Source organism: Bos grunniens, chromosome 21, assembly GCF_055505025.1.
Source record: "Bos grunniens cultivar Pamir isolate PY7600 chromosome 21, Bosgru_T2T1.0, whole genome shotgun sequence".
Classification (NCBI taxonomy): domain Eukaryota; kingdom Metazoa; phylum Chordata; class Mammalia; order Artiodactyla; family Bovidae; genus Bos; species Bos grunniens.
Window position 1 is genome coordinate 30,917,622 of NC_141185.1, and position 144,179 is coordinate 31,061,800.

Below are 144,179 nucleotides of genomic sequence, written 5' to 3' on the forward strand. Positions count from 1 at the left end.
CACCAGGATGCCCCGTCCCTGGGATTCTCCAGGCAAGAACATTGGAGTGGGTTGCCATTTCCTTCTCCAAAGCATGAAAGTGAAAAGTGAAAGTGAAGTCACTCAGTCGTGTCTGACCCTCAGCGACCCCATAGACTGCAGCCTTCCAGGCTCCTCCATCCATGGGATTTTCTAGGCAAGAGTACTGGAGTGGGGTGCCATTGCCTTCTTCGATGCATGAATATAATCTTCACCAATTCAAAGACCTTAAGACAACCTTGTTGTTTTGTTCAGTTGCTAAGTTGTGTCTGAATCTTCAAGACTCCATGAATTGTAGCCTACCAGGTTCCTCTGTCTGTGAGATTATCTAGGAAAGAATACTGGAATGGGTTGCCATTTCCTTTTCCAGGGGATCTTCCCAACCCAAGGATCAAACCTGCATCTCCTGCATTTGCAGGAAGGTTCTTTATCAGTGACCCACCAGGGAAGCCCTAAGACAATCTACTTGCTTTCAATTTTGTTTGTAAGCATTCATCTCAGAATTGAGACCCTCATTACCAGACTACGCAAGAGCCATCATATTTTTTTTGTATTTTTTGTCTCTTTTCAATAGTTGTCTCTTTCTCTGGAATTACTGCATCTCTTCTTCATGGGGAAAGAGAGGGTTAAATATTTCTTTTTTTTTCATCTTCTATTTATTTTAAGGTATATTTTCTGTTTTTTTCTTAAAGCTTTTATTTCTAATAATATCTAATTAGAAATTATTTCTAAATTCTTGGGTTCAGTCACCCATTTATAAAATTTTCTAATTCTGATTTTTGTCTTTCTTTTAAGTATTGGAACATTTACTTTGTGTCTTTTAGCTCATTTTTAAAATGTGGTTTCAGTTTCATTCTGTTTTCCTGCCTTATCTTTCTTGTGTGAGAAAATTATTATGTTATTTATTCATTTTCTTTGTATAGTTATTTGCATTGAATATGACATTTATTCTTCTATGTTGTTCATTTTTATATGCAATTTATTTTGCCAAACATCTAAAATGAGGTGGGGTTTAGGAAAGCTTTTAAATCCCAAAGAGTTTCCTCTTTTACTGTTTTTGTATAGTGTCCAGAAATAGGCTTAATTTTTTGGATTTTCTGAATATGTTTTCTTCCTTGAATTTGTCTAGATCAGGCATCGGTAATATACTTTTTCTATAGAAGCCAGATGACAAATACTTAAAACTTTGCAGAGTGTGTGGTCTCTTTTACAAGTACTCAACTCTATAGACAATACCTAAATCAATGAGCATGGCTGTGTTCTAATCAGATGTTATTTACAAAAGCAAGTAGCAGGTTGGAGTTGGCCCATAAGCCATAGTTTGTATACCTCTGGTTCAATTTGTCCAGTAGAACTATAATGAGAACCACAAATATGAAACACATATGTAATTAAATATTTTTTTAGCAATCATATTTTAAAAGTGGCCAAAAGGTAAAATCAACTTAGATATGTCAACTTGGATAAATTAATATATCCAAAATGTTATCCATTATATCCAAAATATATCCAATATATCCAAAATGTTATCATTTTAACATGTAATCAAATATTTTAAAATTATTATAACATCATTTATTGTTTTTATTCTGTCTTCAATAACTGCTGTGTAACTGATAGCACATCTCAACTCAGCCTCAAAGTGCTCAATAGCCACATTACACTGGCCATGGGCTACGTTATTGAACAGCACAGATCTAGACCTTTCCTTTGCTTGTCTATGTTTCTTGTCCCTATTTCTCCTCAATACTCATTCTATCCCCTTAAAATTCTTCCCAGTGTGGGGCCCTGTCCTGGAAAGGAGCCCTGACGGGCCAGAGTGATAGAGTTCATAGAAGACACTCTGTCTCAGCCTTTCAGACCCTCCTTGTGCTGGTTCCTGCATTTACCTGGAACTGGGAGGGCAGAACTGCCTTTCCTCCTTCCCCCATTCCTAGCTGCTTTTCCCATCATGCTTTTCTGTGAAGACTTGATGGCTGCTTTGAGGTTCTCTTGTTCTAGGCTACCTGGTTGCTTCCTCTCCTTATTCCAACATCATACCTGTGGCTATTAATGGTTTGTCTGCATCCATGTATTTAGAGTCTGTGGGGTATTTTTCTATCTAGATTTATTCACCTTTCTTCTTTTATATTTTTTTACTTTATCCCATCTTTAGCCTTCATCTCTGATTATGTTCTCATCTCTCTCCCCATATTCTAATCTCTTTAAATCTTGGTAAACAGAAATAAAAAACAAATACTATGAACCCTGTCTGCTCATAAAGATGTTGTGAAAAGCACAAGGAATCATATCTAGGAAATCAGTATGCAAACTCTAAGTTGTTCAATAAATGCAAGAAAAATAAATTTTTGGAATCCTAAAAGAAAAAAATTGCCAGATTAGTAGAATTTAGCAACCTTGGTATACACAGCTTTCTCTGCTTTAGATGCCTATTATTTTTTCCTAAAATTTACATAATGAGAAAATTGGGCATAACATCCAAACATTTTCTTAATAATACTGATTCTTTACCTTGATTTTACAAAATTTTCTTAAGGTAATACATTAAATGCTTGTAACAATAATTTAATTTAATTCCATTAAACATTAAATGTAATAAACCCTTTTTCTTCTCCATGGGAAGGTCAAAAAATCAAACAAAAGAGTGGTACAACTCAAAAACCATTAAGCATCTAAATAATTAAGTCATATTATGATTTGTGAAATTTCTGCTTCATTTGCTCATTGTGGCTGCTATTTCATTTTGATAGTAAGAGAGTAAGGAAGTTATATTTCAGTTAGGTCATATTTTTAGAAGAAGTATACTATCAGCAACCCTGGGGTTCCAAACACTCTTATTTACCTAGTGAGATTTTCAGAGAGAATAACCTGCCCTTGAGTCTTTCTACAGGAAGCCAAGAAGACATGAGAAAATATGAGCTATTGTTCCAGCTGAGTTTCAGCTTACTCTTCTTCAGGAGAAGATGACCTCTGCCTCTCGTCCACCTTTTAGATACTGTACGAGAACATATAGGTGACATTACCAAGTCTCATTCAGAATAGGTGTAAACAAAATAGATATTAAAGATCCAATTCACAAATTTATTAAATCTTTCAGACAGTTGCCTACTTCTTGTCAATTTATGGCACCAACTTCTGCTCCCCTTCCTCTCAGCTGATCCCTTCTTAGTCTATGTCGCTGTTTAATATTTTCTATTCCCAAATAAACAGAAATCTCCAGAGCCTTCACTCTTGATTTTCTCCTCTTTCCTCCTTATGCGTGAGAACATGGGTTCATGTTCCCAAGACTTCCTAAGGCACAAGCTCATTTTAGGGGTTCATATCATTTTGTCTAATAATCACTGTGAATAAATGTTGCACTTATATATTCAATTTTAGGTTTCTCATAATTGGACCATGTAATTAAGTATACAGGAGCATAGAGACTTGGAAAACAGTATGTTGGTCAATTTCTAATACGAATTGTTATTTATTTTAAGAAAATATAAAGAGTACATTTTGTTATGAAAGATTAAATTTTTTAAAGAGTGACATAAATTCTTTAGGAATAACTTCCTTTAATCCAGTTCTACAGTGCTCATGGAAAGCCAATTACAAGTCATTTAGAAATCTGGGGTGTTGACTCTAATTGTACAATTTTCAGAGATTTGATAGACATGGTTATATATTCAGAAAATATCTGAAGCACAAAAATGTTAAAATTTAAAGTGTACTTAATGTCAGAGAGCTAAGGGAGTAAAATAGTGAATATGTATATCAGCAACGTGTGTGTTTTAAAGTATTTCAAAACATTTAATATCAGAGCCCAGATGATATATAACTCATGTCTTTATTATAAAAAGTGATCATATCATAGAAGTAGCACACACACTATGAGATTTGGTAGTTGTCATGGTAACTATATTTTTTTTTACTGAAAAGAAGAATAAATAGCTATGCACATTCTTTGCAATTTATTAAGCTGGTAATTTACAGTGGCTTTAAAGATAGTGTGCCTATTCATTCCTTTTTAAAATTCAAATTGGAATATACCCATTTTTATTCTTTTGAGTCTGTGAAACAAAATAGTTATTTGTTTCATACCTTTTTAGATTTTTTTGGTTGTTCTCATCTCAAGCATTAGAGGGGAAAAAAAAGGTACATTTCCAAGTTATATTCTGGTACTTGGAAATTAAGGAGCTGTTTTTTCAAGAGACTTTTTATGCGATATGTCAGGCTACTCAAAAGTAGCTGCTAAGTCACGGAGAAGGCAATGGCACCCTACTCCAGTACTCTTGCCTGGAAAATCCCATGGACAAAGGAGCCTGGTAGGCTGCAGTCCATGGGGTCGCTAAGGGTTGGACACGACTGAACGACTTCACTTTCACTTTTCACTTTCACGCATTGGAGAAGGAAATGGCGGAGTATTTATGTAACACTGTTCTAAATAGTGCTTATTCTGCGGCTGACTATTTTCTAAGAACTTTATAAATATTAATTTATTTAATATTAATTCATAAAATCATAATACCTTCCTTGCCATTTGTACCTCTCTGGAAGTCAGGTCAATAACAACACCAAAACAAAGTAAATGAGAGAAAGAAAAAGAAAATCCTTTGACCCCTTTTGCAGTAACTTCCTCTTTATTTGTGCAAAGAATAAGGTATTCAATATCTGGTAATAAAATATTACATCTGAATAAAGTAGAAGTATATTAGCATAAACAATATACGTTTCCTCTGAAAAACATACTCATTTTTATCCCTCCTCCAAACTGACCCTATCATCATTCTCAGAAACTCTTAACTCTGTTTTAACAGATTTGAACACAGTTCTTTTCTGCAGTTTTGGTCTCTCTCCCTTAGCAGCTCATTTATATCTTATATTAGGCCATAGGTATTTTTTTCAGGCAGTTGGTCTTCTCCCTAATTCTGAGAATTATTTTTTTTTCAGTGGCCATTACTTGTTTTAATTATTTTTAACAATCTTGAAATAGAGAAATTAAAAGGAGAAATGATACCTGCTGTAATCTAAGTAGAAGTGTTGTCAACATTTTAATTTCATTTCAAATAAATGCATTTATTTACATACTGTTTATTATACATCATACTGTATATATAGAATATATTTTGCTTTATTCAGTTAACATATTATTCTGTTTTTTATGTCTCCATAAATATTTCTAATGGCTCCATAGTAGGCTATTATTGTTTGCTCATCCATTCCCTTATGATTGGAAATTTTAATTTTTTTCTAATTCTGTTTCATTATAAATAACGTTGCCTTGTTTGTGTCTACTCATAAGGCTTGTTTTATGTTTTGTGATTTTTAGTCTAGATTCCCAGGATCAGAATTGAAGGGTCCAGATATTCTGAATTTAAGTCCAGAGTTCTTTAAGATCAGAATTTAGACTCTGTAGAGAATTATCAGAAATAGAGAGAGGAGGTGTCAGAGCTCAGTTTGCAGCTCAAACCTTATATTCGTTCACCTTCCACATTGCATGGGTTCTCCATGGAAGGCCAGATATTGGAGACAACATCAAAGAACCTTGGACAAGTATTTTGTTTATTGGGCCCTGCCTTCCGTCCTAAAATGCTCAACAGAAAATGGGAAAACCTACTGTCAGCACAAAATTTTTGTGAGCACAAACAAGATAATTAAACAGGAAAATAGCATGAGAACTCAATGGTGCATTCAGAGATCAGATAGGCAGCAAAACTGAGACAAAAAATAAAGTGGTAGCAACAGTGATCAGTTGAGCAAGTGAGCCCAGGATACAAGTATTAGAAGGAATATACACCACATAGGCCACACAGTTACACCCCTGATTTATATTAGTTAGCTACCAATTTAGACCCCTGATTTAAAGCAACTTGTCTGCACTTGGCTTGTCTCACGTGCTCCTTTAGCCTCCTTTCCCGATGGAAATCTGGATTTTTTGGTCCGCCACTGCTACTGCACATCTGCAGTGGCTCCTACTCTTCAGACGCCTCCTAACTCATGAAGATAACACTGAAGGGTTAAATCCCTTCAAGCCATCATGTAACTTATATACCACTGTGCTGTAATATCACTGAAACGACCACTCAGTATTTCTTATTACTCAGAAGCATTCCACATTCTAATCAGCTTTTTTATTGTTTTTAATACATATACTATACAACTGGGCTTTCCAGATGGCACTAGCGGTAAAGAACTTGCCGGCCACTGCAGGAGAGACATGAGATTCGGATTTGATTCCTGGGTGAGAAGATCTCCGGGAGGGCATGTCAACCAGTATATACTGTACAAGGGAATTGGGGCATGGGGGAGACACTAATGTCTTGAGTGAGATTAGACCAATGTAGGATGTATAAGATATTTGAAATCCGGTGTGTGTTTAGACTGGAAAAAAGAATCATCTTAGAAGAAGGAATGTCACTTTCAATGGGAAGGACAGAAATATATTTGTTTCAAGTCTACAAATAGTTGGGGGAGTGGAGAGAGCTAATTTTGAAAATAATGCATGTGATTTTTTTTTAAAATTAAAAAAAAAATAAATAAATAAACATCCTAATTATAAGAACAGGAAAAAAAAAATAAATAAAAGTTACTCAATGTTTCAAAAAAAAAAAAATAATGCAGAGAACTTTTTCATCTTAAATAAAAAAGAAAAAAGGTATACATTTATTTTATACATATAAGTATAATGATCATTGATAATGCATTATATATTATATGGTCTAGAAACATTGAAATAGAGATGAGAGAACCTGAAAGATTTATTTATGATTATTCATTTTTTTTTAAATTTTTTTAAAATTTACTGAAATTTAGGTTTTAGTCAGGCAGGCTGGAACCTTAAGGTTTTATATACTTTTGTATGTTTTAAATTTTTATTTTGATTGTATATTGCATGCATGCATGCTAAGTCATTTCAGTTATGTCCGACTCTTTGCAACCCCATGGACTGCAGCCTACCAGGTTCCTCTGTCTGTGGAACTTTCCAGGCAAGAATATTGGAGTGGGTTGCCATTTCAAAAATAACACACAAACCTCTTCTGGAAACAGATTAATCCCAGAGTGGGCATGTGAACCAACCAGTCTGAATTTCTGGGGAACTGATTTATGGATGCTAGGATATTGTGAGCTTAGGGTTGTCAGAAGCCACTCACCCATCTTCAGAGAGAGAGAGAGAGAAATCAGCAGAGATAAGCAGAGGTGAAAGTTCAAGATGATGGGAGGGAGAGGTTAATGAACCCACTTAAGTCATTTGGTTAGACTGTGCCCCAAATGCAGCACACTTATTTTTTATGCAAGTTTGAGTTTGTTTTCTCTAACTTGTAATCAATACATTAATGAATTATATCCTTCAATTCCTGGTATCTGGGTCTGTGCTACCATTAGTTTGATGAAATTGCTCTCTAGATACTTTAATACTTTGACTGCCATTCAAATTCCCTTAACAGTCATGATCTTAACATCTCAGTGTAATTTAACCATATTGCCTTTACTTCCCTATCACCTTAGATATTTCAAGCTGAAAAGGATTTTTTTTTTCGTATGGACCATTTTTAAAGTCATTTATTGAATTTGTTACAATATTGCTTCTATTTTATATTTTGGTTTTTTGGCCTTGAGTCATGTGGGATTGTAGCTTCCTGATCAGGGATCGAACTGGCACCCCTGGCATTGGAGGTTAAGGCAAGGTCTTAACCACTGGATCTCCAGGGAAGCCCCAGGATTTCTAATAGAGAATTGAATGCCTTCAAAATTGTTAGAAGTCCAGGTGGAGTAGAGTTCAGGAAATTGCCTCTGGTATCATAGGTTTGAAAATCATTCCATTGTTGCTTTGCTGCAGATGTCAGGAATCTGCAGCTGCTAAGCAAGGCTGGCAACTGGGCACTGGATCTTGGGGTCTGTCCACCACTCATCAGTCATGGAAAGATAACCTCTGCCTCTCTTTCATCTTTTAAATGTTATATGAGAGCATCTAACTGACAGCATTCAAATCTCATGAGGAAGCCTAGCTACCAGGAAATTTAGGAAAAACAGATTTTAAATCCATAGCTTTTCCAAATAGGATGAGGGCAAAATGGACATTGAAAGACCAGTTCAAGAATCCATTAAATCTTTCTGACAATTGCCTACTTCCTGTCAACATATGGCATCACTTTTCTGTCCCCCCTTCTTTTGGCTGCTCCCTTCTCGTTCTACTTCCCTGTTTAACATTTTCTACTTCCAACCAAAATAGGAATTTCCAGAGCTCTCACTCTAGACTTTTTTCTTTTTTCTCTTTTCTCCATATGCTATCTTCATACACTATTCATACACCTTGATTTTAAATATTATTTCTCTCCCTTTTACTAAATTCCAGGATGAGACACAGATCCAAAATGATGGAATAAATTGAAAAAGGAGAGGGAACTGGATTAAGTGATCTGAAACTCATGATGAATAAATTCTTCCAAAGAGCTCTTCTAAATGTTTATATCCCTAAGTCCAAGTTAGTATATTAAAGAGAAAGCATCATGAAGCATCCGTGGATATAAAAGACATATTCCGTATCAAATGGAATTCTTTGAGCTACAAGCAAGCATACAATCCACATTGAATTAAATGTTAAGCTGTGTGTAATCTTATATAACAAAATATCTAGGGGGAGACCGTTTTACAGTTAATTTGCGTCTTAATGATATCATCAAAGAACCAGAGACGTTTCATTTATCCACTCTGCCAACTTCACTCTATCATTGTCATCTTCCCTCCTGGTTGTAAGACAACTATAGCAGTTTCATGTTTCATGTTCATGACTAGTGAATTTTTATGGAAGAAAACCTTTCCACAAAGGCCTTAGGAGTCATCCAATGGTCAAACTCCATTGGCCAAGGTTAAATTACATATCAACCACCTATCACAAAGAAGGCTGGGAAATGAATACTCATAATACTCATAATACCATACTGGAAGGCACACTGTGAGAACCAGAAAGCAGAGGTGCTGTTGGGAAAAAAAAAAACAAAAAACTATAATGTCTGCCATTTTATACAAATTTTCAGGTTACATGAATTCATGATGAATTGCAAATGTCTTGAATGACAGAGTCTGGACAAAATAACTGACTAACCTTGAGTAATGGATTCAGTCCAACAAAGGTAATTGTAAAACCTGAATTTGGAATCTAAGCTTAATTTTGTTTGGTCAAGATATAAGTGGGATACAAAATATAAAACACAAGGGAAAGACCTGAATTACTGTTCTCCAATAAGAACAAAGGAAAAAAATCTATGTGGCTGCTCAAAAAGTGAGTTTAACCTTATGATAATAGAAGTTTAAAATGAGGGGGAATCAATTTTTCTGGATGGTAACAGAGCTGACAAAGCATTCAAATGTTTGATAAATTAGAATATATCAGAATAGACAAAGAGGACTGTCATTTAATTGGAGGAGCTGGACAGGCTTTTCCTGAGGAAGGAGAGTCCCAGTCCTCCTTATGTCGGTCTTAAATGTGTTCTGAGGGTCCTTCTAGTGTCATTCTCTAAACACCTGATAAATGCAATCAATAGGGAAACGAGAGGCAAATTTGTGTAGCCTAGTAGGAAATGGCAATCCACTCCAGAATTCTTGCCTGGAAAAATTCCACGGACAGAAGAGCCAGGTGGGCCACAGTCCATGGGGTCCCTAAGAGGCGAACACGACTGAGCTACTAAGTACCATCACTACTATAAACACTCATTTGTTTTCTGTTCTTTCCCTGTATCAACATAGGCTTCCATTTATTCCATCTTTTAGAAAAACTATATCCATTTACTTTCTTCCTGAATTTTTCTTCCTATTTTACAAATGATTTTTGTCATTTTCTGCCATTTGTCTACCTTCTTCTTTTACCTTGACTCTATCATTTCTCGTTAAACTGACTTTATTTTCCTCTACTCATTTTAATACATCTTTTTTTTTCTTTCTTTCTGGAGGTGTTTCCGTTACAAGAAAGATAGTGACAAAGAGTCAAAAGAGACTCCAAATACTTCCTTGGGGTAAGTATCTCCAATATTAATTACATTTTAAACAGCTAATTGTATTATTAGAAACCAATTTGGTTCAAGAAAGAGAATGCCTATAACACTGGCCCTCCATTAGCTTAAGTGTGGAAGAAAAACAGACAAAAGATAAATAATAAAAAGTAAAAGAAAATGGGAAAGCAAGGAGGAAGGAGAGAGAAAAAATTCCTTGAAGAACAAGCTGTAATTTTTAATAGATATTTGTAGACTGATGAATTATAAATTTGATTCCCTTAGGACTAAGTTCTTTCCAAGACATGGGAAGTTTTCCATGCCCATGAAAATACTGCACTCATCACTGCTCTCCTTGCCATTGGCCTGGACTGTTGACAGTAGTGGTTCTCAAGAGGAGTGATTTTTGCCTCCAGGGGACATTTGGTGATATTTAGAGATATTCTGAATGATAACAATTGGGGAGGAGGAAACTACTGGCATCTAGTGGGTAAAGGCCAGGATTGCTGCCCAATAGATAAACAAGACAGCTCCTCATAACAGAGAATTAAATGCCAGTTTTACTCAGGGGAAGGCACAACTCTTCAAAAAGAGGCACTGGATCTATTGCTAAGCGCTAATCACTCAGTCGTGTCCAACTCTTTGGGACCCCCTGCACTGTATTCCACCAGGCTCCTCTGCCCTTGGAATTCTCCAGGCAAGAATGTTGGAGTGGGTAGCCATTCCCTTCTCCAGGGTATCTTCATGACCCAGGGATTGAACCTTGTTCTCCTGCATTGAAGGCAGATTCTTTACCATCTGAGCCATCAGGGAAGCCCTTGAATTGTTAAGGAGTTGCCAAAGGATATCAGAAAGCTTTTGCTTTAAAAGAAAAAAAAAAAGCAAATTTGTTTGTTATTCGTATAACAATTTTATAATGTTTTCTATTACCATAGTTGCAAAATAGATGAAGTGACTGGAGGCTTTATATTTTAGGTTTTGTATCACATAAAATGACATATTCTGTTGTCTTTTTCCTGTCATGTGAATACAAGCACTTTAAGGGCTTTCTATTGTTATAGTCCACGGGTGGCACATAACAGGCATTCAATAAGCATTTGTTTTTTAATAGATTACTGCCTTAATAGATTAACTTAGTAGGGCTAAGCTATCCAATTTTTAAAAAATAACTTTAACTATTTTCCATTCCTTTTCTCCTTCCTTTCAGCCTTTAACATTTTTTTACAGGCACTTTGGTAAATCAGGCAATTGTTAGGATTCCTGTCTTCATAAAAAATATAAATGTGAACACACACAAATAGTTTTATTCAGTTTTAGACATCTGAAGACATTTGAAAGCTCATAGGATCCATGGGTTCCAAGTAAAAACTATTTGAAAACCTCTAAAACCATAAATGCTATAGTCAACCAAATATCCTGCTTTTCTAGATATGGTAAACCTATGAAGGAAGAGAAAAAGTGATCCTTACCAAAGTCAACCAACAAGCTACCTAAAGTATTTGTACCTATGGAAGGGCTCTCACTGAATTAAAAAATTACTTATAGAAACATTTATAGTACATATTGCTTATAAGTTCTATAAGTCAAGAAGTGTATTTTCCCATTTAATGTTTTTAATCTGCTTATAAACAAGATCTTATTTAAGGTTTCTTATAGTAACTTGATTAAACTACAAAGCTCAGCCAGGCTTTCCTTATTCATGACCTGTTTGCAAGGAAAAGGCAAAAGGAGTGCAATATGTCTGCAGGGAGATTATTTTCTATTGATGGGTGTCTGTTGACAGAATCCTTATCATTTCTTGCCAATTTTCTCAAAGAACATTGTGACAACTGCTCACAGCAGGCAGAGTCAGACTCCAGAATTGATTTTGGCAATCTGTATTGATCATATTGTTGATGATCTTTAAAACATCTTGCTGTTACAGACTTTACTTATGTCAAGGAGAATTAACAAATCTATCTGATACTGGTATGTTCATGCCTTTACCAAATCTTGAATTCTGAAAATAAAAGCATAGGAAGTAAATTGTAATTGTCATCAATATTTAAGAGTCATCTTCAGCCAAAAAACATCAACAAGCTAATAGAACATTTTACAAAGATACTGCTCCCATTTTAATCAGCTACATAATGACTTCAGAGATTCATAAAATGAAAGTGATAGGGAAGCATGTTTCTTTTTGAACTTATTTCGCTTTTGTTCTTCGTGCAAAACTCCAAAAAGATGTGGAAGCCTGCAATAAAGGAAAAATGAAAGGAAAGGAAAAGAAGGGGAATAAAGAGGCAAAGACAAATTGAAATAAAGAATTTTTAAATGTTTGCCATAATTTTCCTGCTAAAATATAAAAAAAGAGATATCAGAAAACTAACAATAGAAAAATGAGAAATTGGAAGCCAATGTGACATTGATTTAAATAAATACATCTGTGTGTACGTGTACATGTGCACATATATGCATATTATTAATGTATTTGATTACTGAATGTTCCTTTCAAGAGCACTAGAAAATATATTTGCATATGTTTTCTTTGTCTTCTTGCATTATTCTCATTTTACAGAGGGAAAAAATAAAGGACAGAAAGAGTAAGTGATGAAAAAGACATTACCCCTTCAGTGGGAAGAATGGAGGGTATTTAGTTCTTTTGAGAGTTAATCAATGATCTACCCCTTAAATAATTTCTAGGTCATGAGAGATATGATATGTATCAAAACAGAAAACAGTGCCAGGAGTCTGGTGGTTTCATTTCACTTAAAACCAAATTAACCTAAAGGGATGATCTGACTTTGAAATCCAAATTTCTTAGCAAAGTGGCTTATGTTAGGTCTTCCCTGGTGGCTCAGATGATAATGAATACCTGCAGTGCAGGAGACCCAGGTGCGATCCCTGGGTTGGGAAGATCCTCTGGAGAAGGGAATGGCAACCCACTCCAGTATGCTTGCCTGGAGAATTTAATGAATAGAGGAGCCTGGAGGGCTACAGTCCAAGGGGTCTCGAAGAGTCGAACACAACAGAGCAATTAACATTTTCACTTTATGTTAGCGTCTGTTTCAAAGATAGGTTAGGGACTAGGCTTAGACCAGTGGCTACCTGTCTATCCTCTGGATGTACCAGTCTGAGTCAAGAATGCCTTCAGCATGTGTACATTAAGTCAGACTTGTTTCGCATATCTTGAACATTAGAGTTTTATGTTATTTCTTTTTTTTTTTCCAAATGAATTTGGCCTAAAATGTTAACAAAATTGGAAACAGCTGTGTTAAGAAACTACTTTCTTTTCCATTTATAGTCTTGTCGACCAATATAAACTTCATCGTTTTAGAGGAGCTTCTCCCCCACATCCAGATGTTATAGATTTCTCAATAATCCTCAGCAAAAATTGCCAAAACCAACAAGAAGTTTTAACATGTAAATTCAACACATTGTTTCATGCTCATCATGGCCTTTTCTCCATCAACCCCATCCTCATCAGATTTCAGATGCTCGGCAGTTGACACAGCTACAGCAAAGGACTCTGAGTCATCATCTCATTGTGGGATGGGTTCCTTTTAAATTTTTTTTTGTCTGATTCATGAACTGCTTTTTGAAAATCTAAAAATGGTTCATGAATTGCTTGGGAGTTGGCAAAAATTAATAATAATGAGCCCATTTTCAGTACACTGAAATGAACTGATTATCATTGCAAGCTGTTGCTAATTTGGATTCTTGATGGCAAGAAAGGGTTTCTACAGGAGCTCTTCTATTTGTAAGTAGGACAGATTTCACGGTGTAGCAGAAGAGCACTTTTGTAACCTTTATCTTTATGTTTCCTTTTAGGATTATGGGATATGTAGGATTGATAGGGCTGTGATTGAGGCTGAGTTGTTTTTTAACCTAGTCACACAGGGAAGCTGATATAACCAAGAGATCATTCTAAACAAGTGGTAAAATGCAGACATGTCACTTAATCCAAGAATAGAACTTGGGTGCTTTTGTAAATGCTAGGAGATTATGTTCTGCAGAATAAGCATGGATAAATCTGGATATTTTATCCTAATTTATTATCCTGATATTGTTAGTTTTGCTCATATCAGTTTCTAATCATTTTCTCCTAAACTTTCAAAGCTATTGGCTTCAGCAGCATCCTCTAGTTGAATTTTTTTACTGGGGAAAGTGTATGTTACACATAAAGTGGGAATTCCTCTTGCTTATGTTTGATGAAAAAAAAAGAGTGTATGGCAAAGTTAAGATTGTCTACAGATATTCCTGAAAAATCAGAAAGGATACTTATCAGAAAATATTTTTGGCATAATTTGGTAAAATTTTAATGAAACAGACAAAAACCAAAACAAAAGGAGAAAGAAAGCCTATTTGTCTTCTCATAAACTTGTGAAATCAAATATTTTAAAATCTTGTTTTCATAGTAAACATGTACTTACAATAATGTTCCTGTTTTAGAATCAAGTAAGTGATCTTAGAAAGCAATAACCTAAATGCAAAGTAATTATGAAAGAAATAACTTGACCTTATATGGTTAAATACACAATGGGATGAATTAATTTGTGGCTGAATTTTCATATACAAAATACCTCAAAGTAATTAAATAAACAGTACTTAAGAAAATCATACTATCCTTCCTCATTTTATAGCTATGGGAATATTAAACTTTTTGACCAAAACTATTCATTGTCCAGCTACATACTGGCGGCAATGGAAATCTCTTGCAGTGTAGGAAAGTTCTGTTTAATCTTGCATTCAGAGTTCTACTTCATTCTAAAATTTCAAAAATTTCTCTGAATTATCCTCTTTGAAGTTTTATTTATCAAAGCCAACAAGTACAAAAAGCTTTGAAAATAGTAAATGTATCTCTGACAATGTGCAGGAGAGCCACAATTTAAGTGTAACTTAAAATTTTTAAATCAATAGCAAGAAATCTCCTCAGATACCACATTAAGAAAAGCTAGAAAAATATATTAAGTAAAACGTGGAATGCCTATGAAAAATGTCAGTATGATGGAAGACAGCAGAATGAAGCTCTTGGATTAGAAATGGTACCTTTATTTGGTGTTAAGTAAAAATAGACATATGAATCTTACCCTTGGCAAGGCAATTTCAAAATCTTTACTGTTTGGAATCTGAGGCTTTACTATATCCAGAAACTCTATCTAGAAATCATAATTTAAAGCAGGTAGTGTTTCAGTCTCTCATACAGGATATATAAATGCCAAATCATGTTACAGTTTGATGCAGAAAACTATTTTATTCTCAATGAGAGCTTTAAGTGTGAAAGAGAACCAGAAATATCACATAGTACACACAGAAATTTAAATAATTTTACAGTATTTCTAAAAAAATCATTTAATATTTTTTAAAATCTCTAGAGTCAGTAACTTAGCCATTATTTTGAAAAACCTGAATTCATTGGTCCATCAAACCTAAAGGTCAAAGCACTCCATCTTTATCTTAATGTTCTAGACCTTATTATGAGACAGAATTGTGGGGTGAGGGTTGGGGCCAAAGAAAGAGAAGGATCTGGTAATCTTGGTCTCTTTAATTTTACTCTCTGCCACGTGCTAAAGGCACCATTTCAGATCTGTTTTCTCAAACTCATTTTTTCTTCCTTAATTTTTCTTAAGGCCAAATAAGAGGGGAAATAAGAATATATGGGAGGTGAGGGGTTAGTAGAAATATTTAAATTCATATTAAAATAAAATTCTATACCGATCTTTGACTTTAAAAAGCTTCTAAATATAATGCTAAATGTTTAGGTCCACTGGAAAAGAAAATTGTATTTTCCATCTTTTGAGAACTAAGATTCATATCTTTAGAAGGATATATCTAGTTGATTTTTATAGCTAAGAGGTTGCCAAAGAGGGGGAAATATAAGGGAACTTCCCCTTAGGACTCCATGCTCCCACTGCAGGGGGCCGGGATTTGATCCCTGATTAGGGAATTAAGATCCCACATGCTACAAAGTGTTGGGCAATAAAAAAGAGAGGGAAATATGAAGTCAACTACAATATTTGGTAGATAAATCACAGAGAGTGGGCTGGCAGATCCCGCATGTACATGAGATAGTGTCTCTGAGAAGAGATTGAGACTTCCAGGAAGCAAGAAAAGCACAGACATGGACATCTCATTGTGATGTTCTGAGTGGCTGTTTTTTAGGGAGAACAATATATATTTGCAAAGAATTCTTCCCCTTGACGCTGTTTCTATCATCATGTCTTCTATCCCTCCTCAGAGTCATGTTCTCTTAATATTCCTGCCTCTGTGATTCTGACTCACATAAGGATGTAGGCATTTCTTATCATTATATGAAACTATTAGATTGCCATGATAGTAAAAGAGTCAGCAAGCTATGGCTGGTCAACTAAAGTTGACACCCTATCTGTTTTCAAATGGCCTTTGTATTAAGAATGAGTTCTGTATTTTAAAAAGATGAAAAAAAAATCAAAATATGTTTATTATCTTATGGCATGTGAAAACTATATGAAGTTTGAATTTCAGAGTCCATAAATAAAGCTTTATTGGAACACTGACATGCTCATTCCCTTAAATATTATCCATGGCAGTTTTTGTACTACAAAGGACTGCACAGCCTAAAGTAGTCGTTATTTGGCCCTGTGTTGACAAAAACTGCTGTGGTGCTAAAGACACCATGGTGCTAAAAGACACCATAACTTCCATAACTTCCATTACCTCTTTTGCCTTCACTTTTTCAGGAAATGGTATCAACAGTCTTCTAGTAATTTGGCATGAAAATTGTATAGTTTTTCTTTATCAGAGTTTTTAACCAGTGTGACTTTCCTGGGTTATAATGTGTCCAGTCATCAGTCCCCACTGACCCAAGGTATAAAGGAATCAATAAAACAACCATTTTCCCCTTTAGATTACCATGTTTTTAGGTTTAGGTTTTCACATCACTTACCTATCCTCCCTTTATGGATTTAATATAAATTTATTCCAAATTCCAGAAATCCAGAAGGCATCGCCCTAGATTCCCTTATATGTAGAATCTGACCTGAACTGATTTGAGCTACTTAGCATCTCAATTTATCCAATTTAAGAATGAATATTTCTCAAACAACCCCATCAAAAAATGGGCAGAGGAACAAAATGGACACACAGATGGTGAACAGACACGGGAAAAAAATGCTCAACATTACCGGAAAAATGCAAATCAAAACTACAATGAGGTATTACCTCACTCTGGTCAGAATGTCCATCATCAAGTCTAGAGAGGACACGGAGAAAAAAGCATCCTCCTACACTGTTGGTGGGAATGTAAATTGGTACAGCCACAATGGAAAGCAGTGTGAAGTTTTCTCAAAAAACTAAAAGCAAAACTGCCACATGATTCAACAATCTCACTTCAAGGCATATATCCTGAGAAAACCGCAATTCAAAAAGATACATGCACCCCATTGTACACTGCAGGACTATTTACAACAGCCAGCACATGGAAGCAGCCTAAGTGACCATTGACAGAGGAACGGATAAAGATGTGGTACATATATATATATGATGGAATATTACAAAGCCATAAAAAAGAATGAAATATTGTCATTTGCAGCAACATGTGGGACCTAGAAATTATCATACTAAATGAAGTAAGCCAGAGAGAGAAAGACAGATATTATGATATTGCTTATATGTAGAATCTGAGGAAAAAAAGATACAAATTAACTTATTTACAAAACATAAACAGACTCACAGACATAGGAAATAAACTCATGGTTACCAAAGGTGAAAAGGGTGGGGGAAGGATAAATTAGGAGTCTGTGATTAACATATGTACACTGCTGCTGCTGCTGCTAAGTCGCTTCAGTCCTGTCCGACTCTGTGTGACCCCATAGACCGCAGGCCACCAGGCTCCCCCGTCCCTGGGATTCTCCAAGCAAGAACACTGGAGTGGGTTGCCATTGCCTTCTCCAATGCATGAAAGTGAAAAGTGAAAGTGAAGTCACTCAGTCGCATCTGACTCTTAGCGACCCCATGGACCGCAGCCTACCAGGCTCCTCCGTCCATGGGATTTTCCAGGCAAGAGTACTGGAGTGGGTTGCCATTGCCTTCTCCACATATATACAAAATAGATAACCAACAAGGACCTACTGTATAACACAGGGAACTATACTGAATATCTTGTAATAAACTATAAAGGAAAATAATTGAAAAAGAATATATGTGTGTGTGTGTATATATATATATATAACTGAATGACTTTGCTGTACACCTGAAATTAACATGACATTGTAAATCCACTATACTTCAATAAAAATATATGTTTAAAACAAGAATGAATATTTCTCCTGAAGAGACTTTAATGAGCTTAATAAAATGTTTAAGAAATGGTCTTGTAGACTCTGTTAGGGATGTTATGTGATCCAAATTCTGTGAATGTTACCTTTCTCAATTCTGAAATAACTAGATTTCTATACACGTATTTCCAAGAGTTTCAGATCAGAGATTGTGAACTTACAGCCCTCTCAAAATTATTATTAACTATATAAAAATTTTTCTTCCTCACTCATCCCCATACCACGTTGTCCGTAAATGACACTGTCAGTTACTCAGCTGTGCTAGATGAAAATATATCTAGAATCACTTCTTGCCAGCTCTGCCATTATCACACTGATCTGATATTTTCTTCTCTGGGTTATTACAATAAAAAAAAGTAAAAGTATTATTCACTCAGTCATGTCTAACTCTTTGTGACCCCATGGACTGTAGCCCACCAGGCTCCTCTGTCCATGGAACTCTCCAGGCAAGACTACTGGAGTGAGTAGCCATATTCTTCTCCAGGGGATCTTCCCAACCCAGGGATTGAACATGAGTTTCCTGTATTGAAGGCAGATTCTTTACTGTCTGAGCCTAACCTATAGACTATTAGCTTCCTTCTAATCTCTCCATAGTGAATTCTCAGAAAATCAGAATGATCTTTTTAAAAGTACATTTCTCATCTCACTCTCCTGATCAAAGCCTTCCGACTTTCTCTCATATATCCAAGGAACTCCAAGCTCTTTCATATGGTCTACAAAGCCCTACAAGATACCCGCAATAGAGCCTCTGCCTAAGAGTATCACTTTGTACCACTCTGCCTTAGCTGGTCAGCTAATGGTATTACAGATCTCTTGCTCATTTCTGTCTCAGGGTTTCTCTTTCTGAGGGATTTGCACTGGCTGTACATCTTGCTTTGAACTTTCCTCCTCCAGATTTCACATGACTCCCCTCATTGGCGTCATGATTCTGTTCAAATATATCACCTAATGCAGGCATTCCATGACTATCTTATACAAGTAATAGTTCCCTCAATGCTGTGTCCTTCTCTACTCTCACACTTAGGTTTACTTTCTTCATTCCTATGGCTATCATTCTCTAGAGTCATCACCTTATGCTTAGCTTGATACACTAAACTTTTAACAATAGAATGGAGCTGCAGATAAAGCACTAGATTTGAAGAGACTTGCATTCTACTGAAGCTGCATCACACAAGGTCTGTGATTTTTCTTGACTTCAGCTTCTTTATCCCTAAATGAAAAATTCTGACTTATATGCTCTTTGCAATATTTAACTTTCTCAAATTCTAAGTTGTTTTTTTTTTTCTGTCTCAATTCTTTTCCTCCACTAGTTCAACATGTACCAGTTCTATTTTACCAGTTTCCTTTTCTTACTCTCCACTGACTGTCCAATAAAGTGCAAAGTATACTCCCTAATCTATTAAAGATGCTCTTTCCACGTGCTTATCTCCTGATATGGAAGCTGCAGCAAGTTATCCAGAAGATTGAGCTAAGATAGAAAATTCACCACAAAGTCCTTTCTCCAGAGTCAAGGGTAATTAAGAATAATTTAAGATGTTTTAACTGTGAAACTGGAGGAGGAAAATGGCAACCCACTCCAATATTCTTGCCTGGAAAATCCCATGGACAGAGGAGTCTGGGCTATAGTCCATAGGATTGCAAAGAGTAGGACATGACTAAGCAACTGAGCAACTGTGAAAAAGTAGAAACAATGTAAATGTAAAATAAAAAATAGTTTTTTTTTATTGGAATCACATTAATTTACAAATCAGTTTGGAAGAGAGATAACATCTTTAAATGAGTTTTCTAATTCAAGCAATAATAGACATTGTTGCTCTGATTTAAAAAGTTTAATGCATTTGCAAATTTAAATATAAAATGTAAATAAGTTCTCCGTGTGAAAAATAAAAATAATACATAGCCAATGAAAGCCTCCTTGAATCCCACTCGGTTCTGCTGCTGCTGCTAAGTCACTTCAGTCGTGTCCGACTCTGTGTGACCCCATAGACGTCAGCCCACCAGGCTCTCCTGCCCCTGGGATTCTCCAGGCAAGAACGCTGGAGTGGGTTGCCATTTCCTTCTCCAATGCATGAAAGTGAAAAAGTGAGAGTGAAGTCACTCAGTCGAGTCCGACTCTTAGCAACCCCATGGACTGCAGCCCACCAGGATCCTCCATCCATGGGATTTTCCAGGCAAGAGTGCTGGAGTGGGGTGCCTGGAGTGGGGTGCCATTGCCTTCTCCTAGTCCCTGAGATAACTTCTGTGATTCAAATGGGATGCATTATCTAAGAACTCTGCCTATACATTTACCTACATATATTTTTGTACATATGAAAAAATAGTGTTTTGCTTTAAATGAATTATGCCTTGGGTATTACTTCATAATCTGATTTTTTAACTTACTATGTCTTGAAGAACATTCCATTTTGCATGCATAGGGTATATAACATGACCAAATTCTTTTGACTGTTTTATATTTCATAATATGGATGCATTGCAATTTAGGTCTTCATTCCTCTATTAATAAAATTTATTTTTCACAAGTATTTTTTCTGCTATTACCAAATATTATTATAATAAAAGTAGACAGATCAGGGTTGGATTTTACTTTTTGTCTTATATAACAGCCCAAAAAATCTTTGTGTTTTAATTGTAATAGCTGATATCACTGGTATTTGTCACCTTATCTTGTGCTTTTTGTTTAAATGGTTTCTGAATGTTTCTGTATTTACTAAGAAAGATTATGCTGCCTTTGTTTTTATCCAGTGAAAAATATGCATCCTTTTTCCTAGCAGTTCTACAACTACAAACATAAAGCTGTGTTCTGAAATAATCAATGCCAAGGATAAAATAATTTCTTCTTCCCAGCATTATTTACAGTGATAAAGTAGTTAAAATACCTTAAATGTTCTTGAATTCTTTATGGTAGATGAGAAAGAAGAGACTTTTTTCCTATAGTTTATTGGGGAAGGGAGGAAATATCTTCTCTGAATCACATTGCCAAAGCAGGGTAGGATTCCAAGTAGCTTTGGGAAATTTTCTTTTAGACTTACGTACCACCTTGGAAGACTGTAAATGCAAAGGACTTTTGAACATGAGCCATGAAAAAGACTTTTACTGGTAACTGAGCTCAGAAAAAAGGTCTAATAAGAAACCTGCGTGTGTGTGTATGTGTATGATTGCCTTCATGTGTGCATTTGTGTGTTTTTCTTAAATGTCTAAATCCAAATATACCTACTTGGTAAGGACTCTTACTGTGGGGAAAAGTAACTGAGTCATTAGCTACGCCAAAAGAAGTCAGAGGGAGATAAAATACCACTTCTGAAAGGCAAGATTAAATAATAAAATATAAACTGCTTTATTATTGGATGAATAAATAACAAACAAATGTGAAAGAGTAGATTTCTCTCAGGTATTAAATTACTGTTAACTGATATTTTGATTTCCTGAATTGAAATAGAAAGTGAGAGAAGGCTAAGATTTGCAACTTGCAGAGTGAGAACAGATTTTAGGCCAATGTTTGTGGTTAGAAGATTCCCAGACATAGAGGCAGATCTGGGACACAGATCCTATGGTGGGGTTAGACAATGGAACTTAGGAAGAGACATCTACATGGATTGTAGGTTTTCCGTTTTCAGCTGTCATTTCTTTAACCCTCAAGTCCTCAGTAACTTTATTAATTACTATATTCAAGTGATATTCTTATGTTGGCACAAGCTTGGGAAATTCACTAATTATATCCATATTTCAAAATAAGACTGAAAAAATCTGGGATAGCATGTAGATATGGTAAAGAGATGGCAAGAGCTACTGTTCAAAGGGAGAAATGTAATAAAACAGAACTTTTGGATCCTAAGAAATATTTGACAGAACATTATCTTTCTTCCAAGCTCTATGGAATGATCTCCAAAATACTTATTCAAGTTTTTAAAGCAAGGGTAATCTTAAAGCTTAGAGGACTTGGAGACACTGGTTATTGATTCATCACTAGATTGGCTTAATTACATAAACATTGTTTTTTAGAAAGTCTACAGATAACAAGCTTTCTGAGTCCTATATACAGTAGCATATGTTTATGTTGAATTTGCATATTAATCACAACTTCTCTGGGCTTAGGAATCTTGGGTCATGACCTGATTCATCAAAACTATTTAAATATTGCTCCATGATTTTCTGACATTTCTTATTAAAGAAGAAAATCTGAGTCTAGATGGATTTTACTTCCTTTGAAGATAATCTGTTCTTCTCTGCTTGGATGATTGTATGATTCTTTCTTTATTCTTGAGACATCAACTATCACCAGGTTATTTCAAATACTCATCTATTTTACTAATTTAATTATGACCTGGTTAATTCTTGTGAAATGATTTGGATCTTTCTTACATTCAGAATATTTTAGATTATTGTTAGAATCTTTGTGTTCTTGTCTCACTTTAAGAAAAAGCATCATATACATGTGGGAACATGAGTATGCTGTCATCTATATCTAGATTTTTCCCCTCTCTCATTATTTTAAACTTGTACCATTTTTCTCTATATCCACAAATAGCACTTCAAGTTGGTTCATGTTATTGATTTTCCTTTTTACTGTTTTAATCTGACTTCTGATTTTGCTGTACTGTTTTACCTTCTGCAAATATTTTCAAAAATTTTTAGTTCCATTTTAAAATGATCTCTAACTTTTACCTACCCCTTTTTTCATCTGTGATATAAGTTAAGTAACAGTTAATAGATTTAAAAAACCCTACTCAAACTGTTCTTTTTAAAAAAAGATCTATTGACTGTGTTTATTCCTTCATTCAACAGGTTCAATTGATGTTATTGAGACTCAACAATGTCATTAAGAGCCTTGCTTCTTTCCTGCCCTCTCCATAGTGTCACCTTCATCCAAAGGTCAATCCCAATTAAAGTCTCAATAGTTCCCAGTACTTCTGCAGCTACATATCCAGCAACACATCCAGGAAGAGAGAAGTTGGGTCTCCTCCAGAAACACTCAGAAGGCAAAGAAACATTCAGTAATCATCGACATTATATTGGCCCAACCTGGATTACATGTCTCCCTACCCAGTGCTAGCTACATTGTCTGCAGACCTCAGTGCATTCATGAAAATGAAGAGTTCAAAAATCAGTTTTAAAAAACTGCATTAAATGTGGTAAAATATAAAGCTTTTCATTTTTCCTCTTACTTGAACTCTCATAGTGTTTCATATTTACTATTTCATGTTATTCTAAGTAAATAAAAATTTCAATTATTAGCAAACAGTTTTACCACTCTTTACTTTGGGCAATGCCAATGTTTTAAATGCAAGTAGAAGAACATTCAGAGAAGGCAATGGCAACCCACTCCAGTACTCTTGCCTGGAAAATCCCATGGATGGAGCAGCCTGGTGGGCTGCAGTCCATGGGGTCGTGAAGAGTCGGACACGAGTGAGTGACTTCACTTTCACTTTTCACTTTCATGCATTGAAGAAGGAAAATGGCAACCCAGTCCAGTGTTCTTGCCTGGAGAATCCCAGGGACTGCAGAGCCTGGTGGGCTGCCGTCTATGGGATCTCACAGAGTCGGACACGACTGAAGCGACACAGCAGCAGCAGAAGAAGAACATTTAAATTACACACAAAATCAACAGAATTGTTATAATACATAGCTGGTACTTGCATGTGTGTTTCATCCTTACCACTACTGTCAAAATCAGCTCAATATCAACTCAGCTGCTTTTATTTTGTTCATTGATATACAACACACTCTACCAATGCTCTACTTTCAGCTTAGTCATAAAAAAGCAAAGAAAAGGACTGAAAACGTGTTTCATCTTGCCATTTCTTTTCCAATGTCATCATTTTCAATGTAAACAGTTGATTAATACACAGAAGTTACAGGAGTAGGAAAGGATATGATAGGGTTCCTCAGTCTCTCATGTTTCTTAGAACTCCACTGCCTTCTTTCTATGTGAAGCAAAGTCTGGTTTAAATGATTCAAATGGAAAGCATGCCCCCTCTCTGGGGGCTGTCAATGCTCTCCCTCAGTAGTAGATGTGAAACACCTTGTACTAACTCAGATTTGCTAAACCTCTACCAGCCATGGGGCCAATAGTGTTCTGTGCTCAGCTCACAGGCACACACCACATGTAGCAAATACTATATATGACTAGTGACAGACCCAAAGCACTTACCTACTCTGCTCACGTACATGCTTCATTATCTCATCAGACTTCACCTACAAAACACAAGATCAAATATGAAATTACAAAGAATTTTAAGACAGCAACAACAGAGCATTAAATCAACTACAAGACCCCTCTGAATGCAGGGACCTGTGCAACTGCACAGGTTGCCCTTATGAAGCCAGCCTGGAACACAACCATGTCCATATCTACAACGTGGGCCTAAGAGTGCTTTGGGGAGTAAGGCCTGAACTCAAGGGTGCAGTTAGCCTCCAATGGCTGAGTGAAGATGAGAGTGAAGAGAGATGGAGATAGAGAAGAAAAAAGTATGGTAGCTACAAGGAGGGGATGGGCTACAGAGAAGCAGTTAAACACTCATTCAACTATATTTCTTTATCCTCTCAACTTTAATTCAGAGGGTCTATAGTTTAATATTTTTATACATACAGCAGTTTTTAATATCAAATTGTCTTCTCTTTCCTGTAGTAATTATTTTAGAAAATATTTTCCCCCTGTAACCTGAGTGCTATATTTGTTGTTGTTCAGTCGCTAAGCCAGGTCTGACTCTTTGCGACTCCATGGACTGCAGCACTCAGGCTTTCCCATCCTTCGCTGTCTCCTGGAGTTTGTTCACATTCATGTCCATTGAGTCGGTACACCATCCAACCATCTCATCCTCTGTTGCCTCCTTCTCCTGTGCTCAATCTTTCCCCAGCATCAGGGTCTTTTCCAATGAGTCAGTTCTTCACATCAGGTAGCCAAAGTATTGGAGCTTCAGAATCAATCCTTCCAATGAATATTCAGGGTTGATTTCCTTTAGGATTGACTAGTTTGATCTCCTTGCAGTCCAAGGGATTCTCAAGTGTCTTCTCCAGCTCCACAATTCAAAAGCATCAATCTTCGGTGCTCAGCCTTCTTTATAGTCCAACTCTCAGATCTGCACATGACTACTGGAAAAACCATAGCTTTGACTATGGACATTTATTTTACAGATTTTCTCATAGGCACCGAGCTGTTCATTGTTTATTTCTGTTTACTCCATCTCATTAAAGTGTGTACAGTCTCGATGTTTGAGTACAGGTAAAGTGAGAGCAGTCTCCTTTATTTGTTTCATGTCAGCATAGGTTACTGAAAATATTTTCACCTGATGTTGAGCCATGAATCTGCATGATACAAATTGACATGACTAAATCCCCAACTAGACAGAAGCCAACCTACAACTGCCAAGCTGTGTGAAAGTGGGGTATACCAGCAGGTCTCTTTGCTGTGTTTCTTCTCTCCTTTTTCTCACTGATGATGATGATGAGTCAGCTGCATATCCATATTTCTGGGCTTTCCAGGTGGCACTAGTGGTAAAGAACCCACATGCTGATGCAGGAGACATAAGAGACCCAGATTCCATCCTTGGGTCAGGAAGATCCCATATTTATGTTTGGTTCGGTGTACCCAAATAGGCCCACTAAGTGGTTTTTTCACAGGATTCTTCTTGGTTTGGCTACTAATCACACTCTGTACTTTCTCCTTTGGGCCTCATGTATAGATATTGAATAAAGCCTTTGACATGATACACAGTAGCAAAAAAAACCCAAAATGCTAGTGCATATTTTTATGATCATATTCCTGCTAAGTGAGCACAGATATGCTTTAGTATCAGTTTCCTAAGCATTTTATTTAAAGAAGTGAAGAAGACTCCAAATGGAACAGTCATGCTCATGTTTGTCCCCAATCCTCTCTCCTCCTAATCAGTAGATTTTATGTTTCTAAGGCAGGCTTTCCTGTTTGCCTAATGAAATCTGTAAATATATATATAACTGATTAACTTTCATGTAAAGTAACACCTAACACAACATTGTAAAGCAACTATACTCCAAAAAAATTAATAATATTGTTTTCTAAATGTGGACATCTTGGCTAGAAAATCTACCTTTAAATATACTATTATTCTTTTTTTAAATTTTTTTTTCAGTTTACTATTATCCCCATATGCATTTACTGATTCTCACTCTTGGTTCCTTTTGACCAAGTCCTACCCAATAATTTTTTGTCTGTGCTATGGAAGTGGCTTAACAGTTATAGTAAGAAAAAAAGTATGGTGGCACTGGCAGTAAAGACCCTGCCTGAAAATGCAAGAGACATAAGAGATGCGGGTACAATTCCTAGGTTAGGAAGATCCTCTGGAGGAGGGCATGGCAACCTACTCCAGTATTCTTGCCTGGAGAATCCCCATGGACAGAGGAGCCTAGTGGGCTACAGTAGTACATGGGGTCACAAAGAGTCAGACTGAAGTTGACTGAAGCGACTTAGCACACATATAGAGTCTTAAGTTTTTCAAGTGAAAGCTGCTGCTGCTGCTGCTGCTAAGTCACTTCAGTCGTGTCCGACTCTGTGCGACCCCAGAGACGGCAGCCCACCAGGCTCCCCGGTCCCTGGGATTCTCCAGGCAAGAACACTGGAGTGGGTTGCCATTCCTTTTCCAATGCGTGAAAGTGAAAAGTGAAACTGAAGTCGCTCAGTCGTGTCCAACCCTCAGCAACACCATGGACTGCAGCCTTCCAGGCTCCTCCATCCATGGGATTTTCCAGGCAAGAGTACTGGAGTGGGGTGCCATTGCCTTCTCCGCAAGCGAAAGCTAAATATATATAATTCAAATAAAGAAATAAGAAATCAATAGATATGGAGATGCAACATGTATGACTATCTAAAGTCTGAGACACACAGTAAGCAAAATGCACTCCATCTACATTATGGCAATGTCCCTAGAAGGCAAAGAAAAAAGTGTTAACAAGGATAATTAGAACGAGTTGAATATAGTTAGTAACTAAGATAGAGTGGTCATGCAAAAGAGTTGATGATAGAAGAGTATTATAATGAAGTAAAAGCATATTGAGGGAAATTTTAGAAGTGTGAAAACTGAAAGGGCATTTTTATCAAAGTATGAGTGATAAGCTGACAGTGTTAAATTATAGAACAATTTTAAAAAATTCTGTTTCAAAGTTCAATATATACAATAGAATAAAAACTTCTTTATAAACTAAAGAAATTAGAAAAGTATTTTCAATCTAGAGATAATTGATTTTATAAGAAATTGCAAAGATATAAGTTAGGCCAGTTAATTTTATTTGAGTGACTTCTAGAAGGCTTAAAGTTAAATATTCACAAACTTAAAGTGAAAGAGTGAAAATTTAATGTAAGAAAAATATATAAAAATTATGTATACATATAAGTTAAGTGTGTGTTCAGTAGCTCAGTCTAGTCTAACTCTTTTCAACCCTATGAACCCTCCAAGATCCTCTGTCCATGGGATTTCCCAGGCAAGAATACTGGAATGGGTTGTCATTTCCCTCTCCAGGGGATCTTCCTGAGCCAGGGATTGAACCTGTGACTCCTCTGTTGCTACGCAGATTCTTTACCACCAAACCACCTGGGAAGCCCATGTATTCACATATATGCTTATAAATACACATAAATAGACACGCACAGAAGATAGAGTGGTCAAAGAATAAAATATAAAATGCAACTAAAGTATTGTTCCATAGTCTAAAAAATTTATATAGAATTCAATCAAAAGCATAATTAATCTACAAGAATGTAAAATAAATTTTACCCCTTTGTATGTAGTCAACTAGGAAATTATCATTATTCCAGTTATATCATCAGTGTTTTGTATTATAATTACAATCCCCTCTTTCCTGGGGTAGCCGATTAATGTCAAACTATTGCCATTGAGGGTGGGTTTGGATTTTGGAAGCAAGAAAATCATCAAGCACAAAATCAGCTGAAGGCAAGTAGCCAATGAGTCTTTGAAAATCTAGCCAACCTCCACTTGGAAGAATGGAAAGAACTCTACAATTTAGGGTTTAGTTAGAATGATTTTGATTGTGAGCACAGAAGCAGAGCATAAATGATTGGACCAGCAAAGAGAACTTATTGTAAAGAAACTAAGCACATCAAAGACTCAAAGGACAGCTGACGGAATCAAGTTAACTCTGGGGCCTCCTGGGTTTACAGTGGGGCCTTTACATTAGCTATCTGACTTTTTCCACGTAGGGGAGATGGCCAGAAGCAGGTTTGTGATAGTGCCTTGATGGCTTCAAAGTTAGAGTAGGGAAAGAGCACTGCAGAAAAAGTAGTGGGGAAGGAACAGTAACTGAGTCTGTCTGGATCCACTGTCCATTTCTAAACCAATTTGGAGAGGTGGTAATGGGATCTTTTGATAATTTCATTGTGGTCTTACCCAATGCTGCTGCTGCTGCTGCTAACCCAATGAGCTTAAAAAAAAAAAAAAAAAATCAAAACTAGAATTTGTCACTGGGAGAGAAAGGAGATCTGACCAGACAAAAACAATAGCCACCACAATCATGTATGTCAACACATCCCACGTAAGACAACTCATAGTTAGTTGGAAATGCTTGCGTATCTTAACATGTCCAAAATCAAGTTCATAATTTTCTTCTATCCCCTTTCCACACAGATACATCTTCTCCCAATAGTCTCTGCAGCAATCTTTCAAACAAAAGAACTAAAACGTAGCAAGTTATTTAACCTTTCAGAATTTTTCCTATATGCAAAATGGGAATAATACCAATTTCCCATTAGTAAGGGTTATACTGGATGGAGTTGAAGGGTGAAATGCCTAGTTGAATGCCTGGCATAAAATAAGAATTAATTAAAATTTAGTTCTTTTCTACTCCTTTCTCCACTTAAAAAAGGTCAGTACTTTTAAATAGGATATAGAAAAATCCTTCCACAACTTGTTTCCTGTCCTTTTTAGATCAAACTTTCTCTACTTGAACTTATGTGGAACTACTTGCAGTTCTCCTAAATTCAGTATGATTCCACACATTGGTAGGTGTTGTCTTCTTTATCTGAAACGTTATCCTTGCCAGACTCCCTATCTTCCTCCTAGCCTTATCCATTGGCAAACTTTTATTTAACAGAGTTCAAAGAGCATGTCTTATATGAAACACTCTGACTCATCAAATCAGAGTTAAAATTCCCTTGCTTTTTATTTCCCTAGTATTATGACCATGTTCTTATTAACGGCTCTTATGATTTTCTGCATTATTGTTTATTTATTACTTAACTTCAAATGTAAAACTGTGAGATTCCTGAAGGACAATACTATATGCCAAGTGTTGTATACCATGCTGGGAGTGCCAAGACACTGTGCAGTGTGAGACATAACTCTTGGCATATACTACCTGACCAATAAATCTTTGATGACTGCATGAAATTTATATGCATGTCATTGATTACATGGATTTAAGTATAAATTAGTGTGCACGTGTCTGTGTGTAAGTTACTTCAATCATGTCTGACTCTTTGTGACCCTATGGAGTGTAGCCCACCAGGATGCTCTGTCCATGGGATTTTCCAAGCAAGAATATTGGAGTGGGCTCCCATGCCCTTCCCCAATAAATTGGTACACTGATTCATAAAAAAAGATGTACTATGTTAATATTAGTCGATTTTCCTTCTACTTAAGTATTTAGAAATACTTTTCTATTATTTGATGGTTTTCTCTTTTGCAAAGTTAATTGTTATCCACGTTATTATCTCACCAATATATAAATGGCTATGGAAGATCCAAATATAGAAGCCCAATAACATACTGTAGAAGATACTCGTTCCTAGTTATGAAGCCACTTACTTCATTCTCATTTTACCCCAATTTTTCCACCCTTTTATCAAGGTTGGTACAGAAGAAAGTGTCCAACACCTTCTTGAAATGCAACTTTTATCAATTAACTTAGTAGAGTTCAGTCGCTCAGTCATGTCTGACTTTTTGTGACCCCATGAACCGCAGCACGCCAGGCTTCCTTGTCCATCACCAACTCCCAGAGTTTACTTAAACTCATGTCTATTGAGTCGGTGATGCCATCCAACCATTTCATCCTCTTCCATCCCCTTCTCCTGCCTTCAATCTTTCCCAGCATCAGGGTCTTTTCCAATGAGTCAGTTCTTTGCATCAGGTGGCCAAAGTATTGCAGTTTCAGTTTCAGTCCATCCAATGAATATTCAGGACTGATTTCCTTTAGGATGGACTGATTGGATCACCTTGCTGTTCAAGGGACTCTCAAGAGTCTTCTCCAACACCACAGTTCAAAAGCATCAATTCTTTGGCACTCAGCTTTCTTTATAGTTCAACTCTCACATCCATACATGACTACTGGAAAAACCATAGCTTTGACTAAATGGACCTTTGTTGGCAAAGTGTCTCTGCTTTTTAATATGCTGTCTAGTTTGCTCATAACTTTCTTTCCAAGGAGCAAGCTTCTTTTAATTTCACAGCTGCAGGGACCATCTGCAGTGATTTTGGAGCCCCCCCAAAATAAAGTCTGTCACTGTTTCCATTATTTCCCCATCTACTTGCCATGAAGTGATGGGACCAGATGCCATGATCTTAGTTTTCTGAATGCTGAGTTTTAAGCCAACTGTTTTCACTCTCCTCTTTCATTTTCATCAAGAAGCTCTTTGGTTCTTCTTTGCTTTCTGCCATAAGTGTGGTGTCATCTGCATATCTGAGGTTATTGATATTTCTCCCGGCAATCTTGATTCCAGCTTGTGCTTCTTCCAGCCCAGAATTTCTCATGATGTACTGTGCATATAAGTTAAATAAGCAGGGTGACAATATACAGCCTTGACTTACTCTTTTCCCAATTTGGAACCAGTCTATTGTTTCTTTCCACTTCTAATGGTTGCTTCTTGACCTGCATACAGATTTCTCAGGAGGCAGGTCAGGTGGTCTGGTATTCCCATCTCTTTCAGAATTTTCCACAGTTTGTTGTGATCCATACAGTCAAAGGCTTTGGCATAGTGAATAAAGCAGAAGTGAATGTTTTTCTGGAACTCTCTCACTTTTTGATGATCCAACGGATGTTGGCAAAGAGTAAGCCTAACAGAAAAGGAAATGAGACATTTTGGGCAGAATTTGTTAACTATTTCTGACAACATATTTCTGACATGCTTGTTTAGAAACTCTCTGTTTTGCAATACAGTCCAGAATTTACCTATGATAGACATAAATTTAATGGGTCAATAATCTGTCACTCACACTATCTTTATTTCTGAAAAAATGTCAGTAATCTTCTCAAGCATCAGTTTTTTTGAATTTCCTGATTTTTAGGTTATTCAAAGAGTCGCAACAGTTGCTCAGCAATTTCTCTGCAAAGTGATTTCATGATAGTAAGTGGTGAAAATTTTCTGTGACTGGAAATTACAGAATATATTTCTTAAAATATTTTGGGTAATGTTCCCTCTGCCTAGCAATGATGCCTCTTCCTAGAGTAATCAGATGGTCTACCAATGTGAGCATTTTAAAAGGCAATATTCATCTGGAAACTAAACTGAAGATTGCATGCATGCTCAATCTTGTCTGACTCTTAGTCTGACTCTATAGTCCAAGGCCTATCGCCTTCCAGTCTCCTCTGTCCATGAGATGTCCTAGCAAAAGCACTGGAGTGGGTTGCCATTTCCTTCTCTGGGGGATCTTCCCATCCCAGGGATTGAACTCACGTCTCCTGTGGCTCCTGCATTGCAGACAGATTCTTTACCACTGAGCCACTGGGGCATGGCATTTACTTATTAAAAAGACAAGCACTGTATCTCCACATTTAAGAGTTAAATTTAGTATTAATTTTCTCAGAACTGGACAGTACCTTAACAATCAACTTCCTAATTTTTTGGATTAAGACTAGTATACTTTGAGAGATGAAATTGTAGATGATCACATATTTCATTAGTGGTAGGACTGAGGCTGCATGTCTGATCTCTCAGCCCCCACCAATATCAGAGACTATTGATGTGAAATCCATGTGAGAGTTTAGAGAAACTTCTGAGCTACTATATTATATGGAAAATTTTGTTAACATGAACAATTCTTACTGTTAAGTGACAACTTTCATTGTTTTCTCAAAACAGTTCATGAACCAAAATGTTAAGAACAACTGGTCTAAATCAAATTTGTAACTACAATTTCAAAACTAAATGAAACAGTTAAGTATAAAGGTAGTTTAAATATGAATGTTAGAAATGTATTCTTATCCTTTATGAACTACTCACAGAAAAAAATCAGAAAAAAAAAATTAAAGTTTTCACTCTATTAGCATTAGGTCATACTCTTAAAATCTTATGCATTCATCAGAATTGCTCCTGAATATAATGATAGCCTAATCATCACTAGAGTGCAAGTTGGTTTATAAGGATTTGCATATTTGTTTTGTAAATGTTTCATGGGTGAAATTATTAATTAGCATCTAATTAATATTTGTGTTGCTGAGAACATATTTTTTAAACCTCAGAATCAAGAAAATAGAGAATAGTTAATTATCCATTGCTGATCTCTTCTTTAAAATCCCTCATTGCTAAACTCAACAGCATAAAGAAAAGATTCAAAAAAAAACCCTAAGTAACTTAATTGTATCCTTTTTATTTTGTCCAATTACTGAGATTCTTTATGTCTTCATCTATTCTAAAGCATTATTAAATAAATATTTTGTAAGCATTTAATAATCTTGGAAAAGAGAATTATTGTTAGTACTTAAGGAATTACACTGAAGAATTTCCCCAAAATGTTGGAATGATGAAAAATGTAATTTGAGCTATAAAAAAGCACCTAGGTGAAATATCTCCAATCCCCAAAGCATGGAGTTAAAAGAGTATAATGCAAAATAAGTAAGTATTAGTTTCAGTCAGGTGATCTGGGGTAGTTCTAGACTGGTAATACAGGAGTTTTCTTGGATCTATACTATATGGGGGACTTCCCTGGTGGCTCAGAGGTAAAGAATCCACCTGCCAATGCAGGAGATGTGGGTATAATCCCTGGGTTGAAAAGATCCCCTGTAGAAGGAAATGGCAACCCATAGCAGTACTCACGCCTGGGAAATCTCATGAACAGAGGAGCCTCGTGGGCTATAGTCCATGGAGTCACGAAAGAGTTGGATATGACTTAGTGACTAACAATACTATACAGGCTTAGATTCAGAAAAAACCTAGGCTTGAACCCTGACCTCCATCTACTTACTGGCTGTGCAAAAATGAGTAACTGGTTTACCTCTATATTTCTTAGTTTTCCCATCCAAAAACAGGGAATGATGATATTAAATGAAATAATCCTTGACAATTAAGAAGCAGTCAGTACATGGTATCTCCCTGTGCGAGCTCGGTCGTGTTCATCTCTTTGTGACAGACTGTAGTCCACCAGACTCCTCTTGTCCATGGAATTTTTCAGGTAAGAATACTGGAGTGGGTTGCCATTTCCTCCTCCAGGGAATCTTTCAGACCCAGGGATTGAACCCACATCTCTTGTGTCTCCTGTATTGGCAAGCAGATTCTTTACCATTAGTGCCACCTGGGAAGCCAAGCCATCAGTGTTAAAGTTGTGGTCCAGACCAGAGTACTAATACAGGTAAAGGGATGGAAATGAAAATAGACCCAGAAGATATACAGAAGAATACACAGACAAGGATGTGTAAGTAAGGAACTTGCTATTTCACAGTGTACACTGTCCAGAGAGATGAGGTAATCTTGTTCAAAAGAGTTATTCTCATTCAGTGTCCACATCAGAAAAGTTTCTCTAGCTATCCTCGCTGATAACTTTGGGTGAAATCCACTCTAATTTCTTCTGATTATGATCTGGTTCTCAGACAGTTGACTCCATTGGAAGAAAATACGCTAGGTAAGTGGATTTGAATAGTCTGGACTTTGTGACAGGTGTCATTTCTCATTGCAAACTAACACATTGGCACTTTGAGATTAATGTCAACTTCTGGGCCTGGGACTATTTTAGTAAGTTTCTGGTCACCCTCGAAATCTAACAAGAGCAAGTCTTATCTAAAGTCCCTGTAAGGGTTTATTTAGCTCCAAAGGAGGTCATTCCTTAGTCCAAAGTACCTGACACTTTAATGTTCACACAAATCACCCAGCAACCTTGTGAACATTGAGATTCTGATTCAGTAAATCTAGGTAAGGCCTCAGATTCTCTTTTTCCAATAAACTTCCAGGTGAGGCCCTTGCTGATACAGTGTAAGCCTTTTAATAACCAAGGTCTTTGATTCTAAACTAGAGTCATCTGTAACAACTCCTAAACTACATATACCTGCTGCACTGGAATTAACAAGGGTGGGCTCATAGTTTTAAATAATACACAGGTGATTCTAATGAGAGCCAGAGTCAGGATTCATTGTCTTATGTGGTTCCCCAATAGACCTCCTTCAAACTTGTACAAATATAACCAAAAAACTGAACATATGATACCATACCATTGTTAAGTACTTGAGATACTATTCGGTGATCTTTTCATAAAAATATAAAAATACATGACTTACTGAGAAACATGTTAGCATCTATTCAAAAGACTGTTTTGTTTTGTTTTTTCCACCCTGTAGTTTTCCATTTATCTGATGATAGTTCATGGGCTTTTTAGATACTGAGTTATGGAAAGAGAAGAAACTAAAATGGTGATAAAAGGTGGGAAATTGATCATTATTTAATATAACATAAATGAATATATATAGAAAAAAGCATTGGATATGGAATTATAATGAAAAATTATTTATTAATTTCTCAGTCAGTTCAGTTCAGTGGCCCAGTCGTGTCCAACTCTTTGCGACCCCATGAATCGCAGCACACCAGGCCTCCCTGTCCATCACCAACTCCCGGAGTTCACTCAGACTCACGTCCATCGAGTCAGTGATGCCATCCAGTCATCTCATCCTCTGGCGTCCCCTTCTTCTGCCCCCAATCCCTCCCAGCATCAGAGTCTTTTCCAATGAGTCAACTCTTTGCACGAGGTGGCCAAAGTACTGGAGTTTCAGCTTTAGCATCATTCCTTCCAAAGAAATACCAGGGCTGATCTCCTTCAGAAGGGACTGGTTGGAATTAATTTCTAGTGTCTATTAATTGGAAACCTCTATGTTAGGGGTTTGGGGGCTTCCCAGGAGGCGCAGTGGTAAAGAATCCACCTGCAATGCATGAAACTCAGGTTTGATCCCTGGGTTGGGAAGATCCCCTGGAGAAGGAAATGGCAACCCACTCTAGTATTCTTGCCTGGGAAATCCTGTGGATAGAGGAGCCTGGCCAGCCAGGTTCCTTGGGGTCAAAAAAGAGTCAGACATGACTTAGCGACGTAGCCTTTAGGCCCAAATTTAAACTGCAAGTGTGTTTTGTTTGAGTTAAATATTATGGTTGTTGTTTGTTTGATATGCTCTTTGCATTTGAATATGTTTAAACCAAGCACACATTCAGACACAGGTCCAATTACATTTTCTCATTTTATATACATATTTATATTACTATCTGTCCTATAGGCATTTGAGTTTTTATTCTATATATACATATTTCATGTATGCAAACACTGGATTTTCTTATCATATTAGCCAGACTAAAAGATAGTTTATAGTAATAAAAAATGACAAAGCAATAAAAAAGATAACTATATCTGAAAGGCTAAAACAAATATTTAATTTAGTTGTATATTTTTAAAAAATCTTTGAGGACCTAAATTAAAATAATCCGTATGAATTACACTCAAAGGAAAATGATCATGCTTCAGAGTCCTGAATAATTTCTACATGTTCAAATACATTTGTTATTGTGTATAAATGTTTTAAAATTCATGTATTGACACATAGCATTCCTCTGCAAACCAAGGTTTGCAAAAATATTATCCTATCAACTATTATATACAGTTGTCCTTTAATTTTCTTTAAGATGAGTCATATTTAATGAATCAACTTGAAATAATCACTTATTCATGCCTGAATTTTCTTCCATACAATCTAATCTCCTAGAAAACAATGCATCAAGATCTAAAAGCTACAATTTGCTCAAAATAAATATCAGTTAGAACTTACATACTAATTAAACCTTATGATTATGTTGTAAAATTTGTCCTAGGCATTTTTTTTGAAAAGGTAGAAAGGCAAAATCTAATAGTACTGTTACAAGCCACATGTGTTTTTCAGAATATCTGAACTTGTCATTTTCCAAACTTGTCATTTTCAAGGTAACTTGCTGCCTTGAAAAAATATGATTTTGGTAAAATTACAGTTTTTTGTTTGTTGTTTACAGCTCAGACAAGGACTTTTTAAGCTCATTATTATTATTAATGAAACAGGTGTCACTTCAAGAAGCTTTTGAAAATTGCATATAAACTTTGTTTAGTTTATGATGAAATGATAGTTATAACAAGTCATACAACCTTCTACTGACAAGAAAATTGGTCACAAAAATTCTCAAACTACAATGTCAACCTCCTGAAAATGTTTTGTATGTAAACCTGAAATATTGAGAGAGATGTTGCTTATAATATATGCAGAATAAAAGCATTCTTAAATTTTAAAATGACAAGACTTTTAAGTTAAACCATGTCACATTTATGACAAGAGAAAAACTACTTATTTTGGCAGCTTGTGACTTAATGAAGCATTTAAGTATCAATACAAGGCTTCATTAAATGGAAACATATGGCAAACCATATCATTATTTAGTTATTCAAATGTTGAAGTACTGTTACAGTTTAACAATGTAAATAATACCTAGTAAATGCATCACTTCATTGCAAAGTTTCAGAAAATATATTAATAGATCATTATAGATCTTGCCACTATATTACATATTTACAACTATAATAAGAGTTAATTTTAGTGGTCATCATACTTCATTCAAAAGAGTAAATATGAAAAATAGGTTTAAAGAAAGAGAAAGTGCTTCAGCAGAAAGGGAGTTTCCTGGACTTGGAATAAATTTCATACTTAGACCAAATTTATGATTGGTAAAATTATAAATCTCAAGTTTAGGAGAAAAATCCTTACATCTCTAGACTATTATAAATGGTTTTTCATGAATGAATATATGTATTAGAATATCAGAGAAGGTATGACTTACATTTTCACACTAAGATCACCCACTGTAGCTCTACGGTGATAATGTGATAAAAAATAAATATGTGGTTATTCAGATGACCAAAATATATATCTCATATATATTTGGTCTTTGTTCAGAGTATCTGACCTACATCTCCTAAAAACTTTGAAATTTCCTGTGATAAGGGGTATAAAAATGATTTTGGCTCTGTTAGTGGGGTAACTTTTGCCACCCACCCACCCACCTAGCCAACACATTCCTAGAGATGGGGGCCAGTTGCCAGGAGAACAAGTCACATGACTAGAAGATTGGAACATTCAGTCCTACTCCATGATTTCCAGGGAAGAGAGATGGTCTAGAGGTTGAATCAATTGCCAATGGTCAATAATTTAATCAATTATGACTATACAGTGAGTTCAGTTCACTTTAGTCACTCAGTCCTGTCCGACTCTTTGTGACCCCATGAACCGCAGCACACCAGGCCTCCCTGTCCATCACCAACTCCTGGAGTTTACCCAAACTCATGTCTATTGAATCGGTGATGCCATCTAACTATCTCATCCTCTGTCGTCCCCTTCTCCTCCTGCCCTCAATCTTTCCCAGCATCAGGGTCTTCCAAATGAGTCAGCCCTCCACATCAGGTGGCCAAAATATTGGAGTTTCAGCTTCAACATGAGTCCTTCCAATGAACACCCAGGACTGATTTCCCTTAGGATGGACTGGTTGGATCTCCTTGCAGTCCAAGGGACTCTCAAAAGTCTTCTCCAACACAATGATTTCATGGCTGAAATCATCATCTGCAGTGATTTTGAAGCCCCCCAAAATAAAGTCAACCACTATTTCTACTGTTTCCCCATCTATTTGTCATGAAGTGATGGGACCAGATGCCATGATCTTCGTTTTCTGAATGTTGAGCTTTAAGCCAACTTTTTCACTCTCCTCTTTCACTCTCATCAAGAGGCTCTTTAATTCTTCTTCACTTCCTGCCATAAGGATGATGTCATTTGTGTATCTGAGTTTATTGATATTTCTCCTGGCAATCTTGATTCCAGCTTGTGCTTCATCCAGCCCAGCATTTCTCATGATGTACTGTGCATATGTTAAATAAGCAGGATGCAATTGCAGCCTTGACGTACTCCTTTCCCAATTTGGAACCAGTCTGTTGTTCCATGTCCATTTATAACTTGCTTCCTGACCTGCATACAGGTTTCTCAAGAGGCATGTCAGGTGGTCTGGTATTCCCATCTCTTTCAGAATTTTCCACAGTTTATTGTGATCCACACAGTCAAAGGCTTTGGCATAGTCAATAAAGCAGAAATAGATGATTTTCTGGAATGCTTTTCCAATGATCCAGCGAATGTTGGTAAATTGATCTCCGGTTCCCCTGCCTTTTCTAAAACCAGCTTGAACATCTGGAAGTTCGTGGTTCACGTATTGCTGAAGCCTGGCTTGGAGAATTTTGAGCATTACTTCACTAGTGTGTGAGATGAGTGCAATTGTGCGATAGTTTGAGCATTCTTTGGCATTGCCTTTCTTTGGGATTGGAATGAAAACTGACCTTTTCCAGTCCTGTGGCCACTGCTGAGTTTTCCAAATTTGCTGACATATTGAGTACATCATTTTCACAGCATCAACTTTTAGGATTTGTAATAGCTCAACTGGAATTCCATCACCCCCACTAGCTTTGTTCGTAGTGACACTTCCTAAGGCCCACTTGACTTCACATTCCAGGATGTCTGGCTCTAGGTGAGTGATCACATCATCATGATTATCTGGGTCATGAAGATCATTTTTGTATAGTTCTTCTGTGTATTCTGTCCACCTATTCTTAATATCTTCTGCTTCTGAAGCCTCTACAAAAATCCCATAGGATTGAGGAGGTTCAGAGAGCTTCTGGATTGGTGAACTCTTGGATCTGCTAAGAGGGCTTCATCCTGGAGAGGGCATGGAAGCTCCATGCCCCTTCCCCATACCCTGCCATATTGGCTACCATTGAAACACTACCTCCTCCATCTAGCTGCTCCTGAGTTATATCCTTATACAACAAACTGGCTATCTAGTAAGTAGTATGTTTCTCAGTTTTGTGAGCTGCTCTAGCAAATTAATGAAACCCAAGGAGAGAATCATGGAAACTTCTGATTTATAGTCAATTGGTCAGAAGTAGATCTAAGATAGGGGTAGGTGGGGTCAGTCTTATGGGACTGAGCCCTCAGCTTATAGAATCTGATGTTGACTCTGGGTAGATGGTGTGAGAAATGAGTTGAATTCTTGGACACCCTGGTGGCGTCTGAGAATTGCTTAGCATTGTGTGGGAAGCATACCCTCCCCCACATACACATATCCACACTGCAGTTGGGTCCACAAACCCCAAAAAGCTACATACTCAAAAATGTCTAGTTGTAAATTTCACAGAGTGGGTCTTGGTAAATATAAATGTGTTACAACCCAATAAGTAATAAATAATTTGATTATTTGGGGACATTTAAGTAGCTCTGATATATGTGTTCTATTCCAGCTTTTATCATTCTTCATTCTCCTGTGTATACCACTTTCCAAAGCCTAATTAAAATATTTCTTAAGTGTTTTGCTTTGCTCAAGGTAAACTTTTTATATACACTCTGAAATGCCTATAATTGCCAGATTTTTTCTATATAGGGTAACAAAATGTCAACTAAAGTCTTTTTTTATTCTAAAAACACATTAAATCTTAATGAAGCAATGCTTTGTGAAACACTCACTAGCATAGCTGAGTTACTTTTAGACAATTTATGTACAAAATTAAGGAAAGCTTGGATGGAGTCCAGAAGCAAATTATTATACTCCACTTAGTGTCACTGAAAACAGGACCATTTTATTTTATATTGAATCCTTCTGCATTTTCAGGTACCTTAGAAAATACTGTAAATAATTCAAGGAAAATATTAAATAATAGAAAACAAAAGAGAAATAAATTTAAATAGTATCATCAAATGAAGAAACATTTTCAGCTAAGAATGGAAATGAGAATGAAGGCAGTGATGTTTATAATGAGATATAGGATAGCTACTCTGTGCAGTCAATGATTCATGACAGCACTGGAGTATAATGTGGGATGAGAGGCAATTAAGAATAGCATAAATATAGCCTAAAAGAGTCTATCACTACCAAAATTGAGTGGACCCATCCAGTCTGGTGACTCATTTTCATTTTGCAACACACATTTTATATATATTTATTTATAAAACAAATTATATATATATTTATTTATAAAATTATATATATATATATACTTATATATTGTATATAAAGGGGAACTTCCCTGGTAGCTCAGATGGTAAAGCGTCTACCCGCAATGCGGGAGACCTGGGTTCAATCCCTGGGTCAGGAAGATCCCCTGGAGAAGGAAATGGCAACCCACTCTAGTACTCTTGCCTGGAAAATCCCATGGATGGAGGAGCCTGGTAGGCTACAGTCCATGGGGTCGCAGAGTCGGACACGGCTGAGTGACTTCATTCACTTATTGTATATAAAACAAAAAATCTGTAATGAGTAAATGAATTTCAAATTACATAGCTGCTTGAAAATAATCATTCATTTTTTCGCTTCTGGCTAAATCAATATGCCGAAAATTTTAATGCATACTGTTGCCTTCTTCAGCGTATCCTCAACTGTTTATTTATAATCTAATAGATATGTAAGGATGACAGATGAAATGTTGTTTGAGGTGATGAACTGTTTGTCTGACTAGCAACAAAGCATAGTGCAATGATTAAGAACATGGTTTGAAATCAGTCTAGTCTTGATTTGAGCTCTACATATGCCACTTAGTCATGCAGCAGATATTTTTATTAATACTGCATCAATTAATGTTGCATTTCTATTAACATTGCATCTATTGCATCTTAATTTCTCCATCTGTAGTAGAAAAATAATAAAAATATCTACCTCACAAATTTGCTGATATTATATTAGAATTAAATAATGCATGCAAAAGATTCAGTTTACTACTTAAAAATTAAAAATTTTCTGGAGAGATTTTCTTTCAAATGAGGCTTCATGTGATTCAGAAACCCCAAAACTTTAAAGAAGTGTTTTTAAAAGAACAACATGAGGGCTATCTTGGGGAGTTTATCAGAATGGGGAGCCTCACATAGAAAAGCAGAAACAAATCAGAATGCAACTCATCCTGAGTAATGAGCAATATCAAGCATACACATATATACCAAATGGAATCAGAGACCAAGAACTTCATATGCTTCAGCAATCGGATGAAGATTATAAAATAATTTGTGCAATTATGAGAGATTTTAAAGAGCAATAGAAATCTGAATAAAAGGTCAAGACACTATGAAAAAGAACAAGGTCATCTGAAAAAAAAATCGAAAAGCAAGAAGTCTAGCAATTAAAATGTAAATTGTAAAAAGATGTGTTATAGGGATAGTTCAACATTCAAGAAACTACCATCATGGCATTTGGTTCCATCACTTCATGGCAAATAGAAGGGGAAAAAGTGGAAGTAGACAGATTTTATTTTCTTGGGCTCCAAAATCACTGAGGATGATGACTGCAGACATTAAAAGACACTTGCTCCTTGGAAGGAAAGCTATGATAAACCTAGGGAGCATATTAAAAAGCAAAGATATCACTTTACCAACAAAGGTCTATATAGTCAAAGCTATGGTTTTTCTGGGAATCGTATGGATGTGAGAGTTGAACCATAAAGAAGTCTGAGCACTGAAGAATTGATTCCTTTTAATTATGGTGCTGGAGAAGACTCTTGAGAGTCCTTTGGATTGCAAGGGGGATCAAATCAGTCAATCCTAAAGGAAATCAATCCTGAATGTTCATTGGGAGGACGGATGCTGAAGCTGAAGCTCCAGTACTTTGGCCACCAGATGCAAAGAGCCAACTCATTCGAAAAGACCCTGATGCTGGGAAAGATTAAAGACAAAAGAAGTGGATGACAGGATGAGATAGTTGGATGGCCTCACCGAATCAATGGACATGAATCTGAGGAAACCGGGAGACAGTGAAGAACAGGGAAGTCTGGAGTGCTGCAGTCAATGAGGTCACAAGTCAGACATGACTTGGTGATGGAAGAGCAACAACATATGAATAGTTGATACAGTTGAAGAGCTGATTAGTGAAAATTCACTAGTTAGAAGAAATTAACCAAATGCAACAAGGATAGATGAGGTTAAAGTATAAAAGAGATGTTATAAGATAGGGATGGTAGAAGGAAAAGGTTCAAAGTAGATGTATGAAGATCTAGGAGGACAGATAGAAGAGAGAGAAATAATGGAGACAATGACTGAGAATTCTTAAGATGTGATAAAAGACAGGAATCCTCAGATTCAGGAAGGACACAAAGTCAACCTTACTCAGTTGACCCTTGAACAACACAGGTTGGACTGTGAAGATCCACTTATATACACATTAAAAAAATAAATAAATACACACAGTAATACACCATACATGGTTGGTTGAATCTGCAGATACAGAACCATGTTTATTGAGGGCTGACTAAGCCACTTGAGTGTCTGAGGATGTTGGTGTCCTAGGCTAGTACTGGACCCAATCACCCATGGATAATAAGGGACTCTATTTCCTAAATTCAAAAACAGAGATAAGATCTTAAACACCAGAGATAAAAGATGGATCTAAAAAACAACCAGATTAGAAGGCAGAATGCTTATAAAGTAATACCGTTAGACAAAAAATAGATTGACCAATAAAAATACACACACACAAACACACATTATATATATATATATATATATACACACACACACACACACACACACACACACATACACACACACACACACACACATACATATACAAACACAGAGAGAAACTTAAAAAAAGAAAAACACCTCAAAATCTTTAAATAGCTAAGACAAAAGCAATGACAACTCAAATAGTTTGCTTCTAATAGACTGCTGCTGTATGAAATCTTAATTCAAGAGAAAAAGTCAATCTAGAAGTAGAAACCAGAATGAAAAGAAAACAGTATAAAATGTATCATGTAGATAAATCTAAAGAAGTGTTGACTTTATTTAATAACAAACTACGCCCAATTTAGGGGGCATGAAACAAAGTAGAACTAAAATATATGGTGATAAAAACTTGCAGAAAAGTAGAGCAATGATTGCAGATAAAATGTTGTAAGTTTGGAGAAGGAAATGGCAACCCACTCCAGTGTTCTTGCCTGGAAAATCCCATGGATGGAGGAGCCTGTAGGCTACAGTCCATGGGGTCACCAAGAGTTGGACACGACTGAGCGACTTCGCTTTATATTACTGTTGGCATAAGGATACAGATATTGATTAACTTCAGACTTCTTGATTCAAGAATTCTGTAAAAATTGAGATTTCCACTAAAAATCTAACAAAAGTAGGTTGAATATGAAATACATTGATTAGATAAAAATAGGTTTAACATACTAAAACCTGTTTACTTAAAGAGTATTGAAGTAGGCATATTTCTGGCTGCTGCTGCTGCTGAGCCGCTTCAGTCATGTCTGACTCTGTGCGACCCCATAAACGGCAGCCCACCAGGCTCCCCCATCCCTGGGATTCTCCAAGCTAGAACATTGGAGTGGGTTGCCATTTCTTTCTCCAATCCATGAAAGTAAAAAGTGAAAGTGAAGTCGCTCAGTCATGTCTGACTCTTCGTGACCCCATGGACTGCAGCCTACTAGGCTCCCCTGTCCATGGGATTTTCCAGGCAAGAGTACTGGAGTGGGTTGCCATTGCCTTCTCCTATTTCTGACTAGAATAATCCAAAAAATGAACAAATAAGGAATATTAGGTGACTTCTGTCTCTGATATCATTGGCGAGATATCTTTAATAGCTCTCACAATTAGGGCAACCTGGCAAGCTAAAGTCAATATAAGAAATTCTGTTGGAAGGTGTCTGGAGAGGTAGGTAATAAAAGAGTAATGAATTTGCAGGTGGTGATGGAGTAGGGCAAAGGACAGAAACTCGATGAGTTGAGCCCAGGGTTTATGGCTACTTTTTTCCTAAAAGAATTTCCTAATTGAGGAATTAGCAGCTCAGAGTCTGAACAGCAGTTTTGGCAAAGTGCTGTTAAGAGGGGAAGAGAAAAGACACTGGTGCAAAGATTGCCTGGAGGGCAAGAATGACGTTTTGTTAACACACTTTTATCTTCATATTAAATGGATACCATAAAGATGTGAATCCTAGGAGTAAAACCATCCAACAGGTGGCTAAAACAAACAGGTATCTATTATTTCACAGTCTGGAGGATAACAGTCTAAAATCAAGATGTTGGTAGGGTTGGTTTCTTCTGAGGGCTCTTAAGGATAATCTGTCCCATGCATCTCTCCTAGCTTCTGATGACTGCAGGCAATCTTTGGCATTCTTTGGCTTGTGAATGCATCACTCTAGTCTCTGCCTCCATCTTTACATGCCATTCTCTCCGTGTGTTTGTCTATTCTCGTAGCTGTGTACCATATGGGCAAGTACATTATGGTCGTAGAATAGACAAATACAGGCATATCTCAGCGATATTATGTGTTTGGTTCTAGATCACCACAAATAAAGTGACTATCACCATAAAGCAAGTCACACAAATTTTTTGTTCCCCAGTGCACATGAAAGTTATGTTTATACTATTAGTGTATTAAGCGTGTAATTACATTATGTCTAAAAATCAGTGTACTTACCTTACTTTTAAAAATACTTTATTGCTAAAAAAAAAAAAAAGACTAAATATCCTCTGAGTTTTCAGCAGAGACATAATCTATTCTCTGGTGGAGAAATTTTGAGAATTACCAAAATGTGGTACAGAGGCATGAAGTGAGCAAACACTTTGGAAAAATGAGAGCCAACAGATATGCGAGATGCAGGAATGCCACAAACCTTCAGTTTGTTAAAACAAAAAATGAACAAGAACAAAAAATAAATAAATAAAAACAAACAATAACAAGAAAAAACCCTCAATATCTGTGAAGTGCAATCAAGCAAAGCACAATAAAATGAGGTATGCCTGAAGATCAGTTAAACAGAACAGAGAGCCTGAAAGTAAACTTATATTCCTATAATAAACTGAATTTTCACTAAGGTGCCATAGCAATGCAATGAGAACAGGGAAAGTGTTTTCCACAAACTTGCTGGAAAAAAATAGATACCCACTTAAAGAAGAACCTCAATCATTATTTTATACCACAAACAAAAATTAGTTTGAGATAGATTCTGAAACATAAAATCTAAGCCAAAAATTTTTCTAGAAGAAAACACGGGGAAATATTCTTCCACCTTGGGAGAAGTAATGCTTTCTGAGACAGCATAGAGATACCATTGATCAAAAAAGAAAAATGGTTGAAAAATTGGATATTATGGGTTGAATTCAGACCAGATCAGTCACTCAGTCGTGTCTGACTCTTTGCGACCCCATGAATTGCAGCACGCCAGGCCTCCCTGTCCATCACCAACTCCCGGAGTCCACTCAGACTCACATCCATCGAGTCAGTGATGCCATTCAGCCATCTCATCCTCTGTCATCCCCTTCTCCTCTTGCCCCCAATCCCTCCCAGCATCAAAGTCTTTTCCAATGAGTCAACTCTTCGCATCAGGTGGCCAAAGTACTGGAATTTCAGCTTTAGCATCATTCTCTCCAAAGAAATCCCAGAGCTGATCTCCTTCAGAATGGACTGGTTGGATCTCCTTGCAGTCCAAGGACTCTCAAGAGTCTTCTCCAACACCACAAGTTCAAAAGCATCAATTCTTCGGTGCTCAGCCTTCTTCACAGTCCAACTCTCACATCCATACGTGACCACAGGAAAAATCATAGCCTTGACTAGACGAACCTTCATTGGCAAAGTAATGTCTCTGCTTTTGAATATGCTATCTAGGTTGGTTATAACTTTCCTTCCAAGGGGTAAGTGTCTTTTAATTTCATGGCTGCAGTCACCATCTGCAGTGATTTTGTGTCCCCCTAAAAAGATACAGTAATGTCCTAACACCCAATACCTTAGAATTTGACCTTATTTGGAAATATTTGCAGATTTAAGATGAGGTCATACTGAAATAGGATGGCCCCTAAGCCAGTATGATGTGTGCCCTAATAAGATGATGACCACGAGAAGAGATAAATACAGGAAGAATGCCATGTGAAGATGGAGGCAGAGATTCAACTGATGCATTTACAAGCTAATGAGTGCCAAGGATTGCCAGTAGTCACCAGGAGCTAGGAGAGATGCAAGGAACATATTCTTCCTAAGAGCCCTCAGAAAGAACCAGTCTTAATGATCTCTCTATTTTGGACATTCATTCTCAAGACTCAGTTCAGTTCAGTCACTCAGTCGTGTCCAACTCTTTGCGACCCCATGAATTGCAGCACACCAGGCCTCCCTGTCCATCACCAACTCCAGGAGTTCACTCAAACTCACGTCCATCGAGTCAGTGATGCCATCCAGCCATCTCATCCTCTGTCGTTCTCTTTTCCTCCTGCCCCCAATCCCTCCCAGCATCAGAGCCTTTTCCAATGAGTCAACTCTTCGCATGAGGTGGCCAAAGTATTGCAGTTTCAGCTTTAGCATCAATCCTTCCAAAGAACACCCAGGACTGATCTCCTTTAGAATGAACTGGTTGGATCTCCTTGCAATCCAAGGGATTCTCAAGAGTCTTCTCCAACATCACAGTTCAAAAGCATCAATTCTTGGGCATTCAGCTTTCTTCACAGTCCAACTCTCACATCCATACATGACCACTGGAAAAACCATAGCCTTGACTAGACGGACCTTTGTTGGCAAAGTAATGTCTCTGCTTTTGAATATGCTGCCTAGGTTTGTCATAATTTTCCTTCCAAGGAGTAAGCGTCTTTTAATTTCATGGCTGCAGTCACCATCCACAGTGATTTTGGAGCCCAAAAATATAAAGTCTGACACTGTTTCCCCATCTATTTGCCATGAAGTGATGGAACCAGATGCCATGATCTTAGTTTTCTGAATGTTGAGCTTTAAGCCAACTTTTTCACTCTCCACTTTCACTTTCATCAAGAGGCTTTTTAGTTCCTCTTCACTTTCTGCCATAAGGATGGTGTCATCTGCATATCTGAGGTTATTGATATTTCTCCCGGCAATCTTGATTCCAGCTTGTGCTTCTTCCAGCCCAGTGTTTCTCATGATGTGCTCTGCAAATAAGCTAAATAAGCAGGGTGACCATATACAGCCTTGACGTACTCCTTTTCCTATTTGGAACCAGTCTGTTGTTCCATGTCCAGTTCTAACTGTTGCTTCCTGACCTGCATATAGGTTTTTCAAGAGGCAGGTCAGGTGGTCTGGTATTTCCATTCTTGCTATTTCAGCCCCTGATTTGTGATACTTTGTTATGACAACCCTGAGAACCTAACACATTAGACTTCATAAGATGAAAAACTTCTGCTCACCAAAATCCATCATTTAAGAAAACTAATAGGACACTCACGAATTAGGAAAAATATTTACAGAACAAATACCTAACAAAGGGTTATAGACAGGATATAAAATGAATTCTCACAATGGAATAATAAAAAGACAAACCACCCAGTTAAAATAGTGAAAGATTTAAACAGACACTTTGAAAAGGAAGATATACAAATGATCAATAACCTTACGAAAAAGATGCCCAATATTTAGTAGCCATCAGGAAAATATTCATTAAAATCATAATGACATAGCACTACACCCCAACTGGAATGGCAAACACTAATAATGACAGCATCAACTCCATGTTAATGAGGACATGGAGTAACCAGAACTCTCACTTTTTCTTGGTCATTATGTAAAATGATACATTTTGTAAGTTTGACAGCTTCTTATAAAGCTAAATAAATACCTGTTAATCTAACAATTCCACTCTTAAGATATAACTCAAAAGAATAGAAAATATGTATCCTTAAAAAGTGTGGTTCCCAAATGTTTAATGCAGATTTATACATAGTAGCAAGAAGTTGCAGACAGTCCAAAGACCATCAGATGGAGAATGGATAAAGAAGTGGAGGCATACTCATACAGTGTAACACTATTCAACAAGAAAATGAACAAGCTACAGTTATGTTAAATAACATGGCAGATCTCAGGAACATTATACAGAGTGAATGAAGTCTTGCATGAGTACATACTGAATGATTCCATTTATATGAAATTCTAGAAAGTGCTAAAATAATCTATGGTCAAAAAAAGCAGAAGAGTGTCTGGGAGGGTTGACTGAAAAGGGATGGAGAGAGCTTTTTGGGTTGATAATAATATTTTATTTACTGATAGAGATTTGGGTTCGTTAGTGTATGCACTGGTCAAAACTCAGTAAGATGTAATTTTTGCATTTCAATGTGTGTAAATGTTATCTTAAAAAACAGATGAGTATCAAATTCCATTTGATATGTATACTTCGGTTTTAGGAGTGCAGTTTGATATGGGATTCATGACAAAAGTTAAGAAAAATTGATGAATAGATAGAGATATGAATAGATGGATATATGATACATAAAATAAATATAGCAAAATTTAACTGTATAATCTTGTTGATGAGTATATAGTGTTCACTGTCCTATTCTTTCAACTTTTAGGTATGCTTGAAAATTTTCATGATGAAGGAAATGATGAGTGGACAATGGATGCTAATTACAGCTGGCAAATATAATTAGCTAATTATAGGAGGCAACTATAACAAAAGATATGCTAGAACTGAATGTTCTTTGGTAGCACTGATGCTGAAGCTGAAACTCCAGTACTTTGGCCACCTGATACAAACAGCCAACTCACTGGAAAAGACTCTGATGCTGGGAAAGATTGAAGGTGAAAGGAGAAGGTGGTGGCAGAGGATGAGATGATTATATAGCATCACCAACTCAACAGACTCACTCTGAGTGAATTCCAAGAGCTAGTGAAGGACAGGGGAGCCTGGCATGCTGCCGTCCATGTTATCGCAAAGAGCTGGACAAAACAGAAGAATAATGCTAGAACCATTATAGAACTGTGACGGTAAAACAGAGATAAGGTTATAAATCAGTGGCGAAAGACTGAATCAGTCAATAAATGGTGCCTGGACAATTGGCTGTCCATATGGATGAAGTCATCTCACACCTCACTCAAAAATAAAATCCAGATGGATAGAAGATCTAGATGTAAAAGCAAAACTGCATTACTTTTAGGAAAAAAATAAGAATATTTTAAATCTCGGGGTTGGCAAGGATATTCTAAAATAGCCACCAAATCCAAAAATCATAAAAGAAAATAATTTCACATTAAAATGGAGATAATTCCTATACAGCAAGGGCCATCATAATAAAAGTGAAAAGACCAGCCACAAACTGAAAGTTATATTTTTTTCACACATATAACTGACCAACTGTTATATCCAACATAAAAGAAAATTCTCACAAACTAAAAAGAACAACCCAGTCAAAATGGACATCAGGAAGTTCATAGAAGCAGAATAGAATATGCCCCCCCCCCCCAAATTTTTTTTAATATGCTGAGCCTCACTAGTATTTGGAAAAGTGGTAAATCAGAAGAAAGTAAGAGATCATTCTTAATTAATATCCTATCACATGATCTGTGGGGAAGATATGAGGAAAATGTATATCTTACCCATACTGATGGAAAGGCAGGTCAGAAAGTCAAATATGTACGTACCCTAGACCCAGAAACTAATGCAGGGATCTTCTCATGAGAAACTCTCATACATGTACATAAAGACAAATCCAGTGATGGTCCCTACAGCTCTGTTTGTAGCATGATAAAAATAAATGGCTTTACTGTCATAGACTTACATAAACAATTAAACAGTGGAACTTAGAAGTATACATGCATTTACCTATACATAGCAACATGAATGTACCTCAAAGATGTGATGTAAATAAAGAATATAATTGAAAATATAAAATTCAGAATGATACCAATTATGAATAACATTAAACACAAAACAATAGAATATATGAGTTAGAAATATATATATAGATGGTAATACTTTTTAAACATGCTTTAGAATGCTACCAATTGTAAGACAACTATTTGTCTCTTGAGAGAGAGGGAAGGGAATAGAATGAGAGATATGGAGCTATAAATCTGGGTGTCCCTTTATCTCCCTTTTTTAAAAAGAACTAAATTAACTATCATCAATATGGAAAAATGTTAATATAGATATCTCTTGTGTAAGTTTCCATTTTCAGTTGGAATATTTCAGAGTAAAATTTAAAATGTTTTAATAGGAAGAAACATTTATGTCAATTTATTTGGCTAATTTAAAAGGAAATAATATATAACTTTGAGTGGAAAGATATGTGCCTCATTTTAATTATTTATATGTTTGAAAGGACCTATTCATATTCTTTTGAGATGCTGTCTATAATGCCTTCATCAAGATTACTTGCCCTTTGAAGATCACTTCCATAAGATGCTGGAAATAGTAAGTAAAAAACAGCGGTAACTAAAGTTCAAGCAATAGGAAAAATGGACAGCTTACAAGATGCAGCAAAAGGCAAAACCCTCTGTGACAAAGTATAACTCTTCCATTCCCTGGAAGTCCAACCAGAGATGGAGAAAAACGAACCATGTTTATCCTGTGCATTTCTTACTCAATAAAATTTCAGTTTTTGTTTTGTATCAAAAATGGCAGCTTAGACAGATAGCTCACAAGTAATATTTAAGACTCCTGATGTGAATTATTATCAAAATTATAAACTTTCACTTCTCTAGTCATCAAATTCTGGTGTTATTAATTTGTAAATACTGGTTTTGTAGATAATTTTTTACGCCAACCAGTGTCATTTCAGTTTTGAAATATTTCAAATGTAGATTCTCCTATGAAATCATAGAATAAAACATATTATTTAAAACTAATAATATTTTTCATATTACTGCAGACTTTATGCATATCAGCCACCATGCTGTAATGATATTTCTTATAATACTGAATAATAATTTTGTAGCTGAGTATATTGAGGATATTAATCAGTATTGCCCAGGCATATCACTCTAGGATTTTATCTCTTGGAATACAGGGAGTGAGTGTTATATTATAAAATATGGCTGTATTGGAAATAGTTGGTGTATATTAGAATCTTAGTGGGTGAACTGACACATTTATATACCTCAAACTTATTGCTCAATTAATTTCATCTAAAACCAAACATAAGATTCCCATTTACTTCCCAAATAAGGCATCTAACTCTTAGTGTGTATATATTATTTTCCTTTGTAGGTGGTTTTTCTTTTGATAGTATCTGGCTAAATATCATATACAAATATCATTGTTTAATACATTTTAATTGATTTATTGAAATGAGATGAATATATAGCAAGACATTCATCTCCAACATATACATGCTGTATGTATTCATTCATTTATTGAATATATATTAAACATAAAGTGTATGATGTAGACCATAGTAGAGACCCAAAACTATACCATTTTGTAACCCCGAAACTTAAGGGTTAGTGAGGGAAACAAACCAAAATATTGACAAAGAAATAAAGCAATTAGTACTTACAAATAATACTAAGTTCCATGGAGAAAATAAACATTGTGGAATGATACACAATAAGAGTATACTTACTCAGATAAGGTGGTCAGAGAAGGCTTTTCTGAGGAGGTGTTGCTGAAAGTGATGAAAGTATAATCACTTCACCCTGCTGGTTAACGATAAAACACTGAGTTAATGTCAATAGGAAAGATGTTTAATAACCTGAAAGATGGAGCTTCATAGACTTATTGGTGGAGATTTTAAAGTTTGTTCTTAACCTAGAGTCCATAATATGTACTTGTACATGCTCCACTGTATCCAATTCTTTGCAACCCTTTGGACTGTAGCCCATTAGGCTCCTCTATTCATGGGATTTTTCAGGCAAGACTACTAGAGTGAGTTGCCATTTCCTCTCCAGAAGGTCTTCCTAAACCAGGGATCAAACCCATGTCTCCTGTATCTCCTTCATTGCAGGCAGGATTTTTTACCTGTTGAGCCATCAGGGTAACCCAGAATCTGTAAAATTATAGCCAAAATGCCATGTTCACATAACAAGGCAGAGAGTAGAGCTATAACCAAAGTCTTACATGATGATATTCTGGAAAAGAATAAAAATCCTTTCTAAGTATAATTTAAAATCCTTGTAAGCTTACTTGTGAATTGAATAACTTCAGTTAGAGAGATTAAAAATTTATACAACTAATAAAAAACACATAAATCATTATCCTGTAGACCTGAAACTAATGTTATATAGCAGTTGTATCTCAATTTAAAAAAAGGAAAAAACACAAAAATTCATCTTATAAAACAAATATTAATATGATATAGCATATAGTGAGGCCTGTGCAGGAAGTATATCAAACAAAGAAGAGGAGCAGCCAAAGACAGACCCAAAAGCTAAAGTAAGAAAGGGAGGGATGGACCCAAGAGTGAATAAGAGCCTCTCCCACAGTTTAAGCTACTGAGGAGAAACAAATTAAATTCTAGAATGTTATATTGCTTGCATTAACTTGTAGTAAATATATTTTAATTTTCTCCCCACAGTGTTCATTAGGTTTTTTTGGTGGACTTTCAGAGTCTAAGTTGAAGCTGTCAGGTTTTGATATTATGAAATAGTTGAACACCTCCAGGTAAAATGGCAATGCAAATTCTAACAATCATTCCTTTTCCACATGGTAATAATCTGGGGTTCCCTGATGACTCAGATAGTGAAGAATCCACCTGGAATGCAGGAGACCTGTGTTTAATCCCTGGGTTGAGAAGACCCCCTGGCAAAGGGAATGGTTACTCACTCCAGTATTCTTGCCTGGAGAATCCCATAGACTGAGGAGCCTGGTGGACTACAGTCCATGGGTCACAGAATCATGATAACAATCTTGGGAATAAAATTTTTTAAATGAGTACCATAAGTGGAAATGGATAGAGTGTGACCCTCATACTAGAAATTCTAGTTTCCTGTAGTACAACAAGAAGGAAGAGATGAGAGACTAATCCTCGGCTCCATCTCCTAAAAAAATGAGCACAGCTTCAGTTAAGATATGACTTGGGCAAAAGACTTAAAGTGACCTCTAAAGAGAAAAATGGTGACTGAGGGCAAGAGTTGGTTATGAATAGATGGTAGTGCTAAAAATTATATCTTTCCCAACAAAATACTTAAGGCATTGACACAAAAAGATCTCAGGATTCTCACAAAGGCAAACTGGGGGAAAACCTGCATTGTGGGGACCTCCACCTGATATAGCAGAGTATTTTGGTGGATATAAGTGCCAGGAAGTGGGACAAGTGCCATCATGTTTTGTAAATTGTGTGGAGTTTATGGAAAATTCAAAACTAGATATGAACCTCAACTTACAGTTATCTACTGAGTAAGACAGGGTCCCCAACCTTCAGGATCTAAAGCCTGATGATCTGAGGTAGAGTTGACATAATTAATAATAAAGTGCACAATAAATGTAATATGGTTAAATCCTCCTGAAACCATTCCCCTCCCAAGTTCATGGAAAAATTGTCTTCCATGAATGGGTCCCTGGTGCCAAAAGGTGGGGGACCACTGGAATAAGATATCTTCTATGTAGAAACACTTGAAAGTTCTGATCCTTCTGTTCGTTTCAAAAAGTTATCATCATGACATTCATGGGACACTTTTCCAGTATGGTGTCATCTTGATCAATCTTCTTTAATCCCTCTTAACTATCTTTGTCTATTTAACTAATTGTCTATCCTTTGGTCTTGGTGTCCACTCCTACAAGCTCATCTCTTCTTGCTCCCCACATTCTGGGCATAATATCTGCATGGTTTCAATGGCTCTAAATGTGGAAATCTAGATGTCTTTCTGGAGCCAAGGCACATCCATGCACACACACAAGCATTGAATATCAAGGAGTCTGAGTATGAAATTCTTCAGGCTCCATCCTATTCTTACTCACCTACATCCTGAATGTTAGCTTTCATTTTGAATTATTTTAATTCTTCCTAATAGCATATACTTTGGCCTCTGGACCTCTGAATATTTTTTTTTTCCTCACTACTTAAAGCTTCCTCTGCCATCTGTTCTTAAACTTTTGTCATCCTTAAGTACTTAGATTAAAGATTTACTGAGCATGGCCCCACCCATCAGAACAAGACCCAGTTTCCCCCCAAGTCAGTCTCTCCTATCAGGAAGCTTCCATAAGACCCTGATCTTTATCCATCAGAGGGCAGAAAGAATGAAAACCACAGTCAGAAAACTAACCAAACTGATCACATGGAATACAGCCTTGTTTGACTCAATGAAACTATGAGCCATGTCATGTAGGGCCACCCAAGACTGACTGGTCATGGTGGAGAGTTCTGACAAAGCGTGGTCCACTGGAGAAGGGAATACCACTTCAGTATTTTTGCCTTGAGAACCCCATAAACAGTATGAAAAGGAAAAAGATAGGACACTGAAACATGAACACACCAGGTCAGTAGGTGCCCAATATTCTACTGGACATCAGTGGAGAAAGAACTCCAGAAAGAATGAAGAGATGGAGTCAAAGCAAAGACAACACCCAGTTGTGAATGTGACTGGTGATGAAAGTAAAGTCCAATGCTGTAAAGAGCAATATTGCATAGGAATCTGCAATGTTAGGTCCATGAATCAAGGCAAATTGGATGTGGTCAAACAGGAGATGCCAAGAGTGAACATAGACATTTTAGGAATCAGAGAACTAAAATGGATTGGAATGGGTGAATTTAACTCAGATGACCATTTTATCTACCTCGGTGGGCAACAACCCTTTACAGGAAATAGGGTAACCCTAACAGCCAACAAAAGAGTCTGAAATGCAGTACTTGGATGCAATCTCATAAATGACAGAATGATTTCTCTTCATTTCCAGGGCAAACCATTCAATATCACAGTAATCCAAGTCTATGCCCCAACCAGTAATGCTGAAGAAGCTGATGTTGAACGGTTCTATGAAGACCTACGAGACCTTCAAGATATCTAACACCCCAAAAAGATATCCTTTTCATTATATGGGACTGGAATGCAAAAGTAGGAAGTCAAGAAATACCTGGAGTAACAGGAAAATTTGGCCTTGGAGTACAGAATTAAGCAGGGCAAAGGCTAACAGAGTTTTGCCTAGAGAATGCACTGGCCATAGCAAACACCATATTCTAACAACAACAAGAGAAGATCTACACATGGACATCACCAGATAGTCAATACTGAATCAGACTGATTATATTCTTTGCAGCCAAAGATGGAGAAGCTCTATACAGTCAGCAAAAACAAAACCAGGAGTTCACTGTGGCTCAGATAATGAACTCCTTCTTGCCAAATTCAGACTTAAATTGAAGAAAGTAGCGAAAATAACTAGACCATTCAGGTATGACCTAAAACAAATCCCTTACAATTATACAGTGGAACTAAGAAATAGATGCAAGGGATTATATCCGATAGACAGAGTTCCTGAAGAAATATGGGCAGAGGTTCATGACATTGTAGAGGAGGCAAGGATCAAGACCATCCCCAAGGAAAAGAAATGCAAAACGGAAAAATGGTTGTGGAAGGAGGCAAACAAATAGCTGAGAAAATAAGAGAGCTAAAGGCAAAGGAGAAAAGGAAAGATATACCCATTTGAATGCAGAGTTCCAAAGAATAGCAAGGAGAGATAAGAAAGCCTTCCTCAGTGATCAGTGCAAAGAAATCAGTGATCAGTGCAGAAGAAAGCAATAGAAAGGGAAAGACTAGAGATCTCTTCAAGAAAATTAGAGATACCATGTGGAATATTTCATGCAAAGATGGGCACAATAAAGGACATAAATGGTATGGACCTACAGAAGAAGAAGATATTAAGAAGAGGTGGCAAGGATACACAGAAGAACTATACAAAAAAGATGTTCATGACCCAGATAATCACAATGGTATGATCACTCACCTAGATCCAGACATCCTGGAATGCGAAGTCAAGTGGGCCTTAGGAAGCATCACGACAAACAAAGCTAGTGGAGGTGATGGAATTCCAGTTGAGCTATTACAAATCCTAAAAGATGATGCTGTGAAAGTGCTGCATGCAGTACGCCAGCAAATTTGGAAAACTCAGCAGTGGCCACAGCACTGGAAAAAGTTTTCATTCCATCCCAACGAAAGGCAATGGCAAAGAATGTTCAAACTACTGCACAATTGCACTCATCTCACACACTAGTAAAGTAATGCTCAAAATTCTTCAAGCCAGGCTTCAACAGTATGTGAACTGTGGACTTCTAGATGTCCAAGCTGGATTTAGAAAAGGCAGAGGAACCAGAGATCAAATTGCCAACATCCATTGGATCATTGAAAAAGCAAGAGAGTTACAGAAAAACATCTACTTCTGCTTTATTGACTATGCCAAAGTCTTTGACTGTGTGGATCACAACAAGCTGTGGAAAACTCTGAAAGAGGTGGGAATACCAGACCACCTGACCTGCCTCCTGAGAAATCTGTATGCAGGTCAGGAAGCAACAGTTAGAACTGGACATGGAACAACAGACAGGTACGAAATAGGGAAAGGAGTACATCGAGGCTGTATATTGTCACCCTGCTTATTTAACTTCCATCCAGAGTACATTATGTGAAATGCTGGGGTGGATGAAGCACAAGCTGGAATCAAGATTGCTGGGAGAAATACCAATAACCTCAGATACACAGATGACACCACCCTTATGGCAGAAGATGAAGAACTAATGAGCCTCTTGATGAGAGTGAAAAAGTTGGCTTAAAGCTCAACATTCAGAAAACTAAGATCATGGCATCTGGGCCCATCACTTCATGGCAAATAGTTGGAGAAACAATGGAAAGAGTGAGAGACTTTATATTCCTAGGCTCCAAAATCACTGCAGATGGTGATTGCAGCCATGAGATTAAAAGACGCTTGCTCCTTAAGTTATGACCAACCTAGACAGCATATTAAAAAGCAGAGACATTATTTTGCCAACAAAGGTCTGTCTAGTCAAGGCTATGGTTTTTCCAATAGTCATGTATGGATGTGAGAACTGGACTCTAAAGAAAGCTGAGCGCTGAATAATTTATGCTTTTGAATGTGGTGTTGGAGAAGACTCTTTAGAGTCCCTTGGACTGCAAGGAGATCCAACCAGTCCATCCTAAAGGAAATCAGTCCTGAATATTCACTGGAAGGATTGATGCTGAAGCTGAAAGTCCAAAACTTTGGCCAACTGATACGTAGAACTGACTCATTTGAAAAGGCCCTTATGATGGGAAAGATTGAAGGTGGGAGAAGGGGATGACAGAGGATGAGATGGTTGGATGGCATCACCTATTCAATGGACATGAGTTTGAGTAAACTCTGGGAGTTGGTGATGGACAGGGAGGCCTGTTGTGCTGCAGTTCAAGGGGTCACAAAGAGTGGGACATGACTGAGTGACTGAACTGAACTGAAGTGAAGTACTTAGCTTAGATGTTACTTGGTCAAGAGACCTTGTTGAAGAGACGTTCCCTTGCACCTCCTCTGCCAAAGCAGATACTTTGTATGTCTCCACTGAGAAGCAGACTACTTGCCACCTTGTACCAGTCACAATCATTCAGTTCAGTTAAGTTGTTCAGTCATGTCTGATTCTTTGCGACCCCATGAATCGCAGCACACCAGGCCTCCCTGTCCATCACCAACTCCCGGAGTTCATTCAAACTCACATCCATGGATTCGGTAATGCCATCCAGCCATCTCATCCTCTGTCGTCCCCTTCTCCTCCTGCCCCCAATCCCTCCCAGCATCAGAGTCTTTTCCAATGAGTCAATTCTTCGCATGAGGTGGCCAAAGTACTGGAGTTTCAGCTTCAGCGTCATTCCTTTCAAAGAAATCCCAGGGCTGATCTCCTTCAGAATGGACTGGTTGGATCTTCTTGCAGTCCAAGGGACTCTCAAGAGTCTTCTCCAACACCACAGTTCAAAAGCATCAGTTCTTCGGCGCTTAGCTTTCTTCACAACCACTAGCATTGCTTTAAATGTTTTCTCCCTGCAAAAATGAGTTCCATGAAGATAGTAATGTTGCCTGGGGGTTCACAGTTCTTTCTTTAGTGCCTCAATTGTTTTGTTTTGCAGTTTCTCAATAAATATTTCTTGAGTGAATGAATAAATAGAAAACAAAAGAAAACAGCAATGAAATCTTAAAGATAAATTTAAAAACAAGATGACAGTTATGAAGAACATATCAGTTATGCCAATAGATATAAACTAAAAATAGAAATAAATTAAAAATCTTCCACAAAGAAGATTTTTAAGTTAGTCTAAAATATGAATTCTAACTCATGTTGTATAATCACCTAAAATAAGATGTGTGTGTATTATTTGCTCAGTCCTGTCTGATTTCTTGGGACCCCATGGACTGCAGCCCTCCAGGTTCCTCTGTCCATGGGATTCTCCAGGTAAGAATACTGGAGTGGGTTGCCATTTCCTTCTCCAAAAATAAGATAGCACAATAAAATTAAAATGAATTGAGCAAAAATATTTAAGAAGTTTAAAAATACAAAGTAAGAAGGCAACGTGGTATTAGTGTTAGAAAAAAAAAAGGAAAAGCTTATTTAATGGAATAAAGTTTCCAAAAGGTATAATCTACACTGAATATTTGTTATTTAGCTGGGAAGTCGTGCTGGACTCTTGAGAGTCAGGCAAAATGAATCAAACAATGAATATATAACTATATTAATATTTACATTCCAAATAAAATATCAATAAAATATTTTTTAAGTTTATCAGATTACCAACCCTTTGTCGGGCCCCAACAGGGGTTCTCCTGCTGGGTGCTGGTTTTTGTGGGCCCAAGGAGACCACATTCCGTTGAGAAGCAAAAGAAAGTTTAAAATTTTTCATCAAAGAATGGAGAGGTAGGAAATCAAACTCTGCTGTGCACACTTTAGGGCCAGTCTGTGGGTGGGCTACTTTATCCGGGTCTCTGCAGTGGGGGCGGAGGCGGAGTTCTGGTGATGGCGTGGCACAGGCACAGGTGTGCTGCTCCGGCTCTGAGAGCCCTGCCAGGTGAGGCGGCTGCGCAGGCAGCCCGCCGCCGCCATCTTGAGTTGCAGAGTCAGCAGCCGCACTTCTGCGCCCAAGGCTCCACGGAGCTGAGGGGTCAGCACAGCCATTTCTCACTCGGCACTCCCGTCTGAAGTGCCAGAATGCAGGGGCCTCAGCACGCAGCACCCGGTGAGCAAGTGAAACTAGATGAAGCACGAAGGAAAAGGGGAAAAAGAAAAAAAAAAAAGGTTAGCCTTTATTTTATTACCCAGATCTTCCAGCAGTGGGCCAGTACCTCCTGTCAGATTAGCGGCAGCATTAGATTAGAAATAAAGTGAAAAATAAATGTAATGTGCTTGAATCATCCCAGAATCATCCCCTCTAGTTGCCTGGAAAAGCCCATGGACGGAGGAGCCTGGTGGGCTGCAGTCCATGGGGTCGCTAAGAGTCGGACACGACTGAGCGATTTCACTTTCACTTTTCACTTTCCTGCATTGGAGAAGGAAATGGCAACCCACTCCTGTGTTCTTGCCTGGAGAATCCCAGGGGCAGGGGAGGCTGGTGGGCTGCTGTCTGTAGAGTCGCACAGAGTTGGACACGACTGAAGCGACATAGCAGCAGCAGTCTGTGGAAAAATTGTCTTCCATGAAACTGGTCCCTGGTGCTAAGAAGGTTGGGGACTGCTGACTCAGACTATTTTTATGTGTGCAGGGGTTTTTCTTTCTTTCTTTCTTAATTTTTATTGTATTCTTTTACTTCCGCGGTGGCTCAGGTGGTAAAGAATCTGCCTGCCAATGCAGGAGTCACAGATTCAGTCCCTGGGTGGGGAAGATCCCTTGAAGAAGGAAATGGCTACCCACTCCAGTATTCTTGCCTAGGAAGTCCCATGGACAGGGGAGCCTGGCGGGCTGCAGTCTATGGGGTCACAAAGAGTCAGACATGACTGACCATGCACACATGCATGCATAGTCGCTTTACAATGTTATTTGCTGGTGAGCAACAAAGTGAATCAGACCTGTGTATACATATATCCCTGCTTTTTTCGATTTCCTTCTCATTTAGGTCCCCATAGAGCACTGACTAGAGTTCTGTGTGCTATGCAGTATGTTCTCATTAGTTCATATTCTTTTTTTTATTTCTTGAGCACTGTTAAAGGGCTTTGCTGGTGACAAACTCTTCCTGGACAGACCTGGAGTCTCCAGGTCTGGGAAACTTTATGGGCCTCATTTCTGGGCCTCATTCCTCCTTGAAATGTAAAATCCTAGAGAGAGTATGCGCCTTAGGGGACGTACTTCAGGCTGCAACTAATTGGTCCTCCTGAGGAGATGAGATATTATAAATCTTTTCAGATCAGAGCAGTTAACTAGATGAATGACTGTAGATCTAACTCTCACACTTCATGAAGCCTTAGAGGGTAGGGCTTTTTATAGGATCACTGAGAAATCCTAGGAAATTTGATTTCCGAATTCCACCCCTTGTTCTGGAAAGCATTTTAGCTCCTGGGGAATTTAACAACATGTATGCCATGTCAGCCACTCTCACCAGCAAAACCAAGATTGAAATTAGCAGGCACCAAATTCTTTTGGCTTGTCTTAGGCAAAATTTAATCAGTGATATAGTCCCCAAAATATGTCTCTTTGGCATGAGAATTGTTTTAGGTTGATTATATTTAAGAAATGGAAGACTTCTGAAGTCTTTTTACCACATTCTTAGCTCTATAAAGAATTAAGGTAAAAGACCTGAGACAAGAATAGCAGTATTCTCAGAGATATCTGCAAAGAATATGGACTAGATGTGGTAAGGAGAATTGCAAATACTGGCAGGACTTCCAGACATTTACTTTCCTTGAGGATTGCCTACTTCCACTTTGAAGTCCCGCTGCTATCCCCCAACATCCTCTTTTGTCTTTAGCTGAAGATGATACTTAAGGTGAAAGCTTCAGTCATTTTGGAGAGTTATTCAGTTTCCCTGGATCTCTTCCATGAATAAATGTTGTTAAACTTTGCTTTTCTCCTGTTAAAAACTAAGTAAAAAAAAAAAAAAAAGTATCAATTTGTGGAAAGACATTTTTAGAAGACATAATAAGGTTGCACATATGTGTATGTATTAGATAAATGGGGCTGGGTATAGAAAACATATATGCAAGGGGCTTCCCTTGTAGCTTACTCGGTAAAGAATCTGCCTGCAGTGCAGGAGAGCTGGGTTCGATCCCTGGATTGGGAATATCCCCTGGAGAAGGAAATGGCGAACCACTCCAGTATCCTTGCCTGGAAAATCTCATGGACAGAGGAGCCTGGTGGGCTGCAGTCCATGGGGTCGCAAAGAGTCGGGCACGACTGAGTGACTAACTCATGACTCAACTCATATAAAACATAATAAGTTATACGTGAATATATTGTAATAGAGGAAAAACTGCACTTTTTAATGCAGCCACATTTATTTATTGAAATAACTATATATCAAGCCACAAATATAATTTTAAGAAATTAAGATAGGTGATAAAATGGTCACACTTTTAAGGACTAAAAAAAATTATGAAGTAATAGCAAAAGTTTAAAGTAAGGTCAACTTGGAAATCAGCAGTCATTATTGTAGTTCTTGAATCAAATAATAGATTAAAATTGCAAAGTGAATATTTCAAGAATAAGGGCAATAAGGAAAGTACTCATCAGAACCGTTGTCTAAAGACTGAGTTCACTCTTGATGGGTATCGAGCCAGTAGACAACCAAACCAAAGATCAGGAGAAGGAGGGATTTAGTATTTGCAGCAAGTAAGGAGAACACTGAATATCTTTCCCAAAGCAGCGTCCCAGAACAGCAAAAGTGGGAACATTTTAAATGAAGCCTGTATGCATATTCATGAAGGGGCTTGAGCTGGAGATTTCAGTGTAGAATTGGGGTAAAAGTTAACAGTCCAAGTCTTAGTTGATTAAAGTCAGAAAGGTCAACATCATCCTTCATTCTCCACCTGGGTGGTGCCTAAGTTCCTGCAGAACTCAAAGATATATTAATATGTATATCCCTTGAGGAAGAACTAGGACTTGCTTTATCACTGCACTGTCGTTTGACTGCATTTTTCCTGTTCCTACATTCCTTTGTTCCCTTAAGATCATTAATTACTGAGACCTATTCAAGGACAGGCATTGTGGCCAGGCTTAGATCACAAAGTGTCTCAGGCCAAAATAGCTTCTCTTATGTTAAAAAAAAAAAAAAAATCCTGGTTCTCTTTCTCCAGGGACTCTCTAACCTATCTACTTATAAAACGGCTGCTGCTGCTGCTGCTAAGTCGCTTCAGTCATGTCCGACTCTGTGCGACCCCATAGACGGTAGCCCACCAGGCTCCCCCGTCTCTGGGATTCTCCAGGCAAGAACACTGGAGTGGGTTGCCATTTCCTTTTCCAACGCATGAAAGTGAAGTCGCTCAGTCGTGTCCGACTCTTAGCGACCCCATGGACTGAAGCCCACCAGGCTCCTCCGTCCATGGGATTTTCCAGGCAAGAGTATTGCAGTGGGGTGCCATTGCCTTCTCCGACTTATAAAACTAATTAAATATAATTAAAGCTGTAAGCAGAGGCCAATTCACAGCCTGAAATGCTTTAATTGTTAGGCAAAAAATAATAACATAAATAAGTTAAAATTTTATTTCAAGATTTCAGATGTAAAAATATATTGGTAGGAATATTAAGGGAAAAAGTAATAGTGACAAAACCAGAAAAATAACAAACTAAAAGTAAAATTTTTATAGAATTACATAGTATTATCAATTTATAGAATTGATAAAGATATGTAAGAACTATAAGCAGCATGATAGAACAACTCTACATAGGCAAAGCAAGAAAGTTTAAAGACAGAAGTAAAAATTCAAAAGAATTTAAATGAGACAATATAATCACAGCTACAGAGAGGATTAATATGCTAAGTGAAACTATGATGAGAAATCTGAACAGAGATGAAATAGAAAACCACTTAGAAAAACATGATGCACTAAAATTTATAAAAGTACAAAATCTGAAGAAGTATGAAATGTAGCATCTCCTTTTTCAAAGGTACAAGAAATAGATAATTTTATAGGTGAGATGTTTCACTTTCTCAGTTTAAGATCAAACAATTGCCATGCCTGCCTATAAAGTGTTTCAGAACATAAAACACTTGCTAAATCTTTCTAAATAAATAGAAGCTACTGTGTACTATATCAAAGTCAGCATTAGCCAAACTACCTTCTAAAATCACCCATGAATATATAGAAATAACAACATAATATCAAATTAAGCCTAATGTTTTCTAAAAAAAATTACTTCAATAACCAGAATGTGTTAGTTTTACAACTGCAATTCGATACTAGGAAATATGTTAATAATATTTTTCAGTATATCAGAGAAGATGTAATAGGATCACCTCAATCTATGTAACAAGAAGGAATTTGGACTTTGGACCTAAAATATTTTTAAAGAGCAGTTTGATAGAAAAAAATTTAAAAATGCATATCTGTCTAAATTCACCAGTTAAAGTTGTGATGAATGGTGAAAACACTAAAGCATATTTAGAAAATTGAGGAAAAGACAAGGAAGAGACAACTATTAACCATTATTTAAAATTATTTTCTATCTAGCCAAAGTAGTAGCAGGTACACACACACAGGTACACACACACACACACACACACACACACAACTATTTAAGAAATGAACAAAAAACACACATACCAAGACATATCATTATTAAATCCTAAATCATTAAAGATAAGGAGACATGATTAAACTCAAAGGAGGAGGTTGAAAGAATTACATATTACCTATAAAGGATTAATCATTTTTGGCTGGTATCTAGCCTCTCATGACAATGCCGCATGCTAATAGATATTAAAACCTTTGAAGATTAGGGAGAGAATTGTTTTTAGTCTTAGGTTTTCCACAGCCAAACTGGCAACCAATGTGAAAGTCACATTAAATCATTTTAACTTCAAAATTCAACTGTATATATCCATTTAGAGAGGAGGGACTCCCAGGTGGTGCTGGTGGTAAAGAACCCACCTGCCAATGCAGGAAACATAAGAGACATGGGTTTGATCCCTGGGTCAGGAAGATCCCCCGGAGGTGGGCATGGCAAGCCACTCCAGTATTCTTGCCTGGAAAATCCCCATGGACAGAGCAGCCTGGTGGGCTACAGTCCACAGGGTTGCAAAGAGTCAGACAAGTAGCAGGCACACATGCATCTAGAGAGGAAAAGCAGCAAAGTAAAAACTGAATACAAGAAAGAATGAAACTAACTTCTGTACCAGGTCTAGAAAAAAATTAATGCGTATACTGTAAGGGTTATCAGATAGAGTTCAAGCATAATAATGTCGAAAAGAATAGATTGATAAGGGAACTGGATGATATTAGACATATTCAGTTAGAAACTCCAATCAGTATATTTAAAAATGGAATAAAGTGCTCCAAATATGAAACGAACTAAGATTTGAGTTTGTACAATTGGAATAACATGAGAAAAAACTATGAAGTGTGATTCTGGGAACATTTTATTTTGAGTGGCAAAACTATATCATCAATCCATAAGGAAGGAAATGCAACAGAAGCACACATATAAACAATATTTACCAAACTATGTGATGTCAATACTGATTAACAACTTTTGGTGTGATATATAGAAAAGGTTAAGAAATCTTAATTATGGTTGTAAAATAAAATGCAGATGTCATTGATCTTGGCAACAGATAATTAACAGTGAAGTCGATAAAATGTTAGAGAGAGAAAAGAAAAATGAGAGAATATAGTGTGCTAAAAATTCCTTTTTTCAAAATGGAGAGCTAATAATTATGGTCTGAAATTGATTAAATAGTATTTTATATTATATAAATAACTATATTTATTATATGTGCATTATTTATATACTATATAATAAATAAGTATATACTTAATTATATTATCTAAAATTTTAAATACCATAAAAATTAAAAATGGAAATTCAGAGTGAGGGGGGAAAGGTGATATAAGTGAGCTAAATCTTCATTCTTCATGTCCAGAAGCACTAGCTAATATCTCATTTTAATAAATCATGAACTGGCAATTAAAGCTTATTATTTAGAGCCATGAAAGATTTTACATGTAAATGGTTAAAACTGTCTTGGGCAACAGAACTAAGGATATAGAATAAACAGATGAGGAGACTTGCTTATCATTAAGTAGCCTTCTGTACTATTTTTGAAATTATATTCATGTGTTATTCTGATAATTTTTGTAGAGATTCCTGGATCAGATATCAAGTGAAAATCACAGTGCATGAATATACATGACTATTGCACCCCAGTTTAAAGGACAAGTATACAGAGCCCTTTATAAAATTATGCCTTATAACTATGTGTTGCCACACATGTCTCCTCCAGAATTCATGAGTTTCATGTGAATAAAGAGTTTAAAATGATCTTTAAAAAAAAAAAGAAGCTCTTATAGCCACAGGTTTGCAATCACTGGGGAAATCATCGATAAGCAACTTAACAACCCTCCAAGGTCAGCACACAAGCAAATAGAACAGCCACTTGTATAATGCCATTATTCAGTTGTTTTGCTGGAACTAAAATGTGGCAAAGATATGGGAAGCTGGAGAAACAAATCCAGAATAAAGAAGTGTAGTAATTGGTTGAAAACTGTAGTATAAGGTGGTAGGGGGGAAAACCCAGAAACCCCTAAAAATGTATTTTCTTTCCTTGTTTAAGAACAGGTCATGTCAGATAAACAAAGGCTCAAATCAATGCCCATATGACCGACTCACAGAAGGAATGAACATGAATTACAGTCTCTCATCTCCAGTTTTTAGTGACACCTCCATATGGTTTATCCTTCAGTGAGACCATGGAGTTCTGTTAATGAGCTTGCAAGAGTTGGCTGGTTAGTTGGCAAGAGTTACCTGCCATTAGCTATTTAGAGTTTTGTAAATCAAATTACAGTTTCTGAGAGACCCCTCCCCCTTCACCCCAAAACGTGAGTGAGTCATTCTCTCATTAGTGGCCTGCTTTCAGCAATTCGTGATTACAGATTGTGTCTCTGTTAATCGCTTGACAAATGATACTTCTCTGCCGACAGGTTTACTGAACTTAGTTTATTTTGAAATCATGTCAAATGATCTGATGTAAAAGTTTGATTTTGATTGCTTACTTCAGTCCTCCAGATATGTAACCTGAATTTTAACTTTTCCTTCCCTCACCAAAAGGAAACCAATATAACTCACATTTCACAAATACTTTCACTCTAGGAACATAGTCTTTGAGGTATGCTTAGATGCACATCGCTAAACACTAGTACATGTCAGTGTTTTCCTGGCTAAGAAAGCATTTGACAAGATTCTGTCCATAAATTGCTTTAATGTGCTTTCAGTTTAATAATTTTCATCTCTTTCTCAAATCTTGTGCCCCTCCCCCTGCACCCAAGAGTTGGGGTGGGGAGGGGGGTTAGTGGAGTAAAGAATATAGTGTGCTATAAAAAATGTCTTTTAGTAAGTCTGGCAGCACCCTCAATTTTTCCAGGCAGGCCTTCATTTCAAACAAAAGACCAGAAATTATGGCTGTCTGAAAATCTAAGAACAAGAGCAATAGAATGTATGCTCCAGCTTTATAAATAAGAAAAGCACCATATAGTACATAAGCAACTGCACTCACAAAGCTCTGCTCTTTTCCCTATACTGGAGTCTGTGTGACATCATATGATTTCAACACCTAATTTGCCTCCCTACCCCATCCATATATGGTAGTGCTTGGATGCTAAAACAGTCTAAATTAAGCACATGCACTAACTTTGCAAAGAAACTATCAAGGTTCTATCGAGGTATTTATTTAGTAGACAAATAGATGAACACCTAATCCCTTTTGTCTTATTTCAGGTTGTCAGTTTTAGAAGTCCCCCCTTTCCCCTCTGCTTTTTATTCCATTTGTATTGTTTATCTTAGAGCATTAAGGTCCCCCATTCTTTCAATGACAAAATCCCAAAGGGCGTTATCATGGTGAAGAAGAAAATAAATGACTGTCTTTTGTTCCTGAGCATCCTGTTTGCAATTCAAATTGAACAGGAATGCTGCTAATATTGAAAGGACAGAAGGTCAAGGAACTTGGCTCCTGAAAGTATATGATTGCATTCTTTTTTTATATAAATAATAAGTTGCAGTTTAGAGCTATCTTCACTTAAATTGACCCCAAATAAAACGTGTAAGATATCGTGAGCACATCAATAGGAGTGAAGTAGCTATTTAAAGACTAATACTTCAATTTCTTAAAATTAATCAGTTATCTGACAATCACTGAATCATAATAGAGAAAAAGTTCCTTGTCTTAGTGTGCAGTGTTAGAAAATAGATAGCTGATTGCTCTACAAAGTACAAAGTGGGAGGACATAAAAAAAGAATGAGTGACTCTTCTGAAAAGGAGAATAAATCTAGACTACATATTGCAAACACATGCTTTCATAAATTAGCATGGTTTTAATTTTTTTCCATTGGTCAAACTTTTCCATACTCATGTATTGAAATGGCAAAAACTGACAAGTATGACAGACACACAGGTCCAGAGTCTCTATATACTTTCAAATCGTGAATATAATACTTATACCAAATACTTAAAAAAAATGCATTTCTCAAAGTTGGAATATCAGTTAATAGTGTGCTTCTTAGTGAACAGACCCCGAATAATCTCTCTTTTTGTTTGGAAATCAAGTTGAAAAAATATTATTCAAATACTTTTCATATGGCTCATCTCTAAGATAGCTGATGCCTTAAATACCTTCTTGTTTCTGTCCTCTTTTTGATGGTTCCAAAATCACTGCAGATGGTGATTGCAGCCATGAAATTAAAAGACGCTTACTCCTTGGAAGGAAAGTTAAGACCAACCTAGACAGCATATTAAAAAGCAGAGACATTAATTTGTCAACAAAGGTCCGTTGAGTCAAGGCTATGGTTTTTCCAGTGGTCTTATGTGGATGTGAGAGTTGGACTATAAAGAAAGCTGAGCACCGAAGAATTGATGGTTTTGAACTGTGGTGTTGGAGAAGACTCTTGAGAGTCCCTTGGACTGCAAAGAGACCCAACCAGTCCATCCTAAAGGAGATCAGTCCTGGGTGTTCATTGGTAGGTCTGATTTTGAAGCTGAAACTCCAATACTTTGGCCACCTGAAGCAAAGAGCTGACTCATTGGAAAAGACCCTGATGCTGGGAAAGATTGAGGGTAGGAGGAGGAGGAGACGATAGAGGATGAGATGGTTGGATGGCATCACCTCCCTCCTGGCGTGCTGCGGTTCATGGGGTAGCAAAGAGTTGGACATGACTGAGCAACTGAACTGAACTGAACTGGAGTGTAGGTTTTAAAATTTATATTAGACTAAATTAATCACTTCACTTTCAGACTATTACTGGGTTGCTCGGCACAAAATTTATCCCATTCCTTTCCTTCATTTGCTTACATATTTTCTAAAGGAAACTTGTATCACAAATAAAAGAACACACAAAAGACCTCAGGGAAAAATGGAGACTTACAGAGAATCATAAATCATCAAATATCATTTGATCTTGTTGGCCTGAAGTTACATGGTTCAGTTCAGTTCAGTCGCTCAGTACTGTCCAACTCTTTGCAACCCCATGGACTGCAGCATGACAGGCTTCCCTGTCCATCACCAACTCCCGGAGTTTACTCAAGCTCACGTCCATTGAGTCGGTGATGCCATCCAACCATCTCATCCTCTGTCATCCCCTTCTCCTCCTGCCCTCAATCTTTCTCAGCATCAGGGTCTTTTCCAATAAGTCGGTTCTTCGCATCAGGTGGTCAAAGTATTGGAGTTTCAGCTTCAGCATCAGTCCTTCCAATGAATATTCAGGACTGATTTCCTTTAGGATGGAGTGGTTGGATCTCCTTGCAGTCCAAGGGACTCTCAAGAGTCTTCTCCAACACCATAGTTCAAAAGCATCAATTCTTTGGCTCTCAGCTTTCTTTATAGTCCAACTCTCACATCTATACATGACTACTGGAAAAACCATAGCCTTGACTAGACAGACCTTTGTTGGCAAAGTACTGTCTCTGCTTTATAATATGCTGTCTAGATTGGTCATCCATGGGATTTTCCAAATGGCAACCCACTCCAGTGTTCTTTCCTGGAGAATCCCAGGGACGGCGGAGCCTGGTGGGCTGCCGTCTATGGTGTCGCACAGAGTCGGACACAACTGAAGCGACTTAGCAGCAGCAGCAGCAGCAGCAGCAGCAGATTGGTCGTAACTTTTCTTCCAAGGGGCAAGCATCTTTTAATTTCATGGCTGCAGTCACCATTTGCAGTGATTTTGGAATATAAAGTCTCTCACTGTTTCCATTGTTTCCGTAACTATTTGCCATGAAATGATGGGACCAGATGCCATGATCTTACTTTTCTGAATCTTGAGTTTTAAGCCAACTTTTTCACTCTCCACTTTCACTTTCATCAAGAGGCTCTTTACTTCTTTGCTTTCTTCCATAAGGTGGTGTCATCTGCATATCTGAGGTTATTGATATTTCTCCCAGCAATCTTGATTCCAGCTTGTGCTTCATCCAGCCCAGTGTTTCTCGTGATGTACTCTGCATAGAAGTTAAATAAGCAGGGTGACAATGTACAGCCTTGACATACTCCTTTTCCGATTTGGAACCAGTCTGTTGTTCCATGTCCAGTTTTTACTGTTGCTTCTTGAGCTGCATACAGATTTCTCAGGAGGCAGGTGAGGTGGTCTGGTATTCCCATCTCTTTCAGAATTTTCCACAGTTTGTTGTGATCCATACATTCAAAGGCTTTGGCACAGTCGATAAAGCAGAAGTAGATATTTTTCTAGAACTCTCTTGCTTTTTCCATGATCCAGAGAATGTTGGCAATTTCATCTCTGGTTCCTCTGCCCTTTCTAAATCCAGCTTGAACATCTGAAATTTCATGATTGACTTACTGTTGAAGCCTGGCTTGGAGAATTTTGAGCATTACTTTGCTAGCATGTGAGATGAGTGCAATTGTTCAGTAGTTTGAGCATTTTTTGGCATTGCTTTTCTTTGGAATTGGAATGAAAACTGACGTTTTCCAGTGCTGTGGCCCCTGGTGATTTTTCCAAATTTGCTGCCATATTGAGTGCATCACTTTCACAACATCATCTTTTAGGATTTTAAATTGTTCAACTGGAGTTTAATAACCTCCACTAGCGTTGTTCATAGTGATGCTTCCTCAGGCCCACTTGACTTCACACTCCAAGATATCTGGCTCTAGGTGAGTGATCACACCATCGTGGTTATCTGGGTCATAAAGATCTTTTTTGTACAGTTATTCTGTATATTCTTGCCACTCTTCTTAATAGCTTCTGTTAGGTTAGCTTCCATACCATTTCTGTCCTTTATTGTGCCCATCTTTGCATGAAATGTTACCCAAGGTATCTCTAATTTTCTGGAAGAGATGTCTAGTCTTTCCCATTCTATTGTTTTCCTCTATTTCTTTGCATTGATCACTGAGGAAGGCTTTCTTATCTCTCCTTGCTATTCTTTGGAACTCTGCATTCAAATGTGTATCTTTCCTTTTCTCCTTTGCTCTTCACTTCTCTTCTCTTCACAGCTATTTGTAAGGCCTCCTCAGACAACCATATTGCCTTTTTGCCTTTCTTTTTCTTGGAGATGGTCTTGATCCCTGCCTTCTCTACAATGTTCTTCTCTACAAACGAAGCTCCGTCCATAGTTCTTCAGGCACTCTATCTGTCAGATATATCCCTTGAATTTATTTTCTCACTTCCACTGTATAATCGTAAGGGATTTGATTTAGGTCATACCTCAATGGTCAAGTGGTTGTCTCTACTTTCTTCAATTTAAGTCTGAATTTGTCAATAAGGAGTTCATGATCTGAGCCACAGTTAACTCCCGATCTTGTTTTTGCTGACTGTACAGAGCTTCTCCATCTTTGGCTGCAGAGAATATAATCAATCTGATTTTGTTATTGACCATCTAGTGATGTCCATGTGTAGAGTCGTCTCTTGTGTTGGTAGAATAGGGTGTTTGCTATGAGTAGGTGCATTCTCTAGGCAAAACTCTGTTAGCCTTTGCCCTGCTTCATTCTGTACTCCAAGACCAAATTTGCCTGTTATTCCAGGTGTTTCTTGACTTCTTACTTTTGCATTCCAGTCCCCTATCATGAAAAAGACATCTTTTTTGGGTGTTAGTTTTAGAAGATCTTGTAGGTCTTCATAGAACCATTCAACGTCAGCTTCTTCAGCATTACTGGTTGGGCATAGACTTGGATTACTGTGATATTGAACGGTTTACCTTGGTAATGAAGAGAGATCATTCTGTCATTTTTGAGATTGCATCCAAGTACTGCATTTCAGACTCTCTTGTTGACTATGAGGGTAGCTCCATTTCCTCTAAGGGATTCTTGTCCACTGTAGTAGATATAATGGTCTTCTGAGTTAAATTCACCTGTTCCAGTTCATTTTAGTTCTCTGATTCCTAAAGTGTCGACCTTCACTCTTGCCTCTCCTGTTTGACCCTTCCAATTTTCCTTGATTCGTGGACCTAACATTCCAGGTTCCTATGCAATATTTATTGCTCTTTATAGCATCAGAAGTTACGTAAGCAGGTGATAAACAGTTCTTCTGATTTCCAAGCTGGAATAATTAGGGAAAAAAGATAGACAACTGTTACTGATGTTTCTTGATTCAGGTCTCTGTTTTAGTTAGAGAAGTCTCCTTCCTTTCTTCCCTTGGTTATGCTCTTTTCTCTTAAACTGCTTTTACCTTGTAGCTCTTAACTGACATTGTTGTCTACTTATTATTTGTCTCTTCACTTGAATTTAAGCTCCATGAGGTCCAAGACTTCGGTCCTTTTTGGATCCTTATGAATCATTAGGGCCCAAAGCAGCATGAGACACCAAGTAGGGCTCAGCATGTGTTGGTTGAATGAGGGGATGTATGTAGCCCGTTTGTTTGTGTAAAATCAGTGCACATCATTTTGTTTGGTCATATGCAAGTTCACCGAATGTTTGTCCTGTGATTCACTTTTCTGTTTGGACACCTGGATCTGCTGTTGAATAGGTGTAAATGTAGATGGTGAGTGAAGGGATGATTAAACACATCATCATCTTTTTTGAACCATATAGAAGAAAGTTATTTCAGATTTTGATATTAGAAATATTCTTCTGAGTAGCTGATTTGCTTTTGTTTAATGGATTAATTGATCAGATTTACCTTTTTAATTGGCTGCTGAAAAACAGAGTATAATGTGTAGATTTTATTGCATGCATTTTTATTAGCCTAATTAAGACCTCCATTTTATGATCTCAGATGTTTATTTCTTATTTCCTTCTGCTATTTCCTATTTGTGTTTCCTTGCTGTGTTAGGTATTCAGGTAGTCAGAGTCATGGTCAAGAGTACTATCAATAGCTCTAGAACTAGCTGGTTGCAGCCAATCCCAGGTTTGGCCAGCTTTACCAGGCTGACCTTGGGCAAGCTAGTTAGCATCTCTGCACCTCCATTTTCCTCATTTGTGAAACAAGGATAGTATTAGTACCTACATGACAAGCTCACTCATCCATAGTGCTCTTACAAGGATTAACTGAGTTAAAAACACATGAAGCACTTGGAACAGTGTCTGGCACAAGTTGAAGGCCCGATGATGTTAGCTATTATTTTTATCAAGCACTTTAAGTCCTTTCTGGAACACAGTGAGGCAAAATAAATTCTGATGAGCCAGGCACTTTATTAAGTGCTGAGGAGATAGAGATGAATAAAGTAAACACAAAAAGACATTTCGCATTTGGTATAGCAACACAGAGGGAGACATGACTATAAACTGAGGTGTCACAGAAAGGGTGGCCTGAAGAATGAGGGGAAGAGTTGGGAGAGGAAAGAGCAGCATACCCACAGGCTGGGAGGAGCATGTATGTTTCTGAAAAGTCAGAAAGAGCTTGGAAAGAAAGGCGGCCAGAGATGTGGCTGATATGGCAGACCTGCACCAGATCTCAAAACAGCTGCCAAATCTTAGTTTCTGTATATTCAGATAGTCTTCCCATCTTTTGGATTGGAAAGAACCTTCCATCATTCACTTCTTTACCTCAAAGCCAGAGGCCAGCCCCACTAGGAAGGTGGCTCCTGTGACTTAGTCTGACTTGTTCCCAGGGTATTAGAGAAACCTCTCCCTTAAATAGACTTGCAGTGGGAATGGGGCTCCTGATAAATGCAAGAGGTGCCATTTCAGTAAGAGGTTAGGGCCTTAACACTTGGCTTAGTGGGTGTGCTTTGATTTCACCCTCCTGCTTCACACTCCTCTCTCTAATCCACTGCCTCCAGAAACAAATCCAGGTGTTTCTTAAACTCTTTGAATCATCTTCCGTAGTAATTTATTCCATATGTTTATTGCTCTGTGTGTGAAATAATTTCATCAAGTTCCTTTTTTTTTCTTTGTCACTGCATTCAAATCAGCCAGCAGTAGAATCCCAATCTATGAGTAACACTTTTAAAAACACCAGCTCCCGTGCTGAGGGAAGCCAAGGGATGTTGTAGCACATGAGCAGAACAAGGAGAAAAGAACAACAAGCAATTGGGACTTGATGACATTAGTTGAAGAGGAAAAGAGAATTTCAGGAATACCTAGCAGGGGTTGGAGAAGCAGCTCGCTAAAGTTCCTACTCTAGTTTGCATTTCCCCAGGGTGTCAATTTTATGAAACAAAGTGACGGGATGATTTCTATCACTTGAGAAGCTGTGTTAAAAAAATTTGATGCACTGGCAACAGCAAAAATTGTTATGGTAGGAATCAAATTGGTGCTTCCTTGCTGGAAATGAACGAAGTACTAGTGCCTGTCAGTTTATTTCTGAGCTCTGCTTTTCAAATTTTAATTTGAGAGGGTGGGAGGAGGTTTAATGGAAATCTGAATCACTGTTAGAAGAGGACTATATTTTAAACTTCGATTTCATAGTTGTCTCTATGTTCAGAAGAAAATTATTCTTTATACTGAGAAGTGAAAGCACTGTCAGTTCTAAATCTATTAATGAGGGGGGTTAGGAAAGGGGAAAGACAAGGGGTGTGGTGTGTATATAATGAATGGATTCTGTAATTAGTAAATAAAAATGTTATTCCTAGATTGATGTACTGTCTATACTGTATTAAGCATAAAAATATTAAATTATTTACCTGTAAAAATGATCAAAACTTTGCTTTCTAATCAGCTTCTGCTAATATAAAATTCTCACACTGAGGTTGAAAATTACTAACAAACATTTCACTACTACCCTTTTCTTCAGGAAAATCTTTCTAAAATAATTGCCATTGTCATTTTTTTTTTTTTTGCAGCTCTCCCTGCCAGGGAGAGAGGGAACCCATGCAACAGATGATGGTAACCACTGGATACATTTTGCACATGTAAAATTAAAAGAATGCTTAGATGCCAGTTTACTGTTGTTAACTCTCACGAAATACACATACTAAGGGTTGATGGTTGAAAATAATAATCAGTATGAAAAACAATTATTACTGATTTGTTGAGCGTTAGTTAGGAGTTACCCACCATATTCAGCACTGTGTTCAGTCCCTCAGTCGTGTCCCACTCTGCTGTCCCATGGATTAGCCTACCAGGCTCCTCTGCCCATGGGATTTCCCAGGCAAGAATACTGGAATGGGATGCCATTTTCTATTCCAGGGAATTTTCTCAACCCAGGGATCAAACCTGCATCTCTTGCATCTCCTGCATTGGCAGGCAGATTCTTTACCACTAGGGCCACCTGGGAAGCCTTATATTCAGCACTGCATGTACATTGTTTCACTAGATCTTTCAAAACCTCTATCATGCCATTTAAATTATTATCCCCACTTTACAGATAAAAACACTAAGGCACAAATTGAAATAGCTGATAGCTGGCAAAGCTGACATTCCACCCCAAGTCCATCTGTATCTGGAGCTTAAACTTGTAGTTAAATTGTACTCAAAAGTGTATTGCAATAATATTATTTCAGAGATGATTCATTATACAAATTATTGAATCTGGCTCATAACTTTCTTAAAATGTTCCTTTGAGGCTGAAATTTTCTATACTTGGTGTCCATCCAACTGTGTGGTGGCAGGAGGCAAAGAAAATACAGCAAGTTCTGGTAGAGGCAGGAACAGATTTTAGGATTCTGTTTGGATTTTGAGACAGGCTGGAGCCTGGACCGGAATCCAAAGCCTGTTGAAACAGAGTTGTCTCTTTATAACAGCATGGAATAAGAATTTCCATAGAAACTTAACTCAAGCACAAAACTTGACCTTGAACTAACTAACTGAATAAATCGACACAATTTATGCTTAACTTTTGGTTCGCATGGATGTTTAGATGATAGATGGGATTGGGTTGGTTTTCTCCTTCTTGTGAGAAGTGGACTAGAACTCTCCAATCCTAGAGCAAGAGTGAGGATTTACTGTCTCTTATGTAACTACCCGTGCACATTCGATCCTTGTTCTGCTCCTAGATTTCAGGAAGATCATAGTGCTGGGGTCTGCACTGGGAAGTGTTAACACGGCATCCTGTGAGCTCCCTACAAAGGCAAGAAGGTGGTTTCCCTCTTGTTTCTCTTCTCCCCCTTCACCTGCGGCACCCTGTCCTGACCTGCACGTTAGCCCCGAGTTGTTCATGTGTTTCTGTCCAAAGTCAAGCCTAAAGGAAGCTGGAACACTCAGAATGGTGGAGGGACCTTTGTGTTAATATCTTCTTTATAGGATAAAAGAGACACAATTTCAGATCCTCACATATGCTTCCTGTTCTAAAGAGTTACTTTGAAAGTACCTAGATCATGTTCTATACCTTTTTGTGGGATCACTCTCTTGCTTGTTACTGCTGCTGCTTATACAAATTCTACTATACTTATCAACACGTAGTGTATTCTTTTGTTTCCAAGCCAGTCTCCTCCACCCAACATTGATATTTCTGAGATATGACTTGCTCAACTTATACCTCAAATACACAGAAGAAGAATGATATTTGTTAAATGTTGTTACCAAACCAAGGTATTCAACACATAGGAACCTCTTTTATCAAACAGTCTTAACATTTCTTTAACCGTGAGTGTGTGTGTCCAAAGTCGCTTCAGTTGTGTCCCACTCTGCGATCCTTTGTACCATAACCCATCAGGCTCCCCTGACCGTGGGATTTTCCAGGCAAGAATACTGGAGTGGGTTGCCATGCCCTCCTCCAATGGATCTTCCCGACCCAGGGATCAAACCCGTGCCTCTTACATTTCCTGCATTGGCAGATGGGTTCTTTACCACTAGCACCGCCTAACCATAGTCCACTAAAAAAATAAAACAATTCATGTCTCTATGTGCTCAACTTAGAAACTCATAATTAAAATGTTATGTTTATTTATATGTTTGCAACATTTATTAGAAATGGAAAATATAATGCACTATTTTGAATTAACTGGATAGTGTTCATACTTTAGCAAAGTGTTTGTTGATCATCTACTATATACAAGCATCTACTTACAGACTGGCCAGCAAAGTTAGACAAAGATTCCAATCTTTAGAAAACTTGTATTTTGGTAAGGGAGATAGACAGTAAAAATAAGAAATAACCGAATTATATGGTATACATGGTGGTAAGTCAGACATGTTTTAGTGACTGAACAGTTACAATACACGCATATATAGATAGATTTCAACAAGTAGAAATAGTCAAAATCAATATCTGCACATAGAAATTGTTTTAATATTCATTGGGTTCTGTGAGTGCCTCTTTGATAAGTGGAACTGGTGGCACAGAAGTGTTGAATCCCTGAGCACTGACAGGGTGATTTTTATGACAATCTATATTGTCTCATCTGGGAAGGGCACAAAGCTTATTCCTAAGAATATGAGAATAGGACAAAGCAGCTTTAATAGAAGAGGAGCAAATAGTCCTAGAAGAGAGGCAGCCAAGGAGAAGCAGAAGAGTGGGCCCCACCAGCTCCATGGTAGATAGTTGGGTGGGAGGTGGATGGAAGATGTACCTTATCCACCTGCCAGTTTGATGTCAGGTTGTCCATGGAGGCATGTGGGCTAGGACAGACTATCAGAGTTTGACTTGCTTCAAAAAACTTCTTGGCTAGAGAGACCTGAGTTAACCTCCATGGGCAGAAGCTGTACTCTGAAACCGGGCAGAAATCGAGTGTTTGACAAATTTGTGGTAGTTTGACTATTAAAATCCCTAGTCACGGATAATAATGCAAAGTTCCTTGGAGGGCAAAATGAAAAGCTATCAGAATAATATTTGCTTTCATCTGCTCAGATATAATGTCGAAAGCACCTGCTTGTTTGTGGTTTCTTCCTGGGGAGCATTCTGAATCCCGTCAATTTCAGTTCCAAAGAGAGCTCAGTAGAGCAGTGCCGAGGTGGAGAAAAAAGCCGAAATTTCTCTTGTCTGATTTAAAAACTATACCCCACAGTGAGCTTCTCTGTTTGTTAAAATCTCTAATTGGTGTTTTCTCAACTTGCTGCTTGGCTGGTTTCTTTTTATTGATTTCATTTTGGGTTTGTAAGGCTGTATTTGGAACCCTTTCCAGAGTTTGTTTGGAAGCTCATTTTTAATTTTAATGAAAATGCATTTTTTAAAATGTATATTACACCACCCTGCCGATTTTGCTCAAATAAACCTGCTACTGTTTTCAGTGATTTCCAACCATTTTAGTGCCCTTAGTCTCACTTGCTAAAAGGACCCCTGTGCTATTCCTGGCAAAGTAACAAAATCAAGTAGAAAAATGAATGTTCTTCACTGCTTTTGAAGGCTCTTATACAACAAAGGAAAAAGATTCATTCAGGAGACTGCCTTGGGGAATAATACATCAGGCTTCAAATAGAAGAGTTTTCCCCATTTCAGTTCTAAACAACTTTTGTTTCCCAAACAGAACTCTTTCATTATTCTGAAGAACCTTGATCCAAAGCCATCAGCCAAGGAAGAAATTAAAATCGATCAATATTAGATTTAGACTTAAAATATGATGTACCTGTATTTCAATAAATTTGGTAACTACAAAATGTTCAAATAACTATGTTCCATATTTATTGTCTTTTGAGGCTCAGAGAGAGTTTAAACCCAATAACATAGAATCTAATGCCAGCATGATGGAGATAGCAGCACAAAGGATCCATTTTTAAAACACAACAGCTCTGGGATTTATTACCAATTCCGCCATTCTTTTTTTAACTCAAAGTTTATCCTGTCATGGGAATCTCCACTATGTCAGGTGTCCAAACTGAACAATATGAAATCTCCTTGAACTCTTCAATCTCTTCCATCTGCAAAGTGGTCCTGAGACCTGGACATCCTATTTGAAATATCTCTGAAATCTAACCTCATTTCCCTTCTACCTTAGATCAAGACCTTTCCATCTCTCCTATAGATTATCACAGGAGATCCTCAACTATCTTTTTCTTCTTTGATCTATCCTTAATGTTGCCATGACTGCCTTTCTTAAACAAAATCTGATAACATCTGCTTTAGCTTTAAAAAAGCTTACTAGAGAAGAGAACAAATACTCTCCAATGTAACTAAATCAGGTTCAAATTTCCCCAGCATAGCAGGTTCTTCAGGAGCTCATCTTAACCTACTTTCAAGCTTTTTTTTTTTTAATAAAGCTTTCTCCTATGAGCTCCTTTCCCCAGCTATAAGGAAGGGATGCGGGGCTTCAAAACATCCACTGGCCTTTCAAGCCTCTGTGAGCTTTTATACATGCGATTCTCTTTATGGAATGCGATGTGATGGAGAAAAAAACTGATCTTGGAACAAAATCTGGTTCAGAATACCAGGTCTACCATTTACTAGTTGCTAGTAGCCCTGCAAGAGTCTGAGCCTTAATTTCTTCAGTTGTAAAATGGGCATAATAATATCCACTTGCAAGGAACATTGAGAGGAATTCAGAGAGGTGATTTATGTAAACTCACTAAATAGAGTTGCATAAGTGTATTAGGCATTTATATAGTTCGACTTCCTTATTTATAACAAATTTTGAGTTAAATGAAAGCAAAAAAAAAAAAAAAGGACAAAAAGTGAAGGAAAGGGAAAGGAAATTATCAGAAAGTCAGTTGTTCAATTGTATCTGACTCTTTGAGATCCCAGGGACTGTAGCCCGCCAGGTTCCTCTGTCCATGGAATTCTCCAGGCAAGACTTCTGGAGAAGGTAGCCATTCTCTTCTCCAGGGGATCTTCCTGACCCAGGGATCAAATCCTAGTTTCTTGTATTGCAGGCACATTCTTCATCATCTGAGCTACCAGAGAAGCCCATCGTAAGTAAAAAGAAATCCCTAAAGGAACCCATAGAGAAGGCTGGCCCTTGAACACTGTGGAGATTCTTTTTTCACCTTGCATCTCTGTTTTATGGGCCCATCTCATTAATCTTTTCTCTATCTGAGTGCTGAATGCTCTGTGATTCAGTTTAAGTGGTGGAGTGTGGGTTTTTATACTCCCAGTTTTTATATGCATCATTCCAGACAACTGAAAACTTCAAATGACTTGATTTCAAGTGAGTGGAGAAGGCTTTTGTTCTTGGTTTAGGCAGGCACCAAAAGGAGCATGTCTACTGCTCTGAAGTAGTAGGTATGCAGAAATGTCTTTTTTGGGAAAACATAGCTGGCAGGTGCTAGCATGAGTACATCACACATCTGTAAATGTTCTTTTCCTCCTCTTTTCTCCTCCAACTGTCTTTCTATGCCGTGACATTGATATTGAGTTCAAATAACATCTCCTCTGAAATATTTTGCCCAGTTCCCTCCAATGCCCAGCAGTTTCCTGATATCACTATTGAACTCAAAGCACTTTTCAGAAAGAAAAAAGCTTCAAAATGATGTCAGTCTTATACTTGGGTTAGTGAACACCTTGAGGGCAAATATGCCATCTTGTTTATCCTTCTCTCCCAAGCGCCTGGATATTCCCTGGGGCAGAGTCATCCTCAACTCATGTTTGTTGGTATATTTTAGAAGTGTGTGCATTGGTAGCTCCTCTGCCTTTTTCCCCCAAGGAATTATATCTTCACTTTGGTTTTAAAGTCAAATGAAGATGTTATGGTGTTGCAATAGTAGTACTGTTCAAATTGCTGCTTAGAAAAATTTGACTTATAAAATAGAAATTTAATGCATTTTCCTCAAACTATTTTCTTTATATTTCCTCCTTCTCTTATTCAGGGACACTGCTAGTATTATTTTATTATCAAAGTTTGAAATCTTGGAGTCATATTTGATTAGTTTTTCTGTCACTCCTTACACCCATTTATCAGGTCCCATAAACTTTTTCCTTAAAATGCATCTCATTTCCTTTTATTTTCTTTTTCAGTATGCATTTATGGTATCCTTCTCTATGAATAGCACAATTCTAGTCTCTAGTGATACAAAGGGATGGGAAATCCTGAGGGACTTACAATATGGTTGTTTTCTTAGAAATCCCACAATGAAGCAGCCTATGCATAGGCTGTGGAGAAGGAAATGGCAAATGACTCCAGTATTCTTGCCTGGAGAATCCCGTGGACAGAGGAGCCTGGTGGGCTGCTGTCCATGGGGTCACACAGAGTTGGACACAACTGAAGTGACTTAGCATGCATGCATACATTGGAGAAGGAAATGGCAACCCACTCCAGTAGTCTTGCCTGGAGAATCCCGGGGACAGAGGAGCCTGGTTGGCTGCTGTCTTTGGGGTCGCACAGAGTCAGACACAACTGAAGCAACTTAGCAGCTGCAGCAGCAGCATGCCTAGGCTGAGCCTTTACTTTCTCTTCCAGGAATGCTTCAACAGAATGCCTTCCTCATCTTCTCCTCCATTAGGACATAGCCAGACAACTCCTCTTTACACACCATATTGCTCTCCTCTTCAGCAAATCTTTAGAGATTCCCAGTTTTCTCTCTCATCAAAGTTGAACCCTTGTACCTGGCATTCCAGGCCCATTATAATTTTCTAGCACACCTGGTGATCTCCTCCAAGTGTGCTTCTCTATGTGTTAGTCACTCAGTCCTGTCTGACTTTTTGTGACCCCATGGCCTGCAGCCTACCAGGCTCCCCTGTCCATGGAATTCTCCAGGCAAGAATACTGGAGTGGGTTGCCATTTCCTTCAATCTTCCTGACCCAGTGATTGAAACTGGGTCCCCTGCATTGCAGGCAAATTCTTTACTGTCTGAGCCCTTTTTTTCAAACCTCATCTCCCTTAACCTTACTCTTACTCACTCCAGCTTCACTTTACTTCCTGTTGTTGTGTTCATTGATCTTTTTTTTTTTTTTCCTGCTTCTTCCTCCAGCCCATTTGTGTTACCTCTTCTCTCCCTTCTCCAGGCTGCCCTTGGGGACTGTTTTCACTAGCTGCCTATATTCTGACATTACATTAAAAGTCCATACCACAAAGTTTAGCATTTGAATACCTACTGTCCTGTATTACTCAAGAACGATCTCCTTTGTTAGTCCTATCTAAATAGCTGGTTCCTTGACCTCATGCTCAGCTTTCCCCTGCATGCCCAATTATCTTTTTCAACTGCTGTGTGGTGAAAACCTATAGACTGATAGATTACTGGCCATAAATCTGACCTCTGTGGATTTAACTTCAGCTTCATTTTTCAACTGATGTTTCCTTAACTTAATATGAAATGTGATTCAAAGAACACGTGAAAAGAAAAGCCTGAGCCAGGTTAAATATTCATTGTCTTCTCTTTAAGATTGTTCTAATATGTTGTTGCTAAGATAGAACTTCCCCTGCCTCACCACTACAGTTACCATTATCCTGTGATTGAAATTTTACTGGTTTATGCATATTTTTAGTCATGTGTTAGCTGATCTCAGGGATGTTAGTGGTTTTGTTGTTGTTTTTGCTTTTATTTTTTCAAACTTTGTATTGAATAGCCTTTCTCAAATTGTGAAAGATACTTGCTTACTGTAGCAAGTCAAACTATATATATCCAATCTCCCCAATTACTCCCCTTTAAGGCAACTTTTTTTCCTCTTAATAAAAGTAGGAATAGTTATGATTCCTTTCATACACATCTCTTCATGCTCATACAAATGTATGCAGATATATGTATAGTATATGTGAATGTACACATAAATACAAATATGTACATACATGTTTATGTGTGAGATTTTTTTCTTCTTTTCTATAAAATTAAATCACATATGCACATATGTCTTCAATTCACTTTTTGTCCTTAAAAATGAAACACAAACACATTTCAGGCTGGTATACAAACCTAACTCATTATTTTCTTTTTAATAACTGCATAACATTATGGACATCCCATAATTTATTCAATTATTCCCCATGGATGACCATTCAGATTGATTCTAATTTTTCCTATAATAAAATAAAATGCTATAATAAACATCATTGTTTGTAGGTCCCACATACAAGTGATTCTTTTTCTGTAGGAAAGATTTCTTACCTTTGTATCACAAATAGGATTGCTAGGTTAAGGTATGTTAATATTTTCAACATCACAGCAACAAATTACTGTCCTAAAAGGGTTCCAATGGTTTATAATTCCTACAATGTTTATTATCTCTAAAAATTTTGCTATTTTGTTGGATACCTTTATTCCGCAGTCTGCCAGTGAAGTTGAAACAAGATTTGGCTTTAATCTGCATGTCATGTAGTATATTCCAAGTGTTATTCACTGCTTTTATTCCTGTAATTGGCATTATACAACTTTATGTATTGTCTATTGAGAATTTTGTAATTTAGGACTTAAAATTCAATGGTAATCAATTCCCTATGGTGAATTGATGCTCCTAGACTTAAAGCAGGAAAAGGTATTATGAAGAAATCACATGTCTTGTTAATAAAAAGTTCTTTTGTTCATTAAAACACACACACTAGTAGCTTTCTCTTGAGAGTATTTGAGATTCTCTAATTTTACCATAAATCCTATGGAATCCATGATGACAGTAGACACAAAGCATCGAGGCCATTAGAAGGAAGAAGTCACATTACCTCAGTATGAATCTGAGACCTGATGAAATTCTCTGACAACCAGTTCTGCATGTGGTTCTTCTCAATGTGTTTCTAGAGTTGAAGCCTAGCCCACCAAGGATAGTTATCCCAGCTAATATTTCCAACAGCTTTATATCATGAGAGCAAGTCTGGTGACAGGCATTTCTAGTGTTAAATCTTAAGACTGTCAAGAATTTTCTAGGAAAAAATTTGCATTTTATTTTTTCAAATACAAGATGGAGATGACCATGTTTACCTGTCTCACGAAGATATGTTGGCATATACTAATTGAAACGTTTGTGCAGTCCTCGGGAAATGATGACATGTAGATACAAAACATTATTATAAGCACTGAAAATATCACATGAAAATCCTTCACATATTTTCTTACACATTCTCTAAAATAGTAATATGTTTATATATAGTTGCCAGTTAAAATAATTGATAATCTCAAGAACATTCAACATTTTTATTATTAAACTTAATACAATTATGATTAATCATTATAATAAATGATTATTCATATGATTTATGATTATTAATAATTTTTAAAAGAAAGTAAAATAATAAGGATAGTTACTGATATTTGCTCAGTCCAAAATAAATTGACAGAAAAATAAAGCATAGACTAAAAATAAAAAAAACACAAAAAAGAATCAACCAGAAATACTTTCTTGGCTTCTAAAAGATAGCTTCTAATATTAAAACTTTAATAGTAAATATTAATATCATATTTGTCAGACTTTCCGGGTGGTCCAGTGGTTAAGAATCCACCTGCCAATGCAGATGTTTGCCAATGCTGGTTTGATCCTTAGTCCAGGAAGATTCTACATGCTGCGGGGCAACTAAGCCCATGTGCCACCACAACTGAAGCCCATGCACCCTAGAGCCCACGCTCTGCAATAGGAGAAGCCGCTGCAATGAAAAGCACACACAGTGCAACTAGAGAGTAGCCCCTACTCGCTGCAACTAGAGAAAGCTCAGGCACAGCAACGAAGATCCAGTGCAGCCCAAAATAAATAATTTAATTAATTTTAAAATTAAAAAAAAATCGCATTTGTAAAAAAAAGAATATTTTCTTTCATTCATTTATTTAAACAAATATTATTGAACAATTTCTATGTGCCAGGCCGCAAGAAACTTGCAAGAGCTACTTGCAGTAAACAAATTCAAAGAAAGAACTATAACAAAATGCCAGTTTAGTATAAAAGTGTATGACAAGCACTGTGGTGGCCCAAAGGAGAGTTTCACAGGCAGGGCAACACTCCACCTGCATACAGATGGTTGATCAGGAGGCATCTTGGCAGGAAGGTGAGAAGTCCACTCCAGAGAATAACATACAAAACTATTTTCAGGGAATTGCAAGTTATCTACACGAGTCTGGAGCAATGGTTTTCACCTGGGTATTATTTACCCGCAGGGAATATTTGGCAATATCTCATGACATTTGGGATTGTTGCAACTCAGGGTGTGGGTGCTATGAATATGCACTGGAAGGAGCCAGTGCTATTGCTAAATATCTTACAGTACACAGATAGTCCCAAGGAACAAAAAGAATTATCTCCATAGTCCAAGATGTCAATAGTGTAGAGGTTAGGAAACCCTATTCTCGAGTATGGGATGCAGTGGTACAATGCAGGTGGAGAGGTCCTGAGGGAATTTTAATGTGTAATTGAAGCTGTTATAAAGGATAGATCTAAAGCCATGTAGCTTTGGCACCACTGCTGACTCCTTCCTTTGGAAACCATGTACCTTTCATATTAAGGCAGTCTCCAGGTTCCTATATTCTTTAGTCCTATTCTACCTCTTTCTTCTTCCTAGCCTCCCCGTTTCTACCTCCATTCCCACATATACTGGGGTGTTTCACGGGGTTCTGCCTTGGACTTGCTGATATTATCTCTTTGTACTTGGCTGATGACATTCCTTCTCATGGACTCATTTATTGCAAATATATGAGAACCAGTAGTGTGGAGTAGTTAAGAAAACAGATGCTAAAACCAGAGTTCAAATTCTGATTCTAATACCTACCATCTTTTGCAAGATAGTGTGAAATGGCAATAATGTTAGTACTTATAAGGTTGTAGAGAGGAGTAAGTTGAGCTAATATACACAGAGGACTTAGACCACATAATAAATTCTATGTCTGCATCAGACTTTTCTAAAATTTCTAAGTTTATATGACTTAAGTGTTAGATTTTCTCTGAGTATCTTGTGTATGTGAGTGTTTGTTAGTCGCACAGTTGTGCCCATTTCTTTGCAACACTATGGACTGTAGCTTGGCAGGCTCCTCTGTCCATGGAATTCTCCAGGCAAGAATACTGGAGTGGGTAGCCATTCCCTTCTCCAGGGAATCTTCCCAACCCAAGGATCGAACCCGGGTCTTCCCATTGCAGGCAGATTCTTTACCATCTGAGCCACCAGGGAATCCTCTGAATATCTTACCAGCTTTTAAAATTGACCGTGTTCAAAACTGAACTCCTTATCTTTCTTGCTTCCATTCCTGTTGATGCTATGCATTCTGTTATTGATGGCACCAGGAGTATTAAGGAGACTTAGCAGACATCCCAGAAGAGCCTCTCTCTCTCTGATGTCTCTTCAAATTAACCACTAAGTTCTATTGATTTTTACCTCCTATACACTTCTTGAACCAGCCCCCTTCTTTCCATCCACTACCACTGATCTATTAAGTCAACCGCTGATTGTCTTTCACGTTAACTACCAACCAGCATCCTAAATAATTCCCAACTCTAGTATTGTCCCTTTGTGATCATCCCTTCATGTAGCTGCCAGAGTAATTGGCACTTATGAACTCCTCATGACCTATCAACTAAATCTAAGCTCCTTAGTGGAGATGATCATACTAAGCAAAGTAAGTCAGAAAGACAAAGATAAATACCATATGATATCACTTATATGTTGAATCTAAAATATGACACAAGTGAACGTATCTATGAAACAGAAACAGACTCACAGATACAGAGATCAGACCTGCGGTTGCCAAGGGAGAAGCAGGTAAGGATTGGGAACAAACACAAACTATTATATATAGAATGGATAAACAAGGTCCTACTGGATAACACAGGGAACTTTATTCAATATCTTGTGATAGACCATAATGGAAAAGAATGTGAAAAGCAATATATATGTATATACATGTATAACTGAATCACTTTGCTGTGCAGCAGAAATTAACACAAAATCATTATTCAGCTACATTTCAATAAAATTTTAAAAAAATCTAAGCTCCTTAACAAGTCCTACAAGACCCTCCTTCATCTGAATCCTGCCTTCTTTACAACTTCATTGCTTGCCACACTCTCTCCTGAATTCTGATAAAGAATGGAATTCAAGGCATACAGTGATTCCACTTTTTCCCTATCTCTTCTGCCAGAAGTGTATCTCTTAGCCTCCCCAACTTCTACTTAACTTCTACCCTTCCAAAATTGTGTTTATAATTTTCCTCTGTCATCCCATTGCATCCTCCTATTGAAACTTCCCCACACCTCATAAAGTGAACAAAAGTTTTCTTCTGTGGAAAATGACTGGATATACTTGTGACAAAATCTCAGCATGTTTATAGGGCCTAGAATAGCATAGATGCTTACAAAGTGTTTGTTGACTAAATGACTAATTGGAGTCATCAGCAGATACGTTGTGATTAGTAACACAGAAGTGAATGAGGTGGTTTGATGGACTGAGAAGGGGCTGGAGTAGAAATACAGAACCATGAGAAAACCAGCATTTGAAGAGAGAGAGAAAGATAAGAAGCAACATGAAACCTGAAGAGAACATTGTCAGAGAAGTAGGATAATAACCTTGAAAGACAGTGATGTGGAAGCTGAAGAAGAGTGGAGTTACAGGAGAGAAAGTGGTCTGCCATGTCAAATGCCATAAAAAGTATGCATTAAAATATAATGGTGTATCCAGAAAGGTTATTGCTATATGTATAGAAATAAGTGAAAGGTGAGGTTATAGAAAAAGAAGAATAAATTACGTTTCAATATGAAGCAGTAAAGTTAGATTCAACAAGTATTTTGTACATGTCTTTAATTTCTCTCAAGTGGTAAATCTCTTTATAATGGTAATCAATAGTCATATGAATTATTATCTTTCAAATATTCAATATGTGACCAAACCTTCTCTGCTGCTGTCTCATTCAAGGACTCTAAACTTTTCTTTCTTGATCTTATTTAACATTGTTGGATCCAGTCTCCGGAGCCTCACTCTCCACTCCAAGAACCCCCAGAATTACTGCCTTTCAAACATGGAAGGTAATCTTGTCATTCCCAAATTTTAAAATGTCTGGTGGTTATGAGATATCTATAGGTTATTTTCTAAATACTGTAGTTCTTCATATATTGTGTGTAAAATTGACCTTCGTCGGCCTATCTGGTCTCATCTCTGATCACTTGGACTACTTCCTGCTCTTTCCTGTCAGTGTTTAGTCTCAAAGTGAAGTCTCTCAGTCGTGTCCAACCCTTTGCGACCCTGTGGACTGTAGCCCGCCAGGCTCCTCCATCCATGGGATTCTCCAGGCAAGGATACTGGAGTGGGTTGCCATTTCCAGGCACCTCACAAACCAAGCATCTTCACAACTCAGGGTCTCTGTTCATGCTGTACCCTCCCCTGGCAAACTCGTGCTGATCGATCTTTTAGGGCTTAGCACAAATGTCACTTCTTTTAGGAAGTTTTCAGGGGCTTTCCTCAATGGAGTTAATTATTAAGACCTATGCACTACAAGCACTTTGCTTAGCACACAACACATTTTGTTCCCCTTTTAAAGATATCCCCCATTGGACTTGACGCTCCTGGAGCACCCACTGAGCACAGTACCTGATAAACACTGAAGTTTTTGACTGAATGTATAAATGAATGATTGGTATAAGATGCTAGAATCAAAGATAGAAAAACTCAGTTGTTCCTATGTTTGTGAAACTGTAATATATGTAAAATATTTTACAGCTCTTTTTTATTAGATTGCTTTTCCTATTTTAAAAAGGAAGTCTAATTGCAGTTTGTGTGTGTGTGTGTGTGTGTGTGTGTGTGTGTGTGAAGCTCCATGGTATAGCTGCACTGTCTGTTCCTATGTCTCTGACTGTGAACCCAGAAAAGTGGTATCACTTACCAATCAATGGAGACAAATGCTGGGTCTTGAAGTGCTGACTCCACACTTGGGAGGGCAGCCACACTGACAGTATCCATTAGAGGATTTAGAATGTTCATTTATTCTTGGGAAGGTCTTTGAGATGAAGGTATAATGATAAATGAGTAGAATGAGAAAAAACTGAACTAGGAGTGAGTGGTCTAGGTTTTAAATCTTAGCATCTAACCAGGTAGTAAAAATAACAACTATTTATATTTTCCAATAGAAGATATATGTTTATAAATATTGCTTAATAATTTTTATTGCCTATAAAACTTCTAGTTCATTAGGGATTTGTGGAAGTTGAGTGAATGCATGAATATTCATAAGTGTTCTTTACCTGTTTGAGCAACTTGATACCTTCCCATGGAACATATTCTGTGAATTAGCTCACGTCGACTCCTTGGAATCAGTATAACTAAGAAATGGAAAAGATAAATCTTGGTCTCATAACTATGTTTATTATTTACAATGAGAATCAAAAATAGAAAATTTACTGTGCTATGAATTGGAGGTTCTATTAATATTTTTGTCCTACCTGATATCAGCCTCATCAGTTTGGTTGCAGAGTATAGGACCAAACCTCAAATCTTAGCACGTTCTATTTGCTTCCCACAGCCACTAGACTTAGTTACCAGGCCTCACCCTCTCAGCTTTGACTCTAGGGGACTCTCATGGCAGAAACATATGAAGTAGTTCTCTAGTGCCACTGGCAGAATTGTCCAGTTCTTTCAAGAAACTAGATCAAAATTTTCTAGTTATCCTAAAGTATCAAACTGATACAGTTCTCAATATTTTAATATACATAGCTCCTCTGAAGAAGCATAGCACAGGTTTGGGTATTATTTTTGTGACAACCAGATGAAACTGTGCCTTACTCCAGAGTATTACACAAAGTTACTGAGTAAATAATATTCACTGGAAGGACGGATGCTGAAGCTGAATCTCCAATACTTTGGCCACCTGATGCAAAAAACTGAGTCATTGGAAAAGACCCTGATACTGGGAAAGATTGAAGTCAGGAAGAGAAGCGGTAACAGAGGATGAGAAGGTTGGTTGGATGGCATCACCAACTCAATGGACTTGAGTTTGGGAAAGCTCCGCGAGTTGGTGATAGACAGGGAAGCCTGGCTTGCTGCAGCCCATGGGATCGCAAAGAGTCAGACACGACCGAGTGACTGAACTGAACTGCACTGCATAAAAGATAGAAATGAACATTGTTATCCTAGGTGGTGCTAGCAGTAAAGAACTGCCTGCCAATGCAGGAGACATAAGAGATGCAGTTTTGGTCCCTGGGTCAGAAAGATCCTCTGGAGGAGGGCATGGCAACCCACTCTGGTATTCTTGCCTGGAAAATCCCATAGGCAGAGGAACCTGGAGAGCTACAGTCCATAAGGTTGCAAAGAGTTGAACATGACCAAAGCAACTTAGCACATGGGTACTGTTTTTATATTTCTTTCTTTCTTGTATTTGTGCACTAGCCTATATAGGTCAGTGTTAAAGAAACTCTGCAGTAATCAAGATCTGTTCAACATAAGGGCTTGTCTCATTTTACTATCTATTGACCCTGTAAACTTACTTGTGTCAGGATTTATGCTAACACTATGTAAGGAGAGTCCTCTAACAGAGCCATGGTTCCCATAATTTTCCTATGAGATAGGAAATGTTTTCTGCTCATTTGAAGAGATAAACTGGGACACAGAGAGGTAAAATAACTTGCCCAAGGTATGTCAGATAGTAATGTAACACGATTTGGACATGGACCATATTAATGCATATTCCATGGCTGTATATAGATACCATGGGATAAGTGAGAATGAAATTTATGTTTAAGTGTTTCTGATTTACTGGAAGTTTCTCCCTGGATCTTTTGCCCAAATAGAATGAAATTCTGGGTTAAGTCTTACAAATTCTAAAAAATACACAAATAAGATATCATAAAGGTGCTGTAATAGCTGCAAAGTACTTCCTGAGGGACCCTTCTACCCACTGTATCAGGTACTAAATCACATGTGCAGAGTGCAACTCATAAGACAAACCTCTATATTATATAATTCTCCAAGGTCAATTGTGAACTCAGCTTTAATGGTCCTGGGGAATGACAGAAATGGTAAAACTATAGTGTTGCATGAAGACGCTTAGACTGGACCAGACATGAGGTGCCCTGAACAGCGTGTGTAGTCTGTCCTTGCTGTTAACTTTGAAGAAGGCAGCAGTAAAAACATAAGGAAGACAACTTGCCAGGACTTGTATGAATTCCTACTGCTTGTGCATCTTCTTTTTCCTTATACCCTTTATCTCTTTTTCTATGACTCTTAATCTTTTCAATGTAATTTTGGGGGAAATTTCGCTTTGATTTGCATTTCCATCTTTTTCTAAATATAAAGCATCCTGATCTCCTTAGAGGAAAGGTGCCATAGGACTGTAATATAGGGATAGACTAAAATTAGAAATATTATCACATTAACATCTTTTCCCCAATAGTTTGGTACTTTTGACAATGTACTATTTTAGTGTATCATGGGATTTCACAGTGATTGTAAATTAAAGCTTTCTTTATGAAGACTGAAAATGTGCCTGACTTGGTAAATTCGTGACTGTCTGAGAACTCCATTTAAGGGAATCAGTGTTCACTTTCTTTCTTTTTTTAACCTTAAGATATTAATGACTGAAATGAGCAATAGAAAAAAGAAAATGATGAAGTATAAACAGTGGGCTTGTTCACTGAGCCAGGTGAATCGTGATCAACTTTTGGACCATTGATTCAAACTCATGTTTTTAGATATACATTTTGCTTCAGAAAAGAACTGAGGCAGTGCACATGGGTTCATGGCTTTTTCTCACCCTTCCCAAGACCTGGCACGTAAGACAGCAACTGAGGAGCTGAATCCTTCTGTTTTCTGCTTTGTTTTGCCAGTAAAAGAGGGTATCAGATGGATTACTCGAGAATTTTTTTTTCAGCATGCCTATGTTTGTTTTCCTGCCTACTTGAAGTAATCCATTTTACTTAAAATTAGCAATACATTCTTCAACTTTCAAACTTCCAAATTAGCATTTGGAAACATAAAATTGTTTATTGGCCTGCTTTGCAGGATAAATAAATGTCTGTTCAGCTCCATTAGTTTTAAACCCATGATTTAGGATTCTTTTAAATGTGCTAAAATTAACAAGACTTAACTCTGTGGGTACAGAAAATGACAATACGAAATAATAAGTCATGCTGAGAATTGGACATTTGACAGGATTTCAATTTTTAATCTGGCCTCCCAGTCTGAGTGATCCTTCCTTTGTGGCAACAGAACAGAAAATATTTGCTTGTCAATAAATGTAGGCTGTTGCTACACCACAGCAGACCTGGGTAAGTCTGAAATTTAGTAGGTAATGCCAAGCCAGGAGAATAGCTGTAAAGAATATGGTTTGATTTTCTAAACCGTCGAGTGATTTGGTAATTGTAGTTTATATTGGCAACTGAATTCAAGATGTCACAGTTTAGTACATGGCTAAGGTCAGTTATTACTTCATTATAATTATTCAGGGGCATCATTATAAAATGTTTGATTGAGTTTCTTTCTTCCAAACACTAAAGAATTACAAATCTTTCTCAGTCTGTATTATATGCTTATTTATGTTAAGCTACCTAAAAGAAAATGCTAATTTGAATCCCTATTATGTGGCACTTAAAGGAATTCATAATAAACTAAGCTTGGGCTTCCTGTATGTGAATTATGTTAAACAAGCATATAGAGTAAACTGATAATATAATTAATTATTTTACAGAAATAGTTATCTAACTAAGAGAATGAACCACTTTTAAGGCCATTACCAGTATCCTTTATATTTCATCAATTAATATAATAGTTAGAACTTACTCTTATTCATTAGTTAATATTGAGCCACTTGGAAACACTACTTAAAAACTACATGTCTTTCTTTCTTAAAAAAATCATTTTTTAAAAATACTTATAGAATTTTTATATTTATGAAAATAACACATTGTATACCAAAATTTAATTTGATTGGATTAGCAGATTGTTATTAAAATTATATAAATAATTTCCCTCATTAGTTTGGATAAAATTATAGCTGATTGCTAATAGTCTGTGGTATGAAAGAAAAAATGTTTTCTAATTGAGAGGAGAGTTCACAAGTATACATTTAATTGGTAGTGTAAAGAATTTTTTATGAACTGCTTCAACACCACTTCTAGTAACTGGCAAAAGTGAATGGTATTAAAAGCCTTACAGAAAAATCTCTGGAGGCAGAGAACCTGGATCAAATCCTGCTTCACTCTGGCATGTTCCTGTCACTGTGTCTTAGCTCTTTTGTTTGAGCCCATGCCGGAAGCCAGCATGGGAGTTCCCACCCATGGCAAAGGTCATGTGGAGAGTTCTGGTGGGGAATCCCTGAATCCTACTGGGGCTGGATCCCAGTAAGCCTTCATCCATTCAGGCTGGAAAGGCAAGGTCTCTGGAAATGTTCCTGAGGTAGAAATATATCATTCTATTTAGAGAATCCCATTTAAAGTAAACATCACAGTAATTTTTCTGACTGTGAAACTTAATACAAAACTGTGTACTGGCCTATTTTACAGGACCAAAAAGTTGTGTTTTCAGTTAGTCCTGATACTTTAGGAATCTACCGTACAGAGTTTTGCCAAGAGAATGCACTAGTCATACCAAACAACCTCTTCCAACAACACAAGAGATGACTCTACTCATGGACAAGAGCAGATAGTCAACACTAAAATCAAATTGATTATATTCTTTGCAGCTCAAGATGGAGAAGCACTATACTGTCAGCAAAAAACAAACAAACAAACAAACAAACACCTGGAACTGTGGTTCAGATCATGAACTCCTTATTAAAGTATGGAAAATCACTAGGCCATTCAGGTATGATCTGAATCAAATCCCTTAAACTTATACACTGGAATTGACAAATAGATTCAGGGATTAGATCTTACAGACAGAGTGCCTGAAGAACTATGGACAGAGATTCGTAACATTGTTTAGGAGGCAGTGATCAAAACCATCCCCAATGGAAAAACGCAAAATGGTTGTCCGATGAGGCCTTACAAATAGCTGAGAAAAGAAGAGAAGTGAAAGGCAAAGAAAAGAAGGAAAGATATACCCATCTGCATGCAGTGTTCTAAAGAATAGCAAGGAGAGATAAGAAAGACTTCCAAAGTGAACAATGCAAAGAAATAGAGGAAAATAATAGACTGAGAAAGACAGAGCCCTCTTCAAGAAAATTAGAGACACCAAGGGAATATTTTGTGCAAATGTTGGCACAATAAAGGGCAGAAATGGTATTGGCCTAACAGAGCAGAAGATATTAAGAAGAATTGGCAAGAATACACAGAAGAATATACAAAAAAAAAAAAAAATCCTAATGACACAGATAATCACGATGGTATGATCACTCACCTAGAGCCAGACATCTTGGAATGTGAAGTCAAGTGGGCCTTAGAAAGCATCACTATGAACAAAGCTAGTGGAGGTGGTGATAGAATTCCAGCTGAGTGTTTTCAAACTCTAAAAGATGATGCTGTTAAAAGTGCTTCACTCACTATGTCAGCAAATTTGGAAAACTCAGCAGTGGCCACAGGACTGGAAAAGGTCAGTTTCCATTCCAATCCCAAAGAAGGGCAATGTCAAAGAATGTTCAGACTTAACACGACAGTTGCTGTCACTTCACATGCTGGTAAAGTAATGCTCAAAATTCTCCATGCTAGGCTTCGACAGACATGAACTAAGAACTTCCAAATGTACAAGCTAGATTTAGAAAAGGCAGAGGAACCAGAGATCAAATTGCCAAAATCCGTTGGATCATAGAAAAAAGCAAGAGTATTCCAGAAAAACATCTATTTGTGTTTCATTGACTATGCTAAAGCCTTTTATGTGTGGATCACAACACGCCAACAAACCGTGGAAAATTCTTAAAGAGACAGGACTACCAGACCATCTTACCTACTTCCTAAGAAATCTGTATAAAGGTCAAGAAGTAACAGTTAGAACTGGACATGAACAATGGACTGGTTCAAAACTGAGAAAGGAGTACGTCAAGGCTGCATATTGTCACCCTGCTTAACTTATATGCACAGTACATCATGCGAAATGCCAGGCTGGATGATTATCAAGCTGGAAACAAGACTGCTGGGAGAAATATCTATAACCTCAGATATGCAGATGACACCACCCTTATGGCAGAAAACAGAGGAACAAAAGAGTCTCTTGATAAATGTGAAAGAGGTGAGTGAAAAAGCAGGCTTAAAACTCAACATTCAAAAAACGAAGATCATGGCATCTGGTCCCATCACTTCATGGCAAATAGTTGGGGAAACAATGGAAACAGTGAGAGAATTTATTTTGGGGGGCTCCATAATCACAGTGTACAGTGACTGCAGCCATGAAATTAAAAGATGCTTGCTCCTTGGAAGAAAAGCTATGACAAACCTGCTGCTGCTGCTCCTAAATCGCTTCAGTCGTGTCCGACTCTGTGCGACCCCATAGACGGCAGCCCACCATTCTTCCCTGTCCCTGGGATTCCCCAGGCAAGAACACTGGAGTGGGTTGCCATTTCCTTCTCCAATGCATGAAAGTGAAAGTGAAAAGTGAAAGTGAAGTTGTTCAGTCGTGTCTGACTCTTAGCGATCCCATGGACTGCAGCCTACCAGGCTGTTCCATCCATGGATTTTCCAGGCAAGAGTACTGGAGTGGGGTGCCATTGCCTTTTCCGATGACAAACCTAGACAGCATATTAAAAAGCCAGGACAAGTTACTTCACTGACAAAGGACCGTATAATCAAAACTATGGTTTTTCCAGTAGTCATGTATAGAGGTGAGAGTTGGACCATAAAGAAGGCTGAATGCTGAAGAATTGATGCTTTTGAACTGTGATGTTGGAGAAGACTCTTGAGAGTTCCTTGGACTGCAAGAGATCAAACCAGTCCATCCTGAAGGAAATCAGTTCTGAACATTCATTGGAAGGACTGATGCTGAAGCTGTAGCTACTGGTGCACATGATGCAAAGAACTGACTCATTGGAAAAGACCCTAATGCTGGGAAAGATTGAAGGCAGTAGAAGGGGACGACAGAAGATGAAATGGTCGGATGGCATCACTAACTCAATGGACATGAGTCTGAGCAAGCTCTGGGAGGTGGTAGACAGGGAAGCCTGGCATGCTGCATCCATAGGGTCGCAAAGAGTCAGACACAACTGAGCGACTGAACAACAGCAACAACCACTTATTAGCTCTGTGCATCTGAACAACTCATTTAAAATCCCCAGAAACAAATTATTTTTGTCTGTAAATGGGGAATATAGTAAACCCTTTACATGCTATATATTGCAAATATTATTATATGTATTGTTTTTCTTTTGAAAAAGTTTCCTGACTCTTCTGTATTGGAGTTGTGATGAGACAATAAATGGGCAAAAACAAGAAGATAAATTATTAAAAACAGAACTTTGAACAATCTGAAACCAGGCAATCTCTTAACAACGAAACTTATATATAAACCAATTTCAAATACAAAGATAAGTAATACAGCCATGCTTCAAAAAAGAAAATATTCTCACTTTGTTAATTATGATTTTAAACTCTAAATAGCATCCTGATTTAATCTTTATTAATAGTACATTAATTTAAATTAGTATTTAAAATATTAATTATTCTAATAACATATTTACTGGAAGACTTTCAAGCACATTCTAAATTATTCAAATTAAAAGGATTAAAGATATTTAGGATATGAGTATATTGTGTTTATTTACCATATTCACAGTCTGAAATTGGATACATCACACATTATATATAATAAATCTCGGTTAAGCCAAATATAGTATTTACTTAATCAGAGTAGCTTATGTTCCAACCATTCTGAGAAAAATGAATTTTAATATTTTGTAAATTCAAAACAGTGAGATTCTATATTTAAAAATGTTATATATATATGTATATATATTTATGTGTGTGTATATATATGTACACATATCTTGTATGTATATACATAAATTTGTAGTTAAATGCCTTAAGACTCTATTGTGATTGAGGTAGTGGAAAATGAAGCAAGCAAGTCCAGCTTTTTACTGTGTTATCAGATGTAGTAAAGCATAACTGACAGGTTTGCCTCTTTGATGGTATTTTCTCTATGCCTAGGGTTTAGACAGCACTTCTCTTTAGTTGCATTTTTGTTTGTTTTGGCATTTCCTTTTTTCTGGCTCTGTTAGTTTGCCCATAACCCCTTTCTGTTGAGAATGAGATGTCTCTGGAAATACTGTCATTTCCACAAAATTTCACAAAACATTTGGATTTCTGTGGAATTTCTTATAGCAGTCGTTGTTCAGTGAGTAACATATGAATCATATATATATATATATATATATATATATATATATATATACACATGTACAAAGGCATATATAACTTTCTTTTAAAGTTAACACTGCTTGGTTGCCAAAATGACAACTGTCGTTTTTTCTTTTTTGTAAAAACAGCTAAACTTTGCCATGACAGATCTTGAATGGCATTATTTTTACCTTCAGAATTTCCTTCTGAGAATAACAGAGAACATGGAACAACATAGCCCTTTATTAATCTGCTTTAGTATATTTCAATCCACCTTCCCTAATAGTACTCTTAAAATTCTCTTGTAGCATGTCAGTGTTCAGAGTCCTCAGCAGGGGTAAAGGTGGTTTCTAATAGCGTTAGTAGCAGAGCCTCATTCTGGGGACGCCAATGCTCTCCGGTGACCGTTTACAGTGACATGATCTGCTAATGTTTCTCCATGCAGAATGTGCCCCCCTCTTTGAAAGATGATGAATGTCTCATTTACTGTGACCATGAGACAGTTTGTATCACTCTTGTCCATTCAGCTTCTCCTTTGCAAGTGTCCTGACACATATGTCCTAGCGCCAGGCTCTCCCAGAGGAAACCCCCTGGACTCCAGAGGGAGATCGCACCCTGCAATTTTGTCAATCTGGGAGCATATCAATTTCCAGAAGCCCTGAATAGGGGGCAGTTCCCCCCATATGTGCCTAAGTGTACCCTTTTCACTGCATCCTCCTCCATGTTTGTCAGGACTATTATCAAATATTTCCCTGATATTACTAGATGCTAGGAACCACTGTCTCCATAGGGTGAACTCTGGATCTAAGAGCAGTTTTGTTTCATATTCTCTAATACACAGCATAACTTTCATCTTTAACTTTGCTGCTATATTCAGTTTAGGAGAAATATGCCATCTTTTAGGAAAAATATGATTTTTGAAAATACTTTGATTTAAGACATCTCTTCCTAACATCACTTATAAATTGCAGTGAATTAATTTCTTCTCGTATTTTCTGAAATAGTGAGTTAAAGAAAGAAGGCCAAATATCGAAGACAGCTTGCCTTGATATTTTTGGAGAAGTCATCTCTTTGTAAGCATTTGTAGATTTTGCATATCAGAGTTAATAAATATCAGAAATAACAATACTACTTGACATTTAGATATTATTTTATATCTATTAATCCAAGATCTATTTCACATCAGTTGTACTTTTGCATAAATTCAAAATAATTTTTTCAGGAATAGACAAATTCTGAATGTTTTGACAGGAAAATTTTACGGTCATTAACATTTCATGTCTACATTTATATCTGTTCTCAGATGTTGTAAGTACTAATAAAGCTGAGGAAACAAAGAAAAATACAGCCCTAAAAATTTGTTGCAGTGCTATCCTTTTTCAATGATAACAATGATGATAAAAATTTTAACTTGTTAAAATTGTAAATGACTTGTAGAAAATACTCGCTATGGCCATGCTAATTGCATTTGTTCAAGCAATTATCTACAGAAAGACACATATTCTGACCACAGTGGTTTTAAATTTCACACTGTATTATCAACTGATGCTATCTGTTGTAAACTTATTTAAGGTTTTCTAATGAGTGGAGAAATATGTCAGCAAATTTGGAAAACTCAGCAGTGGCCACAGGACTAGAAAAGGTCAGTTTTCATTCCAATCCCAAAGAAAGTCAATGCCATAGAATGCTCAAACTACTGCACAATTGCACTCATCTCACATGCTAGTAAAGTCATGCTCAAAATTCTCCAAGCCAGGCTTCAGCAATATGTGAACCGTGAACTTGCTGATGTTCAAGCTGGTTTTAGAAAAGGCAGAGGAACCAGATCAAATTGCCAACATCTGCTGGATCATGGAAAAAGCAAGAGAGTTCCAGAAAATCATCTGTTTTTGATTTATTGACTATGCCAATGCCTCTGACTGTGTGGATCACAATAAATTATGGAAAATTCTGAAAGAGGTGGGAATACCAGACCACCTGACCTGCCTCTTGAGAAACCTTTATGCAGGTCAGGAAGCAACAGTTAGAACTGGACATGGAACAGCAGACTGGTTTCAAATATGAAAAGGAGTACATCAAGGCTGTATATTGTACCCTACTTATTTAACTTATATGCAGAGTACATCATGAGAAACGCTGGGCTGGAAGAAGCACAAGCTGGAATCAAGATTGCTGGGAGAAATATCAATAACCTCAGATATGCAGATGATACTACCTTATGGCAGAAAGTGAAGAAGAACTAAAGAGCCTCTTGATGAAAGTGAAAGAGGAGAGTGAAAAAGTTGGCTTAAAGCTCAACATTCAGAAAACTAAGATCATGGCATCCGGTCCATCACTTTATGGCAAATAGATGGGGAAGTTTGGAAGTTTCCTTCCAAACTCCTTGGAAGGAAAGTTATGACCAACCTAGACAGCATATTAAAAAGCAGAGACTACTTTGTCAACAAAGGTCTATCTAGTCAAGGCTATGGTTTTTCCAGTGATCATGTACGGATGTGAGAGTTGGACTATAAAGAAAGCTGAGCACCGAAGAATTGATGCTTTTGAACTGTGGTATTGGAGAATAGTCTTCAGAGCCACTTGGACTGCAAGGAGATCCAACCAATGCATCCTAAAGGAGATCAGTCCTGGGTGTTCTTTGGAAGGACTGATTTTGAAGCTGAAACTCCAGTACTTTGGCCACCTGATGCAAAGAGCTGACTCATTTGATAAGACCCTGATGCTGGGAAAGATTGAGGCAGGAGAAGGGGACGACAGAGAATAAGATGGTTGGATGGCATCACCGACTCAATGGACATCGGTTTGGGGAGACTCCGGCAGTTGATGATAGACAGGGAGGCCTGGCGTGCTGTGGTTCATGGGGTCATGGAGAGTTGGACACGACTAAGCAACTGAACTGAACTGAAATGAAGGAATGGAGAGGGCACTATTCATTCAACATATATTTGCATATTGCAGGAATTTGGAAAGTGTTATAAATCCTGCTGGGATCAAGGCTAAGACAGTCAAGGTCCTTACCATCACTTCTTTACATCTGATGCCCTCCCCCACCTCCCCTCCACACACAAACAAGTATACAGGCAATCAGGTCTTATGTGATTAAGAGTCATGGAGGAAGTACAGGTGCTGTGGCAGCATGTCTTCAAGAGACAGAAAGAATTCAGCCAGACCATCAAGTAGCGTTAGAAGACTGCCTGGCAGAAATATTCAAGTTGAGACCTGAAGGGAAGGTAGAAAAGAGCCAAGTGCAACAATAAGGAAATGAGGGATATGTATAGGTGGAGGGGATGGGGGCACTGATGCAAGGTAGGGAACTTAAAAAGGATAGGCTTGATATAGGTAAAGCCATAGGATGAAGTAATGGAGCTTTGGGAAACACATTAAAGTATGTGATTCCTCTTGAGGACAATGTGAGACACTGAAATGATGGTTTCTTAATCAGTATTAAGAAATGTTTCTCAACCTGCAGTGAAAGAATCGTAAAACAGGAGAAAAAAGTAGTGAGGCCAGTCAAAAGGTAGCTGCAGTAGGCTAGGTCAGAGATGACAGCACCCCAGACTAGATGGTATCATTTCATGTGGATTGAAACATATTCAAGATATATTTAGATCTTGGTTGGGTGTGAGGGACAGGTGAGAGGAACACCTAATACAACAGGCATCTTTTTTCTTGAGCTTTGCGTGTTTGAGAAAGACAAATAAGAGCCAGAGAAAGCTTAGAAGAGAAAGACTTATTCATCCAATTCACATTTTAAGTGACTTATATTTATTTACCACTTACTACTAGACTAGGATTATAGCATTAGAATGTAAAAGACAAAATTTTTACCCTTAAACAGATTTATTATATTAAGTAGTGCTGAATGCTAAGGAAAAAAGAGGCAGTCAAGGAAGATGGGAAAGTGAGTAGTAGTGGGGAGAGGGCATTACAAATTTGCATACAGTGGCCAAGAAAAGCTTCACTGAGAAGGTGAATTGAGTAAGGGAGGTCAAGGAGTCAACCATGTGCATAGGCAGAGAAACAGCACTCCACAGAGGGAACAAAAAAAGGCTCTGTTAAATAATACTTAATTTAAAGCAGTCAAGTTTATCTACGTTTATCTTAACATCTGTGTCCCTCTTAAGAACTAGTTTTCAACACCAAGGTTATTAAAACATTTTTACATATTATCTTTGTATTTGTTGTTGTTCAGTCACTGTCATATCTGACACTTCATGATTCCATGGACTGCAGCACACCAGGCTTCCCTGTCCTTCACAATCTCCATGAGTTTGCTCAAACTCATGTCCATTGAGTTGGTGATGTCATCCAACCATCTCATATTCTGTTGTCCCCTTCTCCTCTAGCTCTCAATCTTTCCCAGCATCAGGGTCTTTTCCATTGAGTCAGCTCTTTGCATCAGGTGGCCAAAGTATTAGAGTATCAGCATCAGTCCTTCCAGTGAATGTTCAGGACTGATTTCCTTTAGGATTGACTGGTTTGATCCCCTTGCTGTCCAAGGAACTCTCAAGAGTCCTCTCCAGCACCAGAGTTTGAAGGCATCAATTCTTCAGTACTCAAGCTGAGTGCATGACTAATGGAAAAACAATAGCTTTGGACTGTACAGACCTTTGTTGGCAAAGTAATGTCTCTGTATTTTAATACACTGTCTAGGTTTGTCATAGCTTTTCTTCCAAGGAGCAAGCGTCTTTTAATTTCATGGCTGCAGTCACCATCCACAGTGATTTTGGAACCCAAGAAAATAAAGTCTGTCACTGTTTCCATTGTTTCCCCATCTATTTATCATGAAATGGTGGGACTAGATTTCATGATCTTAGTGTTTTGAATGTTGAGTTTTAAGCCAGGTTTTTCACTCTCCTCTTTCAACTTCATCAAGAGGCAATTTAATTCCTCTGTGCTCTCTGCCATAAAGGTGGTGTCATCTGCATATCTGAAGTTACTTGTATTTCTCCCTGCAATCTTTTTCCATTTGTTTGTTTTTTAAATCAATTTATTTTTTAATTGGAGGATAATTGCTTTACGGAATTTTGTTGTTTTCTGTCAAACCTCAATGAGAAGCAGCCATAGGTATACATATATATTCCCTCCCCTTTGAACCTCCCTCCCAGCTCCCGCCTCATCCCACCTCTCTAGGTTGATACAGAGCCCCTGTTTGAGTTTCCAGAGACATACAGCAAATTCCTGTTGGCTATCTAACTTACATATGGTAGTGTAAGCTTCCATGTTACTCTTTCCATACATCTCACCCTCGCCTCCCCTCTTCCCATGTCCATAAATCTGTCTCTCTGCAATTTTGATTCTGGCTTGTGCTTCATCCAGCCTGGCATTTCTCGTGATGTACTCTGCATATAAGTAAAATAAGCAGAGTGACAATATACAGCCTTGACATACTCCTTTCCCAATTTGGAACGAGGCTGTTGTTTCATGTCCGGTTCTAACTATTGCTTCTGGACCTGCATACCGATTTCACATGAGGCAGGTAAGGTGATCTGGTATTCCCATCTCTTTAAAAATTTTTCCACAGTTTGCCGTGATCCACACAGTCAAATGCTTTAACATAGTCAATGAAGCAGAGTAGATTTTTTTTTTTCTGGAATTCTCTTGCTTTTTCTATGATCAAATGGATGTTGGCAATTTGATCTCTGGTTCCTCTGCCTTTCTAAATCCAGCTTGTACATCTGGAAGTTCTTGGTTCACATACTGTTGAAGCCTTATTTGAAGGTTTTTGAGCATAATCTTGCTGACATGTGAAATGAGTGCAATTGTGCAGTAGTTTGAATATTCTTTAGTGTTGCCTTTCTTTGCAACTGGAATGTAAACTTTCCTTTTCCAGTCTTGTGGTCATTGTTGAGTTTTCCAAATTTGTTCACATATTGAACACAGCACTTCAACAGCAGCATCTTTTAGGATTTGAAATAGCTCAGCTGGAATTCCATCACTTCCATTAGCTTTGTTCATAGTGATGTCTCTTGAGTTCACACTCCATGATGTCTGGCTCTAGGTGAGTGATCACACCATCATGGTTATGGTTATACAGGTCATTAAGATCTTTTTTGTATAGTTTTTCTATGTATTCTTGCCACCTCTTCTTTGTATCTTCTGCTTTTATTAGGTCCATACTGTTTCTGCTCTTTATTGTGCCCATCATTGCATGAAATATTCCCTTGGTATCTCTGATTTTCTTGAAGAGATCTGTAATCTTTCCCATCATTCACTTAAAAAGGCTTTCTTATCTCTCCTTGTTATTCTTTGGAACTCTGCATTCAGATGGTTATATCTTTGCCTTGCTTTTTTGCCTTTTGCTTCTTTTCTTAGCTATTTGTAAAGCCTCCTCAGACAACCATTATGCCCTTTCACTTTTCTTTTTCTTGGGGATGATTTTGATCACTGCCTCCTGTACAATGTTATGAACCTCCATCTGTAGTTCTTCTGGCACTCTTTCTATCAAATCTAATCCCTTGAATCTACTTGTCACTTCCACTGTATAATCATAAGGGATTTGATTTATGTCATACCTGAATGGCCTAGTGGTATTTCCTACTTTCTTCAATTTTAGTGTGAATTTTGCAATAAGGAGGTCATGATCTGAGCCACAGTCAGCCCTGTCTTATTTTTGCTGACTGTATAGAGCTTCTACATCTTTGGCAACAAAGAATATAATCAATATGATTTCAGTATTGACCATCTGGTGATGTCCATGTGTAGAGTCATCTCTTGTGCTATTGGAAGAGGGTGTTTGCTGTGACCAATACTTATATACAGTAACTTACAGATGTACTCTGGCTTCCCTGTCCCTCACCATCTCCCAGAGTTTGCCCAAGTTCATGTCCATTGCATTGGTTATGCCATCCACTCTCTTCTCTTTTTACCCTCGATCTTTCCCAGTATCAGGGACTTTTCCAATGAGTCAGCTGTTTGCCTCAGGTGACCAAAATCCTGGATCTTCAACTTCAGCATCAGTCCTCCCAATGAGTATTCATGGTTGATTTCCTTTAAGATTGACTGTTTTGATCTCCTTGCTGTTCAAGGGATTCTCAAGAGTCTTCTCCAGTACCACAGTTCGAAGGCATCAATTCTTTGGCACTTTGCCTTCTTCAGGTTCAGCTCTCACAATCGTACATGACCACTGGGAAAACCATAACCTTGACTATATGGACCTTTCTCAGCAGAGGGAAGTCTCTGCTTTTCAACACACTGTCTATGCTTGTCATAACTTTCCTGTCAAGAAGCAATCATCTTCTGATTTCACAGCTGCAGTCACCATCCACAATGATTATAGAGCCCAAGAAGAGGAAATCTGTCATTGCTTCCACCTTGTCCCTTTCTGTTTGCCATGAAGTAATGGGGCCAGATGCCATGGTCTCAGTTGTTTTTTTTTTTTTTTTAATATTTAATTTTAGTCGTTTTTTCACTCTCCTCCTTTACGCCCTTCAAGGGGTTCTTTAGTTCCTCTTCGCTTTCTGCCAATAGAGTGATATCATCTGCGTATCTGAGGTTGTTGATGTTTCTCCTGCCTATCTTGATTTCAGCTTGTAAGTTATCCAGCCCAGCATTTTTCAGCATACGTGTTAAATAAACAGGGTGACAACAGACAGACCTGTCATTCTCCTTTCTCAATCCTAAACCAATCAGTTGTTCCAGACTGGGTTCTAACTGTTGCTTCTTGACCCACATACAGGTTTCTCAGGAGACTGGTATAATGATCTGGTATTCCCATCTCTTTAAGAACTTTCCACAGAATGTTATGATCCACAAAGTCAAAGGCTTTAACATAGTTCATGAAAGAGAGGTAGATATTTTTCTGGAATTCCCTCACTTTCTCTATGATTCAGCAAATGTTGGCAGTTTGATCTCTGGTTCCCCTGTTTTCTAAACCCAGCTTGGGTAGCTGGAAGTTCTTGGTTTGCATAATGCTGCAGCCTACCATTCAAGATTTATTTTGTATATTATCTTCTAAGTGCTTATTGCTTAGCTTTAAACATTAGGTCTAAAAATTACTTGGATTTGATATTCTGTATGTAGTGTACGGTACTTTTTAATCTTCCTAAATGTGTAATTTTCCAGCTTCATTTATTGAAATATGAGTCTTTTCCCCTTGCTCTGTAATGCTGTATTCCCCTTAAATATATGAATATGTGAGGATTTGTTTTGGGGCTCTCTGCTCTATTCCATTCATCTGTTTATCTATTGTTGACCCAACACTGGACTGTCTTGTGACTTTAGTAGGCCTTCATACCCAGAGGCACAGGTTTTTCTACCATGTTCTTGACTCATTTCTGTAGCGTAGTGGTGGTCACATTACATTTGCCTCACACCTTGTGTTTTTTTCAAAGAATATCCTGACTATTCTTTGTCTTCGCATTTTCCTATTATAGAATCATGTTATCAAGTAAACCACCTGAGCTGAAGAAGATATGATAGCGGGGTTGTGTGTGTGTGTGTGTGTGTGTGTGTGTGTATACAACAAAAACTGAACTTATGTCAGAATATATTATAATAAAAATACTCCTACACATCAAGTGTTTTAAAGATACACAATCAGTAGAAACAATGTTGAAAGATTTGCAGTCATTTCATGAAAGAATAAATTCAAGTGACAAATATAGAAATACAAGCAATGTCACTAGTAATGAGAAAAATACAAATTAAAATAATGAAATTTTACTGCCATCAATCAGAATGGCTAAAATTTAAAAGTCTGATAATACCTATTGCTGAAAAGATGTTGAAGAATGAGCACTTTTATACATGGAGGTGAGCATGCAAGTGGGAAAAATCATTTGAGAAAGTATTTTGGCATCCTATCTAGATTTAAAGGTGATGATTTATGACAGTTTCACTCCAGTTATACATCCTTGAGTCAGAAATGGAAGAAATCTAAATAAGTATTACGATAACAATAGATTAATTGTGGTATGCTTATATAGTCTCTTGGACAGCAAGGAGATCAAACCAGTCAATACTAAAGGAAATCAACCCTGAATACTGATGGGAGGGACTGATGCTGAAGCTGAAGCTCCAATACTTTGGCCACCTAATGTGAAGAGCCAAATCATTGGAAAAGACCCTGATGCTGGGAAAGATTGAAGGCAAAAGGAGAAGAGTGCGGCAGAGGGTGAGAAGATTGGATAGCATTGCCAATTCAATGGACATGAACTTGGGCAAACTCCAGGAGACAGTGAGGGTCAGGGAGGCCTGGCATGCTGCAGTCCATGGAGCTGCAAAGAGTCAGACATGACTTAGCGGCTGAACAATAGCGACACAAATATACAGTGTAATCACTTGTGAAAACTGATATAATTTAGTAAAGGTAAGCATAAACACAAGAGAAGACTCTACACATGGACATCACCAGATGGTCAACACCGATATCAGATTGATTATATTCTTTGCAGCCAAAGATGGAGAAGTCTATACAGTCAACAAAAACAAGACCAGGTGCTGACTGTGGCTCAGATCATGAACTCCTTATTACCAAATTCAGACTTAAATTGAAGAAAGTAGGGAAAACCACTAGACCATTCGGGTATGATCTAAATCAAATCCCTTATGATTATACAGTGGAAATGAGAAAGAGATTTAAGGGCCTAGATCTGATAGATAAAGTGCCTGATGAACTATGGAATGAGGTTCATGACATTGTACAGGAGACAGGGATCAAGACCATCCCCATGGAAAAGAAATGCAAAAAAGCAAAATGGCTGTCTAGGGAGGCCTTACAAATAGCTGTGAAAAGAAGAGAAGCGAAAAGCAAAGGAGAAAAGGAAAGATATAAGCATCTAAATGCAGAATTCCAAAGAATAGCAAGAAGAGATAAGAAAGCCTTCCTCAGAGATCAATGCAAAGAAATAGAGGAAAACAACAGAATGGGAAAGACTAGAGATCTCTTCAAGAAAATTAGAGATACCAAGGGAACATTTCATGCAAAGATGGGCTCAATAAAGGACAGAAATGGTATGGACCTAATGGAAGCAGAAGATATTAAGAAGAGGTGGCAAGAATACACAGAAGAACTGTACAAAAAAGATCTTCATGACCCAGATAATCACGATGGTGGGATCACTCACCTAGAGCCAGACATCCTGGAATGTGAAGTCAAGTGGGCCTTAGAAAGCATCACTATGAACAAAGCTAGTGGAGGTGATGGAATTATAATTGAGCTATTTCAAATCCTGAAAGATGATGCTGTGAAAGTGCTGCACTCAATATGCCAGCAACTTTGGAAAACTCAGCAGTGGCCACAGGACTGGAAAAGGTCAGTTTTCATTCCAATCCCAAAGAAAGACAATGCCAAAGAATGCTCAAACTACCGCACAATTGCACTCATCTCACACGCTAGTAAAGTCATGCTCAAAATTCTCCAAGCCAGGCTTCAGCAATACGTGAACCGTGAACTTCCTGATGTTCAAGCTGGTTTTCGAAAAGTCAGAGGAACCAGAGATCAGATTGCCAACATCTGCTGAATCATGGAAAAAGCAAGAGAGTTCCAGAAAAACATCTATTTCTGCTTTATTGACTATGCCAAAGCCTTTGACTGTGTGGATCACAATAAACTGTGGAAAATTTTGAAAGAGGTGGGAATACCAGACCACCTGACCTGCCTCTTGAGAAATCTGTGTGCAGGTCAGGAAGCGACAGTTAGGACTGGACATGGAACAACAGACTGGTTCCAAATAGGAAAAGGAGTACGTCAAGGCTGTATATTGTCACCCTGTTTATTTAACTTATATGCAGAGTACATCATGAGAAACGCTGGGCTGGAAGAAGCACAAGCTGGAATCAAGATTGCTGGGAGAAGTATCAATAACCTCAGATATGCAGATGACACCACCCTTATGGCAGAAAGTGAAGAGGAACTAAAAAGCCTCTTGATGAAAGTGAAAGTGGAGAGTGAAAAAGTGGGCTTGAAGCTCAACATTCAGAAAACAAAGATCATGGCATCTGGTCCCATCACTTCATGGGAAATAGATGAGGAAACAGTGGAAACAGTGTAAGACTTTATTTTTCTGGGCTCCAAAATCACTACAGATGGTGACTGCAGCCATGAAATTAAAAGACGCTTACTCCTCGGAAGGAAAGTTATGTCGAACCCCGATAGCATATAGAAAGCAGAGACATTACTTTGCCAACAAAGGTCCGTCTTTTCAAGGCTATGGTTTTTCCAGTGGTCATGTATGGATGTGAGAGTTGGACTGTGAAGAAGGCTGAGCGCCAAAGAATTGATGCTTTTGAACTGTGGTGTTGGAGAAGACTCTTAAAAGAGTCCCTTGGACTGCAAGGAGATCCAACCAGACCATTCTGAAGGAGATCAGCCCTGGGATTTCTTTGGAGGGAATGATGCTAAAGCTGAAAGTCCAGTACTTTGGCCACCTCGTGGGAAGAGTTGACTCATTGGAAAAGACTCTGATGCTGGGAGGGATTGGGGGCAGGAGGAGAAGGGGATGACAGAGGATGAGATGGCTGGATGGCATCACTGACTTGATGGACGTGAGTCTGAGTGAACTCCGGGAGTTGGTGATGGACAGGGAGGCCTGGCGTGCTGTGATTCATGGGGTCGCAGAGTCAGACACGACTGAGTGACTGAAATGAACTGAACTGAAGCATAAACATAAATTATTTCCTAAAATTCATTGCTAGACATATTCCCATAAAATAGATGAATATGTTCACCAAAAATCTTTTGAGTTCCTAGGAGCACTATTTACAATTTCCCTCAATTGGAAATCACTAAAATGCCATCATCAGTTGAATGAATAAATTAGTTGTGGAGTCGTCACATAACAGAGTACTTTGCAGCAGGAGAATGATGGAAATACCATTCGACAATGCCATAGGAGAAGTTCACAGATATAAGGCAGAGTGACAGAAGCCAGATACAAAATAGCACACACTGTATGACTACACTCATATGAAGTGCAAAAACAGATGAAAAAATCTGTGCTAGAAGTCAGGATCATGGTTACTCTGGACAGGGGATGGGTAGTGACAGGAAGAGAACATCAGCAGACATCTAGGATATGAGTAATGTTTTATTTCTAAGCCTAGATGTTAGTTACCTGGATGTGTCAATTTATAAAACTTCAGTGAGCTGTATATGCCATGGTATCAGACTCTAGCTATACTTTAGATAAATAAAAAAGTAGGTTTTTTTATTCATGTATTTCTGTCTTGTTAAAATGCTTCAGTGACTTCTCATTGCCTTTGAAATAAAGTCTAAACCCTAGATGATTGACCACAAAGATCTTTGAGACTCCAGTATATATCGACCTTGAGTTATATCACTTCTACCCTACTATCTATAACCAGACTCACTGATCTTTGTTTTCTTCCTTAAACACATTACTTTCTTTTCTGCCTCAAAGCATTTTCACTTCATGGAAATCTCTTCAACAGGGATTTTTGCCTGATGTCATCATTTCTCAGCTTCATGGCTACTTTCTCCAAACTAACCACCATCTCCCTGATTATTCAATCACATCAGTTTCTTAGTCCCATTCTAGCCCTTGTAACCATAGAAACTGCATTTAAAATTTTTATTTGCTTATTTATTTGTTGTCTGTACAGACCACAAACATTTAAGCTCTTGTCTCTTGCTTATCATCATGTTCTCAGCATATAGCAATTTGTTTTAACACAAATTAGGCACCTATTACCAAATTAGACTGCCCTGTAGCTTAAACGGTAAAGAATCTGCCTGCAGTGTAGGAGACCAGGGTTCAATCCTTGGGTTGCAGAGTTCCTCTGAAGAAGGGAATGGCAATCCACTCCAGTATTCTTGCCTGGAGAATTCCATGGACAGAAGCCTGGTGGGCTACAGTCCATGGGGTCACAAAGAGTTGGACATGGTTGAGTGACTAACATACACACAGGCACCCAGTGAGGAATTGTTATGAACAAATGAGCGTTTATCAAGCTTGGCCAAAAATGTGGAATAAATCTGTGAACTTCTGTGGTCGTGAATAAATAAAGTTTTGGAAATATGGACAGTGTGTAGAATAAGACTTAAAAGGGGCCTTATCCAGATCCCTGTGAACTAGAAAGATTTAAGGGGCAGCCAGAGGAAAAAACCATAGAATATATGGAGCTGGAGAGGACAGAGACAGAAGCTAGTAGCCAGGCCATATATAAAACAAAACTCAATGAAAAACAAACAAAAAAGCAAACAAAACAATAAATGTGGTATCATGGCTATCAAAAAGGATGAACAATGCTATCAGCTTTGATTGGATTTCAAAATAAAGGAGTAGCTAATGACCTTGCTGGGCTTCCCTGGTGGCTCAGAGGTTAAAGCTTCTGCCTGGAATGTGGGAGACCTGGGTTCAATCCCTGAGTTGGGAAGATCCCCTGGAGAAGACAATGGCACCCCACTCCAGTACTCTTGCCTGGAGAATCCCATGGAGGGAGGAGCCTGGTAGGCTACAGTCCATGGGATCTCAAAGAGTCGATTCACGACTGAGTGATTTCACTTTCACTTCACTAATGACAGATTACAGGGAGCTGAGGAGTAAAGGAGAGATGAGGACTGAGGACAGTGAAAGATGCCTCTCTTTCAAAACATTCTGTTGTGCACAGAAACACCATTGGTCACTTATGTTATGTGTATGCTTAGTTGCTCAGGTGTGTCTGACTCTGCAGCCCCATGGACTGCAGCCCACCAGGCTCTTCTGTTCAGGGATTCTTCAGGCAAGAATACTGGAGTGGGTTGCCATGCCCTCCTCCAGGGGATCTCCCCAACCCAGGGATCAAACCCAGGTCTCCCACATTGCAGGCAGATTCTTTACCATCTGCACAACCTGGGAATCCCCTTAGAGAATTAGGATACAAGGAGAGGTTTGTTTTGTTTCATTTTTAGATAGAAGAAATTTAACATTCTTAAATGTTGATTGGAGAGCATCCTTGCTCCTGCAGAAACAGAAAGGGAAGGGAACCAGAGCAGAAGTAAGAGAATTAGCCATACAAGGATGGATGAGAAGAGTGGAGGCTGGAAATGTAAAAAGTTAGTGGAGGTGATGGAATTCCAATTGAGCTATTCCAAATCCTGAAAGATGATGCTGTGAAAGTGCTGCACTCAATATGCAAGCAAATTTGGAAAACTCAGCAGTGGCCACAGGACTGGAAAAGGTCAGTTTTCATTTCAATCCCAAAGAAAGGCAATGCCAAAGAATGCTCAAACTACCGCACAATTGCACTCATCTCACACGCTAGTAAAGTCATGCTCAAAATTCTCCAAGCCAGGCTTCAGCAATACGTGAACCGTGAACTTCCTGATGTTCAAGCTGGTTTTCGAAAAGTCAGAGGAACCAGAGATCAGATTGCCAACATCTGCTGAATCATGGAAAAAGCAAGAGAGTTCCAGAAAAACATCTATTTCTGCTTTATTGACTATGCCAAAGCCTTTGACTGTGTGGATCACAATAAACTGTGGAAAATTTTGAAAGAGGTGGGAATACCAGACCACCTGATCTGCCTCTTGAGAAATGTGTATGCAGGTCAGGAAGCAACAGTTAGAACTGGACATGGAACAACAGACTGGTTCCAAATAGGACAAGGAGTTTGTCAAGGCTGTATATTGTCACCCTACTTATTTAACTTATATGCAGAGTACATCATGAGAAACGCTGGACTGGAAGAAACACAAGCTGGAATCAAGATTGCCGGGAGAAATATCAGTAACCTCATATATGCAGATGACACCACCCTTATGGCAGAAAGTGAAGAGGAACTCAAAAGCCTCTTGATGAAAGTGAAAGTGGAGAGTGAAAAAGTGGGCTTGAAGCTCAACTTTCATAAAACGAAGATCATGGCATCCGGTCCCACCACTTCATGGGAAATAGATGGGGAAACAGTGGAAACAGTGTCAGACTTTATTTTTCCGGGCTCCAAAATCACTACAGATGGTGACTGCAGCCATGAAATTAAAAGACGCTTGCTCCTTGGAAGGAAAGTTATGACCAACCTAGATAGCATATTCAAAAGCAGAGACATTACTTTGCCAACAAAGGTTCGTCTAGTCAAGGCTATGGTTTTTCCAGTGGTCATGTATGGATGTGAGAGTTGGACTGTGAAGAAGGCTGAGCACTGAAGAATTGATGTTTTTGAACTGTGGTGTTGGAGAAGACTCTTGAGAGTCCGTTGGACTGCAAGGATATCCAACCAGTCCATTCTGAAGGAGATCAGCCCTGGGATTTCTTTGGAAGGAATGGTGCTAAAGCTGAAACTCCAGTACTTTGGCCACCTCATGCGAAAAGTTGACTCATTGGAAAAGACCCTGATGCTGGGAGGGATTGGGGGCAGGAGGAGAAGGGGACAACAGAGGATGAGATGGCTGGATGGCATCACTGACTCGATGGATGTGAGTCTGGGTGAACTCCGGGAGATGGTGATGGACAGGGAGGCCTGGCATGCTGCGATTCATGGGGTTGCAAAGAGTTGGACACGACTGAGCGACTGATCTGATCTGATCTGATCTGACCATCACAAAACTTACTACATCATAACAATTTATTTGTTGCCCTGATGGACTGTGAACTCTACCAAGCAGTATCTGTGTACACAGAGCAAAGAAAATAAATGGATGAATGAATAAAGTGCTTGTTTTTTAAGATGCTTTTACTTACTCTCATAATTTGAAAGTTACTCTTGCAGAACTATGACAGGAGAAAGAAGAGGAACTGTAATAAAATATCCTAACTAGAAGGTGATGACAGGGAGATGATGAGGGAATATGTATTAGAATCCTGAGAGGGCCTTGAGGGATGAGAGCAAAAGTGAGGGAGAAATTAAAGCAGGTCAGCCAGGTGGGGCAAAAGAGTGACCACAATGCAAGGAGCTTGCTGATGGTGTGTTCACAGAACTGACCCAAAGTAGAACTTAGTAAGAACCTGGAAGCTGCACAAGTGAGAACTGGGAGCACTGATGTGTAAATGAGGTACAGGATGAGAGAGAAGATGAACAAGGCAAGAAGCTAGGATCACAGAACTTACCAGCAATATTTTGAGATCTGGAAGCAAAAGAAGGAAAAGCAAACTGTGTGAAGGATCCAGGGATGCAGATGGATGAAGTTTATATGCCAGAGAGTGGATAAGGAGCAGAGATTAGGAGACATGGTTCAGATGGTAATTTAAGACTTTGAGGTAGATTCTAGGTTCTTAGATTGGGGGACCCAATCACTGAGAAGTGTTTTTAATTCTTTGAGAGTATAATATAGTAAGGAAGTGACATCAACAACTGGGAGTTGGGGAAGAAGAAAATAAGGTTTAAAGTCCTATTTTTAAAAATGTTACAGATTTTTCTGACTTTTAAAACCATCGAAAACACATAGTAGAGTCAAATATGTTTTTCTTTGTTTTGAGTGTTTTTAGGCTCAAATGAGAAAATTATAATAATATCTCACATGTGTATTATTATACAATATTTACAAAATATGTTGGCATATATTATTATCATTATCACCACCTTATATAACTTGAACATTTAGTGTTACTGCTTGGGTTGTTTTGTATCCTGTCAACAATAAAAACAAACCACAGTACACACTCACAAACACCCACACACATATTTTTCTAATCCCACTCACTTTTTTTTTGTCATGCAGTTTTTTAGCTTGTGCTACTTTATTCCATTTTATACACCTTTACAACTCTCTGGAAATCCTTTCTGGAAGAAAATACTGGTACAAATATACAAGTGCCATTTAACATTATGAGGTTTATCTTCTGGAAGATTTTGATTATTTTAGCTATCATCCATAGATTTACAAAGAAAATAATGGCAACCTTAAAAAGGTTTATGGAAGATCTCTTCTCCAGTTAAGCTTAATTTTTTATCTGAGGATTCCAAATGTAATAATAATCACCATAGAGATTTAAAATGTTAGGAAATGTTAACAGGCCTCAAGTGAGCTTTTGAACATGTTCAAAAATATGCTCACAAATTCCATCCTTGCAAATGATTTCACCACATATTTCTTTGGTCTAGTAACTCTGTATCTTTACACTAAATAAAGATGATCCTTGTTCTTTATCTCAGTTATAAGGCACAAGAAGAGAAAGTCAGAAACATCCCTTGAGCCCTTTACCTCCAGTTAAAAAAAAAAAAAAAAAAAAGTGAAACTGTTAGTCTCTCAGTTGTGTCTAACTCTTTGCAACCCCATGGACTGTAGCCCACCAGGCTCCTCTGTCCATGGAATTCTCCAGGCAAGAACACTGGAGTGGGTAGCCATTCCCTTCTCCAGGGGATCTTCCCGACCCAGGGATCAAACATGGGTCTCCTGAATTTCAGGCAGATTCTTTACTGTCTGAGCCACCAAGGAAGCCCCTCACATCCACTAAAGTCCCAGTGTATCTCCTTCAAGGGTATGACTGATTTAGTCTGTATTCTAAACAAAAGCTATAAACAATTTTTAAATATCTTTACTTCATTGAGCTAATAGCATCTGATAAATCATGCAACACAAGTCAATAGAATATACCTAAATGAACCAAAATTCTGGAACATGCCACCCACGCTCAGGTTTGGAATCTAGACCAAACTGTCAAATCAAGAAATGAAAAAAAAAGAAGAAGAAGAAGAAGGGAGGTGGCTAGCAAAGTTACAGAGATATTTAGGATATATAAACTAGATTAAGAAATCAAACAACTTATGATCCTTACTAAACCTGAAAATTGAAAAACATTAACATCTTCCTTGGCACAACACAGTTTTCAAATCTATATGACATCGCTTGGCTCCATTTTTAGTCAGCATAATTTTGGCTTCTATTCTTACATGGCTAACAGCCAAATTCATCTGTCTTCTGTGTCCAATCCTAGCATCTTTGTTTAGTTCCTCGACTGAGATTCTGTTTTAAATAGCCTGAAACATTACTGTAAAGAAAGAGATTTTCCTGAGCAATTTGAAGTATCTTTGTCAAATCATATAGTTATCAGCTGAAGCTTTGTTTTCAATTCAGTGGTTTCAAGAGTGTAGCTTCTTTCTGTTAACTTGCTTGGAAATTTCCATGTCTCCTTTTACCAGAAATTGCTTTGATTAATGCAATTCTCCTTCTGCTATGATTTCTTTTGCTATTCTCTGCCCTCTTTGATGAGTGAAAAATGCAGGTGCTAGATTTCTCAGGAGGGTTAAGCTGGAGGGCAGTGTGTGCATTCCTATCTTCACTGTCACAAATTGCTTTTAAAACTTTAGCTTTTACATTTGTTTGCAAAAACCTGGAAGATTATCTTGCAGGTCCTAGGCCTGTTTGCCAGCAGATCGATTCCTCCTCCTTCTGACCCTAGAAGGCTGATTTTCTTGGCTCCCCTGCTAGCTGACTTTTTGAGTAGGAAGTGAATATAAGAGATGGAGGGCCAGATGAGGGAGGCAGCTAGAATATCCCCATGTTAAGCAGTTTCACTGGTAGCAGCTTGTCTCTTCTGTGACTCCAGCTGCCACTCTCCAGGGCCACCATAGTCTATCATCCAGCCAGAGAGGCACTCACATTCTGGGCTCCAGTCTTCTGGTTTCCTCCTCTTTGATTTTGAAAAATCAAAAGAATGTTAGTGAATTCCTGATGGTGTTGATGTATAAGTTACTCTATGTCTATTGTTACCAGTTATGTTCTCCACTATTCTATCACCTGTGCAATTAATTCCCTGCATTAAATTCCCTTCCTTGTAAACTATTGAAATGGATTATGTTTTCCTGGATAGGCCCTAGTTGAACAAGCATTAGTTCCTGGCTAAATATAAATAAGAAGATTTTAAGTATAACAAATTCATCACTGGCAGTTGCAGAAGAGGATTTATGAAGGCTATTATATAATTGGGATAAATCTAATCCTATTTATAATGAAAGTTACTGTTTGGAATAAAACTACAAAAAGTTCCTAGTAATGAGATTGCAATTCAGAAGGTGATTAATTTAGAAATACTTGAGACATGTAAAACTCATTAACAAAAAACAATTGAGTCCTTTGTAAGATATTCCTTTTTTTTGTAAAATATTCTTATAGGGCATATAAAATCTTATTTACTTTTTCTAATTTCTAAAGTCAGATTTTGTATCCAAGCATTTTGACCTGAGTTTTTTCCTCCTAGGAAGAAAATCTCAATTGAACTGATATAAAACATAAACAATGACACTGTATTATAACTATAACAAATCTGAAAACTGATATATAAAGAATAAAAAAGACATGCAAAAACTAAAAATGCTTATGCCTAATTAAATAATTATTAATAAAATAACTAGATCAAGTTCCAGAAATAAAGCTTTTTCCTTTGCAACTATTTGTTATTTTCCTAATTTGGATCCAGATAATAATTATTATATCACAAAGATCTTTGCTTTTTGAGATATACCACAAGATAAATATGGTAAGTATTAAGAAAATTTTAAAGTAATACAGAAGGCAATGGCACCCTACTCCAGTACTCTTGCCTGGAAAATCCCATGGACAGAGGAGCCTAGTAGGCTGCAGTCCACGGGGTCGCTGAGGGTTGGACATGACTGAGCGACTTCACTTTCACTTTTCATGCATTGGAGAAGGAAATGGCAACCCTCTCCAGTGTTCTTGCCTGGAGAATCCCAGGGACGGGGCAGCCTGGTGGGCTGCCGTCTATGGGGTCACACAGAGTCAAACACGACTGAAGTGACTCAGCAGCAGCAATGCCTCCATATGCCCTGAAAAGTACTAGCCTTGCTTTTACTTTTGTGTCCATGTGTTACCTGTGGAATCATGAATTAATATGCTACACATTTCTGTCAGCCTTTATATGTGATTCTTACAAATCAGAAAAAATATTTCATAAGTTATCCCTTATTTGGTCTTCATGTGACAGAGAGAACACACATGTAATGTGTAAACATGTTAGACATGTATAGAGACAAAGTGGAGAATGTGCTCATTCAGTGATTCTCTTGGCTGCAGTCAGCATGTTCACCATGGCCTCAATGGAGAAGGCTGTGGGAAGAGGGAGATCGGCCGAGGTATTGATAGAAACAAGTACTGCTGTGACCTTTTTAGTTCCTGTAACTATTTGAAGCTTTGCAAACAACATGAAGATGATTTTTAAATGCCTCAGTTTCAAAATGATCATCTTTATATGAACTGGTTCCACTGGTGTAACCTGGATTGACATCTCGAGGTAGAAACTTGTAACAATTTGCTGAACTCATAACTGAAGAATTGCAGTAACTGACAAAGCTCTTCTTATAAGCTACTGTGGTCACTCATTCCTCTGCAAACCATAGGAGACACAAATAAAAAGTAAAACTTCCCTTTCATATGGATTTATATGGTCATATTTCTGTTCGGCTGACGTTGTTAAGAGTGATATGGTTGTTTTTCCAAATGATATGTAAACCAGAAATATTCAAAAACAAATATTCCTTAGAAACATTATTTTTATGCGAGTAAAAGGTGCCAGACTGGTGATCGCTCTTGTTTGAAGAACACAGTGTAGGCACCAAGATCTTCCCACCCCATCTTGTTACCTTCTTATCTTCTAATTTCTCCATCTCTTTGTTTTTTCTAGGTTTTAAGACAGTAAACTTCTAAGGTTCGAATAAAAATGGTGTTTCTCAAACTCTGAAGTACATATAAATCACCTGGGGATTCTGTGAAAATGCATGTACCACTTCAGTAGGTCCAGTCTGAGATTCTACAGTTTTAACAAGCTGCCAGATGATGCCCATGTGCTGATCTTAGGATCACATTTTGAATAGTAAGTAATTAAATTTTTGTCTCCCCTAAAAACTGTATGCTCCTTGAAGATAAGAAGTTTGTCTTGCTTATCTCATACACAGGGACATATAATACATATATTTCAGTGATGGATTTATTATATAAATGTTCTAATCATTCTCTGTCCCCTGAGAGAATATAACATGGTCAGTTGCTGAGTCATGTCCAATTCTTTGCGATCCCATTACTGTAGGCTGCCAAGTTCCTCTGTCTGTGGAGTTTTCCAGGCAAGAATACTGGAGTGGGTTGCCATTTCTATTCCATGGGACCTTCCCAACCCAGGGATTGAACCTATATCATTTGCGTCTCCAGCATGAGCAGGGAGATTCTTTATCACTGTAGCACATGGGAAGCAAATGTGTGAGATAAATATATCGAACATATTAGATTTTCAATATATATATTTTATATATCAATATATGTTTATATATGGTTCTAACTTTGAAACAATGGAATTGGGATTCCAATGGAGGAATCTTATCTGAGTGCTTTATCCCTAAATGCTAGTGTTATAAAGGTCACTGCAATGAAAAGTAAGTAATAAGTATGAAAAGTCTTATCTTAGAAAGAATATATAATTGGTGAAATATTGAAGCATTAATCATCTTTACCTGTATACACCATTATATTTAATAATGCAAAATTCTATAAAATATAAAGGATTATAGAATTAATAAATGTAGTTCAACCAATCTGGTATTATTCCTAGTTTTACATTTAGAATTACAAAACAGAATTTGCTTTACTCATTAGGGAAGCGTGGAGGGGTATGAAAGAGGTTAGGATAGGCAAACTGATACACCTTTATTTTTTAAAAAAACTATTTTATTTTAAAATGAAAGATAATTGCTTTACAATATTGTGTTGGTTTCTGCCATGCATCAACATGAATTAGCCATAGGTAAGGCCTTTGACTGTGTGGATCACAATAAACTGTGGAAAGTTCTGAAAGAGATGGGAATACCAGACCACCTGATCTGCCTCTTGAGAAATCTGTATGCAGGTCAAGAAGCAACAGTTAGAACTGGACATGGAACAACAGACTGGTTCCAAATAGGACAAGGAGTTCGTCAAGGCTGTATATTGTCACCCTGTTTATTTAACTTATATGCAGAGTACATCATGAGAAACGCTGGACTGGAGGAAACACAAGCTGGAATCAAGATTGCCGGGAGAAATATCGATAACCTCAGATACGCAGATGACACCACCCTTATGGCAGAAAGTGAAGAGGAACTCAAAAGCCTCTTGATGAAAGTGAAAGTGGAGAGTGAAAAAGTGGGCTTGAAGCTCAACATTCAGAAAACGAAGATCGTGGCATTTGGTCCCATCACTTCATGGGAAATAGATGGGGAAACAGTGGAAACAGTGTAAGACTTTATTTTTCTGGGCTCCAAAATCACTACAGATGGTGACTGCAGCCACGAAATTAAAAGACGCTTACTCCTTGGAAGGAAAGTTATGACCAACCTAGATAGCATATTCAAAAGCAGAGATATTACTTTGCCAACAAAGGTCCATCTAGTCAAGGCTATGGTTTTTCCAGTGGTCATGTATGGATGTGAGAGTTGGACTGTGAAGAATGCTGAGCACCGAAGAATTAATATTTTTGAACTGTGGTGTTGGAGAAGACTCTTGAGAGTCCCTTGGACTGCAAGGAGATCCAACCAGTCCATTCTGAAGGATACCAGCCCTGGGATTTCTTTGGAAGAAATGATGCTAAAGCTGAAACTCCAGTACTTTGGCCACCTCATGCGAAATGTTGATTCGTTGGAAAAGACCCTGATGCTGGGAAGGATTGAGGGCAGGAGGAGAAGGGGACGACAGAGGATGAGATGGCTGGATGGCATCACTGACTCGATGGACGTGAGTCTGAGTGAACTCCGGGAGTTTGTGATGGACAGGAGTTTGTGATGGACAGGGAGGCCTGGCATGCTGCGATTCATGGGGTTATAAAGAGTTGGACACGACTGAGTGACTGATCTGATCTGATATAAATGTCTCCTCCCTCTTGAGACTTTCTCCCACCTCCCACCCCATATCATCCCTCTAGGTTGTCACAGAGCACCAGTTTGAGCTCCTTGAGTCATATAGCAAATTCCCACCAGCTATCTATTTTACATATAGTAATGTATATGTTTCCATGCTACTCTCTGTTCTTCCCACCCTCTCCTTCCCCCCCTTGTCCACAATACTGTTCTCTGTGTCTGTGTCTCCACAGCTGCCCTCCAGGTAGGTTCTCAGTACCAGTTTTCTAGAGTCCATATATATATGCATTAATACACCATATTTGTTTTTCTTTTTCTAATTTAATAAATTCATAGATTCTTTGACTTTCTGCACAAGAGATGAAATCTGTATTAATGTTCTATGTGAGTGGTGGTTCCAGAATGTCCTACAAATTAAGGATAGTTTGGGGTACATGGTGGGTGTACACACTTTCTGAAGATTTCCATTTTCTGCTTCTTTCTCCCCAGAGAGACCCATAGTAAATCCCATTGCTAACAGAAACTAACTTGATCACCAGGAATTCTGAGACCCACACCCCCCTGTTGCCTTTAGTATTTCCTGGCTTTTCTGATTCCTTCTCCCTCTGGCTCTCCCTCGTTTCTCCAGCTCCTTACCCTCTTCCTGTCTGAGCAGAAAGGAAAAGAGGATATTGATACATAGGCTACAGGACTCTGGTCAAAAAGGATGTAGAAAAAGACAGTAAAGAAACTGACAGAGACTGAAAATTGCTATTTTACTTAATCTGTTAGTATCCATATGCATGTTAAGATGAAGTTGAATTGTTTCTGTTAGGAAGTTGTTTTCTAAAATGCTAAGCTTCTTCGGATGTTGATGACTGAAGTACGACAGCTCATATGTACCGTTGAATACTCTGACAGCATGAAAAAATTTACTGGCTCCTGGATGTTTTATCTTACTGTACCTACAAGTGCCACATATATTACAGTTTTTTCATGCTTAAAAGATTTTTCATTGTTGTATAGGAATATTTGTTTTCACCTCCTGATTTCTTCACTGGGGCTTTCTCTCCCATCATTGAAGCAATTTCTTTTCATAATAAGTTCCAATCACTGTCTGAGGCAGTATTTTCATTTACATGTTTAAAAGTGATTAATTGCTTTCTATCAGCTATATTTATAAAATGTATTTCTTTTTACTACAAATAAAAATAAAATGTGTCTGTACTATTACTAATTCATGTCTGAAAACTTAGAAACAACTATATGACTATATTTGGAATATTTATTCCAAAGCACAACAGAAAACACTATCCATATATACATATCATAATGCTATTAGTATATTAGTTTCCCAATATTTGATGGTGAAAAAAATGATAAGAAATGTCCATATCCCATTAATATTACTCAATGAATTTTTTCATTTTTATTTTTCCCAATCCAAACTTTTTAGTAAAGTGAGTAATTTCTGAGTATATAGATAATAGGATCAAATAAAGCCCCACTTAGAATTAACTTGTCTTTACTTTTTAGAATTTGGTAACACAACTTCTATTCAAGGACCTAGTGTAAAATCTCAGATATAAAACTAAAGTATTACAAAGCAGGAATGGGTTGGCTTGTATCAAGATAAGCTAAAAATCTCAAACACTCCATTTCCAAGATCACCTCAGAGAAATAGAACAGCACTTAACATCTAGGAAATCCTATCCTATAGGATCACAAAAAAGAAATAGCTGTTCAGATTAAAAGATATGGATTACAGCATTTTCCTTCCAATATGTCTGAATAGATTTTATTTACAAAGACAGTCCTCACATAGCAGCATACATTTTACATATTCAAGAGTACTTATGAAGAAGGTAATTATCCAACACTTCTTTGACTTTAGGAAAAAACAAACAATGCTCATAACGTGGCTACAACATTATTTCATTCACATATTCGAGGTAAATTGCTGAAAACAAATATGATTTACTATGCAAACAATTTTATCTTAACATTATTTAGACAAGCAGATGTTATTGGATGTCGGATTTCTGATAACATAGAAGACTTTCAAAAAGCTTTGTAGTAAAATATTTGATGGGATATTATAAATTAAAAGGACTACATCAGCCATGAGGAAGCCATCTTGATAGAGCAAAATTCCAGAGTTTTTCTGGATGATTTGTGGCTAAGCTGTTCTATCTGCTCTGGATCTTCTTGCTATGGAATTGACAGAGAATTTTCCAGGATGAGAGAAAGAGAAGGAAAGGTGTTTTGGTCAAATTAGGCAAGTATGGCCATGAAAAATTTAGGATATTATACTGCCAAATTTGGATCTGGAACTATTCAAAAGACCAGGGAATTAACATTCCAAGCTGACTTCTTGCATTGCTGTGGCTATTTATACAGTCTTAGTTGACTGAAGAATCAATTGATTTAAGTATCTGGGCTCACATATGATAGAAAGCCTCAGAATTCTTCCTATCATACTACATGGGAACCAAATGTTATACATTAGTACTCATTTTACAACTTTTGCTATAACTTAGTGACTATAGTGTGTGTGTAATTATAAATATTTAACCTACTGGCCAAATAGCATCAGTAAAGAATGTGAATGGAAGAAATTTTACATAGTTTACAAAAAGGAAAAAAAAAGAAAGGGAAATAACCTTCTGACATTTAATTCAACTAAATGACCCTTCTTCTCAACTGGGGCATCCAGTGAATATTATCCTCAGATATATATTTTATTTTCTATAGTAAACCACAGAATTCATTATTTCAGTGTAGGTGAATAATCTGAACTGGTCCTAGAACTTTCTTAATTCAATTCCTCTCTTCTATGAACTTACACAGCTGGTTAGTTCTTTTGTAAACAAGGAAGGATAGGCACTCTAGCACAGATCTTTTTAGCATATGAAGCATATTGACATGAATATAACATATGTGCCAAAGCAATATTATTCAGTTAACATTTCAACGAAATGCAACATAAAATTTTAAATTACATATTTCTGCATATGTTTGACTCTTGTTTACTGTATCTATTCTGGGTGGGGGGGAAAGACTCTTATTATGAAAAAACATCTCTAATATCTTTGCATTTTAATATTAGAAAAGAATGGTTATAAGCAGTCATGTATTTCTAATTGCTCCAAAGTCATGAAGTATCAGCACAGCAATTTTAGTTGATCAGGATTTTTGATTCACATGCAAGATGTCCAGGAGAAGGGCAGTGACAGATACGAGTATGTCAAAAGCAGGTAGGATCATTTTGTTTATTGAAACAGGAAGGAAAAAGACAGGTTTCCACTCTGGTTGAATTATATCACCTTAAATCTCTCATCTTATCACCTTAATTCTTCAAATAGAACACACAGATTCTTTTCTTTTCTCAGGTAGAATAGTGTGATCATTGATTACTTGTTCTTTACAATAAAATATTCATGCAGTGTACTAAATTATCTATTTTTGTTTGTAATCGTATTTGCTAAGTCTCCATTAATGATATCTTTCTATGATTTAATACTTATCTTCTGTTCTCAGAAATATGGAACTATTAAAACACTAAATATTTATCTACCAAAATATTTTAGAAATATCTTTTGACTTTTACTCATTGTATAAATATGTGGAATTTCAATACCGTAACTGGAACATAGTGTTAGGCTCTTATTTACAATTGTACAACAATTATGTGTTCCATTAGAATGTAAATTTCATAACAGTATGCATAGCTGTCTTAATACATACTTGAACAGTATGTCCTTTCATTGCTTGATACTTTACATAAGTAAATATTTCAGAGTAGAACACAAAAGAGTTTTACAAGTGGAGCAGTTCCTAGAAGTCAAAAGTAGGCAGCTATTTTTTTCCAAAATGTTGGTATCAATTTTCAGAACTTGAATACAGACTGAATGAGGAAGAAAAGCTAGATAGGAGCATAGTGTATATATTATGTCAACTGCATATGAAATTTCAGATTAAGGTCCATGTCATTTTTACCTGCTCACACAAGTAACAATTCATGTATATGTCGTCTGGAGGATAATATTTTTACTTTTCTTCCCTTACCTAAAAAGTAAAGAAAACAAAATAAAACTCAAGCCATATATTGCAATTTGACCCAAGCAAAAAGGAAGGGTGAGGAAGTGATAGCAACTAAGCACTTGACTCCTTGTAAAGAGAAGGCAAATGGTTTCTCTATAAACAGAGGAACTGAAGGGAGGCGTGAGGATATTAGATATTTTGCAATATGCTGTAAAAGCTCCATAGTAAAATGCTGCTGTAATCTGATTTCTTTCTCTTTCCTTTTTTATTAGTAAAAGTGAAGTACTGGCCAGCTTCCTTCCTTCTATGGCTATTCTGAGTCCCTAATCTTCAGAAGGTATCAGTGCTGCTGACAAGTCATGCCAGTTATCACTTAGGTTCTGAGCTTCCTGGAGGGGACTTGACAAGAGAAACAGAGAATTTTAGGTAAAGGAAATTTATGCTGACATTCTCTGCAGTGGAGCTGATTTTATTATCTGATTAAGAGAAGGAAGGCCTATTTGGGATAGGTCTCTGACTTGTTATTTCCTGAACAATCATCCCTCAGGTTTTGCTAGCTTAATTTGAACACCAGTTAGGCACTAAGATGGAGAAGGCAATGGCACCCCACTCCAGTACTCTTGCCTGGAGAGTTCCATGGACAGAGGAGCTTGGTGGGCTGCAGTAAATGGGGTCGCTAAGAGTCGGACACGACTTCACTTTCACTTTCACTTTTCACTTTCATGCATTGGAGAAGGAAATGGCAACCCACTCCAGTGTTCTTGCCTGGAGAATCCCAGGGACGGGGGAGCCTGGTGGGCTGCCATCTATGGGGTCGCACAGAGTTGGACACGACTGAAGCGACTTAGCAGCAGCAGCAGTAGGCACTAAGAAAAAGCTTGAGAAATTCCTCTTCTAGGGATTTCTAGCCTTGATGGCCCTGAGAAGTAAAATTCTTAAATGTGCCAGGTTTAGATTTTTTAAAAAGTTAATGCTTCATTTATCCTCCCTAGAAATCATTTCAGTAACGAATTATTTTCCAGAAAGATCCACGCAGATTAGTTGGCTATTTTTCTTTTTTTTTTTTAAACTTTACATAATTGTATTAGTTTTGCCAAATATCAAAATGAATCCACCACAAATGGCTATTTTTCTTGAGGGAAGAGTTGAAACGGCAGTTCAACTTCAGCTTCAGTCAGAAATTTCGTGATTTTTAGCTCAGTCTTCAGAGGAGGCAATGGCACCCCACTCCAGTACTCTTGCCTGGAGAATCCCATGGACGGAGGAGCCTGTTAGGCTGCAGTCCATGGGGTCGCTAAGACTCAGAGACGACTGAGCGACTACACTTTCTCTTTTCACTTTCATGCATTGGAGAAGGAAATGGCAGCCCACTCCAGTATTCTTGCCTGGAGAATCCCAGGGACGGGGGAGCCTGGTGGGCTGCCGTCTATGGGGTCGCACAGAGTCAGACACGACTAAAGCGACGCAGCAGCAGCAGCTCAGTCTTTGTTGCTCTATAGGGTTATGAGCTTGCTAAAGAGCCTCTGGTGCCATTACACAATTTTGTGCTGTGTGAAAAGAGGGACACCAATGTCTGGACAATTCTACAGCCTGACTAGAGTTTTTGGTTTACTTCCTGGAAGGAGCTTTGTTACACCTAAAGTGAGGTGGCTTTAATGAAACTCCACTGCTGATGGCCAAAGGGCTTCCTGTGTCTAGTTAGAGTTTGGAGAGGAGGTGAATTGAGATCATTCTCATTATGCCCCGGGGAAGCATTGTTAGCATCCAGGAGAATTTGGTTTCCAGAGCTTATGTTTGCACAGATTCCACACTGTGTTATCCATTGCCAGTGGGATAAAAGGGATTTTTGAAGAGAATTGATACTTAGATTTTCATATGAACAGGGCTTCATGTGATAGGCATGACCAATCCAAAGATAAGTATTTCAAAAGGAAAGGAGAAGTGAATTCTGTTCTTTGGAGTAAAGCATACCAAGAGTGGGAAAATATTAGAACTGGAAAAAATGTATATCATAGGTATTAACTCAAAAGAATAGAAACAGCAACAAAAATATTCTCATCAATTACTAGAGCTGATTTGTGAAAAAATACTTCAAATTTGTGCATTTGCATTTTCTTATTTATCAGTGAAAATCTTGGTCTCACATAAACTTCTGATTTCCTTAAACTGCTCTCTATTTGAATAAGTTAATACCACCCCTCCCCCTACACATATACACACACAATCACTTGTCTCCAGAAATGTTTGAGGATTCACACAGAGAGAAATGATTTAAAATACGTGAATGTTACATTTCTTTTAGGCTCATAACCTATTTCTCTAAAACAATTCTTTCATTCAGTCCACCAGATCCTAAGTAGTTTCAGATAAATATATAGATTATTTCCCAAGTGTTACAGATTTCTTCATCCAAAAGTATCTTTAGTAATTATTCTAATTTTTAAACATTTGATTTCAGTCCAATAATTCATTCTCATTGGATGTGAAGATTGACTTACGGCTCTTCTGTCTACAGCAACCAGTTACATTACTGGATTGCCTTATGAAGTTGTCTCGGTTCTTTTGCAGTTATACTTAAAATTCAGGTATTATCTTGTCAATTATATAATCATAAATACATTGTCTTGCTTTCTTCTAACCTATTGATATTGACACAGGAGAAAATCTAGAAACGGATGAGGGATTTGGAAGTCTCATTTATATTTTTAAGTAGTAGACACATGTTTACGTGTTGATGGTGCACACTCTCTATCAGCACTCATACTCCTACCTCTGGTTGGATGTCAGTATGATGTTTGCCTTATTGTGATAAACAGTGAGGAGAATACAGTCAAGAAAAACAAATACTCAATATTCATATATCTTTCCTATCGAGTCAAATTTGATCTGGGTCAATTCTGACTCTCCAATTCAGCAAGCTAGTCAGGAGACATGCTTTCAAGTTTTCACTTATTAGAACTCCCTGCCCACTTCTAACATTTTGACTTATTCACTCAAATAATGAGTCAAAAACCAAAAAGCAGTCAAGCTGAGTGCAATTAAATTCAGAATGCCAGTCTTACTCAGGTCAGAACAGAAATGAAAATTAAAGAAAGTGCCAGATTTGACTGATAATTAGAAAAGATAAAGTCTGAGATTTTACGTTTAACTGCTGTATAGTAATTTAAACCTCAAATTTTTATAGACATAATGTTTTCAAATACTGAAATGATTCTTTTCTTTTTAGAAAAATAAAAGATTTCAAGCAAGCATAAATTTCATATTTTTCTTACCTGTCCAACTTCTCCTATACTTTATTCCCCATGTGGTCATCTCCCCTTCAGAACTCTTCTTGATTATTTTCATTTACGATATTTTCCTCTTGTCAGATGTCAGTTCAGTTCAGTTCAGTCACTCAGTCATGTCGGACTCTTTGCGACCTTGTGAATTGCAGGACGCCAGGCCTCCCTATCCATCACCAACTCTCAGAGTTCACTCAAACTCACGTCCATTGAGTCCATGATGCCATCCAACCATCTCATCCTCTGTCGTCCCCTTCTCCTCCTGCCTCCAATCCCGCCCAGCATCAGAGTCTTTTCCAATGAGTCAGCTCTTAACATGAGGTGGCCAAAGGATTGGAGTTTCAGCTTTAGCATCAGTCCTTCCAAAGAACACCCAGGACTGATCTCCTTTAGAATGGACTGGTTGGATGTCAACATGATTCAAATAGCTATCCTAACCACATATTTTCCATAATCACATGCTGTCAGATATAAACTTTATTATAATATCTCCATCTACTGTTTTCAGAGTAGCAAAGTAATCCATTTATATTTTCTTTATATCCTTCAAATTTCAGGCTTTTTGGTTGCACAAGTGGATATCTCTAAATTCTTAAATATTGACATTGAAAACCCACTAGAGAGGAAGGACTCTCACCTCTAGTCTTCTAGTTAGAACTCTGAAGGTTTATACTCAAGAATAAAGGAATTTGTTCACAAAATACTATTTCACAAAACAGAAATTCAGCCACAAATCAGTTGAATCCTAACTGGAGTCTGAAGTTCTTCCTCTAGGCTTAAACCAAGAAGCAATCTCACAGAGTTAAGGGGTCAATAACTGGGTTGAACTAGGGCAATCTGCCCCTAGCCTGATTACCTACTAGAATCAGAAGTAAATACTCTCTGGGGAAAGAGTTCATCCATCAGAGTCTGAGCCACAAATTAGCTCTATTGATTTTCATACATCATGTCTGACATTTAACAAAAATTTCTCTGCCTTTCCAGGACACAAAAACTAAAAGGTCCAAAATTAAGAGAAAAAAATAGACAATACAATTAGATCCACAGATGATACAGATACTGGAGTTATCAAGTTCTTCAGTTCAGTTCAGTTTAGTCGCTCAGTTGGGTCTGACTCTTTGTGACTCCATGGACGGCAGCATGCCAGGCCTCCCTGCCCATCACCAACTCCCAGAGTGTACTCAAACTCATGCCCATTGAGTCGGTGATGCCATCCAACCATCTCATCCTCTGTCGTCCCCTTCTCCTCCTGCCTTCAATCTTTCACAGCATCAGGGTCTTTTCAAATGAGTCAGCTCTTCGCATCAGGTGGCCAAAGTATTGGAGTTTCAGCTTCAACATCAGTCCTTCCAGTGAATATTCAGGACTAATTTCCTTTAGGATGAACTGATTGAATCAGGTTTTTAAATAAATATAAAAAACATTTTCAAGACACTAAGACATACTCTTGAAATTTTCAACAGGAAACTGGTCAGTGTAAAATAAGCAAATTGATACACTAAAGATGAAAAACAATAATTATTCAGAACACAAATGAGGTTTATGGAAGATACATTTTTTAAATGTTTTGCTTTCTGCAGAGTGAAAGATTAGCAGGAGTTGGACAAAGATTTTTTCAGCAGGACATAACTTCTGTAGAAAAGAGGGTCAATAAAAAGAAATGTAGGTCAGGAGAAAATATCCATACTGAAGCACAGAAAGAATGAAGGGTGTAAAATATAGAAAGCAAAATAATAACCATATGGTATGTGATAAAATGACTAAATCATGTGTATGTGTAGTATCAGAAAAAAAGAGAAAAGTAAGAATAGGGAAAGAAATATTCATAGAGTCAACAGAAGAGAATTTTCGATCTAAACAATGACCCAGAAACACAAAAGAATTTGTGATATCAACCTCAAGAAGAACAAACACAAAGTACTCTATGATACATAGTCTAACTGCTGAAAATCAAAGGTAAAGAAAACATCTTAGAGTTTCCAGAGATTCTGACATATTATATTCAAAGCAATAAGACTAATAATAAGACTAATAACCTATTCTCAATAGTTATGTTAGAAGCCAGAGAACAGTGAAATGACATCTTTTCCAAAGGGCCAATCTAGATTCTATAAACACAGAAAATATTCCTCATTAAAAAAGATTAAGTAGAAACAGTTTCATAAACTGAGCAGAACCATATTAAAGAAATGTCTCAGCAAGTTCTTCAGAAAAACTTAAGCAAGTGTCTACAGAAAGAAATATAAAATGGGTAAAAATGTGGGGTAAGTACAAATGGCTGTTTACTATCTAAATCAATAATGCTAATATCTTACAGAATTAAAAATCAATTTTTCTAACACAAGATATAAGGCCTCAAAATTATAAAACACTTTTGAAAGAAATTAAAGACTTAATTAAGTGGAGGAATATGCCAGCTTCACCAATTAAAAGACTCACTATTATGTCAATTGTTACTCAAGGTAAATAAAATTCAATAGAATCCCAATCAAAATTCCCCCCATATTTTTGTGTGTAGAAATTTAAAAGCCAATTCTAATGTTTCTATGGAGAAATATAAAATCTAGGGGAAAAAAGCAACCTTGAAGAAGAAAGCTAGAGAATATACACTACCAGATATCAAGGTTCATTATAAAGTTAGAGCAATTAGGTAGTATGATATTGCATAAAGGTTGGCAAAAAGCCACTGCTGGGAGCCGGCGTGAGGACCTCCACCTATGGCAAAGGTCATGAGGAAGGAGGCTCGACGTATGCAAAGGCGGGATCGAGCCTCAGGAGTCCCCCTGGAAAAACTCGAGCATCTACCCCCAAAACCAGAGTCTGCCTACTTTACTACTTTGTGCTCTCACCTACACCTCTGACTTTACGGGGGGCTGTCCCCCACCACCTTTTTCAGAGAAGGAGTTAACTTAGAGCTCCAGTTAACAATAATTCCTGGGCGTGATAGGAGTGTTTCAACCTACAAACTCCTCTGAAGGTTCTCTAGCCTGCCTGACAGGCTTGTCCAGCCACATGTGATTGCTCACAGCCTCCCAACCGTGAGAGGCACGAGATGCTTTAAATCTTCTAAAAACAGGTTCTTTAGAGAAGTTAGAAAACTATAAGTATAGTAGGCTGATTAGAAATTGTATTGGTGAAGGGTTTTTCATTTGTTGAGCCAATGTTTACTGCTAAGTCTCCACATCCCCTGCCCTTATACACATTAATAAACATATAGAAGAAATAAGTATTAACCTTTGATATTAATTACTTTAGACCTTAGGCTAAGTGAATTCTTTTCTTAATTAAAACCCACTACACCCCCACCCTATAGGAATGTAACTTTATCTGGTCACCTTTGGAAGGTGGCGTCTGTTTTAGGAATAATCACCCCTGGAGAAAAAAGTGTTCTGGTTGAATGACCGCTGTCACAAGGAGAGGGTCATAAATTGTCAGAAGGCCCCCTGGCCAGAAGATAATGTAACACCCCTAAGACCTCTGTATACATTTGTATGAAGCACCTTACTTTAATAAAAGTTAGGACTGCTGACCCCGCATGACTTGTATAACATCTCAGTGTATAAAAACAGACCCTGGAAAAATAAAAAAATGGGATCAGTTCCTCGAAAGACTGGTCTCCCCATGTTGCTTGTTCTCTCACCTTCTGGCTGAATTATCTGGAACGCGGAGGCTCGTCAAGCCTACTAATTATGCCTGGGCTTCTAAGTTCTGACCAGGGAGGCCTTAGTGTCTCCTCTCCTTCGGGATAACGGGAGGACGCCTGCGGCCTACGTAGGTGACGTAAATTCCTTGCCTTGAAATTATTAGCTTTCCACATAAACCAAGCTATTCAGCCTCTTGTCTCCACTGAATTTTCCTACTGAGCTATCCTCATTCTATTACTCTTTATATCTCTAATTAATATTTAATTAAAGCTATCATTTCCTGATCGCCGAAGCTGTCTCTCCTTTGAATTTCCCTGGATCCCCAGGGCTGGACCACTACAATTCTAGGGGTAAGAAGTATAGTCTTTCTAAATAAATTAATACATGGAAAACATATATTCTTCCCTGCTTTACACTATAGGCAAAGATTATTTCAAAGTGAATGGATCATACCAAAATGTGAAAATTTTAAATCTAAGTCATCTAGAAAATGAGAAAGACAATACCAAAGAATATTCAAACTACTGCGCAATTCCACTAATCTCATAGGATAGCAAAGTAATGCTCAAAATTCTCCAAGCCAGACATCAACAGTATGTGAACCATGAACTTCCAGATGTTCAAGCTGGATTTAGAAAAGGCAGAGGAACCAGAGATCAAATTGCCAACATCTGCTGGATCATCGAAAAAGCAAGAGTGTTGCAGAAAAACATCTACTTCTGCTTTATTGACTATGCCAAAGCCTTTGACTATGTGGTACACAACAAACTGTGGAAAATTCTTCAAGAGATGGGAATACCAGACCACTTGACCTGCCTCCTGGTCAAGAAGCAACAGTTAGAACTGGATCTGAAACAACAGACTGGTTCCAAATCAGGAAAGGAGTACGTCAAGGCTATATAGGAGATGGCAATGGCAACCCACTCCAGTACTCTTGCCTGGAAAATCCCATGGATGGAGGAGCCTGGTAGGCTGCAGTCTATGGGGTCGCTAGGAGTTGGACATGATTGAGCGACTTACTTTCACTTTTCACTTTCATGCATTGGAGAAGGAAATGGCAACCCACTCCAGTGTTCTTGCCTGGAGAATCCCAGGGATGGGGGAGCCTGGTGGGCTGCCGTCTATGGGGTTGCACAGAGTCAGATACGACTGAAGCAACTTAGCAGCAGCAGCAGCAAGGCTGTATATTGTCACCCTGCTTATTTAACTTATATGCAGAGTACGTCATGAGAAATACCAGGTTGGATGAAGCACAAGCTGGAATCAAGACTGCTGGGAGAAATATCAGTAACCTCACATTCACAGATGACACCACCCTTATGGCAGAAAGTGAAGAAGAACTAAAGAGCCTCTTGATGAAAGTGAAAGAGGAGAGTGAAAAAGTTGGCTTAAAGCTCAACATTCAGAAAACTAAGATCGTGGCATCTGGTCTCATCACTTCATGGCAAATAGATGGGGAAACAATGGAAACAGTGTCAGACTTTATTTTTGGGGGCTCCAAAATCGCTGCAGATGGTGACTGCAGCCATGAAATTAAAAGATGCTTGCTCCTTGGAAGAAAAGCTATGGCCAACCTAGACAGCATATTTGAAAGCAGAGACATTGCTTTGCCAACAAAGGTCTGTCTAGTCAAAGCTATGGTTTTTCCAGTGGTCATGTATGGATGTGAAAGTTGGACTATAAAGAAAGCTGAGCACCGAAGAATTGATGCTTTTGAACTGTGGTGTTGGAGAAGACTCTTGAGAGTCCCTTGGACTGCAAGGAAATCCAACCAGTCCATTCTGAAGGAGATCAGCCCTGGAATTTCTTTGGAAGGATAATGCTAAAGCTGAAACTCCAATAGTTTGGCCACCTGATGGGAAGAACCGACTCATTGGGGAAGAACCGACTCATTGAAAAAGACCCTGATGCTGGGAAAGATTGAAGGTGATAGGAGAAGGGGATGACAGAGGATAAGTGGTTGGATGGCATCATCGATGCGATGGATATGAGTTTGAATAGGTTCCAGGAGTTGGTGATGGACAGGGGGGCCTGGCATGCTGCAGTCAATGGGATCACAAAGGGTTAGACATGACTGGATGACTGAACTGAACTGAACTGAACTGAAGTCATTTTATAAGGAAACAGAGGAAGCTATTTGTGAGTTTGAGATAGGCAAGCATTTCTTTTGTAGGATATTAAAAAAAAAAAACTTTATAAGATTTAGATAAATTAGATTTAATTAAAATATGTAACATCTATTCATCAAAATTTATTATTCAGAGGGTGAAAAACAAATCAGAAACTAGGGGAAGATATTTGCAATGCCTCTGTCCAACAAAGGACTTAAATTCATTACATATTTGGAATTCCAACCAAAAAAACAGACAACTCAATTTTAAAACAAGCAAAAGAACTCAACACGCATTTCACAAATACAAAGCTATCCAAATGAACAATAAGCATATAAAAGCATATTTAACTCCATTACTAAACATGGAAACTAAATGCACAATATTATTTCAAAATATACCCACAATAATGGCTAAGGAAAAAAAATGTGCAATATCAAATAATGGGAAGAATGGATCAATTGTAAATTAATACATTGATGGGAATGTAAGTTGTACCAATACATTTGAAATCTATTTGTAGTAACTACTGAGACTAAACATGCACCTAGTCTGTTATCCAAAAATTCCACTCCTATATGTTGTTGTTCAAGTCGAGAACAACAGTTGCTAAGTCGTGTCCAACTCTTTTGTTACTCCATGTACTGCTGCACTTCCAGGCTTCTCTGTCCTCCACTATCTCCCAGTTTGCTAAAATTCATGTCCTTTGAGTCAGTGATGCCACCCAACCATCTCGTCCTCTGCTGCCCGCTTCTCTTCCTGCCCTCAATCTTTCCCAGCATCAGGATCTTTTCCAATGAGTTGGCTCTTCATGTCAGATGGCCAAAGTATTAGAGCTTCAGCCTCAGCATCAGTCCTTCCAATGAATATTCAGGGTTGATTTCCTTCAGGATTGACTGGTTTGATGGCTTTGTTGTCCAAGGGGCTCTCAAGAGTCTTCTCCAGTACCACAGTTCAAAAGCATCAATTTTTCGACTCTCAGCCTTATTCATGGTCCAACTCTCACATCAGTATATGACTATTGGAAAAACTCTGGGAGAAATTAAAAAATAAAAATTACTTGAATAAACCCAAATAAGGCAAGAAAAGAAAAACAAAAGGAACCCAGATCAGTTGGAGAAAGCAAACAAATGGATGGTAGATTAGATACAAATTTGTCATTGGTTATATTCAATTTAAGTGAACTAAATACTCCAATTAAAATACAATTCTCAAACTATATTTTTAGAATATGTGCTGCTTACAGAAGACACACATTAAATATAAGTTTGCAGAAAAACTGAAGGAGAAAGAATGCAAAAAGATATACTGTGTAAACATCAGAAAATACCAGTATAACTATATTTACATTAAACAAAGATTTTAAGACCAGTAGTATTGCTAGAAATAAGAAATTTTTTAATCCATAAAAACTTCAAAATTCTAAATTTTATGCTCAGATAATGACAATAAAACTTTATTTTTCAACCCACTATTTTCCACAATAATTTTAAATCTACTCTGAAAAAAAATAGTATGTTTTCATTTCTCTTTCATTCCTGAAGCTTTGCCAATAAGATTCTGTTCCCAACAATATTAACCTCCAACCTCCTAAACTCGTGATATCCTTTTAGTTTTTCTCCTATCCCATCTGAGCCAAACTGTCCCTTGAAATTCTCCCCACTGCCCTAATTGTTTCTTGTATGCCTGGTATACTCTAAGTGTTAGTGTCTCAGTCGCTTCCGACTCTTGGTGACCCCATGGACTGTAGCTTGCCAGGCTCCTCTGTCCATGGAATTCTCTGGGTAGGAATACTGTAGTGGGGTGCCATTTCCTTCTCCAGGAGATCTTCCCGACCCAGGGACTGAACCCAATGTCCTACACTGCAGGTGCAGGCAGATTCTTTACTGTTTGAGTCACCAGGGAAGCTGATTATTATACTCTATCTACTGTCTATTTATATAGACAAATTATAAGACTTCCCTTTAGTTCAAATGGTAAAGAATCTGCCTGCAATGCAGTAGACCAGGGTTCGATCCCTGGGTTGTGAAGTTCCTCTGGAGAAGAGAATGGCAATCCACTCCAGTAGTCTTGTCTTGAGAATTCCATGGACAGAGAAGCCTAGTGGGCTACAGTCTGTGGGGTCACAAAGAGTCAGACACGATGGAGTGACTAACACACACATACTGTCTATTTACTAGGAAATCTCTTTTCCTTTTGTCTGGTCCTTCCAGGTAGGCAGACCTGCATAGCTGAAGATAAAATTCCCTTCTCTCCTCACACTACATGAACTCTGAAACCTCATCAACCTTGGCAACATCATACATTTATTTCTATGTGAATGATTCCCAGATTTCATGTATTGCCCTGCACCCATCTTGGCCTTCTAAACATTGAAGTCTGAATGCTTTTCTAATTACTCACCGAAGTCCATTTATCCTGTTCCTTAAAAGACTTTTGGAGTCCTGGTCACTTTTTCCCCAGCACCCCTACTCTAACTTAGATATCAGTAATTGAATATAGACATCATCTCTTTATTGTTATGGCTTTCAGCCCTGCATCTCCAAACTAAGGTCACTAGAACTTCATTTCCCCAAAATAAAAATTTTATAGAAGATTCATGTCAGAGATATTCCTTGAAGAAAAAAATTCAAAGATCAAAAATATTTAAGTAATGCTACATCTTAGTGCCTGTTTGCAAAGATTGATAATGAATACTAGCACATAAAAGGCTCTAGGAAATAATGGCTTCAAGAATCTGATATTTAATCATGCATTCTGTAGAATATTCTTTGGCAAAAGCTGTGCTGAAGTTGCTAAAGTTTTTCATCCCTGCTCCTCATCAGTAGGACCAACCCTCCACCTCTGTCCTCTAAGGCTCTCATTCTACCATGCATCATGGTCCATTTAACACAGTATTGTTTCTTAAGAGGGAACAGTCTGCCTCATTCTTTTATTTTTCATGTTGCCAATCATGATCTACTCTGGCTGTAAATAATATTTTAGATTCACAATATTGGATTTTATTTTCTTTACAGATTAATTTTAAAAGTAATACCCTCCTATTTTAAGAGTGTTTTCATTAATACTTAATGAACAAAATATTAATCATAACCTTGTTCATGAAAGTGTCAGACTTTTTGAAAAAGTTCTTAATCCAGGCCACCAAAAAATATAGTATAAATTTCAAGATGTTATGTAGTTCCATCCTGAACTGAATGAACTAAACTTATTCCCATAGCACCTAAAACCCTGGAAGGAAGTGATTTACTTACTTTCATGAACTCATTAATTAAGTGCTCGTGATACTCTAGACTTTAACCAAAAATAGAGATGATTCTGTCTCTTTCTGAAGAGACCATCTTCAGTTTCTATCCAACTGTTATTATTAGAATACAAATGCAGCTTATTGGTATCTGCCACCCCTGGGGGACAATGCAGCACATCGCAAAGAGAATATATTGGCACAATGGTTGTCTTCAGCTAAAATTGCCTAAGAAACAGAAATTACTGTTGAATAGGTTGATGTGTGCTGGCAGAGTTCCCTGAGAAGTTTGAATTGCATCTTTCTGCAGTATATCTAGTGTGTCAATCTGTTTGTTTCATAGGGGTAGATGTGGTTTATCATACCTTTCATAACTAAATCAAGCTAGCTCAAAGCAACAAGCTTCTTGATGGTAATACCATGCTTATATAGGCAAATATGGTAGCTTTTCTAAGAGAACCAATGTTAGGACACTAGAGATGCCTCTGTTTCTTCTTGAGCTATGATATGATATCCCCCTACTATCTACTGAAGCTGCTGTTTATATGCTATGGATTGAAAACGCCTATTGTTAAAAAAATTAAATCTTTTTATATATAAGCATTGTTAGGTATTCAATGGAAAGTAAATCAGTTGGGAAAATGAGGTTAATTTCTTAGTCCTGAACATGAGAAATTAAATACTTAATCTTGCTGAATTCCTAATGGAATCTGTGACTCTGAATCTTTTTATGCCATTACCTAGTTACTGCAAAGCTATGGGGAACATGGAAGTTTAAATGTTTCAGCTATTTATTTGGAAAGAACTTTCTTGTGCATTTTAAGTTCATGGAATTGCAGGGGAAGGAAAAAGGGTTCTGCAATTTAAGTCATGATGCTCTTGATGATCAGGTCAGACCAGCTGATAAGTTCTTGATCAGAATGCAGCACAGCAATCGACTGTCATAAAGATTAACATCCATTTGCTTAGCTAATGAGTTCCATATGTACAGCATATCCAAGGCTCATGCTTTAAAAGGTTGTATCCATTTTTATCATCACATCTGGAAGCACATCCAGTGTGGTATACAGCTGCATGACTGATTTTCATGTTTGTGGTTGGTAATCAGTCTCGTTAATTTTTAGTCATATTCCATATATATTGGTGTACTTGGAAATACATATTATTGGACATCTGGAAAAATTGACTTTTCAGGTGTTTATAAATGTATTTCAGCACTGTTCTTCTTTCTCTTTGACCTTAAATGGTTTTCTTTTGCTAATTTTGACATGTGTAATACCTTACAAAGGACAGCCCTTCACAAGGTGATAATGCAATGAAGGTTTGCACAGGGATTGCTTTAAATAGACATTTTCAATTGCAGAAGAGTCATATGACCTCATTTGGTCGTCTTCAGTGCTATAAAGTAAGGAAAAAAAGAAAATGCATTCACAAAATGTTCACTGTTGAAAATTAGCCTTTTCTATATTTTGCTTTGAAATACCTGCATGTATACCTTTAAAGATGTCTAAATGATGTGTCATGTTATGTTGAGTATCTTCTTTCAAAATAAACCCTGCCCCTCAAGGATATCTATATCCAAAGCAGCTATGCCGTAATGTAGACTATAATAGCCCTTCTGTGCTAAGAAGAACAGAAATAGAAATAGATACTGTATGACTAAATGCTGATTGACAGCTCCATCGCAGGCATGGTACTTCTTTAGCTAAACTGCAATAAAGAGACTTCATATCCTACCATTCAACAGATAATAAAATAGCATAAATAGATGTAACCTTGTGGGAAAAAATTGTCTACTTGATTATAATGATAACAAATTGAACATTTACTTTTTAAAGGTTTTAGATAAAGATCACAAAGAGTAACTGTTGATTCACAAGGCAAACTTTCTTCTCAATTATCCTTTTAAATGTTGTTTCTAATAGAAAATAACCCTACATCTGGGTACTGTTTAAATACATGAAGGCAAAATATTTTATTAGAATATAAGAATTTTTAAAATATAAGCACTGATTGAATGTCTCCAAGTTACGAACTGGAGACCGCTTAAAAGCTCCTACAAATTGAAACTTCACTTTCCAACCTGTCAAAGTTTACTGCATTGATTTATTATTAGGGGGGAAAACCTGAAAACTTCTTGTCATCAAAAGTTTTACAAGAAACAAGAAGGATGCTTTCAAATGTAAAGACCTTTACTACTTATAGAATCACACATGACAATGAATGGTGTCAGTATTATGAGTAACACAAACTCATTATCTAAATGTACCCTTGGAATTACAGAGCCCTCAAGAACTCCTTATCAGTTGCAAGACTTTGTATAAAATTTTATGGTGTAAAAACTAACAATTTAAGCCCCTAGTGTTGACCATACTTAGTTACTTTGTCATATATACAATGTATGCTTTTGAGATTATTTTCCCCCTTGGATTTCTTTTAATTCTGTTGTTATGACTCCTAATAACCACATTTCTAACATCATCAAATTACTACTGGGTCACCCATATAATCAGTATAACTTATTTTCCATCCAAATTGATGAGAGATTTGATGCAAAATACACGTGATTACATCCATTTTAGATTTCATTTCACTCTAATGGCAATACTCTTGCATGATCTTTTTGTTAATGTTAAATATGTGTTTAAACTTAAATTAACAGTTTCTGAAGCTAAAATTCATATCTGTTTTGACCCATGTAAAGAAACTGAATTGAGATACTTTCAGTGATAGAGCAGAGGGAGTGTAATTAATGGCATCCACACAGAATCCTTGGGACATATAGGGTTTCTGAATCACTGAATTCAGCAATGCCGTCAGTGTTTTGGCTGGCAGCCTATAACCCCCTTTTAACCCGAGCCCAGCTTACTCAGCAAGCTATGGCAAGTGACTGCTGAGCTGTTATTTTCTTATTTCAAAATACACCTCCAGTTGAGAGAGGGACATGCTCTTTTACATATGGTTTGGGATTTTGTTTGGGAACTCAGTTTTTCTGTTGTGAGTTCTTTAAAGAAATGTGAAGCAACAGTGGCAAAAAAAAAAAAAAAAAAATCAGAAACTTTGGAAAGGAAAGAGAGGGGGTGAACTCACAGAAACTGAGATGCAGTACTTGTTTTGGCCAGGCACAGAGAAGTTGAGAAACACTCTGTAGGTGGGCCAACAAAATCTATCATGTAGAATAGGGACGAGAGAGTTCTGAACTAAAGTCCTTCCATGCAGTCTGTCATGCCACCACCATTCACAGCTAAACAAGAATAGTTTTATTCTACTCTTCCATGCGTTTACATAGCTAATGAAGTAGTGTTAGAGGTTGGTGAAGGCAGGCAGGGATTATCCTGACATTGTGTAGATGAGAGGGTATGTAAGGGGGAAGGAAGAGAAAATTGTGATAAAAGTGATGAGCCATCTCCTAAAGAGTGTTGATTACAAGCACAATAACTACAAACTCCCCACACTGTCTGGGAAATATTTATGCTATCAAACCTAATCTCTGGATTGTCAAGTAGAACATTCAAGCAATATACTGCATCCATTTGTTCATTCCACAAATATTAATTGAGAACAGTGTTCAAGACACTGTTGTAATGCTGTGGCTATAGTGCTGAACAAGATGAAGACCTTGCCCTTTTGAAGCATTTAATCTAGTTGGGAAGCATATGGTAAACAAGTGAATGCACAATAGATTTCAAGCAGTAAAAAAATACCCTTAAGAAATATAAGAAAAGATAACAAAGAGCATAGATATTTACAATATGTGATGAGGGAGGTGAACATTAATTCTTTTTTTTAACTGTTTTTTATTTTATTTTATATTACATTGGGATATAGTTGATTTACAATATTGGGTTAGTTTCAGGTGTACCACAGAGTGAGTCAGTTATACATATCCATTCTTTTTCAGATTCTTTTCCATATAGGTTATTATAGAATATTGGGTAGAGCTCCCTATGCTATACGATAGGTCTTTGCTGATTACCTATTTTATATAAAGTACTATGTTTATGGGAATCCCAACCTCCTAATTTATCTCTGCCCTCTCACTTTTCCCCTTTGGTAACCATAAGTTTGTTTTGAAGTTTGTGAGTCTCTTTCTGTTTTGTTAGTAAGTTCATTTCTCTCATCATTTTAGATTTCACATATAAGTGATATCACATGATATTTGTTTTTCTCTGAATTACTTCACTTAGTCTGATACTCTCTAGGTCCATCCATGTTGCTGCAGGTGGCATTATTTCATTCTTTTTGTGGCTGAGTAATTTTCCACTGTACATGTATACCACATCTTCTTTACCCATTCCTCTGTTGATAGACATTTAGGCTGTTTCTATGTCTTGGCTATTGTAAATAGTGCTGCAATGAACATTGGGGTGCATATATCTTTTCCAACTAATGATTTTCTCTGCATATTTGCCCAACACTGAGATTGCTGGATCATTTGGTAGTTCTATTTTTAGTTTTTTAAGGAACCTCTACATTATACTACATACTGGTTGTACCAATTTACATTCTTACCAACAATGTAGGAGGGTTCCTTTTTCTCCACACCCTGTACAGTATTTACTGTTTGTAAACTATTCAGTGATGGCCATTCTAACCACTGTGATGTGATACAATATTTTAATTGTAGTTTTTATTTGCATTTCTCTAATAATTAATGATGTTGAGCATTTTTTCTATGCTTTTTGGGCATCTGTGTCTATATGCCTTATTTATAGAAAATCTATTTAGATCTACCCATTTTTTGATTGGGGTGTTTGTTTTTTGAGATTGAGCATCATAAGCTGTTTAGATATTTTGGAGATTAATCCCTTGTGAATCGCATTATTTGGAAATATTTTCTTCCATTATGTGGGTTGTCTTTTCATTTTGTTTAAGGTCAAATTGCCAACATCAGCTGGATCATCGAAAAAGCGAGAGAGTTCCAGAAAAACATCTACTTCTGCTTTATTGACTATGCCAGAGCCTTTGACTGTGTGGATCACAATAAACTGTGGAAAATTCTTCAAGAGATGGGAATACCAGACCACCTGACCTGCCTCTTGAGAAACCTATATGAAGGTCAGGAAGCAACAGTTAGAACTGGACACGGAACAACAGACTGGTTCCAGATAGGAAAAGGAGTACGTCAAGGCTGTGTATTGTCACCCTGCTTATTTAACTTATATGCAGAGTACATCATGAGAAATCCTGGGCTGGAAGAAGCACAAGCTGGAATCAAGATTGCAGGGAGAAATATCAATAACCTCAGATATGCAGAAGACACCACCCTTATGGCAAAAAGTGAGGAAGAACTAAAAAGCCTCTTGATGAAATTGAAAGAGGAGAGTGAAACAGTTGGCTTAAAGCTCAACATTCAGAAAACAAACATCATGGCATCTGGTCCCATCACTTCATGGCGAAAGATGGGGAAACAGTGGAAACAGTGTCAGACTTTATTTTTGGGGGCTCCAAAATCACTGCAGATGGTGACTGCAGCCATGAAATTAAAAAAATTAAAAGACGCTTACTCCTTGGAAGAAAAGTTATGACCAACCTAGACAGTATATTGAAAAGCAGAGACATTATTTTGCCAACAAAGGTCCGTCTAGTCAAAGCTATGGTTTTTTCAGTGGTCATGTATGGATGTGAGAGTTGGACTGTGAAGAAAGCTGAGCGCCAAAGAATTGATGCTTTTGAACTGTGGTGTTGGAGAAGACTCTTGAGAGTCCCTTGGACTGCAAGGAGATCCAACCAGTCCATTCTGAAGGAGATCAGCCCTGGGATTTCTTTGGAAGGAATGATGCTAAAGCTGAAACTCCAGTACTTTGGCCACCTCATGAAAAGAGTTGATTCATTGGAAAAGACTCTGATGCTGGGAGGGATTGGGGGCAGGAGGAGAAGAGGACAACAGAGGATGAGATGGCTGGATGGCATCACTGACTCTATGGACGGGAGTTTGAGTGAACTCCGGGAGATGGTGATGGACAGGGAGGCCTGGTGTGCTGAGATTCATGGGGTCGCAAAGAGTTGGACACGACTGAGCGACTGAACTGAACTGAAGGTTTCCTTTGCTGTGCAAAAGCTTTTAAGTTTAATTTGGTCCCATTTGTTTATTTTTGCTTTTATTTAATCTTGGAGGTGGATCCAAAAATAATTGCTGTGATTTATGTCAAAGACTGTTCTGTCTATGTTTTCCTCTAAGAGTTTTATAGTATCTGGTCTTAAATTTAGGTCTTTTTCCCATTTGGGGTTTATTTTTGTGTATGGTGTTAGAGAATGTTCTAATTTCATTCTTTTACATGTGGCTGTTCAGTTTTCCCAGCACACTTATTGAGGAAACTATCTTTTCCATATAGTATATTCTTGCATTTTCTGTCTTTGATTAATAGACCGTAGATATATGGGTTTATTTCTGGACTTTCTACCTGTTCCATTGATCTATATGTCTGTTTTTGTGCCAGTACGATACTGTTTAGATGACTGTAGCTTTGTAATGTAGTCTGAAATCAGAAAGCCTGGTTCCTCCAGCTTCATTTTTTTTTTTCTTAAGATAGCTTTGACTATTCAGTGTCTTTCAGATGTCCATATAAATTTAAAAATTTTTATTCTAGTTCTGTGAAAAATACCATTGACAATTTGATAGGGACTGCACTTAATTTGTGGAGAAGGAAATGGCAACCCACTCCAGTATTCTTGCCTGGAAAATCGGACAGAGGAGCCTGGTTGGCTGCCGTCTATGGGGTCGCACAGAGTCGGACACGACTGAAGTGACTTAGCAGCAGCAGCACTTAATTTGTAGATTATTTTGGGAAATATAATCATTTTGACAATATTGATTTTTCCAATCCAAGAGCAAGGTATAATCTTTCCATTTGTTTGTGTCATCTTCTGTTTCCTTCATCAATGTCTTATAGTTTTCAGAGTACAGATTTGTGCCTTCTTATGAAATGGAGTGAAAGTGAAAGTTGGTCAGTCATGTCTGAATCTTTGTGACCCCATGGAATGCAGCCCTGCCAGACTGCTCTGTCCTTGGAACTCCCCAGGCAAGAATACTTAGTGGATAGCCATTCCCTTCTCCAGGGAATCTTCCCAACCTAGGGATCAAGCCTGGGTCTCCTGCATTGAAGGCAGATTCTTTACCTTCTGAGCCACCAAGGAAGCCCATGTAGGTTTATTTCTAAGTACTTTATTCTTTTTGATGCAATGGTAAATGAAATTGTTTCCTTAATTTCTCTGGGTGATCAGTGAAGACTAATATAAGGAGACAGACAATGAACAGAAATATAAGTTAGGCAGTGAACCAGATAGAGACCTTGGGAAGAATTTTAAAGAAAGAGCAAATAACAAATACAAAGGACCTGAAATCAAAAAAAGTCTGGTTTCTAGTATTAAAGCAAAATGTTCACTTGGCTAGAGTGAAAATTAAACATTGAATGAGTAGAAATTGCTGGAAAATTAGGCAAGAGCCATATTATACAGCAATTCATAAGCCATGGCAATGGGTTTGACTTTTATCTTGATTAGAAACCATTAGAGATTTTTCTATAGAAAAGAGGTTTTAGATAGGTTAAACTTTTAAATGATTCTAAGGATTCTAGTGTGAGCAAATGGATGAACAGTGGTGTTATTTGCTAAGGTGAGGAAAACTAGAGAGGAATATGTCACAGAGAGCCGAGGGAAGGTAAGAAGAAATTCTAATTTAGACTAAGGTTCTGATGTGTATTAGACAACAAGAAGGAAATGTTGAGTAGGCAATTGAATACAAAAATCTAGAGCCCAAAAGAGAAGTCTGTACTGGTAGAAAAATTTACATATCAGCTGCATATATTTAAGGTCATGACACTAGAAAAGATTTTGTGGATAGTGACTGTAGATAGAAAATACCACAAGAACTAAATCATAAAGAAGAGGAGCATGCAAAGGCAGACAGTCGTTAATGAAGAAGTAAAGGAGCCAGTGTAATGTCTCATAAACTGAGTAAATAAGTATGTCAATAATGCAGCAGTGGGCAACTCTGTCATATGCTGCCAAGAGATCAAGTATGAGGAGGATTGGGAGTAGCTCATTGAATTTGGTAAATTATAGTTGTCAATAATGCCCCAGACAAGGTTTCAGTGGCATAGAGTAGATGAAAGCCTACTGGAGAGGTTGAAGAGAATTAAGTGGAGAAGTGGTGAAAGCAAGGTATTTAGTTGGAGCTTCAGTTTCCTCATTAATAAAATGCAGAACTCGATCTATATAATCTGAGGTTCCTTCTATCCAAACATTTTTCACATTTTTATCATGAGTATGAGCTCTTTTTATGTCCTCCATTTCATCAAATCCTAAATTCCTGGATCATTTCATTCCTTCCCATTGCAATGAAAAATGAGAGAGGAAAAAATTATTGGACATTAGTGTTTTCCCCCCAGAACCCATTTTTCCATTTCATAAGTCAGGTGACATTTTTCATTACCTGTTAGATGATGCTGATATTTTAGGCTGTCATTTTGGAGATGTTGCCAGTAACAGGAAAATATTTTCATCTCTTGATGTTCAGTATTTTCTTAATAAATTATTTTC

The 144,179-nt window shown here is 37.5% G+C and overlaps 2 long non-coding RNA genes across 2 annotated transcripts; one reads left to right on the forward strand and one right to left on the reverse strand.

The window, feature by feature from the left end:
• Positions 1-24,431: 24,431 nt before the first annotated feature.
• LOC147349326 (uncharacterized) lies at positions 24,432-59,297 on the reverse strand. The gene is made up of 3 exons (XR_015150354.1): positions 58,961-59,297; positions 51,829-51,904; positions 24,432-24,475 (listed from the first exon to the last, which is right to left on the reverse strand). It is a non-coding gene; the product is annotated as an uncharacterized LOC147349326 (long non-coding RNA).
• Positions 59,233-117,189, forward strand: LOC147349327 (uncharacterized). Its single transcript, XR_015150355.1, has 2 exons — positions 59,233-59,398; positions 117,139-117,189. It is a non-coding gene; the product is annotated as an uncharacterized LOC147349327 (long non-coding RNA).
• The last annotated feature ends 26,990 nt before the right edge of the window (positions 117,190-144,179 follow it).